This window comes from Manis pentadactyla, chromosome 2 (genome assembly GCF_030020395.1).
Source record: "Manis pentadactyla isolate mManPen7 chromosome 2, mManPen7.hap1, whole genome shotgun sequence".
NCBI classification, from domain to species: Eukaryota; Metazoa; Chordata; class Mammalia; order Pholidota; family Manidae; genus Manis; species Manis pentadactyla.
Window position 1 is genome coordinate 72,229,713 of NC_080020.1, and position 144,179 is coordinate 72,373,891.

Sequence of the window (144,179 nt, forward strand, 5' to 3'; positions counted from 1 at the left end):
CAGGTGAGCCTCAGAACTTAACAGAAAATGAAGGCATCTGGGGGAGAAGAGGAGACTAAAATCCCTCATTCCCCACCCGCTGCTGGAACCACCTACATGTTCTTTTCATATGGCATGGGTATTTGAACAGAAAAACTGATAAGAGAAAGTAAATCTGGAATACATAAACTGGTTTCTTTTCATCCTTATTGTGCTAGGTTTTCCTTGTGCCTCGCCATCCCTTGGCACCCTCTCCCACCTTTCCCAAGAAGCCAACAAGAGAAACATTTACACTTACATTTAGCAGGATCTCTCTATATAGATAGATACCTGTCTCAAAAATATTATCACTACTCCAAATTTGCCTTTACTTACGGTGTAATTAGGAAAATCATAATTCTTAAGAAAAGCTATCCAATCTCAATCCCCGGCGGCAGTGGGGGTGCGCTCAAGATGCCCGAGGCTGGCTAGCAGGAGAACTCGCCGCTCCGCGTGCCTGCCGCCTGCCACTTCTTGTGAATCTGTGTCTTTGATTCGCATGTTTCCCCTCTTAAGGGAGGATAATGAACTCTCCTCGGTTCCTAATTTGTAAAGATATCATCTTTAGTCGGCACTAAAATAGAGGTGGTGGAGAAGAGGCCTGGGTCATGACCCCGAAGAGGTCAGGGCTCCAACCTCCTGGGTATCATAAAACCAGGAGACAGCGGCCAACTGCATCTACGGGTCCCTGTGGTTCCCCCAGAAGAGCGAGCCTCCGGCTGGAGGGCAGTGTGCCCGCAAGAGTGTTCAGTCCTATCCTACAGTACCCCTAGGGTTCTCGGGAAGGGGAGGCTTTGCCTTCCTCCGGTCAGGAGAGGCCTAGAGGGGCGGGCCCAGCCTCGGTTGCTAAGGCCTCCCAAGTCCACACAGCCTGTCAGCCCCAACCCGGGGCCGCCCCGACGGCCCCGACGCGGTGCCATGCAGCCAGTAGGTGTCGCTGTTCCCCTACTGGCTGGAGCCAGGAGCCCCGCGCTGGCCCCTGGCGCCGTTGAGCCTTCCGCGCCGAGCGGGTTCACAGACCCACGCGAGCTTCCGCGGACCCCCCACACCCCCGGGACCATCCCTTCGCTCACATGGCCACGATCGCAATGACGCGGACCGGCCTAAGGGAGCGCCTTTGGGCAAAGAAGAGAGGGCTTCTTTGGGGCGAAACGCGAGGCCCCGACGGAGCGGCTCAAAGTCACGAGTTTCCCCTCCATTCTCTATTCACGTGCTGTGGGCAGCGCCCGGGCACTGGGAGTATCCTGGTAAAATCCCGCGCCAGGAAATTCAACCGGGGTTCCACACTGGTTTTAAAAATAAACAAGAGGTTGAAGCCCCGCTTCGTGGGAGCTAGGCACAGAGAGTGGACTGGTTTCAATTTCTGGCCTCCAAATAAAAAGAAAATGTGATAAGGAATAGAAAGAAGCCTGGGCCTGGCCGCTTGCGCGAGCTACATACCATCTTGTACACACGTGTGCACGCAGAAATACCGGGTAATCGCGACCGCCCCCCAGCCACGGCCCAGGAAGGAGTCAGTATTTGGATGTATTTTTCTCCCCCAAAGCATTCCTTGCCAAGTATTTTTCCCCTTTGGAAACCTACCAGTTAGCATATCTTTGGGATTTGTATTGAAATTCTAGGTATTGAGTATTCTGCGCCCTTCTCTGGCGTCCTGCGGCTCCCTGCCTTCGGCCTCAGTGTGCTGCGTAAGAGATTATTAATCAGAAGCGTTCTTTTTGTGTGTTTCTCAAAAGGAAGGGGTTTGGCTTATGAATACCGAGAGGGACATTTACAATGGGTACATCCTATAGGTGACTGGAGATTTTATTACGATTTTGATTGTTTTGTGCAGGAAATCACTGCTCCGATTTGAAGGTGGGGGTGAGGAATGGGGGGACCGGCATTGAAAATGCTGAATTCAGAACCTCAGGTTATTGAAAGAGTTAGTATGCAAAACAGAACTGGCTATGTATTTAAACTAACGTTTTAAAATCATACCTTCAGTTAAAACGTGGGGACATTTTGCAGTAAATTTTGTAAAAGACCTACACTTTGTCTTTTTTGGTAAACGTAATCAATTCGTGAAGAAGAAAAACGTGACAGTCAAATATCAGGAAGAAAAGAAAAATTCTCACAAAGTCCAGAGTATTTTGGAACACATTTTGTTTCTGACCCTGGGCCTCGGTCTCACTATTTCGGAGGACAAGGCTGGCAAGTGCCTGAGTCTTCAAAGCAAGCCTTAATTTTTTTTAACGCAAAGTGGTAACATCATTAAATGTCATGCCTTTCGCTATGTTTCACAAAATTGGCTCCTTTCCATTAAATCTTATGTCTGTTATACAATTCTAAATAATTATATTTCTGATTGAGAAGGCAAATTAATCACTCGGTGACGTGGGAGGGGCAGAAACACGTGTCTAATTGGAGGTTGTGAAGTTCAGTGAGAAGGTATTTTTAGCTTGGAAAGTCCAAATTCAGATACTTGGGTCTCTCTCTCCCTCCCCTCGTTCCCCTAAACCCTCCCTACTTCACCCCCTCTTTCACACACCCTCTGGACTCTTTCTCCCACTTTCTCCCCCTCCTCGGCCTCTGCCTTCCTGTAACCCCTCGCAGCCCCACCGACAGTGCCTCTTTTCTTTCCTCTCCTTTCTCCTTTTCCCCTCTTCTTCTCCCCTACCCCCAGTCTTTCGGCGTGTTTGTATTTCTCCGTCTGCCTCCCCCTATTTATTGTCTGATCCCATCAGTCAAGTTAATATAAAAGTAGTAAATGGGAAGCCCAGCACCTCTCTCCTGGACGTGCCCAGGGCACTTTGGGGAGGTGTTGGCCGCGACCAGATGACGGGCCGGAGTGGTGGCCCTTGGTTCAGGGCACGCTGCTGTGCAGGAGTTGGGGTCTGCGCGAGGTTGTGGGGCTTATTCAAACGCCGCCCGCTGCTGCTGTGATTCGCAGGAACTCGGCCTCGGTATGGTAATGCTGGGCCGGGGTAGGGGGGGGGGCGGGGGGAGGCGCAGAGGAGAGGGGAGGGGAGGATGGGGGTGAGGGCGGGGTGGGAGGGGGCTCTGGCACCGCGCACTCCGCTGCCAGGCTGGGACAGAGCACCGGGACCCGCGGCGGCGTCGGCAGCAAAGCCGCTACCCACCCTCCGCCACAACACCCACCGAACCAGCGAGCCACCAAGCCACCGGTCCCCGGGGTAAGCTACAGCGTGCACACGGCAGTGACGGTGACGGTTCAGATGCTTCAGGTTACCACCAGGCACCAATAAGGGAGATTAAAAAGAGAAAAGGAGATTACAGAGAGATCAGAGATAAGAGGTGTACCTCTCTGTGTCCCTTGTCACACAGTGCGCGCGCGCGCGCGCGCACACTCACACATACACACACGCCTCTGTACACACATGCATGCAGAGACATCCGTACATGAACACATTCCTTGCTACTACCATCTAAATACATGCATCGCCACTCTATATGCCCTGCAACGTGGCCGGTGTGTTTGTTCTGATCCCTGCATACAGGCGGGCAGGTGTGTGCAAGAGTCCAGGCAGGAACAAACCGCCACGCACGATTGAATTGCTGCCAAACTCGAAGAGATGTTTAACCTGCTGAATTGTTTCACTCATCCAGGTGCCCTCCCAGAAACCCTCAATTTCGCAACCAACTGTGGAATCCTCTGATTCATAGAACGTTCTGAAAATGTACTTTAGGAAACATAATCTTGCTGTATAGGGCAAACCTAAAGGATGAGTGTTTCTCCGTTTTTTAATATTTTACGTGTAGCCATCTGACCACTTTTTATTGGGTGACATATCATATGAGCACTTTGGTGTGGGCTTGGAAAAACTACAGCCAGAGGTAAGGCTAGAAATGCCGTAAGAATTAAGGGTGCTACAAATGGATGCTGGATAGTCCAACATGAAAGATGGCATGCAGCTGTAGGTTTAAAATGGGGGAAAATACATATTAATATTTATACATGAAAGCCACTGGGGAGGGCTGAGTCTTGCCCTGAGTATCTGTGCAGGTAAGTCATTCATAAGAAAACTAATTACCTATGCATGTACTTGAACTTGTTTAATTGAATAAGCTGCATGTGTGCATCACTTGCTGTTCTTTGTGGCTATGCAATTATAAATTCAGCCTTTTAAAAAGTGATAGCTTTGGGGGAATTTAAAAAGTGGACTTCATGTATATAGATTTTTCAAAAGCCATTGTGCTGAATAAATATACTGCCAGGAAGGAAAACCGACCCCATAAACCGGGTAACTATTGCTTGAAATTTAACTCAAGGCCTGTCTATTTTAGGGCAAATCAACTGGCTTAATATAGTCAACCGTTTTGTTTATTTGTTTTCATCAAAAAGTCAGGAATTAAGGATGCTTTGCAATCAAGATAATGTGCCTTGTTTCCAGCCATGTTAAGATAATAATGAAACTCAGTAAATTTTGAATGTAATAGATAAGGTACAACATACAACATGGTTGAAAATGTCTTCCTTGCAGAAGGCTGTCCATTGCTGTGTCTACACATTTTAAAATAGTTTTTTTTTTTTTGCAGTAAGAAATGCTAGAAAGCAATAGTGAGGTAAATGCCACACCTCTCAGTTAATCAGCACACAAATTCTTTATAATTCTTTGGAGTCACTTCCCTTTATACAGACATTGTTTCAAATGCACTGGCCCGAACTGTGTTTGCTAATATTAAGTTAATTAGACAATCAAACTTTGAGCCTTGAGCGATGGCATTACAGCTGATGAAGGGGTTATGTCAGGAAAAAAAATTTAAATGTGTCTTTTCTTTTATGACCAAACCAGGAGGTTATACAGCTGGTATTACATACATGACAGAGGTGCATATTTGGATTCTTAAATAAACAGATGCAGGGAGGCAACTGTGCATATTATCTAGCAAGAGACAACAGCAGACACTCGCCAAAAAATAAAAACAGACAGAAAGGGATAAGACAGACAGACATAATAAGATAACAAAAAACAAAAAAAAAGAGGGGGAGGGGAGAATCAATAAAACGATACGACCTGAACTTTTCGCGAATTAAAAAATGCAAATATAGCTTTACATATGCATCAGTATTAAAAATAATACACGCTGGAACCAACAGGAGCGGGAGCAGGAGGAGGAGGAGGAGGAGGATGAGAGGTGGAGGAGGAGGAGGAGAGGAGGAGGAGGAAAGAATGGAGGCGCCGCGGAGCCCTGATTATGCACGGGCTGGAGCTGCCTCCTCTAACCTGTTCTTCTCCGAGCCGGGCAGCCGGCGGTCCTCAGCCGCCCAGAGAACAGGAGCCGAAACAACCGTTCCAGAAGGCTACAGCGTTTATTTTTCTCTTTTGGGGGTTTTGGCGGTTGTTTCAGGGGCTCGCCAACTGGCCCCTTTAATTAAAAGCTTCAATAAAAGGCGATCGCGCCAGGAATGCACCGGCTCCTCTTCGTGCAGGATTTGCATATTTTTTTAATGCCCTAATTTCCTTGATGTATGTAAATGTAGCCGGACGTAGAGGGAGACAGGGAGCTGACGTCAATGGACGTGACCTCGCAGCTAAACCTTGAACGTGAAGCCGGGATGGGGGAAAACACGGAGCGGCAGCCGGCGGAGCTCGCTAGTGCGGGCGGCGGCAGCGACGGTGGCCAAGCCTAGGCCCGAGGGGGCAAAGGGGGGCCCTGTCGACCCTGGGGGAGGAAGAGCGGCCGCTCCCAATCTCCATCGCCCGACTTCCAGCCTCGCCAGCCTTCGACTGCACATGCAGGCTACTGTCCTGCACCTCCTACCCCACCAACTACATGTTCTTTTGCTTCCCTCAGAAAAGCAATACACTCAAAAACAACAAACCAAAAACAACAGATAACAAACCAAACCAAATCCCCAAATGTTTGAGACCAATGCTTGGGTAGCTTTCAAAGAGAAGACTCTGACAATGGAACATGATTTTTTTTTTTTTTTTTTGTCTCCACCAGAAGAGGAGGAGACCTCAGACAACAGCAAATCACTCCTAAAACATGATAAGCTACACGTGTTTCCAGTAGGGAGAGGTAAATCGCCCAGCCGGCTGGTGGGGGCTTCTCGTTTCGTTACCTATTTACCTGTGCACTCATTATGTGCGTCGGCTTCATTAACAGCCGAGCCCTTAGCGTGCGTTTTGGTGTGATGGGAGTGTCGCGCGCGTGTGTGTGTGTGTGTGTGCGCTGGGGAGGTGCTTGGGCTGCTGAGCACCGAGGCAGGCGCTGCGAGCGAGATGAAACAGAGATCGGTGTCTCTCCACGGCTACCTCTGGGACTTATCTGCGGGAACATCTAGGCCAGAGCTCCTAGGCTGGAGTTCGAGTTTCACCCGTTTGAAGGTTGAGGGGGGCGTCTGGTGGCGGGGGGGAGGCAGAAAGGGCTCTCTGAACAGCCAGGCCCTTCCGATTACATTGTCTGGGGAGAAAGCTTGAGGTGCGAGCCATTCCGCGGCCGCAGCCCGGGGCGGTGCCTTGCGGGATTGAGCCTGGTGTGGGTTTCACTAGGAGCTCAGCCGCCTCGGGGAGGAGGTAACGGCTCTCGGCTATTCAGCAGGGCGGCCTTCAGATTCCCTCCCTCCACGGCCCAGCGCGCCAGCGTCTGCGTGCCTGCGCACCGGGCGGGGGGGCCGCTGGCACCTCCCTGTGCACATCCGCCCCCGCCTTTGCTCTCCTGGTTCTCCTAGGCAGCTAAGAAATGATCCGCGGCCTCTTCTGGGCCGGAGCCGAGCGGAGCCGGGGGCGGAGGGCAGAGCCGCAGGCTGGCAGGGAAGGGGCGCTGGAGGCCGCAGTGTCGGATTCCCAGTCCTGCCCTCGGCCGCTAAGGCTGCGTTTCTTCGTTCCACCTCGCAGCGCTAGCTTTGTTTTCCTGACATGCTCGTGGCCACAGGGCCCCACGCCTGCGAGGGGAGTGTGTGCGTGTGCGCGGGGGCGGGCGCGCGCGGCGGGCTAGGGCCCTCCCGGCAAGGACACGCATGGCTGTCTGTCCTCCGGCTGCACTTGGCGGGAAAGCTGGGGGCCGCCAGCGGGGCTGAGCGCCCGCGGCTCTCATTACCTCCTCCCTGCTCCCCCCGGGTTGCATTTACATACGGGCCACTCGCCTGAATTTTTACGCACCCCCCCCTCCCGCCACCGGTCGCACGCGCGCACGCTCGGTACAAGCTCCCGCGCGCGCAGACACCCGCGCCCAAGCTGCGGCGGGCAGGGCGCGCGAATAGGCCTGGGGGTGCAAGCCGTCAGAGAAGAGAAGGATTCTTGCACCCTCCCTTTCGCGCCTACACTGCTGACAGCCTCCCCGCTCGCGCTACAGGAAGCCCACCTTCCTCTCAAAGCCCCCACCCTTCTCTTTCTGCACACTCCCCCGCATCTCTCTGCCTCTCCCTGTTTAACACACACATGCGCGCACATACACTCGCTTTCTCTTCCCCATCAAATAGATAACCCCTATGGCGCGTCCCTGGTGCCCTTTGAATAGCTGTGAAGTTTAAAGAATAAAAATCCTTATAATGTATTGCTTCTCTTTAGCCAAACACAGTTAACGACCACCACAAAAAGGGGGAGTAGTGAGGTAAGGGGACTTGAACCAAAAGACCTTTCTTAAATAAAAAAAGTATGCAAGTCAAAAGGTCATTCTCCAAGTTTGTAAATAAAATTGCGAAGGGAGTCCTTAAAAAAGAAAGGAGAGGGAAGAAGGAAGGTAAAAAAGATATACAAGTTACATAAAATGGTGCATTGGACAAACAAGACGGGTTCTTTGGGGAAAAAAAAAGTCTAAAGAATCAAGGGAAAAAACCCTGAAAGAAAAAAGAAAAAGAGGGAGAATAAAATAAAAGGTAGAAAAGGCAAAAGAAGTTTCCAAAGAAATGTGTGTTTTGCATCCTACAATAGGAAAATGTAGCCATTGCCCTCCTTCAGACGAGACATTTCTAATTTGTTCCGTCTGTCAGGAGGGGACTATGAGAGGTTTGGGTGCAAATTCATTATCTCTGGCAACGCAGAACGTAGTGTGGGGACTGAAAAAGACCGTGGCAATGGATGAACAATAGGGCTTCAGTTCATGAGCAACAAAAGCAGTGGGGAAATTGGTTGAGTTTCTAAGCACGTCCTCCTCGGCAGAGGGGGCTGGACTAGACCTTGGACAGCCCCCCCAAAAACTTGCCGAGCCTCGCACACACCACTTCACTCTCCACTCCGAGGCTCAGGGAGCAAGTGCCTGGCGTGGGGGGTAAAAGTTGGCTTTTTTTTCCTCCTTGGGCTTTTGCCCCCTTATTTCTCACCCCAGAAGGGAAGACCCGTTTAAACTATTTTAGACGCAATCAAGCAAGAATCACTGTGTGGAATTGAGCGGCAGTTTTAAATGTGCTAAAGAGAGGGATGAGCTGAATTTTCTTCTTCTTTTTTTGAGACGCCAAAAGAAGCTGTTTGTGTATTGCGGCCGCCCTGTTACTATGGATCTTGTCTTCTGGCCGGTGCCTCGATTCCCGTCCAGCTGGATTTGGGGGCAACACTGCCTGACGCAGGGAGAACAAGTGAGTATCTTGGCGGCCCGCAGGCGGCAGCTCGGCCGGCGGCGCGGGGCCAGCAGTGCCTGCCGCGGCCCCGCGCCGGCGCTCGTCACCTCGCCCGCGAGTCGGTGCTCCGTTACCCACAGAACCCCGTTGCCGGCCGTTCCGAGAGCCAGGCCGGGCTTTGCTTCAGCTAATTGACTGTGGCTCGGATGCTAAACCTGTTGATCTCGTGAGTTGCCTGAGCCAGGACTGTTAATTATCCAGTGGCCTCACCCCCAATTGCAGAGATGCCAGGAAAATTCCGCGTTGTATCGGGGAATGATGAATGTAATTTTGTGTTGTTCGTGTTGAGACTTTTCTCACCTAAATCTAGAGCCAAATACAATTGTATTTTGCATTCCTGAATTCAGGATTCGCATTTTAAATCTTTTAACCATCTCAAAGTTGCAATTACCTGGCAATGAAGTGAGGGGCTGATTGGATGCCGGTAGAAGGTTATGTGCAGTAGCTAACTAGACTTGGATTTCCACTTCCTTTTTCTTTTTTCCGTTTGGATTCTGGGAGGCGAGAGGCCGTTTCACAAGGTTATCCCAAGTTCGGATTCATCAAGTGCAACCATAGTGGTTCATTTTGGGACCTGGTACGTTTTAGCTTCAGAAGCTTCTGGCATCCGAGCAGAGCCAAGTATCTGCTGTTTGCTTGGAGCCCAGACCCCGCTGAGGGAGACGAGACCTTCGTTCCGTGGCCTGGAATTGTCTGAGGGAACCCTGGGCAGTGGGAACTAGGCAGTAGATTTACATTTGAGTCTGCGCGTTTTCTCTTGCAAATGTACCCACCGTGCTTGAATGGGGACTATCTTGTGGGGTCAGGGAAGCAGTGGAATTGATCGAAGTTAGACCGGAGGCCCTGTCAAGTCACGGCCACGGCCGGAGCTCTTTTGGAGCTGTGGCTGCCTTGGGCCCAGAATGGCTGGGTGGCTTCCAGTTTCCTCCCACTCCTGGTGCCTACCTCTGCCCGCCACCCTCCCTTCCCACCTTGACACCACTAATTAGGGCGCTGTCTTCAGAAACAAGCTCCCATAATCAGCATAATAAAACCAGAGCAGTACTTTCATTTTGCAAAACCAATAGCCCCACCCCGCCACTCCAAAATAACAATAAGCATTAAAAAAAAAACGATAAAAGAAAAGCTATCTATTTTTGGGAGTGTAAGAATTCTTGAATATTGAGTCGTGGGGGATGGGGGAAGAGAATAAAAAAATCCACCACTTTACAGCAATCAGGTTTTACATTATTCATTGATTTACTGAAGGAAATAGCCAATCAGGAGCCATAGATATGAAAGCACTTCTCACCGTGCTGTGGCCTTACAGTAAACTATTTGCATCTTTCTAATGGATTAGATATTTGTTCAGGGATTCCCATTGTTTGAAATGCCTGGAAATTCAGTCCCTTAAACATTTAGAAAATATGACTGTTCCAGTCTTAAAATTCTTACACGTAAGAACTCTCCCTCCTCTTTTATATGGCAGGTTACAATGTTCAAATCCTTAATGTTTCTTAAAAGTCTCTCTTCCTTGCAAGCTAAAAATAAAAGAAAAGAAGAAAGAAAAATTAATTTCCCAAACCCCTCCAGATTCTTCATATTTTGCATTCCTATTATCATGCATGTCTCCATTTAAATGCAAATTAGCATATTTAACCCTGTGGGTGCTGAGGCCCAGGATACATGGTACTGGGTTTTCTGGAATCTCTTGGCATTTTGAAGACTCATAGTAATTGCTGTATCTTAAATAAAGCCAATTCTAGGCATGATTATATATATATTTGCAGTATTTTAACCCTCTAATCATTTGTTTTCTTGACTGTTTTTCAGAAGAGACTACAAAGAAGCATAAAATGAATAGACAATCCAACCAACCAAAGGTAATTTTTAAATTTACATTTGATAAAACCAAATGATGTTAAAAAATCAAAATAGAGTATTTTTACTAGGTGGAAGGCCTGCAGTGTATTGCATATCTCCCAGTTCATGGCAATAGATGCAATTCCAGAAAAATCTTAAGTTTTCACATGTGCAATTTTTTTCCTGCAGGTAGTCTTTGTATATTACACATCAAGGATAATGCAAACAATCTGTAACTGCCTATAAAAGTGAAACTTGGATACAAAGGAAATAATAGGACACTTTGACTAGAAAGTAAGCCAGTCAAGTACCTTGCCTGAACTATACACATTGCTGTCAATTAAATGGCTTTTATGTAGAAAATGGTAGTCTTGCCTGTATTAGTGGACTGTGGTTTACATGCCTGAGAATCATACAAGCTCAATATTAAAGAGGGATTTTAGTGTTAGGTCAGTTCTTTATATACTTTGCAGTAGTGTGAATAAAATTCAGAGAGGTGTACTGAATAGTAGTGGCAAAATGTTTTTTGCATTTATGGAACAGCCATATTCTCATCCAAAAATGTGGAAAATCATAACTTTTCCTTTTTAAATTTAAACAGATTGTTTATTCCCAAGAAAATCAGGATGTTTCAATTCATGTTTCAGCCATCTGGAGACCTATAAAAAGATTAGAAAACAAGCATGACAATCACATCTTAATCTATTGGTCATTAATGGGAATTTATTAGAGAATGAGCAGGCAAGCCTTCTGAATTCAGTATGTTCTTTAATATGTAGATTTCAAAAAGAATATTCTCTAACTCGGCTAAATACTTCTTGAAAAACAAAAATATCTGAACTAAAAGCATGTAAGTGTCAATAGTTGCTCATAACAATATATGGCAGACAATGCTAGGAATCTTTAGAGTAATACGATTGTTTCAACTTGTTCTTGTCTCATATTCGACACAATAATGCAGTTCTTGAAATGTATGTAAGAAACCACAACATATTGGTTGTATTGATAAACCACAGACCTTGGCAATATTCAGAATAATCAGGTACTCAGTATTAAGCCTTGGTATGTATTTTTTATGTCTCCATACGTTGAAAAATGATGGAGAGGTAAAATATTTAATTGGTTCTATTAAATAGACTACTCATAATCATTATGTTGGTTATTTTCACTCTTGGGAGCTCTCATAGTGAATCTGTGGTATATGTGACAGGCATGGGGGCCAGTCCAGGAGTCAGCTGATATGAGTATGTGGCATTGCCTTAGAAGATGCTATTTTAAGACAGTATCTTCTGGAGGTTCTAACTATAGAAGCATCTCAAATGTCTGTGTCTTGGCTTTCCTGATAGTTACTTGGGTTCTGAAAATGCATTTAATTGTTGAGTGTGGAAATATAGCCACATTAATTTGCAAATTCACACAAATATAGGAGTGATACACATAAGACTTACATGCATCATACTGCTCTATTTTTACCAACCCTCACCCAGATATATATAAAGCAAAAAGGGAAATCTAAAAATATCTGGCATTTCTTGGGGTTTTGACTTAAGGAATTGATTTCATCTGATCATATGCTTGCTTTATGTAGTACATGCCAAATCACTAATGATTCTACTTCTAGGTCTTGGAAAGCAAGGCCAAAATACTCTCAATCTTCCAAGGCAGCAAAGCTCATTAGGGTTTTACATGATGTCAAAAGTGGCATATGTCTCAGTGATGTGTTCTCTTCTTATCCAATACTTTATGTTGTGACCTTATAGTTCAAGAAGGAAGAGTGTGTTCTCTGAATTACTTTGTAGTTTGCATATATATTTTCTGTATAATCCAATGCAGCCATTTCTGATCATACTTCTTGTGCCAGAAGTTGATAAGAAACATAGATGAGTGATTTCTATATCTTAGTCTTTTATAAATAATCAGGACAAGAATGGTCACCAAAAAAGGAAATTAATAAAATAATCTAGGGAAGTGTTGGCATCTCTACTAAACTTTATCTTTAATTGGTGTAATATTGATGTTTGAACTCTTAATTGAGGGCTTTTCTGAGCAATTCTGGTTTTCTTTACTTGTCAGTCTTTCTATAGGATTTACATCTGTGTGCTCTACATATAACTTGGTAAACATATTCATACTCATGTCTTAAATGAATAAATAACTGAATTAATGAAAGAGTGCATGTTACTTCTGAAAGTGTTCTTTGTTATTGGGGAAAATAGTCACCTATAGAAATGATAATGTTGGGATAAGCTAGTGATGTGTGAAATAAATACAAAGATCTATGACATTTGCTTGTAGCATATATTTTGAAGAATAGTAACACCACCAAACAAAGCTTATAATTTTGGGAAACAGTCTGTGAAGTTCACCCATGATGAATATGCAACTTTTGTGGACTCTATCTTTAGATGTTCTGCTGGGGAGCATCTGAGCATTAGAACTGTACATACTGTAGATGTATTAGACATAGATTACCCATTACAAATGAGAAGAAGAAAAGACCTCTTTTAAGTGATCATATTCACTTTGAAAAGTCCTAAGAAAAGGAATGAGACTAATAATTTAATAAAACAATATTCCCTTCTAGATAGAAGAAAGGTAGGGGTAGGTAAGAGGAAGGTGGGGATAGTTAAGCTCTTAACATCCAGGTGTTGTAGCTCTCTTTTTCATAATACAAGAAGTAACAATACTTTCTAAACAGTTTCATAAGAAGACTAGTACATTTTGTCCTTGTGTATGAAACTATAAAGAAAGTCTCCTCATTTTTATTACAGCAGAGTTGTGTTCAACATTAGAAACTATTGCTTCAGTGTTTACCTGTGCTACATTCTAAGGAACACACCCTCAATAGGTTAATTTTTTTAAAAACCGGAGTGAAGTCGACATGCTTAGAGCATTCGACTTGAACTTACAGAACATAATACAATGCCCTATCGCCATGGCACATAGATACAAAGCATGCCTGAGCTGTGAAGCCATTAAAAACACACCACCAGAGCAAATTGTCAATGTAATCACACATCGACTCACTGCCTAATACAGATCTGATTCCCAGCCCCAGAAAGCAAGGCCCTGCTTTAAGCAGTAGCAAAGTGCCTTCCATCTGTCTGCCCATGCAATCTGCCAGAAGAGAAATGCAGCCAAAGACATTCCCCAGATCTGAAATGCTTTTATCTGTCCTTAGAGAGAGATTTCTTCCAGTCTCTGGATATTAGAGCGATCTACACTAGCACCGAGGAGGTAAAAGGCCGCGGGTTGCTTTTCCAGGAGCAGTCGGTAGTGCTAGCAGAAGAGATGTTGATTGAGAAAATAGGGCTTGTTGCAGTGCCGCCGCCGCCGCCTCCGCCGCCGCTGCCCAGGCAGCAGGCGTGGGGCAGTTGGCTGATCACTGATGCATATCAATAACCGTGTACTTGAGATTTCTCATGACATCATCATTACCTTGGTCTCCCGCGGTCCCGAACCTTTGACCTTGCCGGGCTGGTCCACATTTTGGCAGTGAAAGCCCCTCCAATGATGGCCCTTTTCTCCTTCTTTCAGACCGGGGGCAGCACGCCAGCAAGAAGGCATCTTCTCCTTCCCAGCCTAGACGCCCTGGGAAATCGAGGATCTTCCCCCTAAAACACACACACACAAGATTTGTGCAATCAAGCTGCCACCGCTCGGTGAAAAGCTCATGGTGCCTAACCCCAAAGGATCGGGAGAGATCCTTGAATCAGCTGTCACTTCTTCTATAGAATGGGATTTTTTTCCTTCCTCCTTAACCTGCGCTGGAAATTGCCGTTGGCTTTATACATCTCTATAGAGGGAGGCTAAAGAGTCTTGCGTGAGAATGAAGCAATTTACAATGCAAATAGAGGCCTGTGAAGGGACGGACGCTGCTGCTCACTCTTTACCGCTTGCTGCACCGTAATAGCTGGTTTTATTTTCTGGTATTAATAGATGAATTGTTGGCTAACGCTGCCGGAGATTACTTGCTGAAAGAAAAAAAAAGTTCGGAATAAACTTTGAAAGCAACAGATCTCGTTTGGATGTTTTAGCCGCACACACAAACAGAAACCAGGTCATATTTATATACAAGGAGGAATCTTATGCACGGCAAGTACCCTGGAGGACTACTCTAACGTACTGCCAGAAAAGATCGGGATGTGGAGTGTGGCCTGAGGAAGACAGAGGCGTATGAGGGAAGCGAGTTGTTATCTTTGGTTATCTAGCTGTATGAGTGTATTGGTCTTCATAAAGCTAGATAACCGAAAGTAAAAACTCCTTCAAGATCGCCGGAGAGCGTGTGAGAATGAAAGACTTCAACCAAGAGACACTAAAAACCAGAAAGGTCAGGAATACTTACTGAATCTAACTTTGCTTTTGTTTTTGTTTTTCCTTATGATTGAAGGTGGGATTAGAGGAAGTTAAGTAATACATTTATGCCAAAACATAAAGATGCCAGATACTTTGCGAGGGCTTATTACAGCTGCAAAAGAGCATTGCATTGTGCTAATGAGTAAAGATGCATGTGCAGTTTGTCCTACTTTAATGCAGAAGTTTATATATGAGTTGGTTTCTTCTTCTTAGAGAGCTGTTGTGCAGATGTGTTTGATACTAGCTCAAAAATTATTCCATAGTACATAGACTTAGGCTGTTCCCTTCTGAGGCACTTTCCTTGAAAAATTAGAAGATTATGCTTGGAAACTGCAAGTATTTGGGTTGTACGTCAAAGTATACGAAATTAGATTTTGAGAAAAGTTTATACTGGAAGGTCAATAGACCTATGAGGACATAGAGCTAGCAGGGAAAACGCCAAAAAATAAAAATTAAAAAATAAATAAATAAAAGCAAAGGCTGATTTTTATTCTTCTATTCAAAATAGAAGGACAGATGCTTCTCTGTTCCAAGAGGGTTTCCTTGAGGAAGCTACTGAAGCAGAAAGACATGATGGAGACGAGATCGCCTCCCCTCTTGTCAAAGTGTTAAAAAAATGTTCTGTCTTACTCTGCGCCTAGCATTGGAAATGAAAGTGACATTTACGCAACAACCCACGTGTGCGCCTCCTCTCTTTTTGTTTAAGGATGATCAGGTCTATCCAGGAAACAGCTCTGGCATCCCAAACTGAAATAATTAGGACGTATATAGACCTGACAAAAATGGAAAGGGGGTGGGGAATCTGAGGGTCTGTCTTGCCTAATTGATTCCGATAAACGGAATGCAGGAGATGTGAACGGCAGGACGCTCCGATTCCCACGCTCGGGGGCAAGTGGTAAAGCGGGCCGGCAGCCTATGACAGACAGCCCTGTTTGGGGGTTGGGGGTATGAAAAAAAAACATCAAGTGCACACACCATACTCATCTCCATCGCTTAAGAAAGTAGAGGCATTTCCCACCCACAGCCATCTGCAGGCTCCCAAATGGCAGCACCAAATGGTCTGTAGCTGCTGCATACTGTCTGTTTCTGTTAATTTTATAACTAATGTTTAATCTGGCCGTAATTAAGTTTGGCTTTCTTCTTTGGTTGAGATTTTCAATATTTAAGGAAAGCTAGTCATGAGCAGTTCTAAGGAAATCCCATTCCTGCCTGCTCCTCCTGTCAAATTCTCAGTCTGTACTTTTGGCCTTGAGACCACCTTTTGGCTTTTGTTTTAGGTGCGTTATGTTTAAAAATACATATTTCTATATAATAGACATTGTTATCGCTTCATTAGGCTGTTTACCTCTTAACATGATAGATCTAAGAACTTAGCCTAGTTATGCTAGTGGACAAACAATGGAAAGTAAAGCTATAAAATCATCAACCTATAGACAGTTTATTGCAATAACATGGTAAAATGTTGTTTTGGTACTGTCCCAGCAAGATGCATTCTAAACAGTCATTTCTATTTAATCTAAAAATGACTATGCTTAACAGAAACTTTGGCATTTTGGTGATCCTATTGTACTCTTTTTGTAGAAGTTCTTATATTTTCCCTGTGTCACCAAGCAAAAATATGTATAATCATTGAAACATAAATACAAATATTGCAATAGGAAATGCCCCAAGTGGCCTGTTACTTACATGTGGCTTAGATTACAGACAATCCCAGATCCCCAATACACAGTTTTTCTTCAAAAGCATTACATTTTCCTTTGTTGCTCTAAGTCCTTGTAAGACTTCATCCCGGAGAAGCCTGTAAAACCACTGTTAACTTCCGTTAGCATCTCTGAGAGACTTTATTAACGTAAATTCTCAATATGGCTGCTGAACACGTGCCAAAGTTTTACTACGGTAGTGACCGTTGAGAAGACCCTTGTTTATTTACATTTGAAGCACTGTTTGTGCAAACAACCTTTCATTGTTAAGTGCCTGTATTCCTTTCATTTACTTCATGTCCAGGGGTGCTATTTACCTAGACCATTGTCTACTACAATTAACATTTACATTACAAAGTGTGTGGTTTTCTTTCTCAAGGAGGTTCAATTAAGGCAATAAGATGTTTGCTGGGGAAACCTATTGTTTACTGAAAGCACTCAATGGAGTCAAATTACTGAAGCTTTTGCCTACATCTTGGTCTTTTATGTAAATGTGTTAAATATAACATCTAAGGAAAATAAACAATATTATAATTCTGTGTTTGCCATTGTCATATCAAACTTGCTTTGTATCATACTAATGTTACATGACTTATCGATCAATAAAAATACATTTCAATGTTATTATTTTCATTTTATTTTTTGCTCTTCACTGCTCTTGCTGCAACATGTCCTAATTTTTCTTTTTTCTATTACACATCAAACTTCTGACATTTTGTTTTATTTGTGTATGTTAAAGAGAGGTATTGTGTCAGAGTATGGGTCTGACGGGTGTCCTGGGGTAATCTCTACAATGACCTTATAAAAAAGGTGATATTTCTTGAAATCCTAAATATTCTGAAGGAATGTACATTTAAGTCAAAAGTGTAAATATCAGTTAAGTAGTTCTTTGAAAGCTAGTTTTAACATTGGCAGAAACCGGATCAAGTTTATTTAGCATACCAGTGCATTGTAAAACAGTTGGAGTGAAGTTGCAGGTTGCGTGAGCATGCATGTTAACTAGTGGGAACCAAGTGCAGTCTTTGTGAAATGGGAGCAGCAGATTGCTGTGCAAGGCCAATGTTAAAAAGGCAGCTGAATTTAACACCATCTGGAAGAAAAGATCCCTTCACGACTTTCTCACACCGTCAGACAAAACTAGTGTCTCTTGTTCCGAGCCCTTGTCTATGCAACCATACAATACTGAGTCATTATACTTTTGCTGAGAGAAAATTTGAGAACACAATATGGGTAACCAGTGAATGACCAAGTTTCATTGTGCCCGCTTAAGTCGATTGAAATCTACGTCTAGAGCTATGAATGGTAGTATTGTTTTCCTCACCAGGGCTGTACTAAATGTCAGCACAGTGTAAAGAAAAACTTGAAGTCTGCAAATAACTTACCAGATCTCAATTATAATATTTTCCCACACTAGAACTAATATCATTGCGAGGGGCTACATTGCAGAAAACACAAAAAGAAACGAAAAGAAATAGTTCATTTAGAAGTTATTTTATCCAGACCAACATTTTAATTTTCTGATGGGAACTTCAATTCAGCCTGCAGGCTGGGTTGAGAAGTGGAATTCATTACTGGGAAGTTCAAGTTACAAAAGTGCTTCTTGTGCAATTAAAATAGAATAGACAAACAACTAGTCCCACCTGAAACCCTCCCTTTTTAAATATAAAGAGACACTACTTGGGTTTTATTGCTTTAGTTCTGCTTAGAATTATTAGTATGAATCTGGGTTAACTGTTGCTTTAAATTTTGGCAGACACTGCTCTTTCAAAGTTGCCACTATGATTGACATTGCAAAAGAACATCGTTGATGTACTTTTCCAAAAATATGCAATGTTCTGGTACCTTCCTAGGTGGATTCTGGTGCCCTCAGGAGTACCCCTCCCTTTATATTGTCCCCATCCCCATTTTCTAACTTTTTTCATGATGTGCATGAATCAAGTTACTATACTTAGGTTTAATCTTCACATAATCTATTTGACTGTAAACAGTCAGAGAAAGGAAACAAAACAGCTCAAAAAGAGTAAAAGGAGTTGGTTGTGTATGTTTTATTAGGATGTCTACTTTAAATATAATTGACTTTGCAATTTTGTTATTGTGTCACCAAGTGTCGCATAGTTCTTAACATGTAAGTGCAAAACAATGAGTAATTGCTATTTTGCTGAATAATACATCTGAGTTGCCAACCTCAAAGGTATTATTTTGTGTATTTCTGAACAGGAACGTTAACTGCAGATTTTGACATCTAGAATCTTTTCATGAAATACTTAGAAATAGGCCGATAAAATGACACCTGTAAAAATAAATATAAAGCTATAACCAACTTATTTTCCTTGCCCTACTTTATGCCAGAAAATTAACAATGAAAAGTCACCAATAATAGAATTATAAAGGATATGACCTAAAAACAGTCATACAGAAAATTCAAAACAACAGAAATGGAAATTGGGTAGAGGTAAAAAAATAAAAAAGATATGAATATTTCCACAATTTCCTTGAAGGATATGAAATGGATATATTCACCAGCCCCTTAGTGAAGTTACCACTAATATGCATAGTAATGTGATAATGCATTATTTACATTTAAAGTGAGTTATTTCCCCAAAGTGGCTTTTCTTTAAGTCTTCTTAAACACTAAATTTCTACTACTAGTGCTCTGTGTTTATTTTTAAAATTAAGATGACTTTCTTAGTTGGAAAAACATGAAATTCTAATTTGATTTTGTATAGTCTTTGATGAAAATTAAGAAACCACTTAAAAGGAGACAAGGATGAGTACACTTCAAGTTCGTAAATGTTCTATTCATAGACTACACATATAAACAGTTCAAGACAGTTTAGCATTTCAAGAATTTCGACTTTTAAAAAATGTAGAGATGAAGTCAAAGGTATTATTTTCCAGTGTGATTGGAAAATGTATGAAAGAGAGTGTATGACTATCTGTATACCTAGTTTTTTCCCTATGTATCTGCACCTCTGAAAATGCCTTTGTGGCTTAAGAATATTCATATCCTTTTCCCACTTTGTCAAACTGTGACTTAGCTTTTTCTTAATTAGAATAAGTAAAACACACCATAAGATGCTGCTGCATTTGGATGGGTGCAGGGGGTGGACGTTGTGAGATGGGCAAATGAGACAAGGTGTCCTTTAGAAGTTACTGAGTAAAAAGACATCTTTAATACTGGGTCGGTTGTTTTAACACTAGTACTTGGAGACAGTTAAACAAGTCCTACAGAGATGGATTATGTAAGGTAGTTTTTCAGTGTCTCCAGATTTTAATAGATGGCTTCCTTATCTTGTTTTGGTGTTCATTGGTTTCTTAGCACAAGTTAACCTAGTACAGAAAACAGCAGAAACCTTCATTCTGATCTGTTTAGAGAACCCATTTCACCACTTCTGGGAATTGCTGGCTTTACGTAATGTGGAATTCTAAAGATGATGAATGGAAATGAAAAGTGTATGATTATGATTGCTGCTAAGGAATATCTGCCTGCCCTCAATCAGGGCTGTAAGAGTGAGTTCACTTCCTCAGAAAGGTGATGACCATCGTTGAGGTGGTAGCATGTGGCTTTCTGCTTTGGAGCCAACTGCCAGACCACAGGGGGGTAGGACTTTAAAAAGTGAAGATAATCGACTTTATGCAGGGAAATATGGAGTTCTGAGCCATATTTGTTCAAAGAGAAGCACATCATTGTGTTTGGTGGATTGACTGGGTTTCAACTGAGCTCCCGCACAACCTATTCTTGAGATCTAAAAATAGCCAGGCTTAGCAGCCGCATTGCAAAGTGCTGGGCGTGGGCGGTGCACCAAGGAGACACACGACTTTGTGACTGGCTGCGGAAGTGGCTAGGGTAGGCAGTGGAAGCGGCGAAGGCGGCCGACCCGCCGCGGGGCAGTACGACGCCTCCCGGTGACCGCCAACAGCCCTAGCCCTACAGCAGCTGCGGCTGCTCGCGGCCCTTTCCTGAAAGAGGGCGTCTGATTGGTGTTTCCCGGGAGACGGGCTGCCCGGACTGCCCGAGCTGGTGCGCCGGCGCGCGCGCTCCCGGCGCGGGCGCGCGTTGGAGCTGCCGGGAGCGCGCAGCGGTCGGGCCAGCGGGCTGGACTGCCTCCCAAGTTCGCGCGAGCTCAAATTCAGGAACCCGTCCTACACCACTTGGAGACTGCTTGGACTCGGGCTGCCCGGGACCCCGCTGAGTGGGGCCGCCGGCCTTCCTGTACCTTCGTGCACAAGGGCTGCTCTATGTTTTTTGATTTACCACCCTTCGTCCCCTCCCCAGAGACCTCGGTCCTGCCTTTGCGCCAGGTCGGGACTACGATTGCTTAGGAATCCCTAATTTGGGTTTGTGGATAGGGGTGGCTTCGGGGTTCAGTCACGCCAGGACGTCTCTTAGAGGCAGGCATCTCGCGGCTGCCGCCCTTTCCCAGGGCCCCTTCTGCAAGGGAGCAGGAAATTTGTGATTAAGGTGTTTTCTTTTGCTGACACTCTGGTTCTGCCCAGAATTCTTCCCTAGGTATGATCAGTGTTATTGATAAAGATATTGTGCACCCCCACCCCGGCCGGCCCAATTTTTTTCACTTAGTGAAAAGCTGCCAACGGAGAGGCCCTGCTGCCTCCTCACCCCCTACGACGGGGAAGGTCTTGAGGGAGGAAGAAGTTTCGTGAATACGAGCCGGGGCTGGTGAACCCAGTCCGCTCTGGGCTCTCCCCTGGATCGACTTCCATCTCTAACCCTATTTCCCATTAGGAACTCAGAGAGCATCTTCCCCTATCAGATTTGCTGGAAATAGTAATCTCCTTGTTGGGTGGATACAGTAGAACTTGTTCAGAGATTACTTTAAAAAGAAATCTGGGTCTTAAGCACTTACTAAAGCCAGTTAATAACATCATGCATGGACATTTAAACTTGTTGTAAATTGCAGAGAGGATTAGTGGGAAGTCACGCTGTGCGCAGCTAATGATACCATCTTAATTCTAACCCGGCTAAATCCACATGGCCCGGCACAGGTCCGGCTCTGCGGCCCTCGGGTGAGTCAGGGAAGGAGGAGGATCGCTAGGAGGGAGGAAACGGGGAAACAGGGGGAACAGCCCTGGCCCCCCCTTCAGGAGATGGTCACCTGTCTTGAGAGGCTGCGGGCTGAGTGGCCACGAGCTACTGAGTGGGCACGAGCACCAGGACGAGGGCCCAGGCTTCCTAGTGTACACCGACGCGCAACAGCCCACGGGCTGTGCTTTGGTGACGCTGAAAGGCACTCGGAGACTTGTTAAAACAAGCTTGGTTCCATTAATCAAAGGGTGTACCAAAGTCTGCTGCAAGTTCAAGTGAGGTGGTGGAATTCCAAAGGTGATGGATTTTTCTACTGATCAATTTGCATGACAAAGGACATTCAAGTTCTTCTTTTACAAAAGTAATTAATATCAGTATTACAGGAAAACTTGGAAGCTTATTATTATCAACTTCCTGTTGTAGGTTTGCTCAACTGGTTTCAAGCTGATTACTGTTTTAAGGGAGTTTGCGACTATAAGACAAGGCCGGTTAGAAATAATCTTGGGAAAATGCTTCGAAAACGCTGCGTTATTAAAATACTTACCCAACAGTATTCATTTGGTTCTGTCACTGAGTATCTGCCTGACGGATTTCTTGTATTCTCTGAGTTTTTGTTATAGTCACTGGCCCTGGTAAAACAAGCTATCGGGAGAATTTTAACAGCAAATTGGCTCTCAGATTTTTTTTTCTTAGTTTAAATTCAAACTTGACAAGGTGCATGTGTTTATGTCTTGTACCATTAATTGGTAGAGAAAGATTGGAAATAACTATAGATGCTAATCTCTTTAATAATTGGTGAAAACCTGTAAATGGACCACTTGGGAAAGAGGATGTGTGCAAAAACAAATAATAAACACTTTCTCTGAGTCAGTCAACAAAAAATGATTTACAGAATATTACCTAGGATGTCTCTTAACTCTTTGTCTTTTTGGGAAACAAGAGGAAAAAATATTATAACTATACTTAAGCATATATAGATGAGTGAAATTTACTGGAATGGGAGAATTTCTAGCAAGTATGATTAAGAAATGTTTTCACTGAATTAATATCTCAAACATAAGTAATTTACATATTAATCAACCCTGGTCTAATGAAAAAAAATGGTCCTATCATTTATTTGGAGGTACTGCCTTCATGCAGCCAATAATAGATTAAATATCATTGAAATTCAGAATCCATGGACTTCCTTCCTGTCAGGGATATATCTCTTATATAATAATAATAGAAATGTACTTAGTTCTTATTTTTAATTCAGTGGGAATTATGAAGTTACCTGAAACTGTTGCATCAAGTCTTGAGAGGACCTCAGGTAATGGATTTCAGGCCTTATTTTTAGAAAGCAAATAGTTTGTCCATAGTAGCTGCTCAATGTATATTACTTTAATGTGTTGAATTATTCTTGAAATATATAGTCTATGTGCAAGGTTAAGTCAGCATTGGCTGATAGGAATATGAAGTTGATGATACTGAACAGTCTGGGATAGCTTGAAAACTGTTTAGGAACTTTAAATATGAAGTTATCACCATGACTAATTCATGGCAAGAGGGTTTGAAAAGAATGGAATAAAAATAATATGGTAGGTCTTCATCTTTAGAGTTTGTAGAATATGCCTCTTGAGTGATTCTAGCAATGAAAATATCTAGACAGCAAGGAAACAGGAATTAATTGATGGATTTATATTTCACTGTTTATAAAGTAACTCCTGTGACAATTTCCAGGCACTTGGATTAATATAAAAAATAAAAAGTTTAGCTGTCCCCAAATAAAGCTAGAAATTGCTGGGTAGCTTAGATTTTTCAAACTGAAGACTCATGCTCAGTTATAGTCTAAAATCTGAGTTTGCAGATATGACATGGAACTCCAGTGATTCAAACAGCATAGTACAAATACTGCATGTATTTCTGCCAAATTTGTCTCATATGGACTCTGCTTAGGCAGAATCCATAGCATGACTGAATTACAGAAAATGTGTTTCCTTCCAATAGGTTATCCCTCCATTTGTATGCTTTGTGTGCTGACTAGAGAGAGGACTTGAATTTCTGTCATTTTTCTGGACTTCAAGCTTAAGGTCTATATTGTCAATTTAAAATATATGAAGTGACCAATATTTTTGCTTAACTAATATTTGTTATTAAAACAAAATTATTTTCCCAGCCAATAGAAATAGAAATTTGCCTTTATTTAAGTTAATCTTAACTAGCTGCATTTTATTAGAGACTGTCCAATTCAGTTTTGATTTTTCAAAGTGGATTTTATACTATAAAGGGCCTTTCTGTATAAAATGTAGTTTGAAAAGACAAAAATATTTATGCTTTTTTCATTTTAAGTGATCAAATACTGTAGTGCTAGATATTAGAATATCATGTGCATCAATACATTATTAACTTAATCTAATGCTCAGAGTCATTACCACATGCATGGGTGTCTTTCTGCTATCTCTCCAGTCCACTGGATTTTGAAGTGTGATTATGTAAATTTTCTACCGATAAATAAATGACTATAATTGTACTTGAAATACCACTCAAATTCTTAAGACCATGGCATCTAAATAATATATTATGCATTCCTTAATTATTTACCAAGACTAATTCAAAGTAACTGTAGGGCAAAGCATACATTTATTTTTAAATAGCCATCCCCTTCCCCAATTTTTTCTGTACCAGATTAAAAAATATTCCAGATAGTGAAAATATGGAGAGAAGAGAAAAAGATTGACAAGTAGAGTGAGTAAGCAGTGAGTTCATCTATCAAGGAAACATCTTTGGTTTACCCAATAATACTATCACCCTGATGCAGTTTTCATGGCATGTGATCTTAATCTCAGTTCAGTAAGGGTATTTTGGTGACAGGAAACCATGGTTAAATGTTAAAAGTCAGTGTAGAAAATTCTTCACCATTACTTGACAAGGAAAAAGGGAAAAGGTAGTAAATAAAAACATTGCACCCATGGGTATTTTTTAAACTTCTTTTATAAACATTTTAAGGAAATTGTAATCTTCAGTTATGAAATTCTAGAAGTGTTACACACTCAAGTGATACTAAATTTAAAGTATGGTTTTCCTTCGTTTAATTATAGCTATAGAAAATCACAGTGATCGAATGGTGCCTTTTCATTGTTTAATATTGCAAGGCTGTATTCAGTACTCTTGTTGCACTGTGCCTTTAAAAGAAGCACGTGTGTGTTTTACCTACATAAATTTTAATTGCAGAATCTAATCACCATGTAGAAAATCAACTGAAGCCTCCTAAGTTCATGAGCTACCCACTTTTCTTTTTTATTCTGCAGACCACACCTTATCTGGTTGCTAATGAAATACAGGAGATTGATTGCAGAAAATCTTCAAGGGAATATTTGCTGTACCACATATAGTAAGCTCCATTTGGTGCATTAGCATTTAGCCATTTTATGCAAATTTAGAGAAAATGACTCATGTATATGATTTAATATGCATCAGCGATAAGTCATACCACCCTTATAAGAAAAAAGAAATTAAAAATTCATTAGAAAACTAGACTAGTGTCACTACATGGTTAAAACATTATTAAAGCATATTTCAATGTTTTGCTTACACTAGTGTTCTCATCATGGTGCCACCATTTCATGACAAAGGCCGTAGAGGAGAAAACATTCAACTTAAAATGTCTGCTGGCACACATCGCTGGATTTGTGTGTCACTAAACAATGAGCGAGCATAGCCTTGAATACCAACTATTTAATTAGCACTTTTGGAAGCCATGCATAGAAAATAGCTCATTTACATGCATCTGCTTAGCGATTAGTCCCATAAAAAGCTACCTTTTTTTTTGTTGTTGTTTAATATAGCGAGCATTTTACCATCGGCCACGAAAAAAATCAGAACATGTGTTATTGTTTTCAAATCCTGAAATTCAGAGATTTAATTAAAACCGGCAAAAGTCTTCATATTTCTCTTCAAGGTATATTTAAATTATTTAATTTAACCTTAAGTGTACCATAAAAGGCTGGATACAAGTAATAATTAAGAACTTCAAAGGGCAATGGAAACCCTCTAACAGTCCTTGGTTTAATTAAAGGCTATTATTAGAAAGCTCTCGAATATACAGTTACAGTTAATGACAAGTGATGACTAGTAGAAGCAGTATTTGAAAGTTATGAGTATCTTATTCTAAATACAACTGATAGACTCTAGAAAGTGTTGCTATCATTACATTTCGAAAATAAATGACATGATTTCTTGAAAAATCAAACTGATAACTTTAAAAACCTGTTAGTTTAAGATGCTTTGCTTTTCATTAATTCTCTAGTCTACACACACGCCATGATTACAAATTAATTGTATGCTTCTTAAAAAGCGTTTCTGCCAATTAGATGTCTTTAAGAGAGTGTATTTTTTTAATACAGTGGTGTGTTTATGAACCAATATACACAAATGTGTATGGATGCACTGACAATAAAAGTGGGCTTTCCTTGTGCATTTTGAAATATAACATTCTTTTTTGGAATGCAAAGTGATATTTAATCTAACAGTAATAAATTACTTTTTAGAAGTTTATATTTATCCACTACATTTGTGTGAGTAGACAATTGGTAAAAAAAAAATTAGGTAATTCTAAATACATGTTAGAAGGTATATAAACCATATAGAAAACATGAATAGGCCATTTATGTAAAATTTGCTGTTTATTATAAGTAATTATACTCACTGGAATGTTTTGTTTTATATGTATTTATACAGGAAATTTAGTTGGGATAATTAAAATTCAGGGCAGATGAGTGAATAGTTATATATATATTCTCAAGTGAAATTGGTGAACAAATATTTTAAAAGTTTGTTTAGAACATTTTACTGGCTCTTTTAAACATCTTTAGTAATTGGCTTATAAGGCACTTATAATAAAATATTACCTACTTATTAAACATATAAAATTTTACTTTTATGAGTAATCTATTATTTTGAAAATGTGATGCTGCTTCCTTTGTTCACTGTGGGTCAGGGAATACCATGGACTGTTTGGTCTTAGATTGTGTAGAGTAACTATGTACATATGAATCTATATCTGCGTTGCCTATCTATCTAGTTAAATAATACCTATGTATGTATGCGGTCCATGTGAAGGAAAAGGGTGCTTCTGATGTTCCTTTTGTATGGCATGTTCTTTAATTTGAAAAATTTTTTACTTCAACTTCTTATCCTCTTTGTAATCAGTATTTTTTTAAATTTGTTTATTATGCTCACTGCCCTTTCTCTCTGCATAAACACTCAGAATAAAAGGTTTATAGAGTAGGGAACTTTCCTGTCTTGTTCACCGCTGAATATCCTTTACCTAGAACAGTGTTGGACGTGTAGTAGATGTTCACTGATTATTAGTTGGTAAAGAATGAATAAATTTAAATGTGAGCTTGATCGTTCTGAGATGGCTGTTGCCCTATGGACCTAAGAAATTGATTCAGATAGATAGACTAGTTTCCCCTACATGGGAGACCTCCTGCAGCTGCCCAGCTTTGTTAAAATTATCCTTCCTAGGTAGAGTAAGACCATTGTTTGATTTGGGGGTGAGTGATGACTTCAAGCAATGTTCTAACCTAGATTTTGAAGTCCATTTGTGGGAGAATTGCATATACATTTGAGATCCTATCCTTGATATAGGGAATAATCAGTGGTTTTTAGAACAGCCAAGTTAACTGGACAAATGGGAATTGAATCCTAGAATACTAAATATTAACAACATATTCCAAACAAATATTTTCCAAGTAATTTTAATATTTTTATTTCACCTTGATTAAAATACCTAATTCATAAAAGCATGCTGCTTATAAGTGGCCTGAATTGCTTACAATTTTAACTAAATGACTGAAGAAATATATGGGTCAGTGTCTCCCTGAGGCCTAACCTTCTTCTTGACTAAGTGAGGACCATTTTTGAAAGGCCTATTAGTTTCCTTATATTAGGGAATTATGAATAAAGATATAGTTAATGTTCCTAAACAGTGCTCCTGTGTCTTAAAAATTAACCTCTCTCAGTGTCTTATTTGTAATCCAAGAGTTACATGAAGAATTTAATCATTGATTATATTTTTAAGCAGAGATTGGAATATGTGATTTGGTATAAACAGGGAAAATTTGCTTTTCACACCTTTACGTAATGTGGGTTCAAAATAAATGTAAGGTGGGAAGTTCAAATCAATGAAATGATTATTGGGGCCTTATTATGTTTCCCCCAATATGATTCTAAATTTCTTAGAAAATAACCAACAGTAGCTTATTGAGTTCATAAGCAACAAACAAACATATTCACAAGAGCAGATAGCCAGAAAAGCATCATCAAAAAAGGGGCAGCCCTTTCCTATTTGTGTGCCACTGTGGAATATATTCTTGATTTGGGAGTTGGGTTAACATTTGATTAACCCCATTAACTCTTTCAGATTATTAAGGTACTATTTATTCTATGAATACATTTTTGGAAGCTAAAGTGAATTCTGTGTTGGTGCAAAAAGGCCCCAAAAGATATTCTGGGATATATCATAGTCTTAAGTCATCTGACTTGAACATCATGACTGATTCTGAAATCTGTTAAAATCTGGATCCAAACTGATGTCAACATACTTCATCATGAAGCAAAGCAGTGAATTCATTTTACATGTTTTATCTGGGTTATTTTCATGCTTCTGGTTTTTTAATCAGAAAAGTAGACTCCGCTATATAAGTGGCTATACTCTTCACTACATTAAAGGTAGAGCTAAATATGAGGAAGTCAATTAAGAATTTCTGGGCCAATAGAAAATCTATTAGCCAGAAAGTACTTATCGAATACCTTATAAGAGTATACAGTGCCAGGGGCTCTTTATATGTTTGGGAATATAGGCTTGAGAAATATAGAGATGGAAAGCTTTGGAAGAGGACTTAGAAAAAGTAAGAAATGACACTAAAGAAAAGTATAAGAAATGATGCTGACTTTAAGAAACCTAAGATCTGGTTGAGGAGACTACATTAAAAAATATGAAAAACTAGTAAATAATATAAGATAATATTTAATTGTAGGATACCTATTAATAATACTACAGGAATATAAAGTAAAGATAAATCAGTGAACAGCTGAGGGAGGATTAGTAAAGAAAGTAATATTTGCAGCTTTGAATTTGAGCTTTGAAAGGGTTATAGAATTAAGACAGAAGGAGGAACATTCTTGGCCAGGAAAACCAAATGATTGATGATGACCTGGATGCATGAGTGAACAAAAGCATGTTTTTGAGAGTGAGAAGGGAGAAGAACTTCATATCCAGTAATGGTGATTAATATGTGTGGACAGGTGGGATAAGCCCAGATTATTTATACTCTTGAAAATTGGCCATTAGAGACAGACATGATGATGGAACTTACAGATAGTCACTCTGGGTTTCTTCTTTGATATTTTCAACAAATATTTATTGAGCATCTACTATGTGCAAAGTTCTGTGCCAAGCACTGGGAGAAGAGTAAACCAAATTCAATTCTTGCCCAACCTCATGAAATTGTATTCTACCAGGAATGCCAGACTTTAAATAACTAATTACACAAGTGGCTTTTAATTATGGGTACAATTAGTTCTCAAAAGGGGAAGTACAGGTTATCATGAGAAAGTGTAACTAGTCTGGGAGTGCGGGCTGTTAGAGAACCTTCACTGAATAAGTAATGTTTGAGATGAACACAAGGAGGTGTGGATGTGACTAAGAAAAGGGATGGTGGTGGGGAGGGAAGGTAGGCAGTACTTTTTGGTCACAGGAGACAACACATGTCCAAGCTCTTGGGCAGGGGGAAGTCTGCCAGGTTTGAGGAACTTCAAGATCAGTGTGACTTGACTATAGAAATACACAAACAGGATGGTCTGAGATGCAGTTGGAGAGGCAGGAGGATCAGATCATGCAGATTCTGTAGGGTTTTGGTCTTTGACCTAAGTGTGATGAAAAACCACTGAATGATTTTAAGCAGGGGAGAGGCATGTTGGGATTTACATTTTTCAAAGGTGATTCTGACTGCAGTACCGATTGGAGGAAGACAAGAGTAGGTGAGGGAAACCAGTCATGAAGCCGAGATAATAATTAAGAGATGATGAATGTTGGGCCTTGGGTGGCTTAGTGAGACTGGCAAGGGACAAAACAGGGAGGCATTTATGAGGTAAAACTGACCAGATGAACAAAATGAGGAAAGAAGTATAAAGAATAGCTCACCGTCATCAATACTCAAGTAGGCCAAATGGTCCTGGTACGGAAATAGGGAAGAAACCAGTTGGAGGTTGTTGTGACAATCCAAGAAGATGATTGAATGTGAAATGGGGAATGGGGAAGAGGAGAAGTATTTAGAGACATTTTAAAAGAACATAGATTTTTTGACTCAAAAGTCTTAGTGACTTCAGTGGTCTTTGTGACTAGAATAAGGAAGCAGTATGGGGAAGAAAAATGACTGCCTCATTTAAAAAGTGTTGAGTTTGCATGTTAGATAGCTGTATAGACAGATATAGCCATGTGATTCTATTTGGAAGGGAATCAACAGAGATTTGTAATTGGATTAAAGTCATGAAATATGTAGAGTTTGCCAAAGAAAGAATCCAGAGAGTGGAGAACAGCAAGCCTAGGCACCCTTCTGAAATTGTTAGAAGGAGTAAACAGGTGTCACCCATGGATTAGTCCATATCTGGGAACAGTGTCACCCTGAATAATTCCCTTTTCGAGGCAACTTAGATTTTACTTGTTTCTTACGTGTTCAGTTATTGAAATAAGTAGAGTGCTCTCCAAAATGTCTACAGTTTGCTGCATTTAAGAATATGTTACATTGAAATATGGAAAGAAATAAAGAAAGGGAGAAGAAAGGGAATTCAAGAGTGTTCTTATAATTCTAGGAGTAATTGGAATTTAACTAATGCTTCATAAATATTTAATTAAAAATGATTACCAAGTTATCCAATATATGCTCAAGTTCATAGAGATATCTTTTAGAACAATGTAATCTTACTCTTTCTTTCAGTAAATATTTACTGAGTGCTTACATGTCTGACACTGCTCTTGGTCCTGTTGATTTTGGTTCTGATTATGGAATCTACCTTTTAAAGAGGCAGCATAGTCAATAAACAAGTAAATGAAAGAAAATACCAGATAGCTAGAAGGGCTAAGATAAATAAAACAGGGTAATGGGGCCTACTTTAGATTGGGCTGTCAGCCAACCCTTCTTGAAGAGGCAATGTTCAAAATGACACCTTAATACCTAAAAGCATAATGATTATATTATTTAAGTCTATAAAGGGGTACACCTACTTGTTTGTCAGTTTACATAATATTAACGAACCTATTTGGGTTTAATAGCAATATAAACCTTGACCTACTTGATTCTCCATTCAGTGCCATAAGACAGAAAGGTAGAGAGCAAAACATTATACATGAAGATGACTCTTTGACTGCATACTTCACTTGAATAGTTATGCATCCAAATTCAAAGGAAAAGCTAAAGGAAATAGTCTCTTTCCTGTATATTGTGCCTATGAACTTTAGAGTCCACTTTTTAAAAGGGTTTTTAAAAATGAAAATGATATTTTTGTGAAAATTTTTGAGATGCTTTGTGATTAAATGTTTAATAAAACAATACTACCAATCGCATGAGGCATGTGTGTAGAAATTTATATTTTTGAGTGCCATCATATGTATTAACCGGGCTTAAGAGTTATTTAAGAGTAGAGATTGTAACTGGGGCTAAGAAATTTTAGGCTGACCATTAGCATAGTAATAAGCAAAAAAATGAGGGCTTGAGCCATTTTAATTCATTATTTTAATTTCTTATTAGTAACTACAATCATATTTATAGAGATTGACAACAAAGATTGACAATTCTTTTCCACATCTAGTGATGTTTCTATTTCAGTGTATTATAAAATTATAAAAGTGGTAACTTGTTGAAGTTATAACGTAAAATTTTTATTTTCAAGGCATTGCCTACATCATAGTTTTGAGAAATATTGATGTTTTGTAATGATGTTTGCTCAATATAATTTGGGGAATTCACATTCAAACTTAAATCTGTTGTTTAACAATTTTAACTAATTTTTTAAAATAGAAACTCATATACACAAGCTTTAAAAAAGTAAGAAGTTGCACAGAGATATGGTAAAAAGTAGGCTCCCTGTCCCCTGAGTTTCACTTCCCGGAGGTCACTAGCAATTTCTTGAGGTTTGAAAATTTTTTAAATTAAAATTGCGCTTATTTTGTTTATGTGGAAGTTCCTCAAATTATATTGGACTTGGGGGCATTTTTCTATTACTTCACTACTTTCTCTAAAATACAGTGTCAAATGTATGCAAAGATTGGATTTAACTCTAAATCATTAAGTATCAAGTAATTTCTGAGATTGTCTTTGGTGAAAACCTAGCTTCAGTGAATGCATATTGTTTGTTCTTTCTGAAACTCATGTTTCAGAGACTTAAGGGGAAGTTATGGGCAGTGTCCCTCCAGAAGTTGTTAATCCTTTGAGGGATTTCACAAACATGTTGTGAACACAGGGAGTTCACAATTATGGTTTAGTTGTAAACTATTTTTCCTTCACAACCACGTTTACTTGACCCACTTTCAAAGTGCCAAGATAATTAGTGGTTCTCTACTCCCTTCAAATTAGATAATCTCTAAATTTTAGCTTAAACCATCATCAATAACCTTCTTGTCAACTTTTAAACACTTAACAAATCAGTTAAAAGCTTCAGGACAGAATGTTCTGTTGGAATCAGAAGACGCTGCCCCATCCCTTAACCTCTATGCAGCGGACTCCAGACTCCCTCAAGCACAGCGCAGCTGAGGCCTCGTAGCCAGTCAGTCCTTCCATCAGCAGACAGATGAGTAACTGATGTGTCTATTCTGCCCAAATCCCCTGAATTCTGACTGTATGTCCTTCCATCAGAGTTTAAGTTACACTTAGACATTCTGTGAAACTGTCAAGTCTTCTCTCTAGCTCTAAAGTTAGTCCTTCTGGTTGTCATCTTGGAGAAGCAGTGGCTGCCAAGGGGAAATCTTGCCTCCATGAAGCATCCCGGGATGGAGTGGAGATGGAGCATTATGCAGTTAGGTAAGTGAGTAAACAAATGTGTTTGGTTTTCTCAATAGCATATTATAAAGAAAACTTTGAAGAGAAAATACATTGTTAACCAGTGCCTAATTGGGGAGCAAACCAAGGATGTGAGCAAACATTTCTTTTTCATCCATTACGATTACTTTCACTGTTCTAGAACTGACAAGGAAAGACAGGTGGAGAAAAGAAATCCTCTTTTGTTTGACGTGGTGGTGGATGCTTTACATATATTTTCTTACTTAAACCTTCTGGAAAGTTTATAATTTATGTTAGTCTCATTTTTCAGAGCTGGAAACTGAGGCTTGGGGAGGTTACTTAAAGCAAGTAAAGGAAAGAAGGGATAAAAGGAAAAGTGAATATATATAAAATCAGGGTCAGGACATACTTATATTTAAACAAACAAAAACTTGTTAGAGAATATTATGATTTATCTATCACAATAATTAAGAAAAGACTCAAGTCAGTAAAACCTCAGCACTTTGAATTCATAAATTACCAAACTATCAGGTCATTTATAGGAGAAAAACCTAATTATTTAAAACTGAATAGAATATTTCATCTTGGGTTCAGTTACTACGGTATTATGTAGGTATAATTTATAAATACACACTTGCTGCTTCAAATTTTATGTGTTTAGAAATTAAATCTACATTTATGATTATTTTGGTATTTGAATTTCTTAACAAACACTACTCGTTTTTATGTGTGAAATTTTATTCCAGCTTTTTGAGATATAATGGACAAATGAAAATTGTATATATTTAAGGTATACAATGTGATGATTTAATATATACATATACCATGAAATAATTACTATAATCAAGTTAATTACTGTATTTATATCCTCACGTAGTTACCATGTGTGTGTGTGTGTGTGTGGTGAGAACACTTAAGATCCATTCTCTTAGCAAACTTCAAGTATGTAATACGGTGTTATTAACTGTAGTGACCAGGGTATATATTAGATTCCCAGAACTTATTCATCTTAAAGCCAAAAGTTTGTCCTCTTTGACCAATATCCCCCGATTTTTCCCACCCCAGGCCCTGACAACCACTGTTCTGCTCTCTGGTTCTATGAGTTTGACTTTTTTAGATTCCACACATAGGTGAGATCATACAGTATTTGTGTCTGGCTTATTTCCTTTAGAAAAATGCCCTCAAGATTCATCCATCTTTGTTGTATTGGCAGGATTTCCTTCTTATATTGATAATATTCCATTGCATATATATACCATATTTTCTCTATCCATTCATCTGTCGACAGATGCTTGGGTTGTTTCCACACCTTGACTGTTCTGAATGATGCCGCAGTGAACACGGGAGTGCAGATAACTCTTCTGAGATCCTGATTTCATTTCTTTTGGATTGATACCTAGAAGCGGGATTGCTGGATCATATGGTATTTCTATTTTTAACTTTTTGTGGGATCTCCATACTGTTTTCCATAATGGCTGCACCAATTACATCCCCACCAACAGTGCATAAAGGTTCACTTTTCTCCAAATCCTCACCAACACTTGTTATCTCTTATCTTTCTAATAGCCACCCACACAGGTGGGACATGATACCTCCTGGTGGTGTTGATTTACATTTCACTGATGACTAGTGATAGTGAGCACCTCTTCATGTACCTGTTGGCCATTTGTATGTCTTCTTTGGAAGGATGCCTATTCAGGTTCTTCACCCACTTTAAACTAGTTTATTAAATTTTTTGCCTTTGATTTGTATGAGTTCCTTATGTAGTCTGGTTATTTTAACCCCTTATCAGCTATATGGTTTTAAATATTTTCTCCTATTCTGTAGGTTGCCTTTAATTTTGTTGATTGTTACCTTTCCTGTACAGCTTTTTAGTTTGATGTAGTCCCACATGTTTATTTTTACTTTTGTTGCCTATAAATTTGTCAAATTTTATGTTTAATTTCATGGAACAAAATTATGCATTGGGATTATGTCTACCATATATGATATTATCACCATACAAACACCTTAACTCTAATGTTAAATGAGTGACAATTTTACTATGTCTTATGTCTAAATGTGTGAGGAGGGGTGTCTTTGATGATCAAAAGGAAGTTAAAATGAACATAAAATAACCCACACTTGGCACTCAAGTGTTACTTTAATCAAATATATGCTAACATTTTTTTCCTTTAAGCTTCTGCATTTAAGCACAGATGAATTTGTGGTTCTGCATGCTCTGCAGAAGAATTGAACAGGTTGTGTTGCTTCAGTGTGACATTGCCTAACTGCATGGAAGGCAAATTGATAGTGGGCAAAACTGTGAACAAAGGGACAGAACTTGTATTTTAGTAACAGATCCCCTTTGTTCTGAGCCAGTTACCTTCACAGTTGTTATCTCTTCACACATCCTTAGTCCTCCTTGAAGATACTCAATTCTTTGTTGTCATCTCTGATTTTACCCTATTAATTTTTGCTCTGGGACAGAATTGGAAGAAACTAATTCCTGAAGTGAAAGTGACTGATAGGGTTTAGTGTTTCATTTTGTAAAAACCAATGAGGGTCAAAGGAAGGAAAATTGTTTCATTTAACAAGCATTCACTCATTGTTCTATGTGTTTTATAAATGTTAACTCATTAAATTCTTATAGTAACCTATAAGGAAGGTTTATTTTTTTATTTTTTAAAATTTTTACATAAAAATTTTTATTTCTCATCAAAGGTCATAGACTCCTGAATTTTCTTTTTTCCTTCAGTTTTTTTTGTTATCATTAATCTACAATTACATGAAGAACATTATGTTTACTAGGCTCTCCCCTACCCAAAGTCCCCCCACAAACCCAATCACAGTCACTGTCCGTCAGCATAGTAAGATGTTGTAGAATCACTACTTATCTTCTCTGTGTTGCACAGCCCTCCCCTTTCCCCCACCCCCCACATTATACATTCTAATCATAATATCCCCCTTCTTCCCCGCCCTTATCCCTCCCCACCCTCCCATTCTCCCCAGTCTCTTTCCCTTTGGTAACTGTTAGTACATTCTTGGGTTCTGTGATTCTGCTGCTGTCTTGTTCCTTCAGTTTTTCCTTTGTTCTTATACTCCACATATGAGTGAAATCATTTGGTATTTGTCTTTCTCTGCCTGGCTTATTTCACTGAGCATAATACCCTCTAGCTCCATCCATGTTGTTGCAAATGGTAGGATTTGTTTTCTTCTTATGGCTGAATAATATTCCATTGTGTATATGTACCACTTCTTCTTTATCCACTCATCTACTGATGGACACTTAGGTTGCTTCCATTTCTTAGCTATGGTAAATAGTGCTGTGATAAACATAGGGGTGCATGTGTCTTTTTCAAACTGGGCTGCTGCATTCTTAGGGTAAATTCCTAGAAGTGGAATTCCTGGGTCAAATGGTAAGTCTATTTTGAGCTTTTTGAGGAACCTCCATACTGCTTTCCACAATGGTTGAACTAATTTACATTCCCACCAGCAGTATAGGAGGGTTCCCCTTTCTCTACAACCTCGCCAACATTTGTTGTTGTTTATCTTTTGGATGGTGGTGATCCTTACTGGTGTGAGGTGCTATCTCATTGTGGTTTTAATTTGCATTTCTCTGATGACTAGCGATGTGAAGCATCTTTTCATGTGTCTGTTGGCCATCTGAATTTCTTCTTTGGAGAACTGTCTGTTCAGCTCCTCTGCCCATTTTTAAATTGGATTATTTGCTTTTTGTTTGTTGAGGTGCGTGAGCTCTTTATATATTTTGGATGTCAAGCCTTTATTGGATCTGACATTTATGAATATATTCTCCCATACTGTAGGGTACCTTTTTGTTCTATTGATGGTGTCCTTTGCTGTACAGAAGCTTTTCAGCTTGATATAGTACCACTTGTTCATTTTTGCTTTTGTTTTCCTTGCCCAGGGAGATATGTTCATGAAGAAGTCGCTTATGTTTATGTCCAAGAGATTTTTGCCTATGTTTTTTTCTAAGAGTTTTATGGTTTCATGACTTACATTCAGGTCTTTGAATCCATTTTGAATTTACTTTTATGTATAGGGTTAGACAGTGATCCAGTTTCATTCTCTTACATGTAGCTGTCCAGTTTTGCCAGCACCATCTGTTGAAGAGACTGTTATTTCCCCATTGTATGTCCATGGCTCCTTTTTTGAATATTAATTGACCATATAAGTTTGGGTTAATGTCTGAAGTCTCTAATCTGTTCCACTGGTCTGTGGCTCTATTCTTGTGCCAGTACCAAATTGTCTTGATTACTATGGCTTTGTAGTAGAGCTTGAAGTTGGGGAAGGAGATCCCCCCCACTTTATTCTTCTTTCTCAGGATTGCTTTGGCTATTCTAGGTCTTTGGTGTTTCCATATGAATTTTTGAACTATTTGTTCCAGTTCGTTGAAGAATGTTGCTGGTAATTTGATAGGGATTGCATCAAATCTATATATTACTTTGGGCTGAATGACCATTTTGACGGTATTAACTCTTCCTAGCCAAGAGCATGGGATGAGTTTCCATTTGTTAGTGTCCTGTTTAATTTCTCTTAAGAGTGTCTTATAGTTTTCAGGGTATAGGTCTTTCACTTCCTTGGTTAGGTTTATTCCTAGGTATTTTATTCTTTTTGATGCAATTGTGAATGGAATTGTTTTCCTGATTTCTCTTTCTATTTGTTCATTGTTAGTGTATAGGAAAGCCACAGATTTCTGTGTGTTAAATTTGTATCCTGAAACTTTGCTGTATTCCAATATCAGTTCTAGTAGTTTTGGAGTGGAGTCTTTAGGGTTTTTTATGTACAATATCATGTCATCTGCAAATAGTGACAGTTTAACTTCTTCTTTACCAATCTGAATTCCTTGTCTTTCTTTGTTTTGTCTCATTGCCGTGGCTAGGACCTCCAGTACTATGTTAAATAACAGTGGGGAGAGTGGGCAGCCCTGTCTTGTTCCTGATCTCAGAGGAAAAGCTTTCAGCTTCTCGCTGTTCAGTATGATGTTGGCTGTGCTGTGGGTTTTTCATATATGGCCTTTATTATGTTGAGGTACTTGCCCTCTATACCCATTTTGCTGAGAGTTTTTATCATGAATGGATGTTGAATTTTGTCAAATGCTTTTTCAGCATCTATGGAGATGATCATGTAGTTTTTGTCTTTCTTTTTGTTTATGTGGTGGATGATGTTGATGGATTTTAGAATGTTATACCATCCTTGCATCCCTGGGATGAATCCCACTTGGTCATGGTGTATGATCCTTTTGATATATTTTTGAATTTGGTTTGCTAATATTTTATTGAGTATTTTTGCATCTATGTTCATCAGGGATATTGGTCTGTAATTTTCTTTTTTGGTGGGGCCTTTGCCTGGTTTTGGTATTAGGGTGATGTTGGCTTCATAGAATGAGTTTGGGAGTATTCCCTCCTCTTCTATTTTTTGGAAAACTTTTAGGAGAATGGGCATTATATCTTCTCTCTATGTCTGATAAAATTCCGAGGTAAATCCATCTGGGCCGAGTTTTTTTTTCTTGGGTAGTTTTTTGATTACCTCTTCAATTTCCTTGCTGGTAATAGGTTTGTTTAGATTTTGTGTTTCTTCCTTGGTCAGTCTTGGAAGGTTGTATTTTTCTAGGAAGTTGTCTGTTTCTTCTAGGTTTTCCAGCTTCTTAGCATATAGGTTTTCATAGTAGTCTCTAATAATTCTTTGTATTTCTGTTGGGTCCATCGTGATGTTTCCTTTCTCGTTTCTGATTCTGTTGATGTGTGTTGATTTTCTTTTTCTCTTAATAAGTCTGGCTAGAGGCTTATCTATTTTGTTTATTTTCTCAAAGAACCAGCTCTTGGTTTCATTGATTTTTTATGTGGTTTTATTCTTCTCAATTTTGTTTATTTCTTCTCGTCTCTTTCTTATGTCCCTCTGTCTGCTGACTTTAGACCTCATTTGTTCTTCTTTTTCCAATTTTGATAATTGTGACATTAGACTATTCATTTGGGTTTGTTCTTCCTTCTTTAAATATGCCTGGATTGCTATATGCTTTCCTCTTAAGACTGCTTTTGCTGTGTCCCACAGAAGTTGGGGCTTTGTGTTGTTGTTGTCTTTTATTTCCATATATTGCTAGATCTCCATTTTAATTTGGTCATTGATCCAATGACTATTTAGAAGCGTGTTGTTAAGCCTCCATGTGTTTGTGAGCCTTTTTGCTTTCTTTGTATAATTTATTTCTAGTTTTATACCTTTGTGGTCTGAAAAGTTGGTTGGTAGGATTTCAATCTTTCTGAATTTACTGAGGCTCTTTTTGTGGCCTAGTATGTGGTCTATTCTGTAGAATGTTCCATGTGCACTTGAGAAGAATGTGTATCCTGTTGCTTTTGGGTGTAGAGTTCTATAGATGTCTTTTAGGTCCATCTGTTCTAGTGTCCTTACTTATTTTCTGTATGGTGGATCTGTCCTTTGGAGTGAACGGCATGTTGAAGTCTCCTAAAATGAATGCATTGCATTCTATTTCCTCCTTTAGTTCTGTTAGTGTTTGTTTCACATATGCTAGTGCTCCTGTGTTGGGTGCATATATATTTATAATGGTTATATCCTCTTGTTGGACTGAGCCCTGTATCATTATGTAATGCCCTTCTTTATCTCTTGTTACTTTCTTTGTTTTGAAGTCTATTTTGTCTGATACTAGTACTGTAACACCTGCTTTTTTCTCCCTATTGTTTGCATGAAATATTTTTTTCCATCCCTTGACTTTTAGTCTGTGCATGTCTTTGGGTTTGAGGTGAGTCTCTTGTAAGCAGCATATAGATAGGTCGTGTTTTTTTATCCATTCAGTGACTCTATGTCTTTTGATTGGTGCATTCAGTCCATTTACATTTAGGGTGATTATCAATAGGTATGTACTTATTGCCATTTCAGGCTTTAGGTTCATGGTTACCAAAGGTTCCAGGTTACTTTCCTTACTATCTAAGAGTCTAACTTAACTCAGTTAGTATGCTGTTACAAACACAATCTAAAGGTTCTTTTTTATTTCTCCTCCTTTTTCTTCCTTCTTCCTTCTTTATATATTAGGTATCAAATTCTGTACTTTTTGTCTATCCCTTGATTGACTTTGGGGCTAGTCAATTTAATTTTGCATTTGCCTCGCAATCAGCTGCTCCACCCTCCCTACCATGGTTTTACTACCTCTGGTGACAGCTATCCAACCCTAGGAACACTTCCACCTATAGCAGTCCCTCCAAAATAGACTGCAGAGATGGTTTGTGGGAGGTAAACTCTCTCAGCTTTTGTTTATCTGGAAATTGTTTAATCCCCCCTTCAAATTTAAATGATAATCTTGCCGGATAAAGTAATCTTGGTTTCAGGCCCTTCTGCTTCATGGCATTAAATACATCATGCCACTCCCTTCTGGGCTATAAGGTTTCTGCTGAGAAGTCTGATGTTAGCCTGATGGGCTTTCCTTTGTATATGATCTTATTTCTGCCTCTGGCTGCTTTTAACAGTCTCTCTTTATCCTTCATCTTTCCCATTTTAATTACTATGTGTCTTGGTGTTGTCTTCCTTGGGTCTCTTGTGTTGGGAGATCTGTGGATCTCCATGGCCTGAGAGACTATGTCCTTCCCCAGATTGGGGAAGTTTTCATCAACTACCTCCTCAAAGACACTTTCTATCCCTTTCTCTCTCTCTTCTTCTTCTGGTATCCCTATAATGCAAATATTGTTCTGCTCGGATTGGTCACACAATTCTCTCAATATTCTTTCATTTTTAGAGATCCTTTATTCTCTCTGTTCCTCAGCTTCTTTGTATTCCTCTTCTCTAGTTTCTATTTCATTTATTGTCTCCTCCACCATATCCAACCTGCTTTTAATGCTCTCCATCGTGCTCTTCAACAATTGGATCTCCGACCTGAATTCATTCCTGAGTTCTTGGATGTTGTTCCATACCTCCATTAGAATGTTGATGATTTTTATTTTGAACTCCCTTTCAGGAAGAGTCACAAGGTCCATATCATTTAAATCTTTCTCAGGATTTGTATTAATAATTTTACTCTGGACAAGGTTCCTTTGGCATTTCATGTTTGTATATGGCGCCCTCTAGTGTCCAAAAGCTGTAGTTTCTGGAACTGCTCAGCCCCTGAAGCAATATCGGAGGTTGCAGGGGAGCGGTACTGGTACCTGGGAGGAGGAAAGAGCTGTTCCCCCGCCTCCTGGCTGCTGTGCCTGTCTCCACTGTCTGAACTAGTGCGCCAAGCACACAGATATAAGCTTTTGCCCCAGAGCAGCCAGATATGGATCCCTGCTTTCCACAAGCAGCCAGAATCCCAGTGTCCCCAGGAACTCTGCCTGTATTAACTTTCCAACCCGGTAGTCATGCGAGTCTCATGAAAGCACCATGAGATGTAGATTTGTGCTCCCAGCGCAGATCTTCGGAGCTAGGTATTCAGCAGTCCCAAGCCTTCCCTACCTCCCTGCTCCATTTCTCTTCCTCCCTCCAGTGAGCTGGGGTGGGGGAAGGGCTCGGGTCCAGCGGAGCGCAGCTCTGGTACGTTACCCCGTTCGGTGAGGTCTGCTCTTTTCTCCAGGTGTGTGCAGTCTGACACCGTTCTCTTTCCTGTTGCTCTCTCAGGATTAGTTGTGCCAATTAAATTTTCTAATTGTATCCAGTTTTAAGAGGAAGCCTCTGTCTCTCTTCTCACACCGTGATCTTTTACACCCCTCTAGGAAGATTTTTAACTGGAATTTCAGGTAATCAGTAGGGGAAAGCTTGGGAAGCACAAAATCTTATGTTGGGTCTGGTTCACTGTGGGACAGTGACGGTAGAGGCAATGATAAGATTCAATTAAACCCTAATGATAGAAGTTTTATGAAGTAATAATGCCACAAGTAGAAATGTTCACATCCAAGTTTAAAAAGTTTTACAAACATTTGCTAATTCTTGAATTTTTGCTGTAGTTATAATTGAAATGTAAGTTAGTTTTTGTCGTAATGCCGCAAACCTTTTATATCTAATATTTTAGCATGTCAGAAAGTTTATTTTTTGATTTTCTGAGTATCCTAACTCAACTTTAAAGTTAGTTACCTATAAATAATAGTTGTCTTCTGTCTTTAAAATAACATTTTCTTAGAGAAGCATTTCTTTGTAAGAATGAGACTGATTTGTATTGTTTTAACAGTACTTATAGAGGTAAAATATGTTTCAAGGATATCACAGATTGTTTTTTATTTTAGTTATTTAACCCTGTTTAATGTGTGACATTATTTAAATGTGAAATATATTGTCATTTTAACTACCGAATAATAATACTCCATCAAGAATCTCTAAAAATCACTTCTAAATATATGAAAGGCTTATAATTCACAAAATACCTACTTTAATTAAATTTTTACATAACATTTTAGAGTATATGTACAAATCACAAAGAAAAATTATGTAAACAGTGAATGCTACAAAGAAAAATGTATTACAAATGGAGATTGATTTTAACTAAGAATTGTCCTTCAATTTTAATTGCAATCATTGTTCAATTAAATTTCTCAAATCTCACATGATGAATCAGTCGATAGAAAACTTGTCCACTCTGAAGATTATTATTATACAGTAATTCCTGTTGTGATTTGTTTTCTCAGCTCATAATTTCTCAAAGAAGTCTTTGAAGAAATAGTACAACTTTTGATTAAAGTCAATATAGACAGGCCCTATACCAGTAATTCTAAACCTATGCTATAGTGATGGTGAAATTAAGTCAGACCAAAAAAACTGTGCAACTCAATTTATCATTACTTATTTACATGCTTGAGTCATATTCTATGAAATATTTTGTTGATACTATGACATCTGTAACCTTTAGGCAAGTGGACCTACCCAATATATAGCTCCGGTGACAAAATTTACATACTGGTAAGAGTTATCTTCCTAATGAACATTGTTTAAATTCAAAAAGCATTCACCTGTCTTGCAACCTCACTTTGTGCTCAAGAAATGTAGTTCTAGAACTAAATTTTCCTGTATTGATCCATGTCAACTTACTATTTAATAAAAACGGAATTCTAGATAATTCCCTTTCTCCTCCCCAAGTTGCATAAGAAATTATGGAGAAGGAAAAAAAAAAAACTTGTTGGTGTAATGTAATAACTAGGGAAAGGATTATAGATGCTTCTGTTTTCTCTGAAACAGATATACATTTAGGGCATTCAAAAAGAATTCATGCAAAATCACAGCTGAAAGGAAAACATTCTCTTTTTGCTAATGAATTTAGTTCAGCATCTGTAATGTGCCTTTAATACATATGAAATCAGAAATGAGTCAGTCTGTAGCTTAGCTACCTACAAATTCCTTAAGATGCGTCATACAATTGTTGGTCTCAAATAAGCATTAGATTTATTACCTAAATGTTCCCAATCACTTGAATAGATTTACTCATGAAGGAAGACACTTTTTTAGTGATTATGTGAGAGTTTATCATATTTGAAAATACTTTCAAAACTCATTATTGGTCACCCTTTCCAATAAAATCATTGGTTTCAATCACATTTTGCAGATTAGAAAATAATTTGGATAAATATTAAGTAAAGTAAAAATAAAGTAGATAATTATCAAGACATTTTACAAAAATGGGATTTGGGGATTAGTTTACAAAGATGGGCTTTGGAGCATGTCCTTGGATGTGAATGAAATGCTGAGCTCTGTGCCGATAGAATATGAAATACAAGTAATCCATGGGATGTTTGTAGCTTCACAATTAATCAAATTATCATGTCTAATTAGTTGTGATAAAGTACCTTCAGAAAGAAGTACCTTGGGAGACTAAGTGGTTACCACCCTTGACCATTATGGCTGTATTAATCAATAAAAGAACCTTAATGTAGGATGGATTCTTTTGAATGAATTGGAATATTTAAAGAAAGAAAATTGAGAAGTTTTTTACTCTTAGTTCATAACATGGTCAGAGAACCTAAGAGCTTGTATGACAGCCTTAAAGCAATCTCTTATTTCTTGTAGCAACAATACCAATATTATTGAAAATTAAATATGAAACTTAATTGTGAAGATTACCAAGTTATAACATGAATTCACAGACTCACCAAATGATGAAAGTTAGGGCATTTGGGAAGGAATGAGACTCTGAAAGTTGGAATGGACGCATTGCCCATTGAAAAAGCTTGTCTGGGAGAAGACTGGCTCTCCCTTTCTTGGAAGCCCTGTAATTGTCTTAGCCAGAGCAGCTACCTTGTAAACGAGTGCCCATTCTCATCAAGACAGCCCATCCATTCTTCATAGACCCGTTACTGGGTCTGCAGTACCCAGTAGGCTCCAAGGTACAGTCTCACCCAGGAAGAAATAGCTTATAGGCCAAAAGAATTGCAAAAGTTTGCTAATTTATATTGGCAGAAATCTGGCAAATACATGAGGGAGTGAATTCTAAGGGTGTTGGACCAAAGAGGATGTAATAGAACATTGGGTTGGACCACATTTACAGATATGGGTGTACTTACTAAATATTCTAAATTTAATGCATTAGTGTGTGCAGCTTGGAGTGACTCTAGCAGTTGTTTGGTTGACTGAAAGTTAGACTCAGTGGTGGCCTATTTATGATAAGGAGGCAACTAGAAATTCTTTGAAATAGTAGAAGCCAAAGGCTTGGGAGGTAGGAATTTTAGAGTAGATTTATCATATGTGTCATACATGACCATTCCTAATTGCATCTGAGGCAGCCCAGAGAACACTCACTTTACAGAGGCTTAGAGGAGTACAGTATGAGGGGAGCATTTGCAGCCTTGAATAGCTCTGCAAGTTAAATGGCAGCACTCAATTTCCAAAACTAAGTTGGGCACATTTAGTGTAATGGTTAGCAGAGACATAGTAGTAATTAGATTGTTTTGACGTACAGAGGTATTTAATGAAGGATAATCCTCCCAGTAGGCACAATTTCAAGCTGTTCATTTGTCTGAGTTGAGATATAGGTAGAAGTTCATTGTATTAGTTTGCTAGGGCTGTCATAACAAATTAACACAGACTGGGGGGCTTACCTAGCAGAAATTTATTTCCTTACAGTCCTGAAGGCTAGAGTCCAAAATCAAGACATCACCAGGTTTGGTTTATTTTGAAATCTTTCTGCTTGGCTTGTAAATAACTGTCTTCCCCCTGTGCCTTACCATGGTCTTTCCTCTGTGTATGTCTGTGTCCTAATCAATTCCTGTAAGGACAACAGTCATTCTTGTTTCCCAAGGAAAGAATATTTCCATCTGGGAAGCCGCAGTCACATGGTTCCATTGAATTAGCATGTCACCTGGATATTTTTGTTTTCTTCCACTGATGCAAGAGGTTAGACTGATTAATCCTAAATTACTAAAGGGTACAATTACCCCTTGGAGGTGTGTGTGTGTGTGTGTGTGTGTGTGTGTGTGTGTGTGTGTACAGAACAAGCAAGGAAGAAAATGTGCAGAGCTGATACTGTCTTAATTTCTATAACTGGTCATGAGATCGTAGCTGATACTTATAAATTCCTTCTTCCATTACACATTTCTGTTACCTTTGCCTTCCCTCAACCAGGCCTCAGCTGGTCAAAGTCCTTTACCGGCCAGGATAAACCAAACATTCATTTGTGATGGGTCTGAATCCTGCCCTTTTCTAGTCATAGTTTTTCACTTTTACTACTGGACATGGAAGTCCTAAGAAGTGCCCAGAGAATCCCCCAAATTCCAGACATGCTCTTTTTGCCCCTTTGGGCAGTGTTGACACAATCGCATTCAAGAAAATGAATGTACCCAATATGTCAAACAGTTACCTCATATTCCTTTATAATTTCTCCCTTTTGGCTCTGTCTCCCCCATTGCCTATATACCCAGGTACTCTCTGAATTTTACATAAAGTTGATCACACAGTATATGATTTTTTTGTCCTGGCTTTTTTGACTCATCAGAATTATCTTGCAATTCATCTATGTTGTTGAATTCATAGATAGTTCAGTTCTTTTCATTCCTAAGTAGTAATGCAGTATATGAATATGCCAGAATTTGTTCATCCATTCACTTAATGGTGGATTATTTCCAGTTTTTGACAACTGTAATGAAGCTGCCATGACTATTTGTATCAGTTCTTTGTATGGACGTATGCTTTCATTTCTCTTGGGTAAATATCTGAGCAGAATGACTGGATTATACGGTTAATTGTGTGTTTAAATTTTTAAGAGATTTCTAGTGCTTTCTAAAAAGTTGTACTATTATTTATTCTCACCATAGGTGTATGAGAGTTTTGCTCCACATCCTCAGCAACACTTAGTATGAGCAGGCTTTTAAATTTTAGTCATTGTAATAGGCGGGTAGTAGTATCACTGTGGTTTTCCTTTGCAGTTTCCTACTGATTAGCTAAACTCTCATCACAATCAAGATAATAAACAGATCTATCATCTTAGAGATTTCCCTTTGCATGTACTTGTTTGCCATTCATATATCTTCTTTGATAAAGGTGACTATTCAGACCTTTTACCAATTTAAAAAAATTGGATTGTTGATTTTTATCACTAATGAGTTTTGATTTTTCACTTGTATATTCTGGATCCAAGTCCTTTATCAGATACATACTTTGAAAATATTTTCTCCTAGTTTGTGGCTTTTATTTGCATTCTCTTAATGTATCTTTTAAAGAGTAGAAGTCTAACTTTGATGAAGTCCAGTTTATCAGTTTTTTCTTGTAGGGATCATGTTTTTTACCTAAGAAATCTTTGCCTTACCATTGTCATAAACATTTTCCTCTAGAATTTTTATAGTTTTAGATTTTATATTTAGGTCTATGATCCATTTTGTTTTAATGTTTGTATGTAGTGTCAGGCATCAAAGTTTTTTTTTTAATCTATGGATATCTAATAATTCCAGGACATTTGTTGATCCTTAACAGGTCTTCATATTAAATTTCCTCTTCTCATATAGTAACTGGTGTAGTTTCTGTTTCCTGACTGGAATCTAACTGACACAGCCTGGGTACCTCTTGGATTGTGATCTTGGTTTCTAAAATATTAACTAATATTTTTGTCCAAATTGTTACAGGCCAATGCGTAAATAATAGTGTCCAAATGGAATGCTCAAGACAAACACATAGGTATTAATACTCATTTAGTTGTAAGTAAATTAAATAGTTCTGGTTACCAATATGTAGTGACAGAATATTTTAGGAGAAAATGAGTGGTTTCTCAGATAGTGCGCCAACACGTTAACATTGGATTCTGAACATATCCAAGGATTTAGATTGGCGAGGGGTATTAAGTGCTAATATAATACTTGGGTCAAATATTGAAAATGAATGAATACCAATTTGTTTTTCTTAGAAATATTTCTGGGTATTTGGGCTGAATGGATGGGTAATTTGGATTGGATGAAATCAACCAACCAACCAACAAATAAACAAAGAAATCCAAAATCAGAACAATGGAATCAGTGAAATAAATCATGTCTAAAATGAAATGTTCTGTAACTTCATGGAACCTTAATCAGTCATTCTTTTGTTTTTCTTTTTAACTATTTTTAGCCTATAAAATAGATAGAATAGTGATAAAAGTGAAGGCATAACAACTTGAAACTCCCTTGAGGGTCTGAAGTTCCTAGTCATTAGAATCTTGACCCTTGAACCAGATTTTGTTTTGGATCCTGGTAGGAAGCAGAATGTTAAGATCATAAAGCATAAAGTTTGTACTTTTAAACCAACTGAAGCCTGTGCATTCTCTCTAACCACAGTCCAGGCTTAGGGCACATTGTGAATAATAAGTATCTCTATCAGTATGACCAAGCCTATTATTTAATGAGAAAGACTGCTGTTTTTAAGCTAATGGTTTGAAAATACACATACCCTAAAAGTTATGCTTATATTTCAAACATATATAAAATAGCCAGTTGTGCTGTTCCTTCCACAACTTGACTAAGAATTCATTTGCTGTTTTACAATGAGGGGGAGAAAAGGTTAGTCATATTGAGAGACTCTCTAATGAGGCCCAAAGAGCCAGAATACATTTAAAATAACTGAGAGAGAATCCCATACCAGTTTTTAGACCAAAGAACAAAGGAAGGGTTGGTTGATAAACTACTCAGAAATAGAAACCATGTTAAAGGTGGTGTTTTGGCTGGTAGCTTTCCTTCAGGCCATAATATATAAAACTAAAATTTTTATATTTCTTCTTTTGCCCAAGGAAGGCCTCAAAGACACAGTGCTGCCTTTAACCTTGTTCTATATTCCACAGAGCATTTTAAAGACTAGAAAAATATTGCTGGGGCAAAAACGGTTGGGGCTCTGAAAGTTAAGAAGAAATCTATCATTATTTCTTTTTAAAATAAGCAAACACTGAGAATTTCATCCACAAAGTTATTCTGAATTTAGTGTTCTAGCCAGGGACTTTTGTAGTAAATAAATAAGACCGACCTAGAGTTCACTGAATTTTTGGATCTGAGTGTTACTTGCTTTTAGATTGGTTTAGTTGAAACATTACCTACCTTTCTGTAATAGTATTACTTATATTTGAGTTTTATGTCAAATATTGAATTCTAAAATGATTTTGGTTTAGACACCTGAATTGTTCAATACATTTTACTTACTATCATAACAGCTTTAAATAGTATTAAATTAGATGAAAATGTTTTCTAGATATTATTGAAATCATAATACTTTGTTTTTCTCATTGAATTTTTATAGGGTTTTTAAAAATAAATGAGTTAACCGTTTAGAAAAACTTAAAATGACAGAAACGAAAGCATCAATTCTAAAAATTACTAGCAAGTTGGTCTTCATATCTTTTTTAGTTGTTAAGAGTCATAATTTATTGGTCAGCAACTATATATTGTACAGGTGCTTTGCATGGATTTTTTAATTTTTTAATTTTTAAAATTTAAAAATTTTTTAAATTTGGTATCATTAATCTACAATTACATGAGGAACATTATGTTTACTAGGCTCCCCCCTTCACCAAGTCCCCCCCACATACCCCTTCACAGTCACTGTCCATCAGCATAGTAAGATGCTGTAGAGTCACTACTTGTCTTCTCTGTGTTGCACATCCTTCCCCATGCCTCCCCCCATATTATACATGCTAATCATAATGCCCCCTTTCTTCCCCACCCCCTTATCCCCCCCTTCCCACCCATCCTCCTCAGTCCCTTTCCCTTTGGTAACTGTTAGGTCATTCTTGGGTTCGGTGATTCTGCTACTGTTTTGTTCCTTCAGTTTTCTTTGTTCTTATACTCCACATATGAGTGAAATCATTTGGTACTTGTCTTTCTCCACCTGGCTTATTTCACTGAGCATAATACCCTCTAGTTCCATCCATGTTGTTGCAAATGGTAGGATTTGTTTTCTTATGGCTGAATAATATTCCATTGTGTATATGTACCACTTCTTCTTTATCCATTCGTCTACTGAGGGACACTTAGGTTGCTTCCATTTCTTGGCTATTGTAAATAGTGCTGTGATAAACATAGGGGTGCATCTGTCTTTTTCAAACTGGGCTGCTGCATTCTTAGGGTAAATTCCTAGAAGTGGAATTCCTGGGTCAAATGGTATTTCTATTTTGAGCTTTTTGAGGAACCTCCAAATTGCTTTCCACAATGGCTGAACTAATTTACATTCCCACCAGCAGTATAGGAGGGTTCCCCTTTCTCTACAACCTCGCCAACATTTGTTGTTGTTTATCTTTTGGATGGTGGTGATCCTTACTGGTGTGAGGTGCTATCTCATTGTGGTTTTAATTTGCATTTCTCTGATGACTAGCGATGTGAAGCATCTTTTCATGTGTCTGTTGGCCATCTGAATTTCTTCTTTGGAGAACTGTTCAGCTCCTCTGCCCATTTTTTAATTGAATTATTTGCTTTTTGTTTGTTGAGGTGCGTGAGCTCTTTATATATTTTGGATGTCAACCCTTTATTGGATCTTTCATTTATGAGTATATTCTCCCATACTGTAAGGTACCTTTTTGTTCTATTGATGGTGTCCTTTGCTGTACAGAAGCTTTTCAGCTTGATATAGTCCCACTTGTTCATTTTTGCTTTTGTTTCCCTTGCCTGGGGAGATATGTTCATGAAGAAGTCGCTCATGTTTATGTCCAAGAGATTTTTGCCTATGTTTTTTTCTAAGAGTTTTATGGTTTCATGACTTACATTTAGGTCTTTGATCCATTTCGAATTTACTTTTGTGTATGGGGTTAAACAATGATCCAGTTTCATTCTCTTACATGTAGCTGTTGGTCTTCATGTCTTTTTATTTCTCTAATGAGTAAACATACATGCTCTGAAAAACATATTTTTCTTTGATAGACATGTCCAGGTGCATGCATGGATTGTGGCACTCTCTGAGGCATGCAAGGCAGTGTTCAAAAAACTAGGTCTCCTTCTAAATCACCAATTCTGTTGATCAGTTGTGAATATCTAAAATATAGAACAAATATCTATACATCATAAGGAAAGAATTACAGAAAAGAGAGCCACTCTTGATTACTAAAAGCCAATTCTGAACCAAGTGTTTTGCACATATAGTCTTATTTAATCCACACAATAACCTCCTAGGAACAAAGCAGCTACCCATTATCACAGCTAGAAAGCATCACATCCAGCACTGATGGGCTTGCTCCCAAAGGCGGGTTCTTTCCACCACACACAGCTACCCCATCAATATATACCAGGTAACATTCATGAATTTGGTGGGAAGCAACAACTTCATAACCAAATAGTATTCCATCTAGTACTATGAAATGTAGTAAATACTCAAGAAATGTTGTATATCTTTAGTATTAACTTTTATATATTCTATAAAAATGTAGATTTAATACTCTCTCTTTTAATATGTCAATAGTAGACATTGTCTTACAAATTCGAATTTATATCTTAAAGTTTACTTTGGCTTCATTTTTATATTTTTTCATTCTTGATGTCTTATAATACTGATGAACTTCAATTTATCATATATTTTCCTGGGAGAAAATGGGTTGATGTAGCCCAAAGGACCAAGTAAAATAACAAGTTATTGCACAATAAAGAAATCATTCAGAAACTGGATAGTCTGTTAAAGCTTGCATGTTTGGATGGTAATTACAGTCTCTTGTCAATTAATTTTTAATTTTCTTTTGTATTTAGTGCATTTCTTTTTGAAAATGTCAAAGAAATTGTCATATTTTGTTTCATTAATAATAATTACTAACTTAGAGTGGATGGAATCAAAGTCAAGTAAGATTTTCACATGAACTGTAGTAGTTGTTAGGACTGGGAATTTTGTGCTATTTTTCATTATTATAGGTTACAAAGTACAGCACCATGTTCACATGAGGGATGTATATCTTAGAAGTTCACTCTTCATGTCTATTTACTGATCATGAGTTATTGATGAAATATACCAGAGGATAGCAAATATTTTTCTGCTACTTAGGTTTAGAGCACTTGCCGAGATTCACTATTTCAACCCAGCAGTAGGAGGACATTGTTCTAAGAATTTGTGGTCCATAAAAAAAGCTTCTATAATCTTTCTGAGAACATTCCTGCAATGGACATCTTGGAGTATAGATTAGTCTACCTTTTGTCTCATGAAGGGACTAAGGTGGAGAGGCATTTTCATTTTCAGTGATGTTTGATGAACAGATCATTACATGTATTCAACTCTTTGGGTCAAAGCTAAATGACTAACACAAAGGACTGACATTCAACTCATCATCTGTCCAGTTCAGTATACTGCAAACAATACTTGGAATAGTTGTACTCAATCTCTGGACTTAAAACATTCTTTTTTTGTGTGTGGTCACAGTCCATAGCTAAATGTGCCATATGCTATTTTTTTTCTTTGCTTAAAATGAATTAAAATTTTGTTTTGAAAGTGTCAAGAATTTTGGTAATACAATCTAACTGGAACATTTTATAAGAATGAAAAAGTAAGAGATTGGGATAAATGGCTTAGAACTACACCACCAACAAAAATTACAACAAATTGTTTCTTAGTGATATATTCTGAATGTAGCAATCCTGTTTCTGTTTGTGGCTTGATAGATCATAAGAGTGTAAGTGATTACTAGACGATGATTATGAAGCTAACTTTGTAAACACCTTTTGAAATGATCTTTCTCATAACCAATGCTACAGCAAATATTTGCAGATGACAAAAATTTATTTGTTAGTATCCTCAAATACTTTTTAATTAGAAGAAAATTAATTTTCTTAAATTGATACTGTTTCTGAATACTACTGTGCTGAATTTAGCATTGCTTGTGAAATTAGTTTTTTGACAAATGCTTGACTTCTGTTATCCCTTTGACTACAGATAGTTTTATAACTTGGTAAAAGAAGGGAAATGTAGCATGTTGCATATACTAAACTACCTTGTCAGATTTATTTCCAAAATATTTGTTTATTTCCCTAGGAAAGACTTTAGTTCATGATTAGTAAACAAATATTGATTCTGCATGTAAGTGAAATATGCTGTTTGTCTTTGTCTGGCTTATTTCACTTAGCATAATACCCTCTAGGTCCATCTATATCATCATGAATGGCAAGATTTCATTCTTGTTTTGTTTTTTATGGCTGAGTAATACTCCTGTGTGTGTGTATCCTTTATCCATTTGTCTATCAACAGACACTTGGATTGCTTCCCTATCTTGGCTATTATAAATAAAGCTGCAATAAACATAGGGGTGCATATATCTTTTCAAATTAGTGTTTTTGTTTTCTTTGGGTAAATACTGAGAAGTGGAATTACTGAGTTGTATGGTATTTCTGTTTTTAATTTTTTAAGGAACCTCCAACTGTTTTCCATAGTAGCTGCACCATTTTACATTCTCCCCAACGGTGTAGGGGGGTTCCCTTTTCTCCATATCCTCCCCAACACTTGTTATTCGTGTCTTTTTTATACTAGCCATATATGTTGAATCTAAGAAAACAAAACAAATGAATAAACAAAGCAGAAATAGAATCATAAATACAGAGAACAAACTGGTAATTGTCAGAAGGGTGAGGGTTGGGGAAACTGGTGAAATAGGGGAATGTGATTAAGAGGTACAAACTTCAAGTTATAAAAAACAGTAATCCAGGGGGATGAAAAGCACAGCATAGGGAATATAGTCAATCATATTGTAATAACTTTGTATGGGGACAGGTGGTAAATATTTATTGTGGTAAGCATTTGGTAATATATATAATTGTTCAATCACTATGTTGTACACCTGAAACTAATAAATATTGTATGTCAGCTATGCCTCAATAAAAATAGAAAAAAATACAAATGCTGAAGAATTAACTAATAAATGTGGACTGCTAGGGTCAAATTAAATAATTCTCTGAATTGACCTCCAGATTTAGTCCAAATTGAATTGCTGATTTTCCAGTCTTCAGTTCAGTTTTCTCTTCCTGCAGATCCAGTCTTAGCCTTTATATTTGTATCTTGACATTTTCTTCATTTTAAAAAATAAAGAATTTTCCATTTCTTAAGTCATTATACAAAATAAGATTCATGATTAAAATTAAAGCCACATGTTGCTTGGCTAAGAAAAGTACTTATTTTCCCAAAACAAAACAGAAACAAACAACTCCAACAGTTTGGCATCTAACTACAATACTGAAACATTGTGACAAATTTATCTGTTCTTCCAGATATGCTCCCAGTTCTCACAACCCAACCTTCAGTGACCATGTGAACCTGTGGAATCTAGGTAGAAGTGGGACTGAGGATATTTTATTTGAAGAGCAAATTAAGAAGGTCTAAACAGTGAAGCAATGCTCTGAGGAACTGGGGAAAGCTTTTGCATGCAGAAGCAGCAAGGAAAAAATATGAAATGCATAAAAACTCTGCACAGCAGTTTTAGAGCTTTGATAAAATATAAAATGTCTTTAACCCCTTTGCTGTTCTTGCAAATGCCTGCAATTCAAGAATTTTATTATTCTGGGGCTAACGTAGTTTAAACCTCAATAACTGAATGTTTCCTTTGGGATACCTTCAGGCAAACTATATATTGATATTCTCAGAATGCACTGTATTTTTCATTAGTACCAAGGTTTGGTGGATATCTAGTCATTTGTTCACCAAATTCCTCTGAAAATTAAAATGGACTACTCAATTTTGGCTGTGGAATTTCAGAGCACAAGCATCAATTTTTTCTATTAGACACTATCAGGATACACTATCTTGACATTCATTTTGTCTAGGCCATATGATACCAAATCACCTCTTTAACCTGGTCTACCGTTTTCCTCTAAGTACCATTTCCTATTTGCTACTTCATTTTGATGGCACATTTGACATCGCCAAGATCAAAATGTTTTTGCGACATAGTTTTTAGCTATAAAGTTACAGATGTGCCTACACAGTGCAGATATAAAAGATCTTATCTGATCATTCTTTCATTTGAATGATCTCGGACAGTTAGTTATTTTAAAAGGCAAAATCATATCGACTGCTCAATATGCGTTGTTTCATTTGGTGGTAGAAACTCAGTCTGTGGCATAGGTAATGCGATTTTTGCAGTTGGAAGTAGAATTACTCAAGTAGTTTTGTGTGCTTTCCAGTCTCATCCTTTATGAACCACCTCTGTTTTCCTGATTGAGGAGATTCCCCAGCTTTCCTTAAATCAAGGCCAACACTGTTCACCAGGCCAGGTGTGTATACAGGAGATCATGTGTTAAAGAAAACTTACTGCCTGTTTTGTCGGATACTTCTCGACAGGCAGCACAGTTTTGGCTCTACTAGCCACATCCAGAGGTTTGTAGTTTGGAGTACTGTTGGTTCCTTCTTGTGGTATACACTGAAATCAGGCAGTTTCCAGTGAGTGAGAAAACTGAATCCTCTGAATCCACATATCAGCATGGATTTGTGGCTTTTATTTAATTTTCATGACAACCTTCTGAAGTAGGTGCATATTAGTTTACTGTTTTACGAACGAGGAAACTGATGAAATTGTATGCTATGGTCCGATTGTTGGTTCAGTGATTCTAGAGGAACTGAGGTACCTCCTTGGGAAATGTCAGGTGTCTACGATGCCAGGAACAATTCAAGGAACCAAGAAGGGGCTTAATGGAGACATGCCCTTGCTCTTTCATATTTACTGTGTGCATCTTCAACTTTGAATTCAAATTCAAATTTGAATGCCTTCTATGAGTACAGTACTATTTCTGGTCATGGAGGATTCAAGGGTGAACTATACAGGGACGGCCCTGCTTCTATAGAACTTACCTCCGCAGAGAATCAGGGACAAGGTGAAGGAGTCAATACAAAAGGAAACAAATGAACAAGGTAGTTTCAGGTAATGGATAAAGGCTTTGAAGGTAGTAAGACAGGGTGATGTAGAAAGGAGGAGTGGAAAGGACAGCGCTGAGCTGGGAGTGAAGAGAGCTACTTTAAATTGGCTGGTAATTTCTTTGAGGATGTGAACTTTGTGTTCAGGCCTGAATAAATAATAGCCATGTGGAGATCTGAGAGCAGGGAAAACAAGTGAAATGGCCCTACTGTGGTAAGGAGCTTGGTATGTGCAAGGGACAGGGAAGAAGGCGAGTGTGGCCAGAGCATAGAGCACAGGATAGCAGCATCATTAGTATGAGATGAGGTCCTTTATCCTGGATTAGCCAAAGGAGATGTAACTTCAGGACTCAGAATTTAAAACTTTCAAGTTAAGACCAGTGTTCACTTACAAGGGAATATTATAAGATTTTGGATCAATATCCTTTTAAATTGATTTGTATGAGAAGATACAAATTTCAACTAAAAACAGGAAAATATCCATTCACCTAAGTATTGAGTGCTTCTGTGTATCAGACTCTGAGCCAGGTGGAGGCAGGTGTATGATGAGGACATGATCCTGCCATTAAGGAGGTCCCTGAGAAGTAAAATGCAGGTTAAAACTGTCACCTATCAATCAGATGTATGAAAAATCAACCAAGCTTGAAAGTTATCCTCATGTCTGAAACTGCACTTAAATACCTTCTCAGTTACAAATGGACTTTCTTTTCTAGTGTCCACTATGTTTGATTGAAATAAAGTTTTAAACTTAAGCAAAATAAGTTATATCTAATGGTTGCTTATTAACCATTGGTTCATTTATTAGTTTTATAAACAACACCTTAAAGATTCATTGTGTGCAATTTATATCAACAATTACTATATGTTGTAATTTTAACATAATTTGGTAATAACATGGAATTTTTAATTCACATCTTCATACTATTTCCACATATCTTAGCAGTTGCAATAGTATATATTTTATTTTCTAAATCTGAATACAATTATTTTATTCTAAATTTTCATCTGAATTTCTCAAACAAATTAGTTTTAGGACAAATGTTGACACATTACTAGAGCCCCTTATTTTCTCCTTTATGCACAAAGTTTTCTTAACTTTCTATTCATGTGAATAAATAATACTCTACATGTTCTGTGATTTGCTTTGCAGTTTATCACTAATATGTTTTCAAGTTAATACACATAGATTTATACCATTCTCTTAGGATACCATGGCATTCCAGAGAGTCAATATATCATAACATAGTATTACTTTATGCCCTTTAAGATTGTTTGTATTTCGAAGTATTCAACATCCAGATAAGAGTAGAGAATAAAATAATAAAAATAAATACCTGTGTCCATCCCATCAGATATTTAATAGTATCTCTATAGATGGATATATAGCATATATTATTTCTAGATATTCAGTGTTACAAACTATGTTGGAATGGATAACTTCTTGGCACATCTATAATTATGCACACATGCAAACTAATGAATGCCTTAAAGTGGAACAAAGGTAATGTATACTTGAAAATTTGAGAGGCCCAGCAAAATTGTCCTACAAAATGGTGTTGTTTATGCTTGCATCTACAATGGATGCCTGCAAAGTCCTATATATGAATATGCTACATTTACACAATGAAGAATGAAAAAGCAATAGGATTTTAACATGAAAGAACAAGTTTTTAGAAAAATCAAATTAAACTTCTAAAATTTTATTATCAAACTCTGAATTATTAAACTGTTCTCCTTTTATTAATTTCATTATCTCTTAGTGCCTCAGATAGGTGTCTGCTTGCTTGTATGTTCAGATTTTATTTTTATAAAGATAGAAGTGCTTCTGCAAAGAGCAAATAAACTTGATTCCAGATGTTTGCTACCTATAGTTCATATTTGCATACTCTGCTTGCACCTACTATTGCATTTCCACTGTCTGAAGTATTTTTATGTAGTATTACCAACTAATTTAAGAGATACTAATTAGGTTCCCTTCATGATATTATAATTGGAATAATTCCAATATTTCTTTTAACCTCCAGGAACTGGGTCAAAAATCTTTTCCTTTGTCATAAATCCTTTTGCAAAAATTGCAGCTTCTACTTCATTTACCTAATCACTTAGAAATGTTGAATTTAATCGAAGTTACAAATCTATATTTCAATCTCAGCAAATTAGACTCAAATTATGACTAATTTTAAAATAAATTTTTCTCACTGAAGAATGTTCTGAAATTAAATACTTATCACTCTTATGTCATGTTAGCAAATACATAAAACAAAAATAACTCTTTATTTGCAAATTTTATATAAGTTCCCTAAGAGTCTTTTAAAGTTAGGGGGGGGCTACTTATAAAGAATTTCAGTGTCTTTTTAAATTATTTTCAAGGAAGATAGAAAGGATAATGATTTATTAAAGGACTATATGACCCAAAATCAACAAACATTTATTGAGCTCTGCTGCTTGTGTGGCGCTATGTTAGGTATTGTTGAATTCAACAATAAATAAGACATGTCCCCCACAGTTTGAAGAGCTTACACTTCAGTCTAAAGATAGACTTTGGTCTCTATCCTGGGTGGATAATAGTTACATGTTCTCTGCAATTTTCTAATTAGCAAAAAAAAAAGTTGTAAAGCTGATTGAATCAATGCTTAATACTAGCTTTTAAAAAAATCTGTATGGCTCTCAGCTCTGCTTTCTTTCCAGTGGAAGCCTTCTACTGAGTTGATAAGAAGCAGGAAGCTTTTCTTCCAGGGTAGCCAGAGGTCCAGACTAGGAGAAATTGTTCACTGAACAACTTCTTTACGGACTTCAATACTTCTGACTGTGAGAAAAGTATGTTCAATGCTGAGAAAAAGCATGGAAATGGAGATTATGTATATATTCTGTTGAAATATCAGATAGATGATTGAATGAATTGCTCTGAGATTTGGGGGCTTATGATTTATAGTGTGTCTTTGTTAAGAAAGGTATATTCATTGTGCATTGAGCATTGACTCCCCTATACAGAATTATATTGTTGTTAACAACTATTTGATCAATAAATATGAGAGATACCCTCTCAATAAAAAAAAAAAGAAGAAGAAAGGTATATTCATCCTCACGTACTTACAGAAATTGTGTGGGGATTGGTTTTCAAAATAAAAACAGAAACAAAAATCAGGTCTCCAAAATTTGTGCTCTTCAGATAAACTCGAATCCTCAACTACTCCGATTATAAATAGACTCAATGATTTCATGGTCAGAGAATAAGCTTTTATGAATTAAATATATTTAATAATTCTTATAAGCTGAATTAAACATATTTTGATTCACAAATGAATGAAAAACTTCATTTATGAATTTAATGTCCAAAGTACTGTTTGTAATATCATTACTTACTAAAAGCATATAAAACATAAAGTGAAACAATGTCCAAGAGTAACTAGAACTTTTTCTAGGAACAGTTTTCCATGTCCCCTGAGTGCTATTCTCAATCATAACGCACCCAGACATCTCATTCATACTTCCTTCTCAACCTGACTCTATGCCCTAAAATTAAACCATTAAGCTATTAGAATTAAACTTGTCAAGGAATAAACATGTGGTCACAAAGAAAGAATGGATTAATTCAAGTTTGTAGTTGAATTTCAAAGTACTTGAAACTAGAATTAAATATTTTAAGGTTTATGTGTCAGATCTAGTAAAAATTGCTTTTTATCAAAGTGGTTCAGTTCCAATGTGAATTTAAAGTAAAATGCTCTTTGTTATATCTGGGAGTTGAAATTAACCTCAAGTTAACCTTTATTATTATTTTAAGTTATTTTTCTATGCTCATAAAATTATAGAAGGTGTTTGGCTATTTATCTCTTCCAGGACATTGAATTACATCCTGATCGTATGATATAGTTTATATGTCTGATATAAACAGGCATTTTGTTTTCTGCTAGACAGCTGATCACAACTCACTACAGCCAGCAGTTCTCCAGTATTTTACATAAAAATCACCTAGGGAACTTGTTAAAAATCAGATTGTCACACCTCTTCCTCTCTGATTCTGATTAAGTAGGTCAGGGGTGAAGTTCAGGAATCTATTTTTCTCAGCCACCCTTTTCAATTCTGATGCAAGATGTTGAACTAAGCCTTAAACTTGAAGAAGCCTGATAGAGGCCAAAATCTGAAATAGATTTATTGAAATATTTGGAGTAAAACATAAATATTGTCATTACTTTTCTCTTCAGTACAAACTCCATGTACAAGTTCTCCCATCAATCTGTTTGCCCTCAAATCCACAGTTAAGCAATAAATCTGGTCACTTCCTAAAGCCTGTGTTTTTCCCATGGAAAATATTACTTTCTTCATTTTATGTTCCTCCAGAAAGGTCTGTGCAGACACAACTGGTAGTCTTTATGACCAGAGCCAGGGCTTTGCAGATTGTTTTGCGTCCATATATCTTCTCTCTTAATGTTTCTGTATTTGTAAGAAACTGATGAGGCATTAGTAACCTTATTAATAACCCTGCTTTATGAAGAACTTGTTTTCTAAATGATTGGAATATTTAAGTGGGTGACATTGTCACTATTATGAGGCTTCTCTGGTTCGGACGTACCGTCTTGGCTCTTCCCTTTTGAGTGTCTTTCTTTGGGGAGTTGTACTTGTCTGTTTCCTCTTTAGTTTGAGGAATGAAATAAACATTCATTCTTCACTGCACAAATACTAACTCAATGTTTACTACATGAGAAGCAGCATCGTAGGGCCTAGGGACATGCCAGGCTTAAGGAGTGGGGAATTATGCCCTACCTCTTTGAGGGCAGAATGTCTACATGAACTATTTGGAATTTTTCTGCATGGGAGATTTGCCTATTATCCCTCATTTATTTATTTACTCAATTCCTATATGAATTATAATTCAATAGTACTTTATTTTCTTGCTCAAATTGTTCCAGCTTTGGCCATTGGGCTCTGTTCTTTGGCTCCTTTGCCTCTTTTGCATATCCCCATCAGTGTGTGTGTGTGTGTGTGTGTGTGTGTGTGTGTGTGTGTGTGCACGTAACCTTTTCTTACTTTCTGGCACTGAGAGATGTCCCAGGCTCATCTCATTTATTTCCTACCTGGGTTCTAGAATCAGTCATTTCTTCAAGGAATTCTGCTTCCTTTTTTTGGGATATGATATTAGAAACTAAGTTCTGGGCACTAGCTATGCTTGTTGCTATTGGGATGTCTTTGCTCTAGGCCCTTTCAGCTGAAAAAGCAAGAATATATATGTGTATATGCTAACCCATGTATGTGCACACGTCCATAGATACTTCTATATCTATCCATTTGTATATATATTAAGTTAATGTCTTAACTTATTGATGTCTTTAAGCCATTTTGTACATGGATCATTCTTGCTTGCTTTCTCTGTTTATCTGTAATCTCCTATTCCAACAGTGAAAAACCTGGCCTCTATGATTTGCCATCCATTTGGTTAATTTTCCAATTCCAGTTATGCATGTGTAATGGTTTCAATAACTTTATCAGCTAGAGCACAGTTCTTACGTACAATTTCTTTTGCCTTTAGTCTTATAGACTCCACTCATTTCCAAAGTTACTTAGGTCAGCACCATTTACATCTATCCTCTTCAGTGAGGTTATTTCGTACATTTGCAATCCAGTTAGATTATTCTTCCACAGTCTGCATTCTTTTTAAATGATTTTTTAAAGTTTGCATATAATAAGGTTCACTCTTTATGTGCTTTAAAGTTCTATGGGTTTTGACAAGTCTCTTTCTCTTCTTAGGCTCCCCTATTCCCTGAAGTTAGGCCAATTAATAACCCTGCAATGGCCTCTAGGTGTTCAAGAAAGGAAGAGTTGCATATCTCTCATGTTAAATCAAAAGTTGCAAGTGATTAAACTTAGTGAGAAAGGCATGTTGGAAGCTGAGGTAGGTCAAAAGTTAGGCCTCTTTTGCCAAATAGCCAAGTTGTGAATGTGAAGGAAAAGTTCTTGAAGGAAATGAGAAGTTCTATTCCACTGAACACACAAATGGTAAAGCAAAACAGCCTTCTTGCTGATATGGAGGAAGTTTTAGTGGTCTGGATAGAAGATCAAACACATTCACTACATTCCCTTAAGCCAAAGTCCAATCCAGAGAAGGTCCAAACTCTAATTGTAAAGGCTGAGAGCAGTGAGGAAGTTGCAGGAGAAAAGTTTGAAGCTAGCAGAGGTTAGTTCATGAGGTTTAAGAAAAGAAGTCTCCATAACTAAAAGTACAAGGTGAAACAAGTTATTCAGAAGATGTAGCTATGATGATTCATGAAGGTGGCTACACTAAACAACAGATTTTCAGTGTGGATGAAACAGCCTTCTATTGGGAGAAAATGCCCTTTAGGACTTTCATAGGTAGAGAGGAGAAGTCAATGCCTGGCTTTAAAGTTTCAAAGATCAGGCTGACTCTCTTGTTAGGAGCTAAGGGAGCTGGTAACTTTAATTGTTCACTTACCATTCTGAAAATCCTAGGGCCCTTCAGAACTGTACTAAATCTACTCTACCTATGCTCTATAAATGGAACAACAAAGCATGGATAATAGCACATCTGTCTACAATATGATTTACTGAATCTTCAAAGCCCATTGTTGAGACCTACTGCTCAGGAAAAAAGACTTCTTTCAAAATATTGACAATGCACTTGGTCACCCAAGAGTGATGGAGATGTACAACAAGATTAATGTTATTTTCATGCCTATGAACACAACATCCATTCTGAAGCCTATGCATAAAGGAGTAATTTCAACTTTCAAGTCTTATTATTTAAGAAATACATCTTGTAAAGCTATAGCTGCCAAGACAGTGATTCCTCCTGATGGAGCTGGGCAAAGTAAATTGAAAACCTTCAACATCCTAGATGCCATTCAGAATATTGGTGATTCATGGCAAAAGATCAAAATCTCAACATCAACAGGAGTTAGGAAAAAATTGATTCCAGCTTTTGTGGATGACTTTGAGGGATTCAAGACTTCAGTGGAGGAAGTTATTGCAGAAGTGACAGAAATAGCAAGAGGACTAGAATTATAAAGGGGAGCCTGAAGATGTACTAATTTGCTGCAACCTCATAAGAAAATGTTAACAGAGGAGGAGCCACTTATGGAAGAGCAAAGGAAGTGGTTTCTTGAAATGGAATCTACTCCTGGTGAAGATGCCATGAAGATTGTTGAAATAATAAATGATTTAGAATATTACATAAACTTAGTTGATAAAGCAGTGACAGAATTTCAGAGGATTGGCTTCAATTTTAAAAGGAGTTCCACTGTGGGTTGGGTTCTCTAGAATAGGATCCTGAAATGAAGATTTACATGAAGAATGTTTATTGGAGATAATCTTGGTAAGAACATCTGTATGGGATTGACAGAGCAGGACTGAGAAGAAGGAATCCCATTGTAAGACTGAGAGCTGAGTTGGATCTTTTCAGAGTTATCCCAAATTGTGGCAAAGGGCCAAGGTTTTCACTGTCTACTGTCTTTGTGTGCAAGCTATCATCAGGGAGGGGGCATAACCTGGGAAAGTCGGCTCCCTTTGACCCAAAGCAACCTCTTATGGACGGACACACCAGAAGCTACTTTAATCAGTTGGGGATCCAAGCACAGTTCACCAGCAGAGGTAAGTGAGACTCAAATAGCAGAGATGGGAGACCAGTTAGGAAGCTGCTATAATAAGGTAAGGGGTGGCCATGACTTGAAGCAAACTGGTAGCAACTGAGGTTGTAAGAAGTGGTCAGAGATCTGGAGCTATTGTGTAATTAGAGGTGAGCTGTTTTGTTAATAGCCTAGTTGGGAGAACTGAGAAAAATAAAGGAGCCTAGTATGACTCTAAGATTTTGCAACACATAACTGTAAGTTTGGACTTGCCATTTTCTGAGATGGGGGGCACTGGGAGGAGTAGTTTGGGGAGGTGGAAGACAAGAAGTTAAGTTTTGAGAATGGTTAATTGTTATTTGCCTGTATTATGACTTCAGATTTGCTGTATGTGTAGCTGTATGAAAGGTCAACAGCCTTAGGGACTTGAGATAAATTAACTTCCTATTAATTTGAGCCAAAACACTCATTAGAAACTTATTTTTTGATTTAGAAAATGTAACAAAGGATTTGGTAAACATTTCTTAATAATTTTAGTATTCATGTTTTAATTGAGAAATTGTACTTTATGCAAATATAGGTCATCTTTTTTACCCAGAGTGCCAAGAAAAAATTTTAAATGTACAGTTGTTAATGGTAAGAGAAATAATTGGATCAGTTAAATGTTAGTGCGTTTAAGGACATTCATTTTTATTGTATGATTTTCAAGTAAATACTAGATAGTGTATCTTTTCACTAATAATACATCTGAAAAATGTCTGTGTCTGAAGCATATGTTTTATCCATTTACTGATATAGCTGCAGCTTCCAATTACAATACACACACACTACCACACTCAAGGCCGTATCTGTCTATGAGTAGCTGTAAGAGATCTTTAAAGCAACTCTTAAGAGTTGCTCTAAACAAAGTGACAATAATAAGGTTGAATACAAATTTTTCAGTGAGATTACACTACACATACTAGCATAAAACATTTCCTTTTCCTCATTCAATCTTGTGTGAAGTGTTTGATTTTTCTAGGAATATTTGTGTAAACATGTTACATACCTCTTTGAGAAAGTATACCTACCTCCACCTGAAACACAGCTTAGCCTTAGGTCTGCAAATGATCCAACCGAGGACTTTTTTGGGAGATCAAATATTTTTCAATATTCTGTTCAGAAAAGCAAGAGATTTTAAATAATCCAAAGAGAAGTTCCTAGATCAGTGATATTTTCTAATTATTTAAGTGGAAATGAACTTCTAGCCATTATGTACAGCTTTGGAACAGTAAGATACTACTTAAGAAATATTTTGCATAATAGATTAATTAATATATATTTCTCCCTCAAGTGACCCCAAATTCAATTGCACAGATTCTCATCCCATTTATAAAGCCTATGATAGAAATTTATTTTAGCCAAGTACATGCCAAAAGATATTCTCAGATACTTCAAACTGATCTTTGTGGTACATCAAGGGTTTATTTTGGAAAGGACATCATAGGCATGCAGGTGTGGAAGTGCCTGTAAGGGTTCATCGAGTTCATCATGTCATCCTCAGGATTATTAAAACTTCAGGTGCAAAACTAGTTATAATAGGCCAGTTTTCCAACCTATGAACTCTGGAGAACTCTTCTAAAGGTAGAATCTCCTTTTCAAAGGTATTGAAAATAAGGGTCCTCCTCATTTCAGTTTTGCAGAGTACCCAACAGTGGTGGTATATTTTACAGAGTCTCTGACATTACTTTAAACTTTTAAAAGAGTTTAGAACTTAAACTTCAAATAATCTTCTCTTTGTCAAGGTCTTTGGTGTTCTTCAAATAATAGTCCTTTGTTTAAAGAAAATCAGACTTAAACTTGTGTATTAAGTGATTAAAGTAAAAGTTCATTATTATGTTTTCCCTGTTACTTCACCTCTGATCTTTCAACTATGACCTCTGCTTTTGATCTATTTCCAAAGTATTAAAATATAACTACTATAAAGAACTAGCCTTTATAATAGCATAATCACCAACATGGCCTTTGGCTATTTCTGATTATTCAGGCCTTGTTCTTTAGCTTTGAGATTACCTAGTGTTTTTCGGTTCACTTCATATCAGTGGTTACCCAACTTTCCCTTTCAAGGGATTCTTTCAGCATCCATCTTACTACTTTGGATATTAAGATCATTAAAATATTTAGAAATTCTATTTTTTGCAAGTATGCTTATAAAAGGAAGTCAGCAAAAAATGTATAAAAACACCAAACTCTGTTAGGGTAGTGGATGATTGATGACTATTTCCAGACTATTCTTTGATATTGTTATGTCAACAGTAACGAATACATACTTTTATACATATATATGCAAATTAGTACAACCAATTAAAAATATCAACTATGTTATAATCTCTGACATTAATAATGATATTTTTAACTTCATGCTTCATTGGTTATTTTGGGGAATCAAATCATTATTCCAAAAACTGATAAAAGTACAGAATTGAAAGAGAAACATCTATTTCTTAAAACTCAGAAGTTTAAAAATACCTTTTTTTTCCACCAAATATTTAGAAACTTCCCTTTCCTCCCTCCTTAACATTCCAGGTTCATTTTATATCTGCCACAATTGTAGTATCACCTATGCTGGGGTTCCAGGGCTTTATAAGATCAATTTTGAAACATTTAGGGAATTATTAGGTAATATTCTTTTCAGTGATATACTACAGTAAAAAAATTAGTGGTGCTATTTTTAAATGAAAGGATGAAATGATTTTTCTTTAAATGCTTACGCAGGATTAAAAAGGGAGGGCCAAAAATGGGAGAGTGAATATTTCACTGGTGTTTTCTGCCAGTACTCCCTAGATTCCCTAATGGCCTTCAGGGAGAAGCTTCCTGGAAGTTTGGTGCCATCTTAAAAAAAACCTTAAGAATTGCTTAGCTTCTTATAGGGCTATGCATTTCAGCTTGAGTTTATAACAACTCTGGAGACCTTAAATTAGTAGTTTAGGGCCCTACAATTCCAGGTAATTGCTCTGTAATTTTTACTTTTGTAGATGTGTGATGTTGGCACCTTCTGCCTCAAGATCATCTCCACTTTGTGGTGAATTCTGATCCAGAACACTTCCCTTCCCTAATCCATTCAGCTGCCTGTACCTCCATCTTACTGTTCCCCTTTCTGGGTTTGGATCTGATCTCAACAGGAATTCTTTGACAAGCTTCATCCAGGGCACACCTCTTCTTCTACATGGAAAAGACTAACTCCTACCCTACCTTTCCCCCATCCTCAGCTGTAGACCCTTTCATTCACATTCACCAAGCATATTCACTTAAAATATCCCTTCTGCAAACTTCTGAATGCAGCTGAAATCTTCCTGTCTTCAAGAAGTCTTCCTCATACTCTTCAGATTGAGTTAATGGCTCCATTCTCTTGTGCAGGCATGAAACTTGGTTTATAACTGTTGTAGCGTTTGCTGTGTTCTCTACTCACTTATTCACCAAATGGTGTAGATCTCACCAGATGAGAGCTTTTCATTCAGAGGCCATGACTTATTTATCTTTTTCTCTAGCACAGTTCTTAGCCATTGGTAAATATTCAATAAACTTTTGTTGAAAGAATAAAATAATGAATAGATAAACAAATGAAGGATCTTGTGTACGTTTGTGGTCTCTCTGCCAGTTTCTTCCTTGGCTTGCAGCATTTTTGTTTTCACGGTCACTGTGATTTTTACATTTATTAAGTGGAAATGTGGTCTTCAATCTAAATAAGCAGCCTTAATTCTTAATTTCCCCTTAAATTCAACTTGAATAATTCATGCATTACTAAAGTACTGTGGGAACTTCATGTTAAGTTTGTCTATGCTGGAAAGTCCCATCTGAATTTCTACAAAAAGGCAAAAATTAGGGTTGGTCAAGAGAATGACCAAATCATTTGCTTTGTTTTATTAGTCCTGTCAGCATAGGCATTTGATTTCTAATTTACTTACAATAGCTTTTCTACTGTCTTACATTGGTAATCAGCAGGAAAACAGTAATCCTCTAAGTAAGATAAATATGAAAGTGTTTTTCAACAACTTCATAGGAGGGAAATCTGGAGCCAAGTGGTGATACATGTATTTTGCCAACCTCATCTTTGCCGTTTTCTCCCTCCCAACTGCCCTGGCTGTGCTTCCCTAGCCCTCCTATTTCCCTCCCTCCCACTTTAAAGGGTTTTAGCTTAGTGGATAGCATGGATTTAGGAGGTCTCTCTCCTCAATTATATGAGTCACAGTTCCTTATCTTTAAAAAGGTGTAATAGATCTAGGTGCTTATGAAGCATATATACAATCACAGGAAAATCTCTGTCAATTCTAAGAAATCATGTAAATCTAAAAGATTACTAGTTTTAATCTTGAGAGGCATCACCTGTAGTACAATTTAGCACTTCTACTTGTGTCTCTGTGTCCCTTAAGATGACAGTTAGGTAATGCACTGTCCTCACTCAGTTATATAACCAAATGCAATGAAATGGTAAAACTAATATAATTTTGTTATAATCAGAATGTGCCTTAGGACATGACCTTGGAGCATTTTAGCCACAGCCCTCTGAAGAGGATATCTCTGCCTCTGTTATCTAACCCTTAAGATCCATGCTCACAGGTAGGGCTGGGAGGACAGGGGGAAGGGACTGACTCTGGGGCAGGGAAAGACTGGCAGTGAGGGCCCAGGGAGATACCGCAGGAAGCCAAGAATACATCTCCATCCAGAGATGGTCCTATGATCAACAGACCAAGAGAGCAATTAGACAGTTCTTCTTTTTAAAATATTAATATATATATAGATTAACAGGGACATTTATGTTATAAACTGAGCCATTTAAAAGTATGAACAATAAGACTAGGAAAACATCCCCAGTTAACAGAAGGGTGCTTTTACCTCCACCTACCTTTGTTAATAGTATTCCAAACCAGTACATTTGAAGAAAGATGTTACTGTAGATTACTTTTCAAGACTGTTCATGGAAAGGCAAGGGTGAAATCTAATATACTGTGATTTGTCTACTAGAGTGTACATTGTGTTGTCTTCACTTTTAGGGGAAACTACATGATTAAAGAAAGATATTAAAGAGACCCATGATGCACACACACATGAGGTAATTGGTGGAGGATGTGAAAATGAATGGAATTGTGTATTAATCCAGTTTGTCTTTTTTTGTCTCCCAGATGATCATAATTGTTTATGCACTTTGAAGTTCATAATACTTCTAATAATAATTTTAAAACAACTATTTGGGAAATAGCTAATTTGGGAGATTACAGAATGTCATGGAAATGACATTAATTAAACCTCAGTACACTGGCCAGTTCCAGAGAAGTGAAAAATAGCAAGATGTTATGAGTGATAAATGCAAATAGAGAATCAGAGAACCCTGATCCTCAGTCTGTATTATTTTCTCAAGAAACAGTTTCTTTATCTGTAGAAATGTCTCTCCAGCTAGTCCATGAATTCTATGAGCATTATGTTTTCCAGCACACTAATTTTAGCTTTACCCTCCTCAAAAATGGGTGTTATGTAAAGAGTATGGTTTGGAAAAATTAATAGGAAGTAGAAAAGTATCACTTAAATATATTTCCTACCTCTTAGGTGAGATCTGGGAAAATTTGATTATTCCAATGTTGTCATTCTTTAGTTTTATTGCATTGTAGCTCATTGCCTTGTGAAATCATTTTGCTCTAAACTCTCTCAAATGATGAATGGTCAGTAATTATTCATCAGTTTATTATTCATTTTTTTATCCTGGGCAGTTTGCTTGATGCATAGAAGGTGCTCCGTAAATGGATCTAAATGAATGAATACACAATAATATTTTATATTTTTGAAGCAATTTCATACACATTGTCAGTTTGTCTTACATCATTCTGTATGTGTGATTATCATCTCACTTTTGAAATGGTAAAACTAATTTTGTGTTTCTTCCAGGTATGCTGTTCTGAGATGAGAGCTCAGAATAAAATCAGTTCAAACTAAAACCAAGGTAGATGGTTGTTTAGTCTTGGAGGAGACAGACCCATCTGTTGGTAACTGTCTTGGCCTCCCTCCTCCTTCCCTCCTTGGGATCTGGCCCCTGTGCCCCACCACCTCCCTGATCTCATCTCCTACTACTGTCCCTCTCTCACTCCACTCCAGCTGTGGGAGCCTCTTCACTGTTTTTAAGACACTCCAGGTATGCTCAGCATCAGGGCTTTCTCACTAGCTTTATCTCCTGCCTGGAATATTCTTCACATAGATTTCTGCTTGTTCTAGCTCTTCCATCTCTCATCTCCTCAACCTAACACTCTGGTAGACAACACTACCATTCACCAACATCAAGCTCCCCTCTATCACCAGGCATATCACACTTCCTTTCTCTCTTGAAGTTAGACATGAGCATATGACAGAGCATTCTTCGCTCTGGCCAAAGAAACATGAGCAGAAGTGACATTTGTTACTTCCAGGTGGATGTTTTTAAGAGCCCATGTACAATTTTCCTGTGTACAATGCTCCCTTCTCTACATCCCTGCAACTGCCAGCCTTTCAGATGATGGGGTCTCTAAAGTCTGGGTCCCTGAGTGAGGACGGCGTGGCAGAGTTCCCACTAACCTATAATGTATATGTTGCATGAGCCAGAAATAAACCTTTTTTTTAAAGGTGCTGAGATTTGGTGGTTGTTTGTTACTCTAGCATAACCTAGCTTGTCATGAATGATACACTTACCTGCTTTATTCAGTACTGCAACCTATTATCCACCCCATCCTAGTGTACTCCTTTTTTTCCTCTTTGGGCCTTATTTTGGAGACAACTTATTCCTCATTTGGGGCATGTTACTCTAGCCCATTTACTGAGTGACTTGACAAACTGCTGGTTTTAAATGGAGTCCAAAACTAGGGAAGGCTCTCCAACAGGTCCAGGCTGCTGGGCAGTCTGCTCTGCCTCCAGGGCCATGTGACTGGGCCAGTGCAATGGACCTTGAAGCACCAGCAGAGAAGGGCTGCTGTTTGGAGTCTTGGGCAGGCCTCTGTAGATGAATTGCAGCACAGAGCTTTAAGATTTTGTGGAGCAAAGCCCTACCAGCTTCCATAGATATAATTACTCCCTTTTTGGGACACATCTCCTGGCCTGCTACTGGGCCTTATTAGAGACCGAATGCTTGACCATGGGCTACCAACTTGCCATGTGGCCCTAGCTGCACATCATGAACTGTGTGTTATCTCACCCACCAAGCCATGAAGTTGGGCATGCACAACAGCACTCCATCATCAAATGGAATGCTGTATATTGGATCAGGCCCCAGGCAGTCCCTGAAGGCACAAGTGTGTTACATGAAGAAGTGACCCAAAGCCCATGTTCTCTTCCAGCACACACCTATGGCCTCATGGGAGTTCCCTATGACCCATAGGAAGAGGAAGAAAAGACTCAGGCCTGGTTTGCAGAAAGCTCTGCATAAGTGGGCTCTGCCTGAAAGGGGACAGCTACAGCACTACTGGCCCTTCCTGGGACAGCCCTGGAGGACAGGAGAAGGGAATCCTCCCAGTAGGCGGGACCTCAGGGAGTGCACCTGGCTGTAGAATTTGTTCAGAAGGAGGCCAGACATGTGATTATGTACTGATTCATGGGCTATGGCCAAAGGTTTGACTGGCTGGTCAGGGACTTGGAAGGAGTACCAATGGAAAATTGGTGAGAGAAAGAAATTTGGGGAAGAAATATGTGGAGAGACCCTTCTGGGCTAAAAAAGTGAAAATATTTGTGTCCCATGTGAATGCTCATGAACAAGCGGCTTCAGTAGAGGAGGATTTTAATAATTAAGTGGATGGGATGTCTCATTTTGTGGACACCAGCCAGTCCTTTTCTCCAAGCCACCCCATTTCTCCCAGTAGGTTTGTAAACAAAGTGATCACGGTGGCAAGAGTGGAGGTCATACATGGTTTCAGCAGTGTGGATTCTCACTCACCAGGAATGAGCTGGCTACCCCCACCGCTGAGCACCCAGCTGTCTTTAGCAGGAAACAGCACTGAACCCCCAACATGGTAGCATTCCCTGGTGTGATCAGTCAGCTACCTGTGGTGGGCTGATTACATTAGACTTCTTCTGTTGTGGAAGGGACAGCATTTTGTCCTTCCTGGGATAGACACTTTGGATACAGATTTGCCTTCCCTAGATGCAATGCTTCTGCCAAAACTACCATCTGTGGGCTTACAGAATGCCTTATCCACCCACACCTCATGATATCCCACACAGCACTATTTCAGAACAAGAAACTCACTTTACATCAAAAGAAGTGCAGCAATGAGCCAATGCTCCTGGAATTCACTGGTCTTACCATGTTCCTGAAGCAGCTGGTTTGATGGAATGGTGGGACAGTTTTTTGAAAAATAAGATATAGTACCAGCTGGGTGACAATACATTGCAGGGCTGGGACAATGTAAAGACTGCAGAGACAGAGCAGGTAAAAGACTGTTGCAATAGTCCAGGTGGGAAATGATGACAGTTTAAACTAAGGCAAAAACAATGAGAATTCAGAGAGAATGAAGTGACATACTAACTGTGGTGAAGACTCTAGAGGATTCAAAGTAGATGTCTGAGTTTTTATTTTAAAGTTTTTTCTTATCATTATTATCTTAGTGGCTGCATGAATCTTGGTTCAATTTACCAAAATAGGTAAACAGGAAGAAGACAAATGATTGAGCTGAAGTGGCTTTGAAACTCCTGTAAGTGAATAACCAACAAGTCCTTGGAAGCATGGTTCTGGGGAATCATTAACCTACGAGGACAGGTGAAGCTATGGATGTAGGATGAGAAGTGGGCTGAACAGGGAGCCCTACAAAATCACAACATGTTGGGATTGAGAAGAGAAAAGATAAATCTGGCTAGAAAAAGAGAAGGCACAGTCTAAGATTAAGGAAACCAGGGAGAATGGATCGGTGAAAGCCATGACAGGAGAGTATGTAGGGTTCAACACAGCAAATTCTGCATGGAGGTCAAGAGTTTGGAAAGCAGCCACTGGATTTGACTTGTAGGAGTTCACTGGGGACTTTAGGAAGAGCAGTTTGTGGGCTTTTTTACTTACCCAAGTGTAAGGAAGACCTTAAAGCCTGCCTCATGCCTGAGCTGGGGACTGAGGAACCCAGTGATTTGCTCAGGATCACACAATTAACTGGTGGTGGACTTGAGCTGACATACTCCTTGCATTGCTTGTTTGTTTTTTGTTTTAGGACTAAATTTTTAGATATCTGAAAGGTACCCATGAGACATGCCCAGTAGACTTAGTAATTTAGTAATGGACCCATCCATGCTTTTCCTTTTCCTCCTCTGACCAAATCCAATGCATCAGCAAATCCTGTCGACTCTTCCTTCAAAATGAGCAAAAGTCAACAGCTAACTCTCTCCACTTCTGTCACCACAACTCAGTCTAGCTGCCATCATCTCTTGCCTGTTACTTGCAGTAGCCTTTTAATTTGTCTTGATGCTCCAACTTACGCCCACTCCATAGTCCATCTTCAACAGAGCAGCCAAAATTGTCTTTAAAAATCAGATTATGTTTCTCCCTTGCTTAAAACATTCCAAAAGGTTTCCCATAACCCTGAGAATGAAACTCACACTCTTTAAATCTCCAGCAAGGTACCAGGTACCATAATCGTTGCCCATATTTCGGGCCATGTCACCCTCCACTTTCTGCCTCGTTATTGTTCTGGATGCTGTCTTCCTTTCTGTTCCTTAAACACGGCAGCACATTCATGCCTGTCAGCCTTTGCATGTCTGTGTCCTGGATGCTCTTCCCCTGGGTTTCCGTGTGGCTGGCTTTCTCCTCATTCAGGTCTCAGCTCGAAAGTCATTTTCTTAGGAAGATTTTCCTTCTCATCCTAATTAAAGGAATCTCCCTAATCAGCCCCCCTGCAATTCAGTCTCTGTTATTACCAAATCTATAGCACTTCTTAGCACTTTCAGAAATGTTTGAAATGACATTGCTTGTTTATTGTTTATTCATATAATCTATCTTGTCAGTGAGAACAGGAATCTTGCCTATCCTATTCCCTCAGTATTCCCAGGGCCTAAGTGCTTGGATTATGGGATAATAGCTAACTCTTAGGTATGCCACTTTCCTGGCACTGTTCTCAACACTTTGCAAATATTATCTTATTTAATAGTCACATCAGTTCTATGGGGTAGGCACAATTAAATAGTCCACTTAGAGGTGAGGATACGAATGGCCTGAGTTGGTCACTAAGGCCCTTGCCTAAACCAGTAAATGGAAATGCTTTAGAGCAGCTCTTCTCAAATGTCAGCATCCATCAGAATCACTTGGGGGCGGGGTGGGGCTTGTTAAAGCAGAGATTGCTCGTCCCCCACCTTAGTGTTTCTGATTCAGCAGATCTGGGGGGAGGCCTAAGAACTGTCATTTCCAACAAATTCCCAGAAGATGTTGGTGCTGCCAGCTCAGAACCCAGCCTTTGAGAATCAATGCAATAGACTTTGTGGAACATATTCTCACATTACCTATTTTAATACCCACATTCCCAAAATCAATTATTATGCCTATTTTGTAGATGTGGAAACTGAGGCTCAAGGCAGTTATTTGGCCTTCCCACTAGTACCGAGGAGTGAGTGGGAAGACTGTTTGGTTTCAAGTCTGGGTCTAAATCAGTACTTTGGCATTGCTCTAAGGAACTTCTATATGGTATTGGATTTTTAAAAATGCTGCTCCAGTAGATAACTTATAAAGACTTCATGAATTTAGCAGATAAACAAAAGAAACCCATGGGAACATCTTATCTACTCTGTTTCAGCTTAATTAATCTGAGTAACCAAGATGGTTTCTAGACAAGCCACTTGATTGAAATTTATTTCCATTCTAATTCAGACAGGCAGTAAAAAGGATCAAACCACTTCTCTTTCTGTTTAACACGATTAGAAGCCTAAAAAAGCATTGTAAGGGAGGGTTATCTGACTCATGTTACTATTAAAGAACCTTTCTTGAAAAACAAAAGGAGAAATCCAAGAGTTACTGAAAATGGTATCATTTTAATATTTGTCATTTAATCCTTTTTATAAATAAGACTTGTTCTAAAAATGTTTTTAAAAATATTATACATGACAGTTTTCACTCAAATTTCTGAAGTGCTTGAATGTATTTTTTCTTAGCAACCCTAGTACACACCAGAGACTTGATGCTGTAAAACTTTGTTTTCCTCAGGTTCTTTCAGGCATTAACATTCCAATGCCATATTCTTATGACAAAGACTAATAAGAAGAGAAAATGGCATACCCTGGATCTATTTTAGTGATAAAGATGGGAGTGGGAAATGGTAAAAATCTACCTTGTTCTCATTACTACAGTGCTAAAACTGTCATCAATTATAATCACTCACCACATCCCTAACGTGAGACTTTGTTGGTAACTTCTCTTCCACACAAACTCAGTCTCCTTTAATCCAGTACGTATGTGAAATATATATGGAAATATATTGATAGTGCTTACATTGATGGCATTCTCTTCACTTATAAAAGCTTGCACTGAAAAAGAAGTAATGTCAGCACATAATAACAAGGTTTCTATAAGACAGTTATTTCTGTTTTATTGCCCATCATCTTATAAGCAAAATAGAAAATGTTCCAAGCATTTGCCTTGACCTATATTTCATAGTCAGAGTTACCTATGCAGAATTTTCCTTTTGTTTTTGCCCAGTGTGCAAAAATGTCAGCACACTTCCTCCCTACCCGCCTATGGCCTCGTGTTCATTTTTGTTGTTTGACTTGACTCATTGCTTTCCTTCCTTCTTTTGCCTCCTTACCCCCACCTTTCTTCCTTCCCTCTCTTCTTTTAGCAAGTAATTACTGGGACTATGATGTTCTAGATCTGGAAAGTAAGATACTTGTAGTCATGTTAGAGAAAATAAAAAACATACAAATATAAAAACATCCCATGGTTCAAGGTGATGCATTGTATAGTGAAGAAGCAAGAAAACTACATATGAGATGCAATAAGCTTTCAATGGGAATAGAAAACCCTATGGAACTGTTGTTTTTGAAGATGGCTTCATAAAAGAAAACATTTCTTTTAATCTATTACTGCATAATAACTACCCAAAATTGTGGTGGCTTTAAATAATCACAAGTTTTTATTTGTCTTAATTGTACTATCTGGGCTGGGCTTCACTGTCTGCTGTTTCACCTGGTATCTGCTGGTGTTGGAATGTGCAAGGTGGCTTCCTCACTTGTATATCCAGCACTTCATTTGGATGGCCAGAGCAGGTGGACATCTTTCTTTACAAGCTCTCCCTGGTAGAGTAGCTGTACCTCTTTGCATGGTGGCTCAAGGCTCCAAGAGAGAGAGCATCTCAAGGGTGTAAGACCCAAGTGCAAGTACTTCATGACTTTGATTGCTTTCCACTTGCAAATGTCCCACTGGCCAAAGCAAGCCATTGTGGGAGGTAGTGAATACTGGGCAGCTAATAAATACCTGGCTCACTGGGGGCCACCATCCAAAGCACTTGGAGATCCTGACTGTACATAGGGTGTGAAGAAGAAAAATTAACAGATGGAGAATCTGAGCTTGAATGATTAGAAAAAGTGTGGTGCCATTAACATTATGTAGAGGAACCACTTTTAGATATGATAAATTTGAGATGATTAAAATGTATGCTAGGCAGACAGAAAAATTTCCTGGGATAAAGACATGAACTGAGAGCTGAAGTTCTAAACTCTGGAATCATATGCAGAAGAGAGGTAATTAAATCTCTGTGACTGCTTGAGTTCTGAGAAAGGTAATTTTGAATCAATGAACTTGAGCTACGCTGATAGAAGTTGGGAGGAGGAAGAGAGTTCAGTTTAAGAGACAAAGATACCACATATTCCTCTTACATTTTGTGACACTGTTAGATTTTTTTATATTGACTCTCGCTTGTGCACACCTGGGATTAGAATTTAATTGAGAAATAATTTGGTTTTATTTTGGCAACTTTTACTTTGGAGCTTGTTTAGGACTTTTTTATTGACTTAAAAATATGTTTTTATTAATAATAGCTAATATTTTCGAGGCTTCCTCATGCTTCTAAAGTAGGTGAAATCATACAAAAACTAAAGTTAATGACATAGCTTGACAGAATTAGCTTTCATTAATTAATTTTTATTTTGTTAATTAATTTTATTAACTAAGCTTTATTCAACTTTGTGCTGTCCCTTTAGAAACACAATCTTGGTATAAAAGCTTGGTTTCCATCATGACTGATTTTCTTCTTATGAAGTAGACTTGATATTAAGGCTAGGTCAGCACCAATTCAAGAGATTAAAAATATGGTACACAAATATTTTCTTGATGTTCGCTGACAAAGTACAGTCAAATTTTCAGAGGCAGTTAATAGCCTTTTCAGGACTTTTGGCACTTGTTGCACAAATGAGAACTATCCACTGAGGAACTGCATTCGGAAGTTCCCTGAGGAAGTGTGAGTATTTAAGCACTGCCTTGTTTCCCTGAGCTATGCAGGTAGCCTTGTGGAGTGTGCAGAGTTAATATGACAATCAGGCTCCAAGTAGCCGTGGAGCCAGAGGGGATGGGATATACCATGGAAACCATTCGGGATGTATTATTTTTATTCAGTCCTCCACTTCTGGAGAAAAATGTGGAGGCTAGGAATTTGGTCAAAAACTTGCTTTGGCCAGTGGGACATTTGCAAGTGGAAAGCAATTCATGACACTGAAATTAAATATTGGTGTCATGAATTGTTCCATGTTATCTCTGGTTTCCCGTCTCTTCCGCTTTTAAATCACTTTGGATTTGTTGTATGGAAAACAACTATACCTACTTGCTTATCTACAAGAATATAATGATAATAATATAAAATGTGGTTATAATTTTATATGTACTGTGTAATAATTTTGTTAAGTATGTTACTTGGTTCCCTCTATTTTTAAAATTTTCATGATAATATAGGTATGTGTTAGGCCATGTCTTCTCTAATGTGCTACATTGTGACCTAATAAAACAGGTAACATTTCTTTATGTCTAAAGTGCTTTACATGTATTATTTCATTTGATCCTCACAGCAGCCTTATAAATTGAGTACTATTATTCTTCATTTGAAGAATAGGAAACTAAGACACAGAGTTTTCTGCCCAATGTAACACTTTAGTAGGTGGAAAAGCAGGATTTAAATGTGCATCTCTGAATTTATAGTCAAAGCTTTTAACTACAATCCAGGCACCATTTTTTTTCAATAGTTACCCCTATTATTTAATCCTCACCCCCATTAGTACAGTTACTATCTGCCAACCTAGGGAGATGTTACAGGATCATTGACTATATTCTCCATGCTGTACTACCATCCCCATGACCAGCTTATATTATGATTGAGAATTTTGTGCCCCTTTATCCCCCTCACACTCCCCACCCACCCATCCCAACCCCTCCCCCCTGGTAACCACCAGTCCCTTCTCAGGGTCTGTGAGTCTACTGCTATTTTGTTCATTTTGTTTTGTTTTGTTTCTATATTCCACAGATAAGTGAAATCATGTGGTATTTGTCTTTCTCCTAGGCACCAGATACTTTGTGATCTTTCTCCTACTGTGTTGCATATATAATATAAATGTGCATGAATAATATAAAATGTGGTTATAATTTTATATGTACCTTTATTTAGATATATGTATCTCTTATTTTCTACCTTTAAAAATCTTGATTTATGAACTGGGGTCAAATTGGCCAATGGAAAAAGGGCACTCATCTAAATAATATTTTCTTGCTATTCTCTCACTATTTCCTGAGGGGCCACATCTGTAATCAGGTAGTTGTTAGTAATGATAAATACAAAGTGCTTCCTATATGTCAGTACCATTGCTTGAAATGTATTCAGTGTTTTAAGCTATTTAATTCTCATAACAACCCTTTGAGATAGGCATTATTTATTTCCCTTTTACAGATGAGAAAACTGAATACAGAGAGGTTAAGTAACATGCTCAAGGTCGCATAGTTCTTTTTTTTTTGTAGATAATTATATTTTATTGAAGGGTAGCTGACACACAGTATTACATTACATTAGTTTCAGGTGTACAACACAGTGATTCAACATTTATATACATGATAATTCGAGGTACCAGCTATCACCATACTAAGTTGTTACAATATTTTGACTATATTCCCGGTTACTTATTTATTTTACAATTGGAAGTGTGTACTTTTTTTTGTTGTTGTTGCGAGGGCATCTCTCATATTTATTGATCAAATGGTTGTTAACAACAATAAAATTCTGTATAGGGGAGTCAATGCTCAATGCACAATCATTAATCCACCCCAAGCCTAATTTTCGTCAGTCTCCAATCTTCTGAGGCATAACAAACAAGTTCTTACATGGAGAACAAATTCTTACATAGTGAATAAGTTACATGGTGAACAGTACAAGGGCAGTCATCACAGAAACTTTCGGTTTTGCTCATGCATTATGAACTATAAACAGTCAGTTCAAATATGAATACTCATTTGATTTTTATATTTGATTTATATGTGGATACCACATTTCTCTCTTTATTATTATTATTTTTAATAAAATGCTGAAGTGGTAGGTAGATACAAGATAAAGGTAGAAAACATAGTTTAGTGTTGTAAGAGAGCAAATGTAGATGATCAGGTGTGTGCCTGTAGACTGTGTGTTCATCCAAGCTAGACAAGGGCAATAAAACATCCACGTATGCAGAAGATTTGTCTCAGGACAGGGGGGGTGAGGTTCTAAGCCTCACCTCTGTTGATCCCCAATTTCTCACCTGATGACCCCCCTGCGACTGTGCCTGTCTTAGGTTGTTCCTCCTTTGAGGAATCTTACCTGTCTCTGGCTAACCAGTCATCTTCCGGGGCCATACAGGGAAATGTAAAGTTGGTAAGTGAGAGAGAAGCCTTATTGTTTGAAATGGTTAGCTTTTCATTTCTTTGCATATTTATGCCCTGTAGCTTCTATGCCCAGCATTTGTCTTGAGGTATCTTTACCACTTGGAAGAATTATGATACTCGGTAAATTTGATATGAGGCACGAATTCTATTTAAGGGTTGTAATTAAGAAGGAAGAAGAAAAGCTATAGAAGTAGCAGGAGGCAGAAAACCTGGGAAGATTGATTATTTCTTTGACATATCTTCTTGTAGAGTAACTTCAGCATGTATAGGTTTTAAGCTACTACTTAAATTACGCACACACATTAACATAATAGGAGTATAGTTACATAACCAAAGCATACCTGTAATTACCATCCATCTCCAGTGAAACCAAGAAAACCAGATAGGCACCTTAGGCATTTGTGAAAACTTATCTATGATATGGTGGATATTGTCCACCTGAACTTGAACAGTCTGAGAGAAATCAGACAAATTAAAACAACCCATTCCTGGGGAATGTTCACATCGCTTATGTTCTTTTAACAGTAAATAGTCTGTAGTATTAAGATTTTGGAGCGCTACAATTTGCACTTCTCCTAATTTTTGATTGAGTTCCAACAGTATAGATCCAGTCAAATTTGTTGTTTTACTGTATGCACAGGCCAGCTTAGATATCTCCTTCCTCATTCCCATGGCAAGTCCAGGAATGGGTGGGATGAGTGCATCTACAGCTATAGCAGTGCGTGGATCTTTGTTGGGGTTTTTTGATGATTATCTTCTGGCATGAGTCTTCCAGAGAGTGCTGATGTTGGAAGTTCTTTTTCATATCGCATCTTAGTTCATTTTCAGGGTAGCCAAATTAGGCTTTGATCCTCTGCATAAACACAAGCAGACCCTTTGCCTACACTTTTATATGCCCTTTATACCCTTGTGAAGAACTCATTGGAGGTTACCACACAGGAACTGCCCTTTTTTTTTTTTTTTGGTTATCACTAATCTACACTTACATGACGAATATTATGTTTACTAGGCTCTCCCCTATACCAGGTCCCCCCTATAAACCCCTTTACAGTCACTGTCCATCAGCATAGCAAAATGTTGAAGAATCACTACTTGCCTTCTTTGTGTTGTACAGCCCTCCCCTTTCTCCCACCCCCCCATGCATGCTAATCTTAATACCCCTCTTCTTTCCCCCCCCTTATCCCTCCCTACCCACTGATCCTCCCCAGTTCCTTTCCCTTTGGTATCAGTTAGTCCATTCTTGAGTTCTGTGATTCTGCTGCTGTTTTGTTCCTTCAGTTTTTCCTTTGTTCTTATATTCCACAGATGAGTGAAATCATCTGGTATTTCTCTTTCTCTGCTTGGCTTGTTTCACTGAGCATAATACCCTCCAGCTCCATCCATGTTGCTGCAAATGGTAGGATTTGCCCTCTTCTTATGGCTGAGTAGTATTCCATTGTGTATATATACCACATCTTCTTTATCCATTCATCTATCGATGGACATTTAGGTTGCTTCCAGTTCTTGGATATTGTAAATAGTGCTGCGATAAACATAGGGGTGCACTGATCTTTCTCATACTTGATTGCTGCATTCTTAGGGTAAATTCCTAGGAGTGCAATTCCTGGGTCAAATGGTAAGTCTGTTTTGAGCATTTTGATGTACCTCCATACTGCTTTCCACAATGGTTGAAGTAACTTACATTCCCACCAGCAGTGTAGGAGGGTTCCCCTTTCTCCACAGCCTCGCCAACATTTGTTGTTGTTTGTCTTTTGGATGGCAGCCATCCTTACTGGTGTGAGGTGATACCTCATTGTAGTTTTAATTTGCATTTCTCTGATAATTAGCGATGTGGAGCATCTTTTCATGTGTCTGGTGGCCATCTGTATTTCTTTTTTGGAGAACTGTCTGTTCAGTTCCTCTGCCCATTTTTTAATTGGGTTATTTGTTTTTTGTTTGTTGAGGCGTGTGAGCTCTTTATATATTCTGGACGTCAAGCCTTTATTGGATCTGTCATTTTCAAATATATTCTCCCATACTGTAGGGTTCCTTTTTGTTCTATTGATGGTGTCTTTTGCTGTACAGAAGCTTTTCAGCTTAATATAGTCCCACTTCTTCATTTTTGCTGTTGTTTTCCTTGCCCGGGGAGATATGTTCAAGAAGAGGTCACTCATGTTTATGTCTAAGAGGTTTTTGCCTATGTTTTCTTCCAAGAGTTTAATGGTTTCATGACTTATGTTCAGGTCTTTGATCCATTTTGAGTTTACTTTTGTATATGGGGTTAGGCAATGGTCCAGTTTCATTCTCCTACACGTAGCTGCCCAGTTTTGCCAGCACCATCTGTTGAAGAGACTGTCATTTCGCCATTGTATGTCCATAGCTCCTTTATCAAATAATAATTGACCATATATGTCTGGGTTAATGTCTGAATTCTCTAGTCTGTTCCATTGGTCTGTGGCTCTGCTCTTGTGCCAGTACCAAATTGTCTTGATTACTATGGCTTTATAGTAGAGCTTGAAGTTGGGGAGTGAGATCCCCCCTACTTTATTCTTCTTTCTCAGGAATGCTTTGGGTATTTGGGGGTATTTGGTGTTTCCATATGAATTTTTGAATTATTTGTTCCAGTTCATTGAAGAATGTTGCTGGTAGTTTCATAGGGATTGCATCAAATCTGTATATTGCTTTGGGCAGGATGGCCATTTTGACGATATTAATTCTTCCTAGCTACGAGCATGGGATGAGTTTCCATCTGTTAGTGTCCCCTTTAATTTCTCTTAAGAGTGACTTGTAGTTTTCAGAGTATAAGTCTTTCACTTCTTTGGTTAGGTTTATTCCTAGGTATTTTATTTTTTTTGATGCAATTGTGAATGGAGCTGTTTTCCTGGTTTCTCTTTCTGTTGGTTCATTGTTAGTGTATAGGAAAGCCACAGATTTCTGTGTGTTGATTTTGTATCCTGCAACTTTGCTCTATTCCGATATGAGTTCTAGTAGTTTTGGGGCGGAGTCTTTAGGGTTTTTTATGTACAGTATCAAGTCATCTGCAAATAGTGACAGTTTAACTTCTTCTTTACCAATCTGGATTCCTTGTATTTTTTTGTTTTGTCTGATTGCTTTGGATAGGACCTCCAGTACTATGTTTAATAAGAGTGGGGAGAGTGGGCATCCCTGTCTAGTTCCTGATCTCAGAGGAAATGCTTTCAGCTTCTCGCTGTTCAATATAATGTTGGCTGTGGGTTTATCATAGATGGCCTTTATTATGTTGAGGTGCTTGCCCTCTATTCCCATTTTGCTGAGAGTTTTTATCATGAATGGATGTTGAACTTTGTCAAATGCTTTTTCAGCATCTATGGAGATGATCATGTGGTTTTTGTCTTTCTTTTTGTTGATGTGGTGGATGATGTTGATGGACTTTCGAATGTTGTACCATCCTTGCATCCCTGGGATGAATCCCACTTGGTCATGGTGTATGATCCTTTTGATGTATTCTTGAATTCGGTTTGCTAATATTTTGTTGAGTATTTTTGCATCTACGTTCATCAGGGATATCGGTCTGTAGTTTTCTTTTTTGGTGGTGTCTTTGCCTGGTTTTGGTATTAGGGTGATGTTAGCTTCATAGAATGAGTTTGGGAGTATCCCCTCCTCCTCTATTTTTTGGAAAACTTTAAGGAGAATGGGTTTTATGTCTTCCCTGTATGTCTGATAAAGTTCTGAGGTAAATCCATCTGGCCCGGGGATTTTGTTCTTTGGTAGTTTTTTTATTACCGCTTCAATTTCATTGCTGGTAATTGGTCTGTTTAGATTTTCTGTTTCTTTCTGGGTCAGTCTTGGAAGGTTGTATTTTTCTAGGAAGTTGTCCATTTCTCCTAGGTTTCCCAGCTTGTTAGCGTATAGGTTTTCATAGTATTCTCTAATAATTCTTTGTATTTCTGTGGGGTCCGTCGTGATTTTTCCTTTCTCATTTGTGATACTGTTGATTTGTGTTGACTCTCTTTTCCTCTTTATAAGTCTGGCTAGAGGCTTATCTATTTTGTTAATTTTCTTGAAGAACCAGCTCTTGGTTTCATTGATTTTTGCTATTGTTTTATTCTTCTCAATTTTATTTATTTCTTCTCTGATCTTTATTATGTCCCTCCTGCTGACCTTAGGCCTCATCTGTTCTTCTTTTTCCAATTTCGATAATTGTGACATTAGACCATTCATTTGGGATTGTTCTTCCTTTTTTAAATATGCTTGGATTGCTATATACTTTCCTCTTAAGACTGCTTTTGCTGTGTCCCACAGAAGTTGGGGCTTAGTGTTGTTGTTGTCATTTGTTTCCATAAATTGCTGGATCTTCATTTTGATTTGGTCATTGATCCATTGATTATTTAGGAGCATGTTATTAAGCCTCCATGTGTTTGTGAGCCTTTTTGCTTTCTTTGTACAGTTTATTTCTAGTTTTATGCCTTTGTGGTCTGAAAAGTTTGTTGGTAGAATTTCAGTCTTTTGGAATTTACTGAGGCTCTTTTTGTGGCCTAGTATGTGGTCTATTCTGGAGAATGTTCCATGTGCACTAGAGAAGAATGTATATCCTGTTGCTTTTGGATGTAGAGTTCTATAGATGTGTATTAGGTCCGTCTGCTCTACTGTGTTGTTCAGTCCTTCCGTGTCCTTACTTATTTTCTGCCCAGTGGATCTATCCTTTGGGGTGAGTGGTGTGTTGAAGTCTCCTAGAATGAATGCATTGCAGTCTATATCCCCCTTTAGTTCTGTTAGTATTTGTTTTACATTTGCTGGTTGTCCTGTGTTGGGTGCATATATATTTATAATGGTTATATCCTCTTGTTGGACTGAGCCCTTTATCATTATGTAGTGTCCTTCTTTATCTCTTGTTACTTTCTTTGTTTTGAAGTCTATTTTGTCTGATATTAGTACTGCAACCCCTGCTTTCTTCTCGCTGTTGTTTGCCTGAAATATGTTTTTCCATCCCTTGACTTTTAGTCTGTATATGTCTTTGGGTTTGAGGTGAGTTTCTTCTAAGCAGCATATAGATGGGTCTTGCTTTTTTATCCATTCTATTACTGTGTGTCTTTTGATTGGTGCATTCAGTCCATTAACATTTAGGGTGAGTATTGAAAGATATGTACTTATCGCCATTGCAGGCTTTAAATTCGTGGTTACCAAAGGTTCAAGGTTAGCCTCTTTAGTATCTTACTACCTAACTTAGCTCGCTTATTGAGCTGTTATATACACTGTCTGGAGATTCTTTTCTTCTCTCCCTTCTTATTCCTCCTCCTCCATTCTTCATATGTTGGGTGTTTTGTTCTGTGCTCTTTCTAGGAGTGCTCCCATCTAAAGCCGTCCCTGTAAGATGTCCTGTAGAGGTGGTTTATGGGAAGCAAATTCCCTCAGATTTTGTTTGTCTGGGAATTGTTTAATCCCACCATCATATTTGCGTGATAGTCGTGCTGGATACAGTATCTTTGGTTCAAGGCCCTTCTGTTTCTTTGCATTAAATATATCATGCCATTCTCTTGTGGCCTGTAGGGTTTCTGTCGAGAAGTCTGATGTTAGCCTTATGGGTTTTCCTTTATAGGTGACCTTTTTCTCTCTAGCTGCCTTTAAAACTCTTTCCTTGTCCTTGATCTTTGCCATTTTAATTATTATGTGTCTTGGTGTTGTCCTCCTTGGATCCTTTCTGTTGGGGGTTCTGTGTATTTCCGTGGTCTGTTCGATTATTTCCTCCCCTAGTTTGGGGAGGTTTTCAGCAATTATTTCTTCCAAGATACTTTCCATCCCTTTTCCTCTCTCTTCTTCTTCTGGAACCCCTATAATATGGATATTGTTCCTTTTGGATTGGTCACATAGTTCTCTTAATATTGTTTCATTCCTCGATATCCTTTTATTTCTCTCTATGTCAGCTTCTATGCATTCCTGTTCTCTGGTTTCAGTTCCATCAATGGCCTCTTGCATCCTATCCATTTTGCTTATAAACCTTTCCAGAGTTTGTTTCATTTCTGTAATCTCCTTCCTGGCATCTGTGATCTCCCTCCGGACTTCATTCCATTTCTCTTGCGTATTTCTCTGCATCTCTGTCAGCATGTTTATGATTCTTATTTTTAATTCTTTGTTAGGAAGACTGGTTAAGTCTGTCTCCTTCTCTGGTGTTGTCTCTGATCTTTGTCTGCCTGTAGTTTTGCCTTTTCAAGGTGATAGGAATAGTTTGCAGAGCTGGGACGAGTGATGGCTGGAAGAACTTCCCTTCTTGTTGGTTTGTGGCCCTCCTCTCCTGGGAGAACAGCGACCTCTAGTGGCTTGTTCTGGGCAGCTGCGCGCAGACAGGGTTTCTGTTTCCTGCCCGGCTTCTATGGAGTTTATCTCTGCTGTTGCTGTGGGCGTGGCCTGGCTCGGGCAGCAACTCCAACGTGGTGGAGTCGTGTTAGAGGGGGAGTGTCTGGGAGGCTATTTATCTCTGTAAGGGGCCTCCCTGCTCCCTGTAGCCCAGGGGATTAGGGTGCCCAGAGATCCCCGGATTCCCTACCTCTGGATTAAGTGTCCTGCCCTGCCCCTTTAAGAGTTCCAAAAAGCACCCGCCAAAACAAAACAACCACACACACACAGAAAAAAAAAAGTTTAAAAAGTAAATAAATAAATAAATAAATAAAAAATGGCTGCTCGTTTTTCTTTGTTCCACGGCGCCAGCCTCAGGCATCTGGTCACCAGTCTTGCTGCCCTGTTTCCCTAGTATTAGGGTCTCTATCCCTTTAAGACTTCCAAAAAGCGCTCGCCAAAACAAAACAGCAAAAAAAAAAAAAATGGCCGCTCACTTTTCTTATGTCCTCTGGCGCCAGACCTCCGATACCCGCTCACTGTTCTTGCTGCCCTGTTTCCCTAGTATCCAGGGACCCCCACGCCTGCACTGTGTCTGCGCTCTGGTCTGGATAGCTGGGGCTGGGTGTTCAGCAGTGCTGGGCTCTCTCTCCCTCTCGCTCTGCCTCCTCTTCTCCTGCCGGGAGCTGGGGGGAGGGGCGCTCGGGTCCTGCCCGGCCGGGGCTTGTATCTTACCCCCTTTACTAGGCTCTGTGTTCTCACAGGTGTGGATGTGGTCTGGATGTTGTCCTGTGTCCTCTGGTCTTTATTCTAGGAAGAGTTGTCTTTGTTATATTTTCAAAGATATATGTGGTTTTGGGAGGAGTTTTCTGCTTTTCTACGCACACCGCCATCTTGGCTCCCTCTCTCTGTACCTTTGTTTTGTTAACTTGATGACGGCTGCGCAGGTGGCAGCGGCGGCGGTGGCGTCCGGCTCCGGCTCCGCGCTCCTCGCTCCTTGCTGCCGGCCGAGTCAAGGTCACATAGTTCTTAAGTGGCAGACTAAGGATTTGGATCCAGGCAATCTAGCCCCAGAGTCCTTGTGTTAACCACTATGCAAACTGCTTCTTTAGTTTTAATTTGTTTTCTTGAAAGATACATCTTTTTTACATAAATTTGATGTGAACAAATTAAACAATCAAAATTAGTTTTGCCTATATGAAGACTAAGCTATATTTTATTCTTCTTTCCCTATTTCTTTTAAAAGCTGGGATGGTTTGGACTGGGTCAATAAAGTTATTCTTTGTATTAATTAATAGTTCTGTGGTTTGTCTTATCCCTATGTAGTCCTTTTGCTTATTAACTATGTACTTATTTAATCAACTGTGTATTGTATGCAAGGACACATGTGTCCTTACTCACTGAAGGCACAGAAGAATATTTGAATTTAGTCTAGATATTATTTAAGTAGAATCCCTTCCCAATTCCATTTGTAAACCATAATACTAAATTTAGAATATTTCATGTATCATCTTTTTATATGTATAGGAATATAGGTATCCCTTAATCTATGCGTAGCATTTTGCACTTGAGGGCTGCTGTAGGATCAAAAGAAACTTTCCTTAAAAAAAGTGTTTCATGCTCAAAAAATGAGCCCATTTATGTGATAGTAGGCGACTCTATTAACACTATTTAAAACTGTGCATTTTAGAGTGGAAAAACCTTATTGATTTATCTTCTAGAAAAAAATTAATGAAATGATCATTGGAACCACTCTAGAAATTAGACCAGGATGTCTTTTCTGCAAAGATATAGTGACATTGCTAAGTGGTAGAAAATGTACATGGTATATGTCCATCTGTCTCCAGTAAAAGGACCCAGGCTTGAGGCCCAGGTTAGGAGAGAATGGGTGCATCTGTGGGTACTGATACAGTAAACACCAACATTTTAAAGGGAATTTTACTCAGTGGGGCCAGAAGTAACATCCAAATTTCTAACTTCTCTCATGGCCTCCAGTGACAAATAGAATTATTAATAAGGAGAGTTCTTAATATTAAAATGAAGGAAATTAAGTGTAAAAGTGGGTTACTTAAAACATGAAGTTCATACTTACTGTGTTCTACTATTGAATCATCTCCTTCCTGTTTACTATATTACTTCGATTTGGAAATCTTTCAGTTTCCAAAATTAATTCTTACAATGTTACTTTAGTGATTAGTAAAATGGAGATCCAGATGTAAAAATTCACATGAAAATTACTACAGCATTCTTTAAAACCAGTCTTGAAATATAGTGGAGCATGATGTATCATTTAGAGTATTTGGTGATGGTTATAACATTTCCTCTAGTCTTCAAATAAATTGGAACTTCCAATAAACTTGAACATGAAAATAATTTTCACTAATTACTTTGATTTTAGCATTTTAAATGATATTCATTTTTAAAGTATGCAGACTTATAACTGGTAGCATGTACATAGTGCCTAGATATACATTCTAATAATTTGTAGGATGCAAAAGTAATTATGTATATTATATTAGTAGATTTATTTCCTCATTTTAAGAGATATTGTAATACATACAGCTTTAATTTATCATAACTTTAAAATTCTTAAGGATTTTTGTTATACATGAACTAATGAATCACTAAATATCTGTTAGTCATAGTCTTTCTTTCAGTGAACATAAGAGTTTAGGCAACTTTCTGTGTGAGAATATGAATCATCTAGTGGGAAGATTTTTTTGCTAGTTACTTGTATCCCCATAGTGATAGTAGGTATTAAACTGAAGCTAGAAAGAAATTCCTTACTTTCATATCATCTTCAAATAATTTTAAACCAACTAAATTCTTTTCAAGCTCAAATTCTGTGTGTTCCAATAACCCGAGGCTCTTTTTTGAATCTTGTTATCACAGGGTATGTGATTTTAGAAATGTTTTTAAGTCATAAAATAAAATGTAGCCCTGCTATAGCATGGATAGTGCATGCCTTTGGATTTAACCTGAGCCAGTCTTCTCTCAGTTAACACCGTTGTTAGATGGAGTGCCCACAAAATCACAAAAGCTGAGAGCTGTGTTTTAGATGAAGTCTGTTACTGCTTCTACAATGAGGAAATGGCTTGCTCTTTCACAATAGATTCCAAGACGTGGGACTTCTTAGGTCCCACCAACTGAAGTTCAGTGATGAGCGACAGACTTGAAGATTAGTGAACCACTTGAATGGTGGCCTGTGCCTGCACTAAGAAGCAAAGTCAAGAAGGAGATTTAGAAATTTGATCAATACAAATGCATCTTTGTTTTTGAGTTAATGATTCAACTCTCCATTTATGTTAGTCAGTGTACCAGTTCAGTGTATTGTAACCTTATTGATACTTTATAGAAATGTATAGTAATTTCCATCAGGACTAATTAATGCTTCTTACCAGAATGATCCTGAACGGTCAAAGGAGGATTGTACTTCAACATATTAATTCATCTACTCACGTAGTCTCTCATAATTCATTCAACAAACCTTTGTTGCCTTCCTAGTATGTGTCTTAGGCCCTAAAAAACATTGGTAAATAGGAAAAAATAAAGGTAAACTAAATAAATTGTCATCATTCTTGCTTTCATGAAGGTTCAGACAGGTGGACGAAGCAGGCATTAACCACATCATCCTACTAATGAAAGGATAATTACAAACAGATATGTTCCTTTATGGAGGGTGACTCCATACTCAGTGTAGCAAAGTGACCAGGCTTCTTCTGGGGGTGAGGTATGGGTGAGAAGATGGCTGTGCTAAAGTGTGAGCAGGGTGGAGTATAAGGAGGTTTCTAGTGCTAGAAGAAAGAACATTTGCAAAGCTCCCAAGTGGGAGCAAGGTGGCGCGCTGGAGAAATGGAAAGAAGGCCTGTGTTGCAGGTGTTCAGACAGCAAAGGAGAGAGGAGGAGCACAAGATGAATCAGGGGCTAAACCATTCAGGGGTTTTTAGGCCTTCTATAAACTTTGGTCTTTATCCTAAAAGCAAGTGGAAATTGTGGAATTATTTTGAGAAAGGGAGTGTAATGACTTTAACTGTAGCCCCCATAAAAGACATGTTTAAGACCTAACCTCTGGAACTTGTAAATGTAACCTTGTTTGAACAAGGGCCTTTGTAGATGTAATTAAAGTTCTTGAGATAAAAGTCATCCTGGATTATCCCAGTGGTTCCTAAGTCCAATGACATGTCCTTGTAAGAGGAAAGAGGAGAAGACCACGAAGGAGAGGGCTATGTGAAGACGGAGGCAGAGACTGGTGTGAGCAGCTACAAGCCAAGGAATGCTTGTAGCCATCGGAAGGGCTGAAAGGGGCAAGGGTAAGACCAGGTCCGGGAGCCCCTGGAGGAAGCATAGCCCTGTGGACACCTTGATTGCAGACTCTGGCCTCCAAAACTGTGAAAAAATTAATTTCTGTTGTTTTAAGCCACCAAATTTGTGGTAAATGGTAATAGCAGCCCTAGGAACAAATACTGGTGTTGATCTAGTCTGATTCTTACTTTGCATGGGCGTTTTAACTGCAGTGTGAAGAGATCTGATCCAAGTTAAGTCAGAGAGTACTGGGGCGGACCAGGGAGTAGGGTTTCACTCTGTTTGAGGCAAGAGCTGATGTAACTTGCTTGGACTGGGGGGATGATAGTGGAACTAGATTGAAGAACTACTTTGGAGGTAAGGCTGACAGGACTTGGTGCTGGACTATTTACCAAGGTAAAGGAGAGAGGCCAGGGTCAGTTTTAAGATTCATCTTTTATTTTTAACAGAAAAATTGGTATTTTACTCATTCAAGGACTATTTATTAACTCTCTGCTATGTGTTAGGCATAGTCCTAGATTCTGATGACAGTGTGAATGTGACAGATTATAATTAGCAAGGAGATAAGGAAATGAGGATGAATCATAATTCATGAAAGCACACATACACATAGTTGATGAATACATGAACAGAGAAAGTAATAAGAACATGGGCTTGTCTTACATTGGGCCTTGAGTAGTCTTTATTACTGTATTTATGCTAGATGCAGGTTACCAGGAAGTCATGGGACAGAGGAGGTGCCCTTTTAATCTATGGCTTTTACAAAGGTAACCCCTCACACAATCTTCTTGTGATAAGGTGGAATAGGAACACTTCCAGTTAGGTGTCACAGTAATCCTGCTATATCTAAACAAAATAATAATAATTGTTTTTTTCCTCTGTTTAAATGAGAGGATTGGACATAATAGTTTCCTCAGGTCCCTTTTCATTCAAAAAATTTTTTTTGACTCCTTATTAATGTCAAGATCCCATCTTTAGAAACAATTTATTACATACAATTTAAGGATAAACAGTAATTTATAAATAGATCTTAATTTAAGGAACGTGTGAATTGTCATGTTTTTTCATAAATGGCTCCTAGATCACAATCAATTTTTCTCCCATGGATTGTTGTCATACTATATATTGGGGAAGAAGATAGTAAAGATTCTCTGGTCTTCACTATAGATTTTGTGTCTTATTTATACCCAAATGTCTATATTAGCATTTTGAAGAAAGACAGGAATGTGGACACTGAATTTCAGTTTTGGGGATCTGAGTCTATTTTCAGGTATCATATCATATGATTTTCAGTCCTATTCCATCAACTTGGTAGCTTTCAGTAGGTTCCCTAGCTTGAGCTAAATTTAAAAATTATGCTTGATGTAGTCTCACTTGTCTACTTTTGCTTATGCTTTCTGTGCTTTTGGTATTATATCCATGAAATCACTTCCAAAATCAATGTCTTAAAACTCTTCTAGGAGTTTTATAATTTCTGATATTAAAGTGTTTAACATTTTGAATTGATTTTTATGTCTAATTATGAAAAGGGTCTAATTTTATTCTTTTGCACATGGTTATCCAGTTTTCCCAACACCATTTGTTGAAGAGACTATCTTTTCCCCATTTTGTGTTCTTGACACCCTAGTTGAAGATCAGTTGACTCTCTCTGTATGGATTTATTTCTGGGCTCTCTATTTCTGTTCAATTGGTCTATCTTTATGCCACTACTATACTGTTTTAATTAATGTATCTTTGTAATATATTTTGAAACCAGAAAATGTGATGCCTCCAGCTTTGTTCTTTCTCAAGATTGACTTAACTATTTGTGGTCTTTTGTGGTTCCACATAAAAAACTTTTGGGGTTCCACTATTATCCCAAAAGATAAATGGGACACCAAACTATAATGCTTCTGCATAGTAGAACAGTGTGAAAGGCAACCCATAAAATGGGAGAAAATATTTGTAAACCATATATACCTGATAAGGAGTTGATTTCCAAAATATGTAAGGAACTCTACCATTCAATAGGCCTGTGGTCTTAAATAGGCATTTCTTCAAAGAAGACATATAAATGACCAACTGGTATATGAAAAAATTCTCAATAATATCAATAGTCAGGGAAATGTAAATCAAAGCTACAATGAGATAACCCTTTATACCTGTTGGAATGGCTATTATCAACAAAACAAAACAAAACAAACAACATGTTGGTGAGGGTGTGGAGCAATTGGAACACTTGCACACTGCTGGTGAGAAAACAGAATAGTACAGGAACCATGGGAAACATGGGTGTTTCTCAAAAAAATTAAAAATAAAACTACTATATGATTCAGCAATCCTACTTCTGGGTATTTTTCCAAAAGAATTGAAATCAGGATCTTGAAGACATATTAGCATTCCCATGTTCATTGCAGCACTATTCATAATAGCCAAGGCATGGAAGCAATGTGAATGTCCATCAATAGATGAATGGATAAAGAAAATATGGCATATACATACAACAGAATATTATTCAGCCCTAAAAAAGAATGAAACCCTTCCATTTGTAACAACATGTATAAACCTGGAGGATTTCATTGTATGTGAAATAAGCCAGTTCACAGAGAGACAAATACTGCATGATCCCACTTACAGAAGATATCTAAGACTCACGTTTATATAACTGAAGAGGGGAATGGTAGTTGCTGGGCTTAGAGGAGAGGCTAATGGGATATTACTAATCAACAGGCATAAAAACTTCAGTTAAGCAAGAATAAATTCATAATGAATAAATTCTAGAGATGTGCTGTGCAACACTGTACCTATAGTCAACAATACTGTATTATACATATAAAAATTTAAAAGGGTAGATCTCATGTTAAGTGTTCTTGCCACAATAAAGTAAAAATTAAAAAAAAATGCTTAGTCTCATTCTGTGGGATTTTCTTAAACAAGGGGTAAGAAATGAATGTAGGTATCCACTTTGTGAGGTTCAGAAGGTTTAGCCACTGAGGGAGTTGGCAGGAGGTAGAAGGAAGGAGACAGCCTCTGAGACTCAGCTGAGGGCCCTGAGGTGAATCCTGCTCCAACTTTCATGTGCTATATTTTATTTCTGTTTTCAATTTCTTAAACCTGTAAAATACCTATTTTGTAAACTCATTTTGAGAATTGGCAAATGTTTAGAAAAGGTTCTAACACAGTTCTTGGGTTGTAGTAGGAGCTGAATAAATGGTATTATTATGGTTATTGCAGAAGTGTTAGGGTAGTCATATTAAATGTCTATAAAACAATTGTCCCTGACTAGCCACTTTAATTAAATGCTGTGGACTCGAGTCTGTGTAGCTCCGCTCCTTTGAGATGGGCTGAGGCTGCTCCAAAGGAGGATGTAAGGCAGAAATGCAAGAGAATGAAGAAAGGTGAAGATCTTCAAGATTTTTAAGTAGCCTATTTCTGCTCCATTCAAATAGGTTAGTGGTGAAAATTCATACTGTGAAATTAGCATATTTCTAAAACATCTGAATGTCCTCATACATATTTGTTAATTATATAATGCTTATTTCAAATCTAGTTTCATTGTAATTTTATATATAAAGGAAAAAATATTCTCCCAGTTTATTGACTTCCTAGATGTTCCTTGGGTGCTTCTGAAAGATGCATTCTATCTTTTCTTTTGATAAGGGTATTAATTAATGAAGTATTATTTTCTTAGCAAATGACTAAATACTACCTTAGTGTAATTGGAGAAATACCTTGTCAAAATCTTCTCAGAATGACCATGTATTTCAGTGAAAGTTCATTTCTTTTAAACTATATTTGAAACTCACCTAAGTTCATATTTCCTCACATTTTATCTGAGAAATGCACAATGTTTATTTGTAAGATGGAAATGAATTTTAATATTGTACTTCTTACTGCTGTGGGGTTTAGAGTTGACTTCATATCATTAAATGCATGGATAAATTAGTATATTTATTTGCATGTATGATATATCTGTATTTCAAAGCAAACATTTCAAAGGAGCACCAAAATATGTATGTAAAGTTTCTATTTGCCTCCTAGTAATGTTCATAGAGAGGGTATGCATTACACAGATCTGGGTTTATAAGAAAAAATTGGACTGTTTGGAACTCCATTACCCAAATTTCATGGGCATACATGTAGCCAGACATATATATGCAAATTTTGCAAGTGTTTATGATATAATTTTAAAAATCTGACAATTGATGAGATCAAATTCAGGCTTATTTCACTTAGCATATCCTTATAACTTATACAGTGCTTTGATCTCCTGTATTAATAGCATAGAGCCAACACATACAGGGCCAAGCATAGTTTGTGAGACCGTTACTCACACACATTTCATTTTATCATGTGGACACTTTACAGTAAATAACATGAGACCAAGGACATATTGGAAATAGTGCCGGGGGCTGGCATGCCATTTTAGTTATCCATAAGTGTAAACTTCTTTAATTAAGCACAACATGGTCTTATTTTTTTCATACACTCTCTTACATTTTAGTTCTTAGTTTTTATTTTATCATAAATATATTTTAATCATGATTTAAACATATGAGGGCCTGGTTTCACTTTGATATGTATGTATCTCACTCCCACTGAAGTTAATGGGGGTTATGAATACCTACAGAGGAAAGAATACACCCATGGCCTCCAAAACAAATTTAGAACAATTTAAAATGCCCTAGGGTGATACAGAGCTAGTTTAAGGGGTCAATAAGAGGGTAAATATATGTTTTAAAGATTATTTTTGTGAAAACTCATGTGGCTTTGAGGCCCAAGGGAGGAATAGATGGGTGTGAACAGAAAAAAAGGATAAACTAACAATTATGCCTAAGGTAAAAGTGTAAATTACAGTTTACCTTGGCAGAAAGCATGTGCATGGTAACATTTTTTATGAGAGCTATTTATATTTCCAAGAGCTGTGTAATGGTTGTTTATCCCTCAGAATGTCCTTGTGAGGTGTGCATTTCCTACCCATCAGCCTTATGTGACAGTGACATGGAGATGTATTTATCATTCAGTTTCTAGGATCTAATATTTTAAGTGATCAACTAAGCTACTGTCAGTATGCCCCTGTGCAAATGAGAAAATGGAGAGTTAATGGAGGTTTAGAACTTACCTCAAATACTTGAGTGGCAGCATTTGGATTGGATTTCATGAGGAATCACTCTGTTGTGTTATCAAGAGACATTGAACTGAGTTGTTCCTATGTACCACACCCGACCCCCCCATCCTTCCCCCTCACTCCCTTCTCTGTCATAGTCAGTCTTGCTAGTAGTTATCAAGGTGCCAGGAAAGCACATGCTTAGAATTTCAGTCTTCAATGCTCTTTAAATGTTGGTAATCCTACCGGCTCCTTTAAAACCATCAGAAAGTACTAGATCAGTGAAACCAAATACAAACCTTCACCTCTACTCCCCCAAGGCAATATAGCAAAAATAACTTAATGCCAATAGCAGTTGTGTGTTATAACATGGACCACTTATTTTGATTTGGTATTATGTATATAAAAACCCATTGAACTGAAGTCAGAACACCTGGGTTCTAATCCAGTGCTTCTCAATTCTGGTTGCCCATTAGAAACACCTGGTGAGCTTTCAAAATCTACAGATGCCAGAAATACCCCTCCCTTCCCCAAGAGTCCAATTCAATTGGTTTGGGTTGGATCAGACATCAGTATTTTTATAAACTCCTCAGATGAGTTCACTGTTGTTCCATTTCATAACATTTACTTTTTGTGAATTCCTTTCAAGAACTCAAACTACATTAAGCTTCTATTTTTGCATCTCTAAAATTAGGGCAACACATATCTACCCTGTTGGTCCCATACAGTCATGAAGATCATATTGACAGATGATTTAAAAACTAGTTAAAACTTGGATGTGCTGTACAAACATGAGACATGATGATCAAACTGGCTTTCTTGTAATTTAAAGTAAATATGAAGAAACATTGGGAAAACTTTTTCCTCCCATTTCCAGTCTTTTTGATTTTGTACATTGGTTCCTTGATAAAACTTCAGTCTATTATTACTTGAGTATGTGCTGTGTGTATGTGTGGGGAAAGGTGGGGTTCCTATGGCCAGGATCCTCACCTGAACCTAAACTACTTGATGATGTAACTGGCCGACTACTAGGCTACTGCTTCCACACCTGTGGGCAATAAGCTATTATTGACTGAGTTGCTATATAAAGAGCTCTGCCCAGTAAAGCAGAGGCAGAGAGGAAGGAGGATTACAGATCTGCAGACTGCTGGATGCAAATGTAATTCTACTGCTCAACCTATCACGGGGAGAACAAGCCAGGTAATAAACCCCTTTTACCCCAAGAAATTTCATTGTCATTCCTTGGTCTCACTGAATCCATAGTGAACATGCCTGGGGCTGAAACCCATTGGCAAGACAATATCTTCATGAATAATATTTGCTAATTGATTTCTGTTTATTGAGTGGTAAGAATAGATAGTGACAAGTGCTGATTTGTGTGTATGGTGTGTGTGTGCACATTTGTACATGGGTTCACCCAAGTTTGTCCATGTAGATATCTGGGAAAAACTCTCGATAGATTTAAAGAGTGAAGGGTGATGAACATATACAAAGGCAATTGGCCAAACCATGTCATAGTTTATTCATTCATCCAAAAAATGCCAGTCCCTCTCTCAACGCAGAAATAGATGACATTGTCAACACCCTCAAGGAATTCACAGGCAATTGACAATGACAGACAAGTAAACCAACATTTATAATACAGTCATGAATGCTGCAATTGAAGGTCTTTCAGCATCCTGAAGAAATCTGTAAAGAGAAGTGAAAGGCATGAGAATGTGGTCAGGTAAGGCGTGTGAGAAGATAAAAAAGTGTGAACTGAGTCTTGAGGGACACATAGAAATCAGTTAGGTGGAAGAAGGGATGGGTTTAAATGGCAGAGGGAGAAGTGCAGGAAGAGATGGGAGAGAATGTGGGGCTTATTCAGGAAAGTGCATGTGAGAGGACACATGGGGAATTGGTAGTGGATGAGGGGGAGAGAGGCAGCCAGGGGCCAAACACAAGTGGATTGATAATTTATTCTGAAGGCCATGGGAGTACATTTTATTTTACATAGGGGAGTACGGGTTGGTTTGCTTTTTGATAGACTCACTCTAGTAACCATGAGGAAGGGAGGAAGATGGACTAGAAGGTAGGAGACCAAAACAGTTCTTTATTAATGTAGTCCATGCAGAAAATTACAAAAGGCTGAACTGAGGTAGTGGCAGTAAGAAGGAAAAGTAGTTTAGTAGATTGGGTCATTTAGCAGAATAGAATCAATAAAATTCAGTGACAATAATAATCACATTAACCAATTTAAAAATGAAACTGACATATGAATAACAGGATGTTAAAATGAGACTGTAGTAGGCTGAATAATGTCCCCCCAAGAATGTTTGTGTCCCAATCCCTGGAACCTGTGAAAATGTTACTTCATATGGTACAAGGACTATGCAGATATGATTAAGTCAATAATTTCAAGATTATACTGGATAACCTGGATAATCATAAGGGCCTTTTAAGAGAGCAGCAGGAGGATGAGTCAGTAGTAGGAGATGACAATGGAAGCAAGAGGGTGGAGTGATGTGAGGAAGAGATCTTAATGTAAGGAATACGGGTGGCTTCTAGAAGCTGAAAAAGTAAAAAAATGAATTCTCCAAAGCCTCCAGGAGGAAAACATCCCTGCCAACACCTTGATTTTGGACTTCTGATCTTCACAGCTGCAAGATAATAAAAAATTTTTGCGACAATTAGGAAGCTAACATAGGGACTTTCCTGCCACAGTGTCAACTGAGAGGGAAAAAAAAAGATATTAGGATACCAAAGTGAGTGTGAAACACATATCCCTCCCCCCACACCCATATATTACTAGTTGTAGAAGATGCCTTTGGGAGGGGTACTTTCTAATCATGGTCTAGTGAGGAGTGCTTCAGGAGCCTTACTTGGAGAGTTTAAAAATAGATTGCCTGCAGTTAGGAGGCACAGAGTATTCACACATGATTCTTGATAAGGAAAGCTGTAAACTGGGTTCTGAGTATTATCAAAGCAATCCAGAGAGTAAGGAAAGGGCTAACTGACCCATTGGTTGTGGACCAAGGAAACAGCTAACTATATGGGGACTAGATCATTTGGTTTTCTACTCTTTCTGTTCACCTCATCCAACACTCACTAATCAGTAAACCAAAACAGTTTGTTAAACTTAATGCCTTCTGCAGTTGGTGCATGACTGTCACCCTACACTTCTTTTTGTTGTACTTTGGTATTAAGTCTCAAGTTCTTGGACATTATGTCCTCCTCTTTTTTGGATTCTTCCTTAAGGTTATCAGAGTACATCTTCAAGTATTTTTCCTTAAAAATGATGTCATAAAATTTTTATGGACACTTGTATGCATGAAGACATCTCTTTTTTTCTCCCTTGCATTTGATTTACAGTTTGGCTGGATATAAAACTTCAGGTTCAACATCATTCAACTCTAAAACTTTGAAGACATTATATCATTATCTTCTAGCATTAGTAATGAGATTCCACTCTCATTAATACTCTTTTTAAACTTATTTTCTTTCATAATGAAAACTTTCAAGGAGTTATTTTGAAATCTTGGTGTCAGAAATTTCATAAAATATGTCGATTTGTAAAACTTTAAAAAAATGTATTCATTCACATGGGGGTACTTTTGATCAGAAGACTACCCTTCTCCAACTCTGGATATTTTATTCTCCTTATGCCTTTATTATTTCTCCTTCATTCTGAAAAAATAATTTTCAGACTTAGTTATAGTTATGTAGCTATTAAACCTTTTAGAATAATTAAAAACTTTTTTCCTGTATTTGCCATCAATTTTTTCTCTTAACATTTTTTTCACTCTTTTTTTCTCTTAACATTTTTATGATATATTCTCAACTTTGTTTTAGTTTTTTCTAGTGAATTTTTAATTTCAAATATCATATTTTTGATTTCCTGTAATTCTTTATTTTCCTTCTCATCATTCCCCTAGCTGCATAAGTTTTGCTTTATACTGGCATTATTATCTTGAATCTCCCTGAGGATACTAACTACTGTGATTTAAAAACTTCTGTTTACTAAATCATCTCTTGTTTCAGATTGGCACTCAGGTTTATTAGGACATGTCCTTGGGATCAACACCTGGAGGAGGGGAGGGAAAGGAAGGGAAAGAAATAGGACTGTGCAAAGGGAGAAACTGAGCTGTAATGCAATCTTAATGGAGCTTTAGCTGAATTTGGGGGTTTGAAGCTAAGAGGACCTTGCAGAATTTCCCCAAGTTCGGGTAAGGGGGCCAGAAATTTATATTTCCATGTTGATCAGTCATTGGATAGGGCCACACAAGAAAGGGGCATGATCTTGAGTGAGGCGGCTCTCTTTAGTCAGTGCCATTCCCATTCTGGCAGCTCTCCCAGAAACTTTGTTTCATAAAGTGCTGCTGAAGCAGCAGTCTTTACATTGAGGATTCTACCACCCATAATAATTTTACTTGAAGAGAAGAATTATGATTTCAGAAAAACTCTGTGCCTATTTTTAAATGTAGGCAAACAAGGTTCTCGCAATTCGAGTTTAAATTGAAGGTGGATAATTCGTTCTTTTGGGGCATTTAATATGTTCAAAATCAGAATGAACAGACTGTTTTGAAGTTATATTGGCTATTTAGACACTAATATTAAGTGATTTATTTTCAGCATGCTGAAATGCATGTGCCTGATTCCTGCTGGTTTTTACTGGGATTGAGTCTCAGCACAGAGTTGCCTAATAAAAATAGTGTTAAAATCTTGACTTAACTTATTCTCAATTTTAGATGTCTATATTGTAACCTCCAATAGCTCCAATTTCTTCCTAGTGATGTAAAACATTTCTTTTAAAATGAATTCTAACCTAATTAATTCTTCAGCCATTCTTCCATTTTTGTATTAACTAATGTATTTATCTTAATTACAGGTATAAATTCTCAGCCCTGGAGATCACTTAGAAATTTTATGATAATAAAAATAAATAACAATTATTGAACACTTACTATGTTCTTTATATATTAAGCCTCACAGTATTGAAAGTGAATGATACTTACACTCCTAAGGTTATATAGCTAATAAGTTCCAAAACTGAGACTTGAACCCAAAGGGTCTGTCTGTAGAGTCCCTGTCCTTATTTCAGCACTGTGATGCCTTCAGATTGAAACATTGTGTAAAATAGACACTTAAATTTCATTGAAGCTATAGAAGAAGACTTTGAGAATTATGAGATTCACAATGCCACCAAAGGAAACTATTTATTTTATGAACAGCAAATGGTTTCCTAAACTCATTCAAGAACTTGCTGGCTCTCCTACAGACCAGCCTGATCACTGTATTCATCTATACCTAACATCATTGTCGATTACACATTGTAGACTACCAAGTTTATCAGCTGTCATCTAATTTGTTCAACAAGAGTTGAGCATCTGATGAATAAGACATGGTCTTTGTCTTCATGGAGTCTATGATCTAGTGAGGGGGGCGGGGACCAGGAATGGTATATCTATAAATATTAAGAGTCTAATAGGTTAATTTGTATTTTTTGTATACATGTAAATGCTGTTGAGGTTGCAGAGGCCACTCAAAGAAAGAAGGCATCTGTTAAGATGTGAGAAGAAGTTCACTTAGGTTGCTAAAGACTAAGCCATTTCTATTTGGAAAGGGCTGAGAGCAACCATCCCAATCAGATAGAAGCGCCAAGGGAAAACATTACTCATTGGGAGGAAAGGAAGAAGTTATGTTAAGTAGATGTTATTCTGTGAATTTTGAGAGAGTAAGAAAATAAAATCTAGACCACTAAGTTTCTTTGGTTTGCATATTCCTGTCAGATAAGTGTTAGAATACCCTGACAATCACTGGACATTTCTATAGTAACCTGAGGTAGAATTTTAAACTTCCAGAAGACAAAGAAGAGTAACAGCAATTTATTCTATAGTGTGATCCCATCCGTCCTGCCTACACTCATCTGCCTATACCATTCAAGCCTTCTGCAGTGACCTCTTTCTCATGTGGGGTGACAGTGGGTTTGGGGATTCACAATTTTTTATATCAAACTCTGATGAGAACTTAGACTTTTATGTTACTACCACTAAGAAAAAAGTTAATTTTCTGTTCCATTGCTTTTATTAATCATGGTACAGGGCTTATTGTTTGCTTCTAACCTCAAATTCCTCTATTTTCTGGATTTTGGGTAGGGATATTCATTGATTTCTTAGAGAATTGTCATGATATGCAAAAATCATTTTTAGTAATTCACCAGAAAATATGAATGAAAGGCCCATTAATTATTTTTACAGTAATACTTGCTGAAAATACAAATGGATTAACTATTGTGTTAACAACCACCATCAGCAGACCTACTAGAAATCTTAAGATAAGTGCTACCATAATATTCCTTTCTTAAAAATTTGAAGTTTAGTTATCTCTAGGTTATTTTCAAGGCTATCTATTTGAGTTATTTAACATTTACATTTTGTTCAAATTTATAAGTAGAATTATTTTTAAAAGAAAATTAAATTAAGGACATGATAAAGAATCAAATGAAAAATAAACATTTTGAACTTCAGAAAAAGTTATTTTTCTCAGAATGTATGCAAAAATTCCACTCATGTTTACACTAAAAGTTTCACCTATCCCCTCATTCACTCAAGCTGTGGGAAAATATGTATAATACAATTTAGAAACCATTTAAGGGAAACAATACTTTCTTCTTTTCTAGAAAGTCAAAAATAAACTTTTCTGTTATGTTCACATCTTAACAGTTTAAAAAGTAATATGACTTTGCAATTGATCCTGGATTTTAATTCTCTCTCCAGTACTTACTAGATATATATTCTTAGACAAATCTCTTAATCTATTAGAGCTCTTCTTTTCTCATTTATAAAAAAGGGGTAAGCTTAATATTTATCTCACAACCTTGTTGAGAAGATCAGATGAGATAATATGTGTAGTGTAGACAATGTGTAATAAAGTGATAATAAATTAGGAAATCTTACACATGGTATATACACAAACTCATAACTTTTTTTTTAGATTGTTTAGCTTGTTAGAATTTGTAGGAAAAATCCAGTGAATTGATAATTACAGAAGAAATATTTTATGTTTTAAGTTAAATACTTAAGGATTTCTACAATTCAGTGATATAAGGACGGGGACGACATTTAAATGAAAATGCCCCTGTACTGCAGTCAGGGCAGAGCACAGCCTTTCTGGGAATTATGCAGGGCAGCAGGAATATTTCTTAAATGGGACAGGAGTGCCAGATTTGATCTTTCAGTTCTTCTCTTAAATAATACTTTAATACTACATACACTATTGATTTTATAATGATAGGTATATTTAAGTTATTAGAAAGTAGTCGTTGACCTTTTCCCCCCTACATACAAGTTTCTTGTTTTATTGCCTACCAATAGCTATGAAGTTAGAGACCTTATCTTGGTTTATTTAACATGTTGGCATTTATAGAGTCCCAGCCTCACATGGAGCACTAGTCAGAGTCACTGGGTGAGGACCGAGGCAAATTCCATAGAAGACATCATCACTGCCTTTCAGGAACCTGTTATCCAGTCGAAGGAATGCACATCAACATTTGAAACAAGAAAAAACACATTTATGGGCCAACGTACCAGTGAGAAAAAATTGATGTAGAAATTCTGCTGGCCCGAAAGAGAGATGATGGGCCTCAGTGTTTTCAATTCAGATGGTTTGGGGCTTGGGCTTGGTGGATAGCGGTCGGTCACAATGGGAATGGTTGTCAAAAGCCTGATTTGAAACTTTCACATCTGACGACTCATCTCTCTTCTCCCTTTCCTGTTACCCTTGTCCTTCAGTATTTTCATACTTACTGCAAGAAATTACATCTACTCCCTTCTACAAAATAAAGAGAAATATCCACTCTGTCTAATTCTAGTAAAGATATAGTTTACTTTGTCTAGGCTAATTATTATAGTAGTTGCATTAGGCAGCAACTGTTCTCTTATCATACAACATGAAAAAGATCCATTTGATTCTGTTCAGTAACTAACAAAGTGACTGACTCTAACCATACTTTTAAAGTTACAGTTTGTCCACAGAGCTCCCCAAATGACATGGCTTGATTAATTCTAATTAGCTACTGCTGGTGGAACCTGTTTCCCAGTCAGGATAGGACAGGATAAGTCCTCAACTTTTGGTCTCTGGTCTCTTTACTTTAAAAATTATTCTTCTCTTTGGAGGACTCCCAAAGAGTGTTGAAGTGGGTTATATCTGTTGCTTTTTTTCAATATTAGAAACTAAAATTAAAAATTTTTAAAGGTTTGCAATTTTAAAATAACAATAAATTCAAGAGATGTTAACATAAACACATTTTTATGTAAAATTACTAAATTTTCCAAAACAAAAATAAATTTAGAAAGGAGAGTACTATCATTATATATTTTTTTGAAATCTCTTTAACCACTGGATTCTCTTATTAGTTTCTGCTTCAGTCAGTTGCAATATCACACACTATTTAAACTTTGGAAAACTCTACTTTGTACTTGCAAAGGAATAAGAGAAAAAGGGAAATACCATCATATTATTATGAAGGTAATTCGGCCCTCATGGGCCCCTAGGAATTGCTTCAGGAATCCCAAGGGTCCCCAAAGCATTCTCTGAGAACCACTGGGCTAAGTTGTGCTACAATAATATACAATCCTCAAATCCTAGTGGCTTAACAGTAAAGTTTTTTTGTTTTGTCATTCTCATTCTAACATCCATTGTGGATCAGTTGAACATTTTGCTCTATGTCATTGTAGCCCTCACTCTGGGATCCATTTTTGTGGAGCAGAAGCTTCTTGGTTAGAACATTGCTGGTGTTTGTGACAAAAGAAAAAGAAAGCATGGCAAAATATGGACTGATTCTTAAAGCTTCCTCCTGCAAATGACACCTATTACTTCTGCTCACATGTCATTAGCCAAAGCAATCACATTTCCTAGCCCGATTTCATGAAGGCAGGGAGGTTTAACCCTCCTGCAGGGACAGACGCGGTATATTAGTGAACAGCAATATCATACACTAATATTTTTAAAGCTCATGTAACTCTGTTGTGTCATGTCATTAGATGCTCATAGACTTTGATCTTGGTTAGAGTTTAGTGAGGTAATCTTTATCTTTGCTTCCAAATCTCCTTTTTTAGGTTTTAAGGATTTAACAAATGCCTGGCATATATTAAAGTGCTTAATAAACATTCATTGAATAAATGGACAAATACCTGATAAAATATCATTTAGATTTGGGTATGATACTTGTGTGTTTAAAATGGAAAGAATGGTATATCCAAATACTGGCTAGGTTAATTTTGGATCTGGGAAGCATCTTATTGATAATATAGCTCAACCCTACCTTTTAAGAGATGATTCAGCTGAAGAGTGAAGAAATTAAACAACACTACTTTAACCCTAGAAATGGAAATAGAGTTAACTGTGTATTTTCGAAATGGTATTGAGTTTGAGAGGGCTTCTAGATAAATTCTAATAAATACTCAAATGATAACACCTTACAGATTTGTGCATCAGAGTTGCATATTATCCAATATCTAAAATTTCTAGGACTCAACAGAAAAATGAAGACAGTTTGAAAACAAGTATAGCTTAAATACTTTCATTTACTTTGCTTCCCTTGAGGTGCCACTGGAATAAGAATTCTTTGCTGAATTTCTAGTTCTTCTGCAGGCCTGGACTCATTCTGAATGCTACTGTGTTGACTACTTCTACTGCAAAAGCCATTTTCTAAAACCAATTATGTTAATAGAAATTTCTCACAGATGATACCAAGGTTATATAATAAAAATCGCCAAGATGTGGGTGATTGCTCCCACCTCCAAGAAATCCAATTAAGCATTTATATTTTATTTTCATTAACTCTAGAACCCACAGTGCCAAACTTAAGTAAAAGAGATTGACTGAATATAGAGAAATATACAACACTGCATTTTCCCACAGTATAGTAAAATTTAATTGATGAAAAAATAAATGCTTGCATTCATATGATACTTTCTTCCTAACAACAATATATTATTTCAATCAAACGTAGCAATAGTCCAATAAGGATAGGTAAGGAACAAATAGTCCTTTTCATATATGAAAAAAATCAAGGCACAAGCAGGTTAAGGGAGAAGCCCCAGTTCACACAATGAGTCATTAACAGATTCAAGGAAGCATGGTGATGCTGTTTTCTTCCAAGATGGTGTCCAGACATGTGGCCATTGTGACCATGATTATACATTTTGCTGAATAACAAAAATTAGAAAAGCATCTTGGTCAAAATATCTGGATTGAAACCTAAATTGTATACATGGCAATTATCTTTGCAGGAAACAAGAAAGTGCTTCCAATTTCAAAAACATGCTCCTCTATATTTTATTTTTTCCCATTTTCTTTGTATTCAAAACTGTCTATTGTCTAACCTGAAATAAATGCAAATACAACTGATACAAAGTAGCATTTGTGCCACTAGTACCATTAAAAACCCTCATGTGTGAATGGTGTTTAATTAGGCTGTATTAGATTAATCCCATGTCTCCATTGGTTGTAACAAATGAGAAGATAGTATGCACTGTCTTGGGAATACACATTTAAAGCTCAGTGTAACTTTCATATTTTTCCATGTTGATCGGTCAGCTAGGACTTCCTTTTAATTTGAAAATTTGGTTTGTAAATCAGAAAACCTTTTAATTGTAAGAAATGCAAAACAGGAATCTTTTTTTTTTAAGAATTGACATTACCTTTGTTGTTTGATACATTAAAATAAGACCCATAAGGGATAGCTCTAAACAATGAAGTTCATGTAAAATAGATAAAAGCTTGCTCCTTGGGCCTACATAGAAATTCAGACAGAGGCTTGCAAAGAACAACTTAATACTTCTAATATGATAATATTGCCTAGGTAGCAGTGGAATATTTGTTATAAAAGGTCTTAAATGTCATTTCCTAATGACATTTTGAGGTAATTTTAACCACTTTTAAAATAATTGCATATAGATTATAGTTATTGTATAAGAAAAGACTTCCAATTTAAACAATGTTGGGAAGTTAAATGTAAATTTAAGGAGTGAAACCTAATTTTTAAAACAGAAAAATATTCTGGCCGACATGTAAGTTTTGCTTTGTCACTGTACTGTATTCCGTTCAGTAGAACAAAGACCGGATGCATAATGAGCCAATGTAAATGAAGTCAAATCAGCCAAAGCATAGTGGGGGAGGGGAAGGTGTAAAATATGACAGTTGGTATAATGACCAGGGAGTAGAGAATTTAAATGTTTAATGCCTACACATTCCGATTCATTTTTCTGTCATTGCTTTGAATGGGTAGATTGAGGTGCTTAAAAGTCCAGAATGAAAACATCATCTCCTGGACCAAAAGAATTATTAATATTATTTAATAGCACAGGTATGATCTGCGCTCATAATCCTCTTCTTTCTACCACTCCCCATAGCCACCTCAGGGGAAAAAAAAAAGAAAGCAACGTGCTTATAATTAGAGATGATTAGAAAATGCTATTAAGTGTTTATTTGGGTCTTTCTCTCTTACCCTCCTGCACTATATGCCAGTTTTCCATCTCCCAGCCATGATGGAAGCTCAGAACACAATAGGAACACAGCAACGATATGAATTGCAAATACATGTATATCTTTCTGCGCAACCTATCTTATTGACTCTTAATAAAATGAGTATGTTCTAAAAAATATTCTGAGCTGTAGATTGCTTTACTACTGATGACGGGCTTTGGAAAAATACTGCACATGCCTTACAATCAACTAGACAGAGTTGTGTTAAACAGAATTGCTTAGCTCTTGTCTGTAAATTACTCCCCTCCCTCTCCAATAAAGGAATGAATCTTGCTTAATAATCTATGCTGCTTAGCATGTGTTATAACTGTACATGTGAAAATCTTCATATTTTATGTATCTCACACTTTAGGACTATAACAAGCCTTTATCATAATGTTCTCATATTTAACATTTTCTACACAGAGTGCAAATTTTCAAGACTACTGACATAAAGATCACTTAGTGCAGTGTCCCCCACCCCCCATCCCATTTTCTTTCATGTGCAGTTCCAAACTATGGCTGTCTTGAAAGATATTCATAAATTCATTTCGCTGTCTAGGCAGTTTAACACACAGTAATTAAACTGGAGCTATAAACAGCAAAGCATGTACATAGACTTCTCAGATTTTAATATTATATTAAACTAGAGAATAGTAATCCCTAAAAATAAGTGCATTGATAATATGAAGGTGGAGTTTTATTTTGGGGTGGGGATAGGTGGGAAATGAATTGAAAATTACTGTAAAGTAAGTTACATTTCTGGTTTCAGTGTTAACTAAATTATTCAAAAGAATTTGTCTTTATAGCTTAAAAAAAGGAAAAAAGGTATTTCTCACACTGGTGATATGTACTAAAAGGTTTCTGTTAAACTAGCTCCACATATGGGAGGGTGGTGTGTGTTGAGGGCTGGTGAAGCACAGGAACCTGAATACTTGCTTTTTAAATATTTAAGCTTTTTTACAGGCCAGAATTTAAAGAAGCAAAATACTAGCCTTTTACCTTTGAACCTTTGCGTGAAATATCTTAATGTTGTCAAATGTGAATATAGTGAACTTAATCAGTGAATTTGATTGAGATTTATGAAGTTTTTCATTCTAAATGCATTTACATATACACAAGCACATAGATGTACATAAATTTATTTTATTACATCCATTTTACACAAACTGAACCTTAAGCAGTTGAAGTACTAAAAAAGCCAATCAAAATACTCTTCATATATTCTTAAGTCCATAAAGCTTTTTAAATTGTCTCTTTTAAAAAACAGCTAAATTATGGAAATGCAGACTGCATTACAGAATATTTGCCAGTTATATCTTGATTCTTATTTGAGATTCCCACAAGAATATAGGCATGACAGTAATATAAACCATAGAAACAGGAAAAAAAAAAGTAGAACACAGGGACTTGTAAATAAATCCATGAATATCAAGAAGCACAGATGCTAAGATTATGCATTTTTACCAGTACAGTTCGGTGCTTGTAAACTATAAGGCCAGACATTTGTAAGATGCAGTGTAGCAGGTCCTGCAGAGGGAGGGAGAGGAAGGAGAGACACACAGAGAAAGGTGGGGAGGAGGGAAGAAGGGAGGGAAAGTGAGTGAGAGGCAGAGAGAGAGAGAGAGGGAGAGAGAGAGGGGGAGAGAGGGAGAGAGAGTGTGAAGGGTTGGTGGGGGCACATAGCCAGACACAATAACGCATAATAATGTTAACATTCCTGCATGTCTAATGGCTTAAGTATGCTGTGTGCCTCACTCTACCCCACACAGCAGCTGATGTCAAAGAACCATTTAATTTTTTATCAATAGTCCTTCTTTGAACCCCCCAAATTTTTTTCCTATAAAAACGATTCAGGGGTTTCCAAGCATGAGAAAAATTAAATCTCTTGAACAGCAAAATTTTAAGACAACATATTTGTGAATACCTCATGTTCAGCAGGATTCACACCATTCTCCAACACATCTTACATTATTTACATCTTAGCAATGTCAACATATCTTATTTACCAAAGAAACATAAAGGCATATTTTCAGCATCTTCCTTTTTCACATGAGGAATGTGTACAGCTTTATTTTTTAATGTAAAACCCATTGATTGAATTATTATAATATCATTTAGACTTTTAGGGTTTTTTTTTTTTCTGGTGGAAAACATTGTTTTCTTGTTTGACGGATACTGTGCCTGTAACAAAGAATGACTGAATTGTCTTAACAAAGAAGATGAAGGCTGTGTGTGGTGGTTACAATAGAATAACCACCTTCCAGATCTCTTAAATCCACAATATATGTAGTGTGGGTCCTGAGTGGCTTTTGTTTTCAATGTCTTTTGTAAGCTTTTAGGGTTTTTTCTGCATCAAATGTCAAGTTAATTTACAGGGCGCTATTACTGATATGTTTCCTTGGTTTGTGGTTTTCTGTGAAAGGCAGGCAGCTGAGACCAAATCTTAGGCTAGGGGGAGGGGCAGCCGGCGAGCCCATAACGCATACACTGTACTAGGGTCTGTAAATTGGCTGCCTGTATGACAGCGGGCCCAGGGAAACCTCCAGTCTTCATTTGCATGCTGAAGAATATCCAGGATTAAACCGGCCTGATTTTCATACAGGATTTAGACCTGACATTTATTATTCGGTTCACAGACCTCTTGAAGGAAAGTTTGTTTTCCACTCATAGATGAAAAATTTTCTAAGATAAATAAAGACTGGCTTAGCAGTGACTGTAAATAAATATCTTTCCTGTATTTCTTATGAATTTATCATATATGATTACCAGACAGATGTTTGCCACCAAATTATTATATTTTTCTCTCTAGCAATTCTACAGAAAAGTATCTATCAAGGCCCTACTTGATATTTATAATATGTATCCATTTAATTCTGGAAGTTGATTTTTCATAAATAAATTTGAGGCAGACTCTTGATTTTTAGAACAAATTAAAACAATACTGGAGTAGTAAAAATGCTCTGAAATGCTTAATTTTATACCTGCTCCACGTGTTTTTATGAGGACAGAGAAGATTTTGGTTATACTGTAAGCATCAATTACATACTTTTATATAAAACATGGAGATTATAAATGAATGCTACACATGAGCCCTATCTACCAAATTTGTAATACAGATATTTCACTTTCATTTCCAAATAGATCCATAAAATATTCCAGTGTCTGCTAACACTTAGGTATTAGTTGTTTGTCCAGAAAAATCACTTATATCCAATACTTTGGCAATATTTTAACTAAACCAAGGTTTAATTTGTAGTGTTCAAACAAAACATATTTTGATACAGTACCAGTATGAGCAAACATGGTAGAGTTGCTGCACATTTTTCTGGAATGCATGTTCTATGTGTGGCAGAGTAAAGACTGCAAATGGTGAGTAGTAGGTCCAGAACAAATTTAGAATTACTCATGTATTAATAAAAACAACAGATTTTTCAAATGCATTGAGAATATATTTTATACATTTAATAAGCATAAGGTAAAATAATACAAATGGCAGCAATTACATATATTATTGTTTCTGTCAGGGCATATGGAGGAAACACTGTAAAATATGCTACATATTTGAATTTTTAATGTGTCAATGGAACTTTTGAAAATGTGTTCTAGTATTTGATTTCTTTATAGATATTAACTTATTCATAACAAAATGATAATAGGATGTATTCTTTGGAGATTTTTGTCCAATATTCATGGACATTATAGGATGTATTTAGACATTTTTGTTTTAATGTTGCATTTTATTATAAAATATGAATCTCTTTTACTTCTTCAAATCAATTTATGATTAATTCAGTAAGTATATATTATTGAAGTTTTAGGCAGACTATATCAATGAACTTTTATGAGATATCAGTATCATATATACAAGTCAGATTATTAACCACGCATTTGATAAATGAATGAATGAGTCCATCTAGCTTTGCCTTAATTCAATTACCCTATAACAGGCACAACAATAATCAGACTCTGTACCAAAAATTAGGTAAAACCAAAGAATAGAAATTATTGCTGTGGAAAGAGTTTGGTCATCTTTCACGTAGAAATATTTCTCCTTTATATGCATGTAAATTAAAAATGTTAACATAAATATTATTGTAAAATGCTTCCGTACTTGCAAAGTGAAGAGAGTCGAAGCACTTATTTGAACAATTCAGGCTAAACCCCTCACTTTTGCTTGAGACAGATAATTGAGGCTAAAGTGTTTTTCCCTTGAATTATCTGGGTGATTGCATCAATTCTTCACTTTGCTTTATACGTGTATATAGACATAGTAATTGTGTGTCTTCAGAGAGTACCACTTTAAAAAACATGCATATACAGAATACATTCATTTACGACCCTGCTACCTTATAGGCTTAATACACCACTGAGCTTATTTGTTAATCAAATTGGAATCTGAAAAAAGGGGAGGGGTTAAATATATTTTCCTAAGTCATTATTTCTAAAGCAACATATAGTGATATTTAGATGTAACATACAATTATATATGCATCATGCAAACTAGGTTTCTCCAACCTTCTCTGGCATACTAATGCCCCAGTATCCTTCATTATTATTTCTATTAGCAGTCTACTTCCACAGTAGGCCCTGCTAATTGTATGGAGAGTATTCACGGTGGTGTGTTACCAATATAGTACTGAGGAACATTTAATTGTGAAAGTTTGACCCTCAACCCGAAATCCTGAAAGTATATGCTTGAGAAAAGAAACTCTGAATCCAGTTGGTTGGAATGGGGAGGGTCATTTTCAATCGAGCCAATTTTTAATGACTTTATTGTTAGTACACTTAAAAATATGGCTGATATAATGATATGAGCTTACATATTTATTTTGTCTTTTTTAGTGACTGCATAAGGAATAGATGTTAATTGCTCCACATTTAAAATTCTTGATACAATTCACATTTACTTATTTTAAGCTCAAGATGTCTCTCAATCAAGTTGTTCTTTGTCTCTTCAATGTAATTAGTATTGTACAGCATTCATGACAAACATAAGAAACAAGGAAAAGGATTCCTACTTCGTAATCATTGTAAATATGAAATTGTCAAGCTAGTCCTAATTAGTTACTGAGATAAAGATAACATGCAAGTCTCTAAGAGGTGCAACAGACTTAGAATAAAATTCAAATATGCCACAATTAGATTATTGTTTCAAATGCCTATGCCTAATAAAGTTGGCGAACTATTATTTGCCAGATAATTCTGTCAGGCAAGCAGTCATAGTTTAAAAGTAATTAAGCAATTCAGACTCATTTTAAAAAGGCACATACAAATGTCCATGCTTTTGTTGGTTTGGAAATGTGTAAGATGCTTGATAAAAAGTATCACCTAAGAAAAAAATTCAGTGCATTTTAGTTTTTAAACTTCAACAGGTAGAGAATCATTTTTAAACTTGTCTTTAAAAACGTTCTAGTAGAGCATTTGATTGTTTAACATTTTTATTATTCAAGTTCTTACCATTTCATGCTACTCCCTAGAGAGAGGCCAAGAAAATATTAAAAATACTATAGAAGTATAAAGGATAAGATATTTGTCACTCTCGTTTAAATTGATGTATGCTGCTGTCCTATAAACGTCACATCGGATAACCCTGAAAAATTACCATGAATCTCCATAATTACGCATATTCATGATGCTGTTTTGCATAGTGCTAACAGCAGACTGCATGTGGGGTGGGACTTGAAGGGGGGTAGGAGTGATGTGACAGATTAAAATTATTACCAGTATCATGAAAATAGACATAGCAACAGTTCCATTTTGGGTTTTAGAAAACAAAAAGCATATCATAAAATTGCACAGTAATTAAATAACTAGAAATTTTTCTTCTACATATTTCATCATAAAAAGTTAAAAGCAATAAGCTGACAGGAAATACCATTGTTACTTGAAACATGCTTATATTTATCATAGATTCCTAGGTACAGGAACCATGTATGCCAACTAAAACGAGAGGGTGCTTTTTAACTTTTTTTGAGGAGGGGAAGGGGAGAAGTTGAGGTGATAAAGATTTTTCAAGCCTTCTGAACTACATGGGTTTCTGATGTGGTTCGAAGGCTCTTGATGAGCTGAGCTGAGTGCAAATCATGGAGGTACACTTCCTCTGATAGATGTGAGGACTGAATCACATTCGGTAAACTGTTAAAAGGCTCTAAGAGACAGAGAAGTTGTCTGGTGTCTATCTCAATAGTTTTTTGTGCTGAGGCAGAGAGCAGAGTTAATCAGGGACTCCAAAAGTAATTATCGACAGAGTTTGGGTAATACAAATGCTTGGGTAAACAGCGATTGTTCTTTCCACAAGATTGCGAGGAGAAACAACAATACTGGTATTGTCCTCCACTTCTCATTAAGGGGACTCGGGCGGGAGTGCTGCACTGCGAGGCGGATGGGAAACTGACAGGCAAACTGTGCTCTGAACGACTCTCTCCTGATCCCACTACTACAGGCTCTGGCTTTTGGCAACTGGAGTGCCAGCTGCTTCGGGAGAAGCCAAGCCTGTCATACCATCTTCACATCAAATCTTCAGGGTCCACGAGCTAGAGCATAGTTGGGGCTTAATGAAGAAACAGACACAAAAGGGAAGATTAGGCCTTGCTAACACTTGCATGCATTTGTTCTCACAGAAACTGCACTGGATGGGTTGTTTTATAGGACTCATTCTTTTTTCTCTTCAACAGAAAAGTTACACAGAGGCCGCATTTTTTTTTATATTGCAAATATGCACAGGGGGAAAAAAAATCTTTCAGTTCCCCTGTATCAGCCAGCAAATTGTTTTGTCAAAAATGCCACTTGAAACAGTGATGTCCATGACAACTGTCAAAATTGGTAACTAAATACTTTTCAGTTTTTCAGTATTAATCATATTTTACTTCTTGCCACATGAAGCATTTCCTTGCATTCTTAAGCAGTACCATTGCATCCTTTCGAAAAATTGGGATGTGAAACTTTTTGTTATTGGAGAACAAACAAACTCCTCTTTGAGGTGAAACATTTATGTCTCATGGCACCACATTACTTTTATCTTCAAATTAACAGCATTTGAAAAAGAACCACATTTTTGAAGTTCCCTATAAACTAGTCAGAAAGTTTGACAGCAGAATGCTACAATTATTTTTTATTGTTGTAAGCAATCAGTCAACTGTACAAAGATGTATTGTATGCGGCTGCAATGTAAAACCTATTTTTGTTTATGCTATCTGTCAACCACTTAATATGGTTAAGGTACATTCTAAATGATATTATTCCAAAGGAAACAAGAACACTTTAATGGAATAATGTACTTTCTATTCTACACTTTGTGTGTAGGGCCTAAGCATGAAAGGTTGGTAATGAATCTGTGGCTCTTACACTCTAGATACATGTTGAAAGAAGATAGGTGATTTGTTACAGAATCTGGACAGAGGAATGTGCAGTACCTGTAATGGGATTGAGATATTTGATTTTTACAAATTTCACATATTTGGATGCAAACTCAATGAGGAGACCCTTTGTGTGTTTTGTCTTTTTTATGATGGAAAACATGGGACTATGGACACTAGGTATTCCTTCAGAAAGTAACTTTCTGTAGTTACATGAAAAGACAATATTCAAACACAATGCAGCCTAATTACTAAATAACTTATTTTTTATGAGAAAGACATTTAAAATGAAATATACTGTAGAAATAGCCCAAAGGCTAAGTCATTTTATATAAATTGAATTAGTTCCAGGTAAATTTACACTTATCTTCACATAATAATAGCAAAGAAAGACATTATAAATTAGATTTTGTACTGCACAAGTTTACTGTTTCATATAAAGCAACACCCTAGATCTCAGATTTACTGCTAATCTATCCCTTAATTTTTGAGGGATGCTACTTGAATTTGCATTGGTCAACTATGAATGAGTCCTTTTTCCCTTTATATGCCCTGAAGAAAAGCAGTGTTTTCAGTGTGGTAGGAATGAATCCCCTTAATTCTGTTAGTGTCTGGAAATACCACCAAATTGGTGTTCTGTGCTGAATTCTCCTGAACTTTCACTGTTTGTGGTTATTCTATTTGGGTGATATGATTTTTTGCATGGCATATAAAATATCCAAAAAAAAATGCGGACTTGAAATACTCAAAAGTATCTTTTATTTCCTAGTGCACATATACTTCTCAGGACTCAGAACTCATGGGCGTCACCATTTTAAGGTGACTGCATCTTAAAATGTGAGGCATGTTGTAGGGAGCTGACCTCATTACAAACACTTCTCAGAGAATTTATTACAATGAATTCATTGGTTAATCATTTAAATGGCACTTGGTGTTTATAAGTACCAACTCTCATATGCTTTCAGACAAAGAGCAGTTAAATACTGAATATTGATATTTTTATCTGTTAATTTTATTAGCAGTCTCTTCAGTAGTTTATAATTAAACATGACAGGTAGATTTGCATGACATCTCCAAATGTGTTTAGCTACACAATAGTATTATATAACTTTTTGTGATAGCAAGTAAAATGAGACTACATTTTTCTTCCTGATCAATAGGAGTCCTTTTATTTAGGAATTTATTAATAACACCTTCAGCAATAATGTGACTACACTATTACATTCATTTATAACATTGTCCCACCAATTTTACCTGATTCAATCAACTATGTATCAACAGGACATGCAATTAAAGTATGTACAAGAGACTCTTTACCTTTGTAATTCATTGCATCTTAAGTATAACATTGTCAAATATGTGTATGTTTATTTGGATTATTTTAATACAATAGCATGATAGAATAGAGTAAAACAGTTCACATTCCCAAAAGCAAAATTTGACAAAAACATTTGTTTATTGTACTGTAGTTATCATATCTAAATATTATGTATGTTTAACTACTTAGTGACAAAAATGAATGCAAACAAGTTTTCTGTTTGAAAATGTTTGAAGCTGGATTGAAGTCGTAGAGTTTAGGTGAGAGTAGATAGAGCTATTACACATACTTAATTGACAGTGATCTGGCTCCATTTGGGATTACAAAACAGTATTTTTAAAAGTGTGTATTTTTATAAAGTTTATTGTTAATTCTCACAGAGTTCTAAATTAGAGAACAAAAAAGAATAAATTATACTTTCATTTAGATCAGGAAGCATCCACCATAAATTTAATTAAACCCTCCATTAAAATAAGCTGATTTTATGTAGAACATGCAGAACCAACTTTTCTCTTTCAAGTGTTGACAAATTTCGTTTAGTAAGACTAGAACAATCCAAATGCACTAAAGAAATTAGGTAGGAATATTGAATATTTGGGCACTGGATAAACTTTTGAGTTGTTCTCCTTTTTGAGAGATGTCATCCTTGATTAGAGCTCTAACCAAAATTAACTTGCTACATTACTTTCACCTACCCCATGACCTCTAGCAGGGTGGGACAGCATAGAGGGGAAGGGGCTGTGTAAGGGGACGGAGTTATGGCTGGTAGTGGTAGAAACCGATTGTCACTGTAGCATCCCAACCTCAAGCTTGCTAAAAATTAGAGGCACTGTCCCACTAAGAATCCCTTTTGATTTCCATCCCTGTTGCAGAGAAGAAAAGCATAATTTCCCTAAGGAGAACTGACTGAGGGGGTGGAGGTGGGCAAGTATGTAGTCACAGTTCTTTTAACCTGAGCTCATGCTTGTACATACTGGATAAATGTATTGTTGTTCACTCTCTTTTCCACAGGCTTCTATATCTAGGGGCTTAAAAAAAAAAAGCCATTCATCCAAATTCTAGTCTGATTAATATTTCCAAACAGTATGATGCTGCTTGGTCTGTGTGAATCAGCTGGCCATTGTGGCATACAGGACCTGTAAGAGGGATGGCCCTGGAGTGAGGAGATCTGGATTAGAACTGCAGTTTGTCCTCATTTGGAGCCAATGGCATCCTTTTTCTGAGCCTCAGGTATTTCCTCCCAATTTAGTAACTCTACAGATTACATAACACACCATATCACCAGATCACTGCTACTATGTCTGCAACATGAGAGATGCCTCAGAAGAGTGCTTGAATTGAGATCTGAATGTGTAGATAGAGTCCAGGACAAATTCAGAGCTGAGTTGTCCTTTAAGAATGGTTGCTTCATCCTGAGAGGTGAATCGGGGGGTGGCAGAGCCCCTTCAGCATCGTGGAAGAGCCACAGCCCAGGGCAGGGCTGCCCTTTGATTCTCAGGCCAGAATTCCACACTGCGTGCAACTTGTGAGTCTTTCCTCGTAGCTGCAAGGCGGGCAAGAGTTGAAAAACTGGACACTTAAAAACAAACAGAAAGAATGAAAGTTGGCACAGAAATCCAGTGTTTTCTTTTCTTTTCTTTTTAACATGGAACCTGACAAAGACTAAATAAATGTCTGCTGAATAAATCCAAAACTTAAGGTGAATTTTAAATATGCAAACCACTGAAATTTGAAAATATTAATTACAAGTTCACCCCTACCCTCATCCTTTATTTTTTTCTTTTGAGAATAAAAAGTTCAAGGGACTTTAGGAAATGAAGGACATTCTAAAATGAGCCATCTTATGTTCACATATGTTGAACACATATGTAATTCACGTACTACCTTTATGGATTGTACCTGAAAATATTAGAATAAATCCCCATTAATATTTATTTCTATTTCAATTGTTTCATGACAATTCTAGCATAATCACATTTACTCATGAAATGATCTATCATTTCTTCATAGTTCAAGTATTTATTTTGAGTATTTTCTTAAATAACATACATGTTTACTGTATATATATGTCCTTCCATGAAGAAGGATATATTTTCAGACATCATGACATACCTTTGGGTTGAGTCAAGATTGCTGATGTATGTAGGCCAACAAAAATGAGTGCTTCAGCTGTAGGCATTGTGTTGGCCTGTTAACCTGAATTTTATTTCTCACTACTTTTGTACTTAAACTTAAATTCCATAACCTATATGTGCACAGGGGACTAATTCTCATTTGAGAATTATCATCTTACTTTAAAGTAACTGTAACAGCAAAGATAGGCACTCATTCCAACCATCAACTTTTTTTTTAAATTTGGAGCTCACCTTAAAAGTTCACACAGCCGAGTGAAAGGCGACTTTAAGTGGGGTACCAACGGGAGGAGTTTGCAGAGATGCCCTGAACGGTGGCATCTGTGGAGTCGGTTTTCCTCTGGCATTTATAAAGATTATACCACATCTATATTTAATTGGCAATATAAATATAAAACATTTTTAAAGAATGTTTTCCTAGTGAACATAATTCACACTAATCTCAATGAATCAAAATAAAAGCAGGCGATGCTAATCTCTTTTTTCTGCTATAAAATGTATATATGGGAAAAATTATAAAAATAGAGTCACCTTAAACTAAAAATAAATATACAGAGTACATAATTTTTTTATGGCTGCCAACTCTTGGTATCAGTCACTTGTAAGTGCTAACTACTAATGTAAAAAAAAAGTACATTGAATGTTCAAATTTGCAAGCACATCTGTAAAGATTGGAAAAGGAATTATCTTTTTTTTTTTCCCTAGGAAACACATACATAAAAGCTAATGCAAGAAAATATTTCTGTTTCACTATTTATTTTCTTCATTGCACTTTGATCTTAAGGCCAAAAAAACCCTCCATATACATTAAATTTAATTTGGCCCATCTTTAATCCTAGAAAAATTGATGGTGATATTAGGCCATTGTTTGAATATCTTTTTTTAAAAGTGTTCACTGGTTATTTTTTGGTAGCTTAATAATTTTTATAATATGATTTTTCACATAATGAATATTTTAACTGAAATATCAAATCAAGATGATATATATACCTTTGTTTCTATGGTACTATTTGGTCTGGTAAAATACACTTATAGAAAAATTGATGAGACACACTTATATACACTTATCCTACCAAATAAATAAGCAAATAAAAAGCTCTGTGCCTGATGATTTCTTCTTCTTATCTTTTAAAACGTATATGACCTTCTCTTTTTGGGAACTTAATGAAAAATCTTTGCCAATATTCAGCCTTTTAAAGTAAAAGGCACAAATATATCCTTCAAAGTTTTTTTTTCTCTGTATGTTTCAAAGGATTTATAAGAAACTTAATAAGGCAGTTCATTATTTATAGTGTATAAGAACTTGAGAAACAAGTTAACCACAGAGAAACAAGAGGATAGTTGTGTCCCACTTTATTTTTTGAAAAATAATCTATCACACAACAGTTTGTACTGATGATTGAGACTCAGATATGTGCCACTTAAATGAAGTGCCTGTATTACCTCACTTACATCAATCCACAATGACATTCTAATAACAAATTTGCACTTACAAATGTTCATAATTATGAAAATATATTGTCCATTTTTTAGCAAGTGTTACATTTTCTTTAGAATGAATTATAATCAGCTTATAGTGTTATAATAACCCCCAAATAATATTTTAACCCCCAAAATATATTAGCTTTCTTTCTCACAAATACCTGCATGCCAGTTTTTGTTACTACTGCTCTCTGCTGTATACACATGGCTATGTTTTTCACCAATCAAAATCTTCTCTCTTTTTTATCTCTCTGTCTGTCTTGTCTCTCTTCCTTCTCTCTCTCTATTTCATCCAGTCTCTTCCTCTCCCCACTCAGTTCCCTCCTTTCCTGCCCTTAGTTCTTCACTGCAGAGTACAGTGAACATATTAAGAACATTCAGTTGTGGCTCTAACCTTGCTCAACTCCAGCATTAGCAAAGGGATTCAGTTTCTTGAATTCATTAATAGTGTTTTGCCACAAAAGGCTTTGTAGTTCTCTCCTGAATATTGAGCCTAGCTTAATAACATCCCATTTATGTTAAAGACACATTTAATCTGTAAATGTGACCTTTAGAATAATTCTCTTGTTTTTCATTAAAGAAACACTGCATTACAAATATTAATTATTCCTGGATGCCATATTTTAATTAACTAATCATGTGCTATTTGCCTCAATAAAGAGTATAGTAATGTATGTGCAGTAATGCTATGTAATGCAAGATCGATATCAAAGAATCCATCGCTGCTGAAAAGGCATGTTTTGAGTATCTTCTCTGGATGAGTTTGCTTATGTGAAACATTTAGTCTAGAATAATGCTTTGTTTTGTGTTGTGTTTTGTATTTTTAAAAGCCAATCCAAGTCTGATTAAAATGCTGAACATATCGTTAGCCCCATCACTAATAAGTGAACGTTCACTGATGCATATTAGCAGGGTCCAGCAATGTGGTGAAATTGTCACTTAAGTGCTTGGGATCTGAACACAGAAAATGACAGGCAATGCCGAAGGTCCAGCTCCAGTGCATGTCTTCACTGTAGCTAGAGTCACTGGAATGGTGAAACCAGTTTAGGTTCAAGGTCGCTGCTGACATTCAGCTGTCATGGCTTCATTGTCTGCAGGCCTTCTCTCCATTGACACATTCAAGAGTACTTTATAGCAACCACAAAGAGCCAGTCAATTGATACCATTACACTTCATGCACACACAAACCACAAGCCTGTTCAGGACTGTTGATACAGTCTAACATTTATTCATTAAGGGATCTATTGAAAATGCAACTTGCCCAGCCCCACTCTTAACAACATAGACTTACTTGTTTAGTCCAAACATTTAGCTACGTCTTTTTCAAGTTTTGCACAGCATTCTCTAATTGAGGTAACATTATCTGCATTTTAATGCTACACCATTTATGTCCAATGAAAGATTACCTGAAGAACCCTGCCATTACCACACTAGTTTAAATACGGGCAGTCGTATAGAAAAAATATACACAAAAGATGTAAGCAGGGGGAAGAGGGAGATATTTATTTGTTCTGGGAGTGCCACGGAAATCCAATTGCTCAGAAATGAAATAAGAGTCTGGAGTGAAAGGAGGGAAAACCTCAGCTTGGGTCAGGGAAGAGGCAGTGATTAGCTCCATTGTTAGGAGCTCTTTGAGCTTCGTTGGTTGTAAAGAAAAACCCACTAATGAATCTATTGAAGCTTGCCAGAACTTTGTGTGGAAGACAACTTAAGTTATGGTGCTTATCTAAAAATGGTAGTAAAGCATGTGGACATATAAAACAGCACATATGTCTGTTTATTAACAGCTTGCCCATAAAAACAAAAAATTTGTTTAAAGATTGTATATTGCACAAATAGCTTATTTAACATGTATATGTTTAATTCAATAATATCCAGAGGTCTTGAAAAAAATCCCAATCATGAGGAGATATAAGAAAATATATCCTATTTAATAGTTACAAGGCAGGGAAAAAGGCAGAAATATGATGTAGCTAATCTCTTCTTGGTTTTCTACTAATATTTGTAAAGAAAGATGGGTTTAAAAGTCAAGTTAGAGTGCTGTTTCATGTTTTACCTATTTTAAATATGCAATGACTTCTTTAAGGAATGTAATCAATTGACATTAAAAATAATAGACTTGGAAAAAAAGGAATAATATGTCCATGTATAGCAGTTTGCAAAAAATGTTTATCATGTCATCATACATGACATTTAGATACCTAAAATTGAGTCCATTTTTCAGTTTGATACAATATTTAATTACCTATGCCCATTTGATTCTATAAAATACACAGAACTAAAATAAGGCTATCATTAAAGTAAGAATTCGATTAGGCAGCAGTGTACAAGAAAAAATAGTTTGGCCAATCACCTGTTCAAATCATTGCTTGTACCTGGAAAACTTATACTGTATGGTAAGTAGAAATAAAACATATTCTTCTGAAAGTTTTTGGAGAAATACTTTTAAGTATTATGTTGGTGAAGCAAAGTGCAAGCATCAAATGAGAAAAGATCCCCACCCTCCCCACACCCCACTCTTCCAAAGTCAAACTCATCCACAGTTCTATGACTTTTTCACAAGAATGTGGTTTGTTACTTGGGAAGCATGATTCTGTGTCTCCGAGAAGTTGTTTTATAAATAAATGAGTGTTAGGTCAATTAATTCACTCATTTTTTTTTCATGAGCACTAAAGCATTATTCGTCTGAAGCATACTATTTTGGAGTAGCAGGAGTAGTCACTAAGCAGAATTCTTCCTTATAATGCCATGGGTCTCCTTACTTTTAACATCTCAGATTTCTAAGACCCTGAGAGACTTTTTGTGCAAATTATCTTGTAGTTATCATGAAACTGTCTCTTTAAATCCATGTCTATATAAAAGAAGATACCATTGCCATGGTACTGAGCAATCTTTGATCAGGTCCTTATTAGTTACTTCAGTGATCAAACTCGCATAAGCAAAGGCTACATACAACCAAATAACAATGAGTTTTATGGGTGTAGTTTTTCTCAAGTCCAAACCACAGGAGTCCATCATGATAAGATTTATTACGAAGAATGTCTCTATTTTTATAGGATTTTAATGTCAGGAATTTGGACTTACTATTGACCAACAGAGAAATGTGAGGATGAGAATTTCAAGAGCTATATAAAAAATACTGAGAAGATAAAGGGAAGCAATATTACAGGATACCTACTATATACCACGTGTTGTACTGGGCACGTAACCTATGTTGTTAGGCCTCCTCAACAACCTTATATATTTGGGGTTTACTATTAATCCATTTTATGAATGGGAAGAAAGAAGCTTCAAGATTTTTAAGAAGTTAGCTGAGGCTCCAAAACAAGTAAGTGGTAAAGTTATGATCTGAACTCAAGACCATTTCTCCTGAAGATGTTGCTATTTTGAATGGCTGTTTCAGCCAAAGGACTTTGGTAACATTTGGTTAATACTGCAGATATCATTTATGGTGACTACTGCCTTCTTTCTTTCTCCTTTATACTGCCTCACTGCTTTTCAAATTCACTCCCCATAAGGAGGTTTTCATTTTGCCTCCCTTTCTTCTCCTATTTTTCCTCTGGTCCTAGAGAACACTGAAGATCAATTACCTTCTCAGACTTTTTCTTCCATGTCCACTTAATAGAAGCAACTTCACTAACAAGTGAAGATGATCAACCTATTCACAAGAGTTTCTACTGGATTTTTTTCTCAAGTGAAGGATATGAATAGAAATCTTTCCGTCCAAAATTCTGGGTCACTATAAATATTACATGAAATCATTATGACATATTATAATCCTTCAAGCTTCCCTCGGAAGCAATCGTTTATTTCTTTCTATAAATTTAATTTTTTTGAGGAAATTTTTTCTTAGATAAGGAAACAAACCTTTATAGTGAGTTGCTCTATATTTCTAGATTCCAGATGAGGAGATGTCTGTTGAGTTTTATAGTCTATAGTATACTTCTGCACATTATGTACCTGCGAGTTTGTGTAACCTTCCAGGGGTACCCTACCTGTCTAACAGCTAACCATCTCTGTTTCCACTACTTTTGTATGGAGGAATTTTTAATATTTTATGACATATTTCTGCATGGAAAATAAGACTGTTTAAATGCAAATTTGTCACTAAATTATCTTGGTCATTTTTTTTTTTTAGTATTTACTCTTTTGAATGGTGAAGAAAATATCCCATTTGAAAATTAGAAAGGGTGTAGTGCTTTTATCACAGACATTTACTTTCTCCCTGTCCAGCTCTATTTCCAAAAACTGTTCTAAATGGGGCCTTAATAAAAGTGACACCAAATATATTCAAATAATAGCAGAAGGAGAGCTATGACCAGAGCAGCTGATTTTCCTTTTTAAATTTTGCCCAAACTAGATATACATTTTTACCTCTAATGATATAACTTGATCGAAAACATTTTGAAATTACATTAAATTGTACATTAGAAAACCAAATTATATTTTGGAAATTGTTCCCATGTGTAATTTTTTATTTTTACTGTTCTCTACTAATACAGTTAAATCAACTACCTGTTAGTATTTTACCCTTTTTGGTAAAAGAAAAATTTAAGTGTTTCAAATAGCTTACAGAAAAATAATGAACTCTTTTAAGAAAGTGAAATATGCTTTTAAAATATGCTTTCCGTAAATTTCTTATCTAGAAGGAGACTTATTTGATGGTTGTACTCTATAATTAGAGAGATCGGTAATCAAGACAACTGTGATTTATTTTACTAAGAGAGCTTGGAGACTGAAGACATCTGGCCTAGAACAGCCTGATGGTAAAATTAAAAAGACACCTAAAAAATTTGCTTTGTTACATGATTCTCTTCAGAGGGACAAGAGAAGGGGTTATATTCTCTACGTGAGGACAATTCTGCAGTGTCAAAATTGACTAGTATTTGTTTTCTGGCAGCAGACTGTTGTATCATATTTCTAAGGACAGTAAGCACTTGGGTGGACGTCAATGAACACTGAACACTGATTGATCTGAAACATCCATATGCACATGCACACATACACATGGTGGCCCGTGATGGTTGAAAAATTACATTTCGCTTCTATTAAAATATCTGTCACGTTTAGGTCAGAGAGAGATTTGGGAGGGGTCAGCTCCTACAATAGAAAACGATCCCAACAGTGGTGGTGTTTTAGGGCTGTTTGTTGTTTGGCTTGTTGATGATACTTAGCCAAGGAGACACTTCCTTTCAGATCCTGTCTTCCAAACCCCAGGGCTCTGTTCTGGGCAGTTCACCCTAATGGAATTAAGCCTGACACGTTTCAACTCTATTTCTTTATAAAATAAACATAAAACAATGGTTTAGATTTCTAATAAAACTCCAGAAGCATGTGGGACTCCAACTTTCCCTGTTCTTTACACATCTGTAAATAAAATGCATAAAAGAGGAGCACAACAGGATAAATCAACATAAATCTGAAATCCGCTGCAGCATATTAAACGGCGCAGTCTCAGTCAAAGAGAGGCTGACCCCACGGCTTCGTGCAGTTTGAAGCTAATTGTTTTCGTCAGGATGTGAACGTCTGGAAGTCCATAGCTGTATCCCACCAGTAAGGCTCCAGTAACTGAGCCGGCCCACAGAGAATGGACCCACTTTGTAGCGACACAGCGGGCTCAGACACCACCTATTCTGCTCTCCAAACTGTCATGCATAACAACTTTATTGTGCTAAATTGAACTTGAAAGCAACCAAAGGCTATGAGAAGGAGAGGCTATGAGAAAAGCGTGCTGTCAGTGCGGGCAAAGGCTGACCTGGAAAGTAGGCTCAGAGACAGGGGAATAAAAGACCAGGCCCCACGAACACAGCATATTGTTTCATTTTAAAGTATGATTCCCATACCAGAGAAAGTAGCAAATGTGATGTAAATTTATTTAAATAGATTCGACCGCTTAAAAGTTTGCCAGCCGCTCTTAGCCAACTTTCCCAGCTCTCTGATTCGTTACTTACAGTGGGAATATAATGACATATAGTCATCATTGTAACAGCTTCTTTGCAGGGGCACAATGATGATTAATAGCCAGCAGCAAATTTTCACATGGGCTCTGAAGCACTATGGCATTAAGCAGCCGAACAGTCCCAAATCCCCCTTTTCTGTTCTGCTGAAAAGTCCCCTCCTTGTACCTTGCAGATAGGAACAAAGCCCATCTTAATTCCAATCAGCTTTTCCTCATTCAAAGGGACATTCTCTTTTTCATAATTGATTCATGTGCATTTTTTAGTGTTTCACTGAGCTGAAGCCACTTTTCCCCTTTTCTCTGTTCTGCCCCACACGGCACCCCTCTTTTTTTGAGGGGGTGAGAATGGGAAACATTTCAACAACAACAATAAATAACGATGTGATTTTCTTCCCCAAATGTTTGCTAAACAGATTTCTCAATTAGTATTCATGTGCACTTTACATGTAAAGTGTTTAAGACAGAAATTAACTTCTGGATTTCTCCATCTTTGGAAATGGTTTAGTTATGAAAAGTCTGCGCTTACTGAAATAACTCTGCTGGGAGCCCCCCCAAGGATGTCCTGTTTCATGCAGGAGTCTCAGTAGCTCTCATTTCCATGAGAGACTCACAGCTGGAGCAAGGACAGAGGCTCTTGCTCTGGACAGATTAGATTCTTTTTCTCCTCTCTGCTGGTCACCATCAAAACAGAAACAAGTGACTGAAAGGGAAGGCAGCGAATAGAAAACCTCCTAACCCACTCTATCCTTAAGTATCATTTTACCCTCTAGTAATCTCACATTATAATATTAGCAGAAGCTCCAGTACTAATCTGCAGACGTGCTCTCTCCCATCCACACTTTCTACCTCCTGTGATAAGGACAAAAATGATATCAACCAGTGTTGTCCTGGAAGGGGATTTCCACGTGCAAACTCATTTGTGTTTCTATGACAACATAAGGCCATAAAGTGCAGAGTTTTAGTAGCTATACTCAGCATATTTGTTTACATTTCTTACAGTCCTGCCCTCATTTTTATATATGAGTAGGGTGACCATATGTCCCTATGTGCCCAGGACACACCTCATCTATGGCTATTGTCTTTACATGCTCATTAATAGTGTTCTCTTTCACTATCAATTTGAGAAGCTGGCAAAGACAATACCTTTTTGCTATTAAAACCGCCCTGGATGACTTCTACAAACCTAAAGTGTGGGTTGTCCGTCCCCAGGTGGCTGTGGATGAACGAACCCTGTTGCGGTTTAGGGGAATGAATCAGACTTGGACATCCTGCTGCCAGTGCAGCAGCACTGATTTCTGTCTGGCCCACTTCTAAGAAGTCAGCTGACCCCATACAGCTTTTCTGATATGTGGTAGAAAGGAGGTCATTTACCTAAATGGAAAACACATCGCAAACCAGGATTTACTTGTGACATTCTCCTTTAGCTAGGGCATTGGTTCTCAGTGTGAACCAAAGCAACACACTTGACTGGTCAGATGAAAATACTATATCATGTTTCTGATAATGACTTTTCTCTTGCTTGGGTGTCTTCAACTGGCTAAATGAAGAATATCTCAAATTGATAGAAGGAATTCTGTCCATCATTTTCACTCTAGTGTTCACTTTTTTCATAACAAAAAGGCAGCATGTGAAAGTGACATCATATACATAATATTTTTCATCAAAAATTTAATACAGGTGAGTGTATTCTAGTCTTTGGGTCATAGAACCAAAGTGTCTCAGGGAGTTTTACAAATCCACATGGCAATGTCCCTAAAGGCTGGATTTTGTATTTGGATTTCAGGGTTGAGAAATGTACAGTGTCATCTTGTAGGGAGAGAAGCCCTACTGACTGAGCCACTGAGGAGGTTCATAGGTGTTGTTTATTCCTGAAAGTATATGGAATAAATGGGCTATTGATATGTTAGTTTCAGAATTACTTTAGCAAGACCCTAACATTTTCTGCATTCCATCAAGCCATAGTTCATATTCAGATACCAGCAGAACATGCATATAAGAATTATTACTCTGTTCCAACTTTCTTTACAGGAGTACAGTCCCTTGGTGAAACTGTCATTCTTAACCAATCTTGGGCTTCTCTAATCTTTATTAGTGCATTTTATCCCTCTTTTAGATAATTCTTGTAGGAATGAAATGTGTGGAGTACATGAATGATGTTTTGTGATGTACTCTTATGCCTTCATTTTCTCATAATAGTACCACTCTGAAGAAGTATACTTAAGACTTTGATGTGAACCACTGGTTTTGTTAGATTATGGTGATGATAGGTCTGGCTATAATGCTCCTACATTTATGAAGGACTCTGCTTTATGCTGGCTAAGACAGGATTTTTAAATGCAGTGATATTTGTGACTGTCAGATAGGTTGCTTCTTCAATCCTGAGGCTCTTTGATGAATTGCTAGGGACACTCCAAAGGGATGGACTATGAATACTATGCTCTTCTCTAGCACTATATGAGGAATTGAAGAAGGTCAGGGTGTCTCCTTAAGACTTTAGTTTGAGATTATAATGCTGTGCCTTGCTCTGCTCTACTATATTCCCATTCCATAACTCTCTATTATCCTAAGAACTCTACAAAATACTCTTCTTACAGTAGAAAAATTTCTTTACACAAATTATATAAACTGAGACCCACTGTCATTACACTGGCAGAGATAATTCCTTACTTACCCTGACCTAATTCTGCCTGGCTGTCCAAGATATTTACTTTATGTACATACATCATCCTGACTGTAATCCCAAGATAGCTAAGCAAATGTGTCATACTAGGGGTGATTATTTTTTATTACATGGTATGTACATTTAGAGGTTTAAGATCTTTTAATTTGTTTCTGTCTTGTTCCTTGATATACTCAAACTTTTCAAATCTTTGTTTTTGCAAATTTTTCTTTCCTCTTTTTACTTGCTAACAAAATTCTGATTTATCTTCCAAGTATCATGCAAAAATAGGCTCAGAGAAGGTAAGCATATCCCCGTGAGATGGGTCATAGTTGGTCTAAATCATTCATTATGATTCTATTCTTGTTTTCCAGGGATTGGGTTAGAGAGAGGCATGTGATTCACCACAGTAAGGCATATCATAATCAAATTGCTCAAAATCAGTGATAAATAAAAGAATCTTAAAAGCAAACAGAGAAAAAAGATACATTATAGGAAGGAAGATGGATTAGGATGATAGTAGTTTCTTCTTCTTTGGAAATAATGCAAAGGAGAAGAGAGTGAAGCAATATCTTTACAGTTTGAAAGACAAAAAGAAAAAAAAAGACCTGTCAAGTTAAAATTCTATACCCAGCAAAAATAACTTTCAAAGTTAAAGTTGTTTCAGGCATACAAAATGACTCAGACCTTCACTACAATATTTGTTAAAGAAATTCCCTAAGGAAGAAAGAATGTGAGACCACAAAGAAATGAAAAGCACTGGAAATAGCTATTTCATGAATAATTTTTTATTATTTAGATCTTTTTTAAAGATAATTGAACTGACAACTGACTTGTATATGCTATATACAAAATTCAATAGTGAAAAAAATCCAATTAGAAAGTGTGTAAAAGATATAGACATTTCACTGAAGAAGCTATACAGATGACAAATAGCCATATGAAATGATGTTTAACATCACTAGGAAAATGCAAATTAAAACTTCATTCAGTACATCTATCAAAATGGCTAAATTCACAAAACAACAATAGCATCAAATGCAGGTGAGGATATGAAGAAACTGGATTTTCATACAATTCTGGTGGGAAAATAAAATGTTAGCTAGCTACTCCAGAATACTTAATTTTATTTATATTAATTCTGGGGTATTATCCAGAGCACAATACTATTTTATGGCAGTTTTACAAAAACTAAACATTCATTTACCATACAACCCAGCAATCACACTCCTGGCATTTATTTCAAAGAAATGAAACTGTACATTCATGCCAAAACTGGTATGCAAATGTTCACAGCAGCTTTGTTTGTAATAGCTCCAAATTGGAAGCAACCCAAATATCTACAACAACTCAATGGATAAGCAAATAATAGAATATCCATGTAAGGAAATGACTATTGATATTTGTGACAACACTATTGTGAGCTATTGATATGCACAACAGCATGGAATCTCAGAATAATTATGTTGAGGGAAAGAAGAAAGACATAGAGCACATCTTGTAGTATTCAATTTATATAAAAATCCAGAAATTACAAACTAATCAACAGTGACAAAAAGCAGACTAATAGTTGCCTGGGATTGGGGGAAAGACAAAGAAAGGGGGATTACCAAAGGACATGAAAAAACTTTTAGGAGTGATGAGTAAGTTCATTGTCTTGGTTGTGGTGATTGTTTCATGGGTTTGTCAAAACATTAAATAGTCCACTTCAGCTTATTGCATGTCAGCTGTTCTGAAATAGAAAAAGTAAACAACAGAGGTGGAGTTAATTCCTTTCCCCTTTGAGGTTGCCTTAACTAAAAGAATATGGTGGATTTGAAGTTGTGTGGTCTTTGAGATTAGGTAAGAAAAGTCTGCGCAGTTTCTCCCCAGTTTATTTTAGGACACTAACTTAAGATACTTACTGACTCACCCTGTAAGAAGTATGTCTACTCTGAGTCCTGTTTGCTGGAGACACCAGGTGGAGAGGTCCTGAGACTATAAACAGGTAAGAGCTGCTCAGCCAGCATCCTTCTGACAAGCTATCTGAACTCTGTCCAACATCTGATGCAACTTCATGAGCAAGATCCCAAACCAGAACCAGCCAGCTGAATGCTGAGAAATCATAAAAGAGTGTTGTTGCTTTAAACCATTAAGTTTTAGGACCATTTATTACACATCAATAAGTGACTGGAATGTTATCTATTCTATATTTTCCATGTTAAGAATATAACTTTCATCCTTTTCAGGACATACTGTTTTGTGTTAACAAAGGAAACATGATTTGTGTTTTACATATTTTTATGAATTTCCATATAAAGAAATTTTCAAATCAAGAAAGTTATTTGTCATCATGTATGTACTGACTTTTAGTTTAGAAAAAATAGAGAAACCCTATCTATGGATTAAGAGAATTGCTGGTTTCAGTAAAATAAAAACCCTTCAAATTTAGCTGAAATCAATCAAATAATCAACCAACAAATTACTAAAGGTTGGATTTTGTGGAGGGTAAAAGGACTATCTGGCCTAACAGGTCCTCCAAAAATTCTTCTGGGTGATGAAACAAGACCTTTTTGCAGTTGAATGTGGCAGAATGTCTTCATGGAAGAGGAAGATTTGATATGTAAATGATAAATTATGAATATCAAAGTTGTTTGAATATTTTGAATTACTTCATCTTATCTCAAAGGAAAATTTATGGTGCATGATTATCCTATTAAAGAACATCAGGACATAGACTTGAGAACTCTTATTTGCTAATAAGGCAATTTCCCTCCAATAATTTATCCACTTCCTTTAATTTAGTATTATTCCTGAATACATATTTTTTAAATGCTTTCTCTGCTTTAATTTGAAGTAATCTTTGCAATGGGACAGAGTTATAATCCAACTTATGGTCAGAGGGGTGTTGCTTAATGCAGTCATGTTGAGAGGTGATAGAGTTGATATAAATAGTAGTTAATAGCATTAATCTTTTTAGGTCTCAAAAATGATTTCCAATGTTTTCACATTCAAAATTTCTATAGTGTAAATGTATCTGCCTTTGGTTTGGGCCTAGTAAGCTGAGTGTTCCAGTGGATGTTGGAGCCCACCTGTATTTGCTCACATGGGTCAATTGTTATCATCTCTTTCCAGTTCCACAAACAATGTGATGGAAGCTTGAAACCAGCCAGAGTGGGAGTATTTGAACAACAGAATTGGCAACTGCTACAAATCAGGCCTCCCCACCCCCTGTTGGTCCCAGCCCAGAAGTGATTGTTAAACGTTTATTATTAGCACATCCCTAGTTAAACTTCCAAGTCAATTTTAGTAGGTTTCTCTGAGTTGGGACTAGTCTGAAAAGTGATGAGTTGTTTTTGTAGGTGAAGGTAATGCCAAATGAGAGTGAGTTCCTTGGAAGGAGAAGAAGCAGGTGTTACTTTTCAAGATAGTGTTTACTGTAGTTACACATATGTGTGTGTGTGTGTGTGTGTGTGTGTGTGTGTGTGTATGGTGAACTAATATATGTATACATATTATATATGGTGAACTAATATATACATATACATATACACACACACATAATATGGTGAACTAATATTGTCTATTAGAAAATAGGTGGCCTCAGGAATAAACCCAAACCCACCCAGAGCGACTTGTAATAGAGAGAATGAACCTAAGTTGGCATGCTTACAAAGTTCAGTGTCACAGTTTGAGAAAACAACATTTAGACTGAAATAAAATGAAGGGTATAGGAAAACTGTTGATGTGTGAGTCTTTCTCTAGGAGGGCAATGGGCACCTGGGATTTTAGAAACAGGCTTGAATCTTAATCAGAGATAAGCACTTGTAATAATCACCAAGTTTGCATTTTAAAAATGTGAAATAGAATGATATCCATTGTATTGATTTCTAACTCCCTTTTAATTGATTCCCTGTTAACTACTATTCTGTTCCAGGGTCCTACTTGAATAAATACATCTGTTGCACGATTGAAATGCACTCATCTCTAGACTCTTTAAATAAGAATCATATAGAAGATTATAATTCTTGACTATGAAAGTATGTATGGTGCAGTAACATGTGTACAAGAGTGAATATGAAGTTTGCAAACCTTTAGAAATAGTTTTCCAGTCGACAAGCCCAGCAGACAACATTAGACCCCCACATCTCCTGCATATTTCCAAGCGGAGCTTCTCTGGGCTATTGCCTCCAGATACGTGCAACTTCCCTCCACCTCTGCACTATTTCCTCTCCTCATTGGCATTTATAAGTCCCAGGTTTGTATCATTTATGGATTTCATTCATGTGCCATTTACCTTTTTTCCAAATAATTAAGCCCAAAATTACATTAGAGCTTGCTCAAGCTGCTTGCTACTTGGATAAATTACACATCATGACTTCTCCAGTCAATCACCATCTAGCATTTGCAACATTCTGCAAGTTGCTTAGCTTTATTGTCTTCTCTGGCAGCCCTTGGGAGAATGAGGCTTGCTCGGGGAATTACAATAAGAAAAATGTGCAGCAGTTGATTTTTATTTTCTTTTAACATTTCAACTTAAACATGCTTTCAGGCGTCTTTCATGGAGAAGAATATTACTGTCCTCTTGTCCCATACTGGCCAGCACGTCTATTTTGGAAATCAGCAAGATGTAAAATATTTTCACTGATATTTGGCCAAGGTTTAATACATTTAAAGAAATATAAAAATCATTTTCTTACATATCGCACCTTTATGAAGAGTTCAAGTTTTAAAATTCAGGTAGAACAGTTCTATTAGTTATCTAAGGGTTTTTACACCTTATTTAGAACTTGCCTAAATTGTGGTAAATGTGGAATGTTTATTCACTGCCATATCCCTATTACCTAAAACATTGTCTGACATGGTAGACACTCCATAAGTATTTGTTGAATGAATATTAATAAAATTATTGACTAACAAGTTTAATAAATTTATCATTCTCTGATGACAAAAATTAGAATACAAGTTTTGTGAATATAGAAGCCTGTCTATTCTGTATTGATGTCTACTACTTAGCAAACTGCCTTGGCAACATAATGTGTGCTCAACAAATAAGTTTTGTCCAGTATTCCAGTAGATATTATCCAAATAAAACATGTCTGTCAATCTTAGTGTGAACTCTCTAATGGTTTACATGGTCAGTTATCTAATTCACTGTCATCATTTTTCAAAAAAATGCAGTGTAGTCAATATTTAAGGGAAGACATGCAACATGTGTCCTGCATCTTCAATATTTGGCATACTGTCAACTCCAGAATACTAAGTTTCAAACCATAATTTCATAATGCAAAGACTCTTGAACAATCTTTTTAAATTAGTTGTTTGCTTATTACAAAGTAACACATGTTATAGTAAATTTGTAATCTTATTTTAGAAAATTCACAAATCAATGATAAATGAAATGAAAATAAAAATCACTCACATTTTCACCACTTAAAATGGCCACTGTTAAAATTTTGGCATATATCCTTCCAATTATATGTGTGATATACTTACTTATAGATACTATTACTAAATTACATGATTTTGATACTTGCTTATTCTCTAATTAATATGAACATTTTCCTATGTTTTAAATATTTTTCACAGAATTATTTTAATGATCCAGAATCCTCTTTCCCCAGGCCCTTGTGTGACTGATTTCTTTTTATTCTTCAGGTCTTAGCTTCTTCATCTCTGAGTAAGTGAGGCTTCCTTAATTTCTGAAGTGAGTGACTGCCTCTCCCCAGCCCCAGCTTTTCCCCATCATCTGACCCTCCTTCAAGCATGGAATGTCTTTATTCATTATGCATTTCCAGTGCCTCACCAGTGTTTGACACTTGGTTAAATATTTTTGAAAAAAAATTAATAAATGAATGAATGAAAAGAGGAAGAAAATTCCATTAATAAATCCAACATAGTGACTTAATGCCCCTATTTTTACACATTTGGGTTTTTTACATCTCTATTATTATAATAAACATTTCTGTGATGTATTTCTCTGGATAAATGTTTGTGTACATCCATGATTATTTTCTTAGTCTATATATTCTTTTTTTTATTTGGCACAAAATAGTTTATTATTTTAAAGTTGTTTTTCCTAGATCCCCCAGTAGCTGACAAATGGAACCTCAGAGATGGAAGGGGTTTTTGAGATCATCTCTTATAGTCTGTTTAATTTATTTTGGTATCATTAATATATAATTACATGAGCAATATAGTGGTTACTAGATTCCTCCCATTATCAAGTCCCCACCACACACCCATTACAGTCACTGTCCATCAGCATAGTAAGATGCTGTAGAATCACTACTTGTCCTCTCGATGCTATACTGCCTTCCCCGTGCCCACCCCCTACATTATGTGTGCTAATCGTAATGCCCCTCATTCCCCTTATCCCTCCCTTCCCACCCACCCTCCCCAGTCCCTTTCCCTTTGGTAATTGTTAGTCCATTCTTGGGTTCTGTGGGTCTGCTGCTGTTTTGTTCCTTCGGTTTTTGCTTTGTTCTTATACTCCACAGATGAGTGAAATCATTTGGTACTTGTCTTTCTCCGCCTGGCTTATTTCACTGAGTATAATACCCTCTAGTTCCATCCATGTTGTTGCAAATGGTAGGATTTGTTTTCCTCTTATGGCTGAATAATATTCCATTGTGTATATGTACCACATCTTCTTTATCCATTCATCTACTGATGGACACTTAAGTTGCTTCCATTTCTTCCCTTTTGCAAATAGTGCTGTGATAAACATAGGGAGGCATATGTCTTTTTGAAACTGGGCTCCTGCATTCTTAGGGTAATTCCTAGGAGTGGAATTCCTCGGTCAAATGGTATTTCTATTTTGAGTTTTTTGAGGAACCTCCATTCTGCTTTCCACAATGGTTGAACTAATTTACATTCCCACCAGCAGTGTAGGAGGGTTCCCCTTTCTCCACATCCTCGCCAACATTTGTTGTTGTTTGTCTTCTGGATGGTGGCCATCCTGACTGGTGTGAGGTGATATTTCATTGTGGTTTTAATTTGCATTTCTCTGATGATTAGCGATGTGGAGCATCTTTTCATGTGCCTGTTGGCCATCTGAATTTCTTCTTTGGAGAAGTGTCTGTTCAGATCCTCTGCCCATTTTTAAATTGGATTATTTGCTTTTTATTTGTTGAAGTACATGAGCTCTTTGTATATTTTAGATGTCAACCACTTATTGGATATGTCATTTGTGAATATATTCTCCCATACTGTAGGATGCCTATTTGTTGTACTGATGGTGTCTTTTGCTATACAGAAACTCTTTAGTTTGATACAGTCCCACTTGTTCATTTTTGCTTTTGTTTCCCTTGCCCGGGGAGATATGTTCATGAAGAAGTTGCTCATGTTCATATTCAAGAGAGTTTTGCCTATGTTTTATTCTAAGAGTCTTATGGTTTCATGACTTACATTCAGGTCTTTGATCCATTTTGAGTTTACTTTTGTCTATGGAATTAGACAGTAATCCAGTTTCATTCTCTTACATGTAGCTGTCCAGTTTTGCCAACACCAGCTGTTGAAGAGGCTCTCATTTCCCCATTGCATAGCCATGACTCCTTTATGGTATATTAATTGACCATATATGCTTGGGTTAATGTCTGGAGTCTCTATTCCGTTCCACTGGTCTAAGGATCTGTTCTTGTGCCAGTACCAAATTATCTTGATTACCGTGGTTTTGTAGTAGAGCTTGAAGTTGGGAAGCGAGATCCCCCCTGCTTTATTCTTCCTTCTCAGGATTGCTTTGGCTATTCAGGGTCTTTTGTGTTCCATATGAATTTTAGAACTATTTGTTCCAGTTCGTTGAAGACTGCTGTTGGTATTTTGATAGGGATTGCACTGAATCTGTAGATTGCTTTAGGCAGGATGGCCATTTTGACAATATTAATTCTTCCTACATAAGAGCATGGGATGAATTTCCATTTATTAGTGTCCTCTTTAATTTCTCTTAAGAGTGTCTTGTGGTTTTCAGGGTATAGGTCTCTCACTTCCTTGGTTAGGTTATTCCTAGGTATTTTATTATTTTTGATGCAATTCTGAATGGAATTGTTTTCCTCATTTCTCTGTCTGCTAGTTCATTGTTAGTGTGTAGGAATACATCAGATTTCTGTGTATTAATTTTGTATCCTACAACTTTGCTGAATTCAGATATTACTTCTAGTAGTTTTTGGAGTGGATTATTTAGGTTTTTTAGTTTAGTTTATATTGTTAGAAGTAAAATTACTGGGTCTAAGGCTAAGTGAAATGCTAAAATTTTTAATATACATTACCGGTGACAATTGACACACTCATTAACAGCATTTCAAATTGACAATTTAATCAGGAATAGGTTTTTGTCCTTCTAAAACAGAATTACTAGTAGAAAAATTTTGTCCCATTTTAGATAAAAGTTCTTTGGTTATATCTAATACATTATTATATAAGCATGCAATTATTTTCATATGCTAATTGGTCATTGTCATGTCTTCTTTTCCTTGGTGAGCTGTCTGGTCATGTATCTATAAGTTTATTTATATGTTCATTATATACTGAGAATTAATTTCATTTTTTATTCATTTTGCAAATATCTTCCACAGTTCATGATTGATTTATCACTTTTGTTTGTTGTGTTAAAATTATTATATGATATAAACTTTAAAACATACAAAATATCAGAGATAACATATGTAGATAAAATCCATTTGTCATCACCCAGGTTCAACAATTACCAACTCATGCCTAATCTTGTTTCATCTCCCCTCCCTCCACCTAATTCCCTGTCTTGCCTCTTCCCAACTACTGATCATGGTGAAGAAAATCCCATACCTTGCGTCATGTAATCTGTAAGTACTTCAACATGTATCTCTCAAAGACAAAGACTGTCCCTCTTCAACACACCCTCGAAACTAAAATAATAGTTCATGGTACATAACAGAAAAAATTCAATTTTTATGTAACTTTAATCTTTTATGGTTTTTGCTTTTGTTGTTATTCTTAGAAAACTTTCCTTGCTTAATAATTCCATAGAAATTCACTTATCTTGCTCTAGGGTTTTAATACATATGCTTTGAAGAAAGATTTGAAAATACAGTTGGATAAAAAGACACTTGATTCTCATAACTCATTTATATCACTCTCAATACTATAGTATAGAATGTATTCTGGAAATTTTTAAAAATTTATTTTTACAAAATTAAACCATATCATTTTATGACTTGATACCTAATTTATTGTAAATATCATTCCATGTTGATAAATACTGACTGACAAAATTATTTTCTAAAGGTGCAGAATATTCTATTATGCTACCATAATTTATTTTGCTCAATGTATTAATGCTAGATATTTAGATAGAGTGAAAACTTTGACAGTGGAAATCATTAATTAAACAAACATTGAGTCCTTATGGTATCTCAAATGTATTTGGCACTGACAAAAGTAAGAAAACACACACACAGACACGTGCACAAATGCAGTTTCCTTTCTGGTATATGGCTTAATGTAGTCATGAACATTTTTGTTCAAATATCATTGCAACATTTTATATTGTGTCCCTGGATAAATTCCTAAAAATGAAAAATATGTTCAAGAAAGTGATCTTTATAAATACTGTTAAATTCTACACAATTATTGTAACATTTTACATTTCCACTGGTACTGTATTAGTGTTAATACCAGTATCATTACTCTTTCAATCTTTGCTAATCTAATAGGTGAAAAATGATTTGTCACTGTTATTTCATTTAGCATGTCATTTATTACTAGAGCCATCAACTACTTGCTCATATGCTTATTGAGCATTTACGTTTCTTCTTTTTTGAATTACCTGTTCATGTTCTTTGCACATTTTTTTCTCATTGATGTGTCTACTTTCTCATCTTACATAATTCCATTTTTTAAATTTAAAGACTTAATGCATCACAATAATGGTTACATGTAGAGGTCATATGTGTAAACCTACTAAAACTTTTTGGCTGAGTAAAATATTGTAAGCCCTTAAATTTGAACTTTATCTACAATAATAGTATCAACGCAATTTGGAGACTTCTAAATTGCTTCCTAGTGCCTACATAAATATTCTTACACTGGAAGACATATTCAAGGCAAGTCATGAGTAGGTCAAAGGCTTCTTTAAAGGTACATGTAAAACAATTATAGTCTTGTGTTGAAAGACAGAAGAAATGGGCCTTCAGTGGTTGTGGAATTGCTAATGGGTTTTAAAGTCCTCTGGTTCAAAATGGTAATATTGGCCATATTGATAAAAAGTCATTGCTATCTACCAGATGTTAGATTATACAAAGTGATGATGGGAACGCAGAATAATTCTTAATGTGAGTGTAACAAAAGTCACCAATGCAATTAGCACCCTTGTGGGCAATCTCAAGAGAAAAGCTAAGGATTGAATTATTGTGGATATAAAATGCATTTTCACCTCTGAGACAAATTGGTATGGAAACCGTGGACTTCCTTAGATTAGACTCTGTCTAGTTGGTGAATAGGGAACTGATTTCAATTTCTAGGACCATTAATCTCCTATCTTTTATGGGTAGTAAATTATCTTTAAATTAAAACAAACAAACAGTATACCTGTCAGACTGTGTCTCAGAATAAACACAGGCTGCCAACAACTTGTAATTAGGACCTCTAACCTGATCTACTTAAATGGTTTTGACAAGTAGAGGAACATAAAACCAATTTTCAGTTTCAAAGAGGAAAATAACTTTTAATCAAAATTTGTAAAAGGTGACATATTTTCAAATGTTTTCTACAGTAGTATATCACATTGAGTTTCTTTAATGCAACATTTTTCTATATAAGCTAAATGATACCTCTTATGTTACATTTTTTGTTGCTTTTGTTTTTATTTTTGTTTTAATGTCTCATATGCAAGTTAAGAGTCTTAGTTTGAAGGTGAAAGTGCTATCACTCTTGATTTTCAGCACATGGGGGGGTCAATAACATTCCATTTCAAACCATATTAATTATCAACTTGAATGAAAAATGCCTTGAGAATGTTCTGCTTGTCCCTTACCCAGCATACTCTGGTGGAAGGGGCCTTTCAGCTGTGGGAAGCCACCAACCACAAAATTGCTGGCATGAAGGAGTGGGCAGAAATCATTTGAGCTATTGTATTTCAGCACTTCCACCAAACCTTACTTGCTGCTACTGATGAAGATTTTTCAGTTTCATGTAATTTTCAGGATAAGAGTTGCAAGATTTTATTTGCCCAAAGTACAGAACGTTTACTATGAGCAAGAGAGGTCAACTGAACATACATTAGCACAGTAGAAAATTTAGGGGCTTTCTGCTATGATTATTCCTATTCCTATGAGAACTGAGGGAAAAGAAGACATACAGTTAAAGGGGGGGTTATCCTTTGAAAACCCAAAAGTGTATGTAAGCATTGTTTCCTAAGCTACAAAGAGCTTTGTGTAGGTGAAGTAGGTGTATATTCATTCTTGGAAAATAGAGAGGAAATGGGAAGATTTTCAATACCTTCCATTTGTATTGAAATAGAAATTGATTATTCCAGATAGCTAAAAATTGTGGTTTTGACTACTCATTGCACCAAAGCTATAACAAAGGTTAAAATCATATTTCAAACTGATGTCTTTCCTACCCATCAGAAACATGTTACACTTCTTCAAGAGAAACCTGCTGGTTCCTTGTGGAACAGGTTTTGTTATGCTCCAATATGACATAAAAATACAAATTACCTTAGCAGTTATTTTTATTTATTTTTAGCAAAATCATGGTAGATGTAGTGAACAATCAGTGCTGTAATCTGTCTTTTATTCTTTTCTAGGATAGTGGATTATCAATAGCTTTCTAATGAACTCATACCAATGAACTACTAAATCTGAGGACTTCATCCTGTAAGTGATTATTGTGGTTTTCCTCAAATCATTGTGCTAATGGAAAAATCAAGCACATTTGTAAAAATATGTTTTAAAATATTCTATTAATTTGCTTTATTTTCCTCTTTTTTTTCCTCTTTGCTCATGACTCAGGTAATACTTTTAGGGCATCCTTTCACTTTAATAACATGACATAATTTGGGGCCTTAGGTAAGGAAGGGGAAAAGAGCCTGAGGAAAAGGAACTATTATGGTGTAGTGGGAAGAATACAGGCCGGGAGCCAGCCAGCCAGACGTGGTTTGGATCTCAGCTCTGCCGCTTGGTAGCTTTGCGTAACTCAACTCCACTGATCCTTGGTTTGCCCATCCTGGAAGGCATGCTGGTTATGTCCAGCTGAAAGAGTAGTTACAGAATTGAACTCACTAGCCTATGTGAAGTGCCTAGTAGAATGACTGGCAGGCCACTGCCAGCAATTGCCAGTAGATACTCAGCAAACGCTAATTATATTCCTTTATCAAAAGGCTTATTTTTATTAAATACTTGCTCAGGAGCTGAACAAACCTTTGTTTAGGTTGGTCATGTCACAAGATGCTTGCTCTATAATGCATATAAAATATATAATGCTTTATAAGTGTATAATGGTTCACACACAATAGACATTTATTCCTCACTTGCAGAAGTTGAAAATGGGTTTTCTTATTGATGGGCTGGGCAGTTCAGGGTTCTGGGCTCCTTTCATTTGGTGGGTTTCACCATCTTCAAGGCATGACTTCCAAGGATGTTATACTCCCGTGTATTAACACAGCAAAATGAAAAAAACATAGAAGATGATATCTGAAGGTTTCTATGGCCATATCGGGAAGGGCACATCCACTAATTGTATTCCACTGGCTAGAACTCCATCACATGGTCACACCTGACTACAAGACAAGATTCCCAAAAAGAAGATGAGATATGTTTGAGGAACAGTCAGCCAATCTCTGCCACACAAATTTTTTCAAGGTTGACATGAAAATAAATGACAAATAGATGACTACATTTAAATGTCATGTTTATATTTTTATAATGAGTTATATTATATTATGAGTACAATTGGGCTGGCAAAAGAAGAGATGACTGTATCTTTAAAATAACTAAATTTTAATGGAAAATGATGTATTTGAGGAGATTTTTAGAAGGGAAGCACAGAAAAGGTAGATAGATGGGAAGATGATGCTACATTGTGGAGAACAGTCTGGGAATATCTTTGGAATTGTTAGGGTCAAGAAACATTGATGTGAGTGAAGTGTACAGAGAGTAGGGGAGATATAAAAAAGACTAAATAAGCATCAATCAATTAGCTTTCATTCCAATTGCTTACTTGAAGTCAAAGCAATCATTTTGAAGCACATGAGATTGAGCTACAGTGGCTCAATCATTGATGAAATTGTAAGAATTATATATATATGTGTGTGTGTGTTTGTGTGTGTGTGTGTGTGTGTGTATGAGAAAATGTACATATAAAATATATCCATACCAAAATTATGCACACAACCTGAGTCTTACTAGGGAACTCTATAGCCTTAATTCTTTAATGAGTTGTAGTTCTGTAAACTTTGTGTATAAGACAGTTACAGAATTGTGGTGAACTGCTTCTCTTAACCCCTTGTATATACTAAAATAGTAATTTAATGGTGTAAGAAAAGAAAGCAGTTGAAATTTCACCTACACATTTGGACAACTCACTATATTGTTACTCTGTGAGGTAATCTACATCCATCAATGTATATATCAAGGACATCAGGCTTTACAATAAACTGAATATTGCAAAGTGAAATTTTCATTGTAAAGTTTGCTCTTATTTTCTTTCCTTATTTTTGTAAATTATAATTCCTAAAATAAGATTGTGTGCTTTTGTAATGACCATTTGGGTATGGCCACATACTTATTTGTGCTGTGTTTATTTTTTCATTCACATGGCTTCTGTTTAGAGAAACATTTGAGGTTCATTAACATTTAAGAGTTTAATCTGTGTCATACAGGCTTGAGTCTGAAACTTATAAAAGTCACTTACCAGGGTTGTAACCTTGGGCAAATTGCTTACCTCTCTAAATCTTAGTTTGCTTATTCATAAAATGGAGATAAAGCTACTCACTCCAAGATTTGTTGTGAAGATTAAATGAAAGGTGGTATATAAGTAAAGCCCTTAGCAAGGATCTGCCATACAACAAAACTCCAAGAGAGGATAGGAAGTATTAGAATGATGAATCTTATGAGAATTATATGGCAAATGAATATTATTCTCTATAATATGCACAGTTAACATATAATAAAAGTTTCAACAACTACTGTTTTATTGAATCTACCATGATAGAGGTTTACACATCCTAAGGCCATCAGATATTATTTGGTCCAATGGACTTTTTCTTCCTCCCTCCCTCCCTCCCTCCCTTCCTTCCTTCACTCCTTCTTTCCTTACAATGCTTCCTTTCCCTTCCCTTCCTTTTGTTAACCTTTCAGGAATTCTTATTTTATTTTATTTTACTTTATTTTATTTTTTTAGAGAAAGGCAGACAGCTGTATGCACTGTCTCATTTGATGTGTCTGGTGTCTTGGAAGCTTGACTACCTACATTCTCCTACACGTGGACCTTGAGGACTTGTTTGGAGATTCTAAAAAGGGAGTGCAGCTGTTTGGACACACACAAGTAGTGGGAGGAAGGAAGGGAACACCAGCCTAGCCAGCCAGATCAGCAGAATCGGCCTGGTCACCAATGAAGTGACAGGTGTCAGTCAGATTGTCTTCACACCCAGGAATTTTTATCTTAAACAGACTTAGAGAGACAAATACGTAAAACAAGTGAAAGCAGAGGTGCTGTGGCTGGTGGGGAAGCATGGTGCCTAGAACCCCACCAGCTAAAGTATCCTTCCTCATGTTTATCCTCTAAGCCTATGAAAGGATACTAAAGACCCAGTGAATCTCTGAAAGAATTTGGAAGCCACTTCCCAGTTCTCTGGTTTTCAGTAGAAGAAACTGAATCCCAAAGCCTGTGTTTTCCAGACAGTAAGGTGGCTGGTGGGAGAACCAAGTGAATTCCAAGTGTAATGGTCTTTGCACTATGCCAAACTGCACAGTTAATCCCCTACTTAAAATATCTGAAGGAGCGAGGAAGCCTGTGAAGTGGTGAGATATCCATCCAAATATGACCCCGAAAATTCATGGCCTGCACTTCAACATCACCAAGCAGCTCTGGAAACATTAGGACTGCTTTTGGCCTTTGTATCAAGCCTCAGATGGTAAGCATGGAGGTGAGACAGGGTCAAAGAAAAGAAGGTTCTGGAGGGGAGCTAAAGAACTCAGAGCTGGGTTCTTCTGGGGGAATCACTATAATAGCTCTCACTGATTTGTAGGTTGAGAGAAATAACTCAGTTTTATCTAGACTTCTTGGTACTCCCAATATTAGTCAGACCATACTAAGAAAAAGAACAAATTTCCAATTCAGGTTAATTTTTATAACAAAAAAAAGACAAAGAAATGAGAAGACACTAAAATATTATGTCTTTTCTGGCTAGCAACAAAGGCTAAGTGATTATATGCCTGCAACTCATGAAATCACAGAGGATATAGACAGAGTGAACATTGTACACTAAATCTATGTGTGAGAAACTAAATGTGAGAAACAGGTTTCAGAAACTCTTAAAGATCTTTGAACCAGATACATTTAAGATTGTAAAGGTAAGCCAGTATACTTTCCTTTCCAGGTTGTAGTTTGACCAAAATATTTTGAGAAGGTGACCAAGATTTTTGGCAAAATGGTATGTTCTCATTTTTCACTTTCATATGAATGTCTTTGCTTTATCCTCACAGATCAAACAGAATTGTGATTTGCATTTCCCAATTAGCATAGATGCTTTAATGTATGCTTGAACAATTACGGTGATTTCCTTGGGAATTTGGGGAGCACACAAGTCCCATTGTTGTACTCTTCTACTCTTTGGGTAGTCATTTGGAGAGGCACTGCACCCTACATAAAATGCTTCCAATTGCTGCGGACTTCCAATGCTTAAAATTTCTACTTAATATTGAAAACACAGCATAGAGAATAAAGTCAATAGTTCAGTAACATCTTTCTACATTGACCGGTAGCAACTACACTAGTTATGGTAAGCATTTAGTAATGTAGATGACTGTCAAATCACTATGTTGTATACTTGAAACCAATATAATATTGCATATCAAGAATACCTTACTTTAAAAAATATAAATAAATTAATTAATCATAAACAATAAAATTCCTACTTAATCAGTCTGATTTTTGTCAAGGAAAAAAATCTCAGTTTGGTGTTAAAATGTCTTTAACACCTCACATTTGCTAATGTCCTTTTTAACAGAGAATAGGACTTCAGTAAACAATTGAATCTATGATGGACTTGAAGTGGTTTTGACAAGTTTCAATGGGAGATTAAGAATCAGTTCATGTTAGAGAATTCATGTTTGAGAACATTGTAGATATTTGAAACAGTAGATCTGGAATCCACAAAGCCAAGGAGTTTCCTATGTTAATTTACTCAAAAGGTAGTGTATATGGGAATTTTATATCTTGAAAACTTAAAATATAGGCTTCAAGAAAGGTTAATCTAAATTCACAAGATGTCAGAAAAATAGCAAGAAGTCTCGGGGTGTATCCCTAACCTTTTGAGTTCCACATGATAGACTGCTATCACATGACATGCCCCTCGATGTTCCTAGAAGAGACAGAATATTGGATGGACCGTGGCTCAGACCCACTAGACTAATTCTTGTGCTTTAAAGTAAAATCCTCTATTTCTTTGAAAAGACCTCTTTTAAATTGCAGATGAAACTGGTCTGGGGAAAGGTGTCCCTAAAGGGAAGGCAGCATAAGTGCCCATGTTAGTACTATCTTCCTGTGTGCACAAGATAAATCTAATGCAGACTGAACTAATCTAAAGTTCAACATCTGTTTCATTCAAAGTGGAATATTTGAAATTCAATGCAAAGAAGGACTTTTAAGCCTGTTTTTAACTCTGAACAACTAATTGCAGTAGTCAGTTTCCAGTTTTTGAGTCCATAAAGCCCCTTGGCTGGCCTCAATAAAAGTCCCATAAAGTAGCATTACAATTTGATGAATGTTTTAAAGGTTTCACTCTGTTTTTTTTTAAAGAAACATTGTATATAATTTTACAAATTTTTGAATTTAGTAATATTGAATATAAGTAATACTAAATACCCTGGTTAAGACCCTATACTTTGAAGCTGGGCAGACCTGGGATAGAATTTCACACATCCCCTGCTTAGGGACTTCGGGCAACTTATTTAGCTTCTCTAAGTTCCAAATTCTTTTTTCTATAAAATAGGGGCATAGATAATATCTATCACACAGATGGCAATATGAACTAATGTTCCGTGGGTGCATTAAACAAAATATTTTAAGTAAGCTCTTAACATAATACCTGGCAAAGAATAAGGGGTCAAACATATTAAGTATAATTAATAACCGTCAGAGTAGCACTGATCTTTAGATTTAACAGCTTTGTTTATGCAACACTAACACTCAGGTTAAATGCATGTTTAAAAAGTTATCTCTTGATGTTTTTCAAACACGCAGCTGTTTGGCACACTGAAAATTAAAAGAGTAAAAGAGGTAAAAGTAAGAATTTTTACTTTTTTCTGGAAAGTTTGTTTTCTCAACGCTCACAACAATGGCAATATGAAGTACGTCCATCTTAGTCTTTCTTTACTCACATTTTCTCTGACGTTTCTTTAGCTATCTCTGCCCTGGGTTGTGTTCTGTTCCCCACCCTCCTGAGATGATAAGGATGTTTAGAACTGGAGGGCAAGAGTTCAGGGTTCATCTCTGCAACCTCTCCACCAAGTCCACCCTGACTGCACAACCTGTTATAAGGAGGAAACTGGAGCCCAGAGGGTTAGCACAAGCTCATCTGAGTCCAGATTTCAACTGTGCTTCTCACACTCATTCCAAGGCATCATACTGGTCCTCAATATTGAGAGGGCTCAGCATTTTTGGAAATTACTGTGGCCCATTTAAGAAAGGAAAAGGATTTTGAAGAAAAATGCTGTAATAATG

General features: G+C 37.1%; 1 pseudogene; it reads left to right on the plus strand.

The window, feature by feature from the left end:
- The first annotated feature begins 21,469 nt into the window (after nt 1-21,469).
- On the plus strand, nt 21,470-62,040 carry LOC118932251 (tigger transposable element-derived protein 1-like; annotated as a pseudogene).
- The last annotated feature ends 82,139 nt before the right edge of the window (nt 62,041-144,179 follow it).